Below are 144,179 nucleotides of genomic sequence, written 5' to 3' on the forward strand. Positions count from 1 at the left end.
TCCCACATTTGATTCCTTGCCCCTCATTATTTAGTTTCAGATTATCTCTACTTCCTTAGTTATACAGTTCTGGGAGCTCAAACTCCTGCCTGTTAACTCTCTCTTCATAGATACTGCCTGCCTGATTGAGTGTTTCTAGTATGGTCTTTTTTTAATTTCAAACTAAGATTAGTCTGAATCCCAGGTTTTGTACAGTTGATGTTGATCCAGTAAGATGAATGTTATCCATTGAATTTGAGTTTCAACTCAGTCCCCAGTGACTATGAAGCAAAAGTCATCTGTTACTGGATTGGCAGGCTCACGCAACATAACACAAAGATGGCTGACTGACAGAACGAGTACTCTTCTACAATGGAATTGGGAAATAGAATTGTTAGGAAGTAGGAAGAAAGCTTTTTTGTGCATCTGTTCAGTGCTCTACCAGCTTGGCATCGTTGTGTACAATCCTGGCAGGCTTTGACGATATTCCAAATAAAAGATTGACACAAGACTTAAATAGTACAAAATCTTTAAGTATATACTATTGATAGAAAAAGAAACACAAAACAGACGGAGAGCAATTTCCAAAAAGACAGATAATTTCACAATTCCAGTTCATTTGTAGCTCTCAGTGGCTTACATTTTGTTGCAGAGAATGGACAGAGAATTCTCAGCTGTGGATTCAGCAGGTATCCAGTACTCCCTGCACTCGGATTGATGTTGTCCATCTGCAGGAACAACTGGATCTCAAGCTGCAGCAGAGGCAAGCTCGGGAGACTGGAATTTGCCCTGTCCGTAGGGAGCTGTACTCACAATGCTTTGGTAAGTCTCTTCAGGACTGGTTTCTCATTTGTCAATATGGATAATCTATTAGAAGCACAAACGTTAATAACAAATCTTCAGAGAAATTTAATGATCTGGCTTTTATTGCAAAACCCCTAATCAGAATCCCTTTGTGAATCTCAAAGAACAAAATTTAACACAGTTACAATATGGTTTAATGCATTGGTGCAGAAGCAAAATATCTACACATTTAAAATTCTGTGATGAATCTTATGTTTTATTGACTAAGTGCAAGTTACACTTGGTTCCTGCTTGTTCACACCTGTGCTGATTTATGCTCATTACTCAACTACTTTAATGCTAAACCCCTTAAGTGTTGACTTTACAAACCCAGTATCGATAAGCCAGCTTTGTTTAGTGAGGTTTAATAAAGCAAATGTTAGTAACCCCCTCATTTCTTTCTTCCAATTTCACTTGGAAAGACACTTATTTGTTTCTGTACTTTCTGTGTTCACTGGCAATCTTCCTGTGTGCCATGCTTGGGTCTGACAGTAATCAAGCTCTTCAACTTTGGAGCATCACATCCAAACTCAAGCATGTTCCTTGAATGGAAAAGCACTCAACTGAACAGTCAAATGATCTTAAATGCATTAGAAGGCACACATTCAGTAAGCACTTAAATTATATGCTGTGTTCTTTACTCATGTACTTGATTTAAAAACTGTAAACTACATTTAAAAAAGTCACACAGCATTCTGTTGTTGTGGCATGTGTGCTGTGAAAGACACAGGACATTTTCTGAGTTTTGCATTTTTCATTGGATTCTATAGATGAACTGATCAGGCAAGTGACCATAAACTGTGCTGAGCGAGGATTACTGTTGCTGCGAGTTCGCGATGAGATCCGAATGACCATTTCTGCCTATCAGACACTATACGAAAGCAGTGTGGCTTTTGGGATGAGGAAAGCTTTACAAGCAGAAGAGGGCAAAACTGACATGGAAAAGAAGGTAAGCATTTGGATTGATTTAAAAATCTTCATTCATGCCCATGTGAGTAGATTGGTAATTTTCAAACAGCTAATAGGACACAGAAACTCCATGACCACCCTAATCCTCAGTGATGGTGGAATCCATCATTTGATTGCAAAAGACCCAAGTTTGAAGCACTTGCAACCACCTTCAGCGAGCAGAAACCTCCTCCTGAGGATTCCACCATCACAGATTCCAGTCTTCAGTCAATGTGATTCTTCCCATATGTTAGAAAATGGATGACTGCATTGGATGCCAGAAAGACTGTGGACCCTATCCTCTACCCTGGCTGTAATGGCAAGCTGTTCCAGCATAACTGACATCGATTCAACAATGTTAAAAAATGCTCAGGTATATCTATCCACCAAAAGCAGGACAATCCATTCTGGCCAATTACTGCCCATGAGTCCACTCTTAATCAGCAGTAAAGTGATAGGAGGTGTTATGTGAAATTTATTACCTGTCTTCTGATGTTTAGTTTGAGTTCTCCCAGGAACACTTGGCTTCAGATTCCATTATATCCTCTGCCCTCATATGGACTAAACAGCTGAACTCCAGAGGAGATGTGACAGGAACTGACCTTGAGGTCAAGGCTGCATTTGGTAGACTGTGGCACCAAGAAGACCTCACAAAATTAAAGTCAGTGGAATCAGGGGAGAAAGTCTCCACTGGCTGCTGTCATACCTACTGTAAAGAAAGCTGATTGTGGTTATTAGAGCCAACTTATTTTACACTTAAGTATCTCAGGTTACTGTCTATGTCTAAACATTTTCAACTGGATCATCAATGACTTTCCTTCTGTCTGAAATCAATAGTGTAGCTCTTCACTGATGATGGCACAGCATTCATTACTCCTCAGATTATGATGCAGAATAGGGCTTAGAAGCAAGACCTGGGCAACATTAGGCATTAGACTGATTTCACAAGAAATATTTGTGCTAGGTAATGATCATCTTCAGAAAGAAAGTTAAATGATCTCTCCAACTTTCAATAACATTACCATTGCTGAATCTGCCACTGGCAACATCCTGGGGTTCACTGAAACTTAACTGGATCTGCCACAAAAATACTGTGGCTCTAAGAGCAGGTCAGAGGCTAGAAATTCTGCAGCATGAGCCTCCTGACCTAACAGCCTGGCTATCATCTACAAAGCATAAGTCAGGAATGTGATGAAACACTTTCCACTTGCCTGTATGAGTACAGCTCTGAAAATATACAAAAAGCTGACACAATACAGGAAATGTCTGCTTAATTATCACAATGTTCATCACATCAAACGTTTACTCTATTTTTTTACCAAAGATATGTTGCTACAACTCACTAGGTTTCTTTAATGTCACCTTCCAAACCCATGACCTGGACTACAAGGGCTGCAGGAGCTTAGGAACACCACCGTGTGCAAGCTTATCTCCAAAAGCAGGCACCATCCTATACCGGAAATATGTAGCCATTCTTCAGAATTAGAATTAGGGTTATTGTCATGTGTCCCCAAGGACAGGGATACAGTAGTGCAGTTACAAGTTTACAATGTCGCCATTCACAGTGCCATCTTAGGGACAAAGTAACTAAATACACAATCTTAGGTAAAAAATGCAGGTTTGTAGCTCCTTGAAAGTGGAGTCACAGGTAGATAGGATAGTGAAGAAGGCGTTTGGTATGCTTTCCTTTATTGGTCAGAGTATTGAGTACAGGAGTTGGGAGGTCATGTTGCGGCTGTACAGGACATTGGTTAGGCCACTGTTGGAATATTGCATGCAATTCTGGTCTCCTTCCTATCGGAAAGATGTTGTGAAACTTGAAAGGGTTCAGAAAAGATTTACAAGGATGTTGCCAGGGTTGGAGGATCTGAGCTACAGGGAGAGGCTGAACAGGCTGGGGCTGTTTTCCCTGGAGCGTTGGAGGTGAGGGGTGACCTTATAGAGGTTTACAAAATTATGAGGGGCATGGATAGGATAAATAGACAAAGTCTTTTCCCTGGGGTGGGGGAGTCCAGAACTAGAGATTTAGTGTGAGAGGGGCAAGATATTAAAGAGACCTACGGGCAACTTTTTCACACAGAGGGTGGTACATCTACGGAATGAGCTGCCAGAGGAAGTGGTGGAGGCTGGTACAATTGCAACATTTAAGAAGCTTTTGGATGGGTATATGAATAGGAAGGCTTTGGAGGGATATGGGCCAGGGGCTGGCAGGTGGGACTAGATTGGGTTGGAATATCTGGTTGGCATGGATGGGTTGGACCGAAGGGTTTCCATGCTGTACTTTTGTATGACTCTATAAGTTTAAACGTTAACATTTCATCTCTTGTCAATATAATGTGGTAAATAAGAAATAATGTTAAAAATTACAAATTACAGTCCTTCTTCAGTCATGGCCTACAGTCGCTCTACGTTGAGTTCTCCCAAAGAGGGCCCGATCTCACCCCACACCAGACTCAATGTCTCTCTGCAGACTGGGCCCGATCCCGTCCTGTCCCCGGCCCAGTCTCTCCCTATCCCGGGCCCGGTCTCTTCCTGTCTTGGGCTTGATCTCTCCTCGAGTTCAGCTCCATCCCTGCGTCTCCATATTACTGTCTTACCACCAGCCGCCACTTGTGTTCACCAGCCGCCACGCCACAGGCTGCCAGAGTCTTGCTGTGGTTTTGCTCAGGGCTCCCAGTTGCTTCTGTGATGGCATAGACCACCAGCGTTCTGCCTCATAGCTGACTGTCAAAGTCTCTGTGCTCCCAGCCACTGCTGTCACCGCCACCATGACTAGACTCCCTCCAGCAGGTAAATAGAGAAAAAAAAAATAAAGTGAGAAAAGAAGCTGTATAAGCAGTTAAAGCAGACAAGCTCTGGATCAGGAGCCCTATTCAGCTACCATCTTGGCTCCTCCTAATTCAGTAACACTCGGTCAAAATCCTGGACATCGGCTTACCATCAGTAATATAGGTCCAATCCAGCCTGTCACACCACTATCTTCTCAATAATAATTAGGGATAACCAATAAACACAAGCCTTTCTTTCTCATGAAAGAAAACAAAATGGAATTTGACTTCATTTTCCATTCCATGTTATATTAAAATTTGTGAGCACATTTCCCCTGGTTAGATCATTGATTTGGAAGCAGAAAAGAAAGAACTGGAGAGACAACTGAATGAGCAGAAAGCGAAGTGTGAAGCCATAGAGAAAAGGGAGAATGAAAGACGTCAGGTGGAGGAGAAGAAGCATGCAGAAGAAATACAGTTTCTCAAACGGACTAACCAGCAGCTTAAGGTAAACAAAACAAATTAAGCTATAGTTGGTATTTTCTAATTCAAACTGATTAGACAAAGTATCAATATATTTTACTTTATCCTTTGCAACTTTGGTATCATCTGTTGGTGAGGATTATTAAATGTAATAATATAAAATTAGCCCCTTTGGTAAATCCTCATTTTGAGGTACAATGAAACAAACAAATTTTCTCGGTTTAGTTAAATGTTAACATGAAACATGAGGGTTTGCATTTTCTCAGTTTTGGGGTCACCTTGTTCAATATTTTCTGAATCTTCAATGCACTCAAAAACAAATCGTGAGCAAGTGACTGAGGAAGTAGGGATCACTGCCATTTTATAAGCTCACTAACAGCTGATTCAGCAACTGTGTAATGAACTAAAATGAATATGTATGAGGAAAGAGTTGAAAAATGTGGTGCTGGAAAAACACAGCAGACCAGGCAGCATCCGAGGAGCAGGAGAATCGACGTTTCAGGCATAAGCCCTTCTTCAGGAATGCGCTCCCCTCATTCCTGAAGAAGGGCCTATGCCCGAAACGTCGATTCTCCTGCTCCTCGGATGCTGCCTGGCCTGCTGTGTTTTTTCAGCACATTTTTCAACTCTGGTATCCCAGCATCTGCAGTCCTCACTTTCTCCCTTGTATGAGGAAATCAAAGTTGTTATTGTTCTCAAATGGAATAACGTTGCAAAGTTCCTCACTTGGTCTACACCAAACATTGCTTGATAATCTCATATCATCCATCTGTTTATATGTGTGAATATTCTTCACTGTGACATTTGGTTTCCAAGTTCATTGCCTTTTAATTTTACTCAAATATACTGGCCTCAGTTTTCTATTTTGTGTACCCACATAAGAAGTAAATTTCTTAATTCTAAATTTTTAGCCAAAAAGTACAAGTTGACTTTGAAGTCCACCCTGTCCCATCATCTTGCAATCTCAGAAATGCCAGCTTGGAGTATGCAGCACATGACAATGAAATGGTAGTCTTGCTGGTATGCATTGATGTGTGCAGACATGAATAGCTAGACTGCCAATTTCAATGTTATGCTTGTCTATGATTCTGTCAATAAGTGGGTTTGTACCAGGGCAGGTTTGATCTAAGCAACACTTGGGTGTTAATACAAATAAATTGTTTTATTTTGTCATGGGATGTTGATATTGCTGGCTGGTCCAGCATTTTTTTGCCCAAGTATAGTTACCTTCAATCTGCCTTCTTGAACTGTCATACTCCATTTGTAATCAAAATTTTTGGCTAAAAGGTGGGGGTTGACTAAGGCACGATAAGTGAAAAAATAATGTTCTTTTAGCCCAAAGATCAAGGTCATGAATTTACGAGATCAATCATTACTTGAGTATATGAAGTGGTCACTTTAAACGACTTGGTTGGGGGGTGGTGGGTAATCAGGAGAAGTTGTTCAGATTTCCAAAGTCAAGGGGACAACTATGAGAAGGACCAAGTCAATGCAGGGCTGAGAGTGTTGTACTTAAATATATAAAGTATATGAAACATGCTAACTGAGCTTGTAGCACAGATTGAAATTGTCGGTGCGATGGTCTGGGCATTACAGAGCCGTGATTGCAAGGAGACCATGATTCAGAACTAAATATCCAGGGACATGCAACCTGTCAAAAGGACAGGCAGATAGGCAAAGTAGTGGGTTGCCTTGTTAGTGAGAAATGAAATTAAATTGATAGCAAGACCAATATAGGATCAGAAGGTGTAGAATCTGTGTTTGGTGGAGTTGAAGAACCGCAAAGGATAAAAAGGCCCTAATGGGAGTTATGTACAGGCTTCCTAGCAGTAGTCAGGATACAGCGCAGAAAATACATCAGGAAATAGAAAAGGCATGTAAGAAGGACATAACTACAATTGTCATGGGAAATTTCAATATGCAAGTGGACTGGGAAAATGAGGTGAGTTGTAGATTCTAAGAAAAGGAATTCATGGGATGTGTACATGATGATTTTCTGGAGCAGCTTGTGGTGGAGCTCACCACGAACAGGCAATTCTGGATTTAGAGATGTGCAATGAGGGAGACTTGCTTCGGTAGTTTAAAATGAAGGAACCCATCTGGGGCAGTGACTGCAATAAGTAGAATTCACCCGATAGTTTGAGGGCGTGAAGCTTGAGTCAGATGGGACGGTATTACAACTGAGTAAAGGTAACTGCAAAGATTTTAGATTAGATTAGATTAGACTTACAGTGTGGAAACAGGCCCTTCGGCCCAACAAGTCCACACCGACCCGCCGAAGCGAAACCCACCCATACCCCTACATTACCCCTTACCTAACACTACGGGCAATTTAGCATGGCCAATTCACCTAACCTGCACATCTTTGGACTGTGGGAGGAAACCGGAGCACCCGGAGGAAACCCATGCAGACACGGGGAGAACGTGCAAACTCCACACAGTCAGTCGCCTGAGTCGGGAATTGAACCCGGGTCTTCAGGCGCTGTGAGGCAGCAGTGCTAACCACTGTGCCACCGTGCCGCCCATAAAGATGTTGCGGAGGAGCTGACCAGAGTTGATTGGAAGGGGATCCTAGCAGGGAATATGGTGGAGCAACAATACAGGGGTTTCTGAGAGGTAATTTGGGAGGCACAGCAGAAATTCATCCCAAGGAAAGAGAAATAGACTAAAGGGAGGACAAGACAATCACGGCTGACAAGGGAAGTTTGGGATAGCATAAAAACAAAAGAAAACGTATTCAATGTGAAAATTAATGGGAAGCCTTTAAAAACCTATAGAGTACAACTGACAAAACAAGGGAGGAAGAAGATGAAATATGGCCTTGGAATAATAGAGAAGATTGCAAAAGTTTTTTTTTAGATATATAAAAGCTAAGAGAAAGGCAAGAATGGACACTAGACCACTGGAAAATGGAGCTGGAGAGTTAGTAATTGGGAACAAAAAAAAAGGTGGTGGAACTGAATAGGTACTTTGCATCAGTCGTCATGGTAGATGACATTGGTAGCATACCAGAAGTTTGAGAGTCATTGGGAGAGGTGAGTCTATTGGCCATGCTAAGGAGAAGGTGCTGGGGAAACTGAAAGATAAATGACTGGACTGAATGGACTACACCCAGGATTCTGAAGGAGATAGCTGAGCAGATTGTGGAAGCATTGGTGGTAATCTTTCAGGAATCACTGGAGTCAAGGAGGTTCACAGAGGACTGGAAAATGACTAATTTAACACCCTTGTTCAAGAAGGCAGGAAAGCAGAAGTCAGGGAACTAACTATAGGCTGGTTAGCCTGATCTTGGTTGTTGGTAAGATTTTAGAGCCTATGATAAAGGATGCGATTGTGGAGTACTGGGAAGTGCATGGCAAAATAGAGCCGAGTTAGCATGGCTACATCAAGGGGATGTCATGCCTGACAAATTTGTTAGAATTCATTGGGGAGGTAACAAACAAGTTAGACAAAGGAGAGCCAGTGCATATGAGCTATTTAAATTTCCAGAAGGCCTTTGACAAGGTGTGGCACAGGAGGCTGTTAAATAAGATAAGAGCCCTTGGTGTTAGGGTAAGGTACTAGTGCAGATAGAGGATTGGCTGACTGGCAGAAAATGAGGATAAAGAGGTATTTTTCAGGATGGCTGCTGATGTCTTCTGGAGTTCCGCAGGGGGTAGGACCACAACTACTCACATACTGACAATGTGGACAAAGGTACTGAGGGTATTGTTGCTAAGTTTACAGTTTACGTTAAGATAGGGACAGGTGCCATTGAGGTAAGGAGGTTGCAGAAGGACTTGAACAGGCTAGGAGAGTGGGCAAAGAAGTGACAGACAGAAAACAATATAGCTGTGCAAGGCTGTACACTTTGGTAGGAAGAATAGAGGCATAGACTGTTATCTAAATGGGGAAAGACTTTGGAAATCTGAAGCACAACGGGACTTCAGAGTCTTAGTTCAGGATTTTCTTAAGGTTAAAATGGAGGTTCAGTTGGCAGTTGGGAAGGCAAATGCAACAATAACATTCGTCTCAATAGGGCTAGAACTAAGATGTACTGCTAGATTACTGAGGACTTGTGATCCAAAACATGCCTCCAGCTAAGCTGTTCCAGTGCAATTACAACATCTGGCAATGTAGATACATCCTGTCCTCAAAGCAAGACAAAAGCAATCCAATCAATTACCACTCACATAAAGCAAATAACTGTAGATGCTGAAGATTTGAAACAAAACCAGAAATTATTGACAAAACTCAGCAGCATCTATGGGATGTAAGCAGAGCTGATCTTTTGAGTCCAGTGACTCTTCATCAGTGCCACTTAATTTATTTAGACTGAAGCATCAGAAAATGTGATGTTCAACAGCAGTGTTATCTAGCAATTCTTAGCAAGAATTGCTGAATAATCGAACAACTTAGCAGCAATAATTGCTCACCAGTGCTTAGTTGGATTCCACCAGGGCCACTTGGGTCCAGATATCATTAAAAATATAGATAATAAAGCTGAACACGAGAATGGAGTTAAGAGTGATTCCCTTGACATTGAATGTGACATCAGGTGACCGTAGTAAAACTGGAGTCAATGGCAATCAGAAATAAAAGTCTTCACTCATCCTAGCAAAACAAAGACTGTTGTGATTTTGGAAGGTATCTCATCCCCAAAATATTATTGCAGGAGATTCTTAGAGTAGTGTCTTAGGCTCAATCTTCAGGGCCTTCATCAATGACCACCCCTCTTATCATAATGTCAGAAGTGGATATGCTTGCTTATGCTTACTTCAACACTATTTGCGACTCTTTAAGTACTGAAGCAGACTGTGAGTGCATGCAGCAATAACCGGACATTTCTGATGACGAGCTTATGCCTGAAACATCGATTCTCCTGCTCCTCAGATGCTGCCTAACCTACTGTGCTTCCTCTTGACACAACATTCTGACTTGGACTGATAAGTAACAAATAACATTTGCATTATTAGTGTCACACCAGGACCATCTCCAACAAGAGTATCTAACCACATCTCCTTAACTTTTAATTAAATTACTGCTGCTGAATCCACAACTATTAAACATCCTGAGCATTGACCATTGACTAGAAACTTAACTGAACCCACATCACTGATACCATGGCTTCAAAAGCAGGTCAGATGCTGGAAATTCTCCAGCAAGTCATTACTGTCCTGACTCCCTGAAGTGGTGGTTAACTTTGATGCAAGAAATAGTTTCAGAGCATTGATGTTCACTCTCTCCCATTGTCTTGCAACCTCCAATGTGAATTATCTACAAGGCACAAGTCAGAATGTGTTAGAATACTCTCCACTTGCCAGGGTGAAAGCAACTCCAACAACATACAGGAAGTTTGACATCATCTAAGTCAAAGTAGCGCATCAAGATTGCTTTGACAGCACCTTCGAAGCATGTTCATCTCAAAGAATAAGAGTAGGAGACAAAGGGTGACACCGCTATCTGCAAGTGCCCCTCCAAGTCACACACAATTATAACTAATAACTACATCACTGTTCCTTCTCGGTCACTGGGTCAAAACCAAGAACTCCCTTCCTAAAAGCAAAGTGAATGTACATAGACCTCCAAACTTGCAGTGATTCAAGAGGCTGCTCACTAACACCTTCTCCAGGACATTTTGGAATGTTATAAAGGGTTGATCTTGCCAGCTATGCTTCATTTTTTAAAAAAAGCAACTGTTCAATTTAAATGGTTTCACAGTTTGTAATAATCTGAATCTAATTTGGACACGTACACACTTGTGTATGTTTGTGCAGATGTATAGATAAAAATTATAGTTTATTGTATGCCTTGTTACTTATGCACTTAGTTTATGCTTGTTACTTAAATAATTATCGTCCAGTTATAGTGGATTTTGTCACTTTTAAAAGGAATATTACTCACAAAATGAATTTCTTTTCTTAACCTAGGCACAACTAGAAGGCATCATATCGCCAAGGAAATGAAACTATGCACTTGCTCTCCAATATTGACTTTTAAGTATACTATGCTCTCATACTATTACTGTAATTTAAACTGTTTACAAGTTATTATATAGGCAAAGGTTTCTGTCTATTGAATATAATCTCAATGCTGTAAAGACTAGTAATAGTTTGTGAGAAGATTTGTAGCTCGGGTACTCATTGTTATGGTTCTGTTCGCCGAGCTGGGAATTTGTGTTGCAAACATTTCGTCCCCTGTCTAGGTGACATCCTCAGTGCTTGGGAGCCTCCTGTGAAGTGCTTCTGTGATGTTTCCTCTGGCGTTTATAGTGATTTGTATCTGCCGCTTCCGGTTGTCAATTCCAGAACTGACAACCGGAAGCGGCAGATACAAATCACTATAAATGCCAGAGGAAACATCACAGAAGCGCTTCACAGGAGGCTCCCAAGCACTGAGCATGTCACCTAGACAGGGGACGAAACGTCTGCAACACAAAATCCCAGCTCGGCGAACAGAACCACAACAGACTAGTAATAGAAATGGAGCAAAGATTCTATGGATGAATAAATACAGTGCAAGTACAATGTATAATTTATTTAGCAAATGACACTGTTATATAATCCCTGTTAATCCTCTCTGCAAAGAGGTCCATGGAATGATGTATTTTCTGGCCTGACAATGTTGTATGTTTACACTATATACACCATGGTAGGGCAATAAACACTCAGTTTGCACCTATTCCAGTGCCGCAAAGAAGTGTTCCAGTAATAATTCCAGAGCTAGTTTCAATGAAAACTCTTCCATTTAAAAAGTATTTCTCTTTTAAAATTAGGATAATTAGACTATTTTGGTCCCGTCCAATCGTAGGTCTCAATAAATCTTTCAACTCAACAGGGAGAGGGAAACCTCGGTATAATCAGTTGATACCTTTTTTAAAACAAATTCTAAAATGGCATCAAAAAGGACAATTTTTTTTTGTAAAAAACGAACTCTTCTTCAAAGTAGCAGTTAACGTATTTGTTCCTGGAAAGTACTGCTTGAAGTGGCATTTCTCCCTTCAACATGAAGGTATCAGATATGATCTGTGAATTTGCAGATTCCATGCAGCTTTTATAAGTGACCATACAATAGCAGTGTATAAAAAAAGTTAACCAAGAAAAACTGAAAGAAGCACAAACCTTAAGTACTGATCAAATTACAACTACTTTGAAGGATATAAAAATAAATGATTATCCATCCACTATTAGTTCTTTTGACATTGAGGTACGATTCCATACTTTCTTTCCTTTAAATACATTCACTTAATAAATGTTGGATTTATGTATTTTTATTACTGTGTCAAATTCTGAATTAACATTGTGGTAGTAATTGTGCTGTAAATCTTAAGATTTAAAACAATACTATTCTTTTAAATGCAAAGTTTAAGTCACCTTAGTTCAGAGCAAATAGTGTACAGCAACTTTTCAAAATTATTAAAAAATATATGTTTATGCCATTCGATTGGCAGCTTGTGAATTTATGCATAAATTAGAGTCATAGAGATGTACAACACAAAAGCAGACCCTTCGGTCCAACTTGTCCATGCCGACCAGATATCTCAACTTAATCTAGTTCCATTTGCCAGCACCAGGCCCATATCCCTCTAAACCCTTCCTATTCATATACTCATCCAGATCCCTTTTAAATGTTGTAATTGTACCAGCCTCCACCACTTCCTCTGGCAGCTGATTCCAAACATGCACTACCCTCTGCATGAAAAAGTTGCCCCTTAGGTCCCTTTTATCTCTTTCCCCTCTCACCCTAAACTATGGCTTCCAGTTCTGGACTCCACCCCCTGAGGGAAAGACTTTGTCTATTTATCCTATCCATGCCCCTCATAATTTTATAAACCTCTATAAGGTGACCCTTAGCTTTTGACGCTCCAGGGAAAACAGCCCCAACCTGTTCAGCTTCTCCCGATAGCTCAAATCCTCCAACCCTGGTAACATCCTTGTAAATCTTTTCTCAACCCTTTCATGATTCGCAACATCATTGCAATAGGAAGGAGACCAGAATTGCACGCAATATTTCAGAAGTGGCCTAACCAATGTCCTGTACAGCTGCAGCATGACCTCCCAAATCCAATTCTCAATACTCTGACAAATAAAAGCATAGCAAATGCCTTCTTCATTATCCTATCTACCCACAATTCTACTTTCAAAGAGCTATGAATCTGCACTCTAAGGTCTCTGTTCAGTAAAACTTCTGAGGACGTTACTATTAAGTGTATAAGTCTCACTAAGATTTGCTTTCCCAAAATGGAGCACCTCCCATATATCTAAATTAAACTCCATCTGCCACTCTTCAGCCCATTGGCCCATCTGATCAAGATCCCGTTGTAATCGAAGGTAACCTTCTTCGCTGACCACGACACCTGCAATTTTGGTGTCATCTGCAAACATACTAACTATACCTCCTATGTTCATATCCAAATCATTCATATAAATGACGAATAGTAGTGGATCCAGCACCGATCCTTGTGGCACTCCAAAATAACGCATAGCAGTCATCATTCACAGTTTCCTGCTGTGCTATGTTTTGCAAAGTTTAGCACACATACCATTCTGCACACACTTGTTTGTAGAGTATCTTCAAAGAACCCAATCATTTCATGACTGCTCAAGTTAATTTGGTCTCTGGTTATGCCTTTCCACTGTACCCTGATGAGTCATTAGCCACATAGATATTGGGTATCATTTATCTCCAAGGAACAATCTGTTGTTACTATTTGGAGGTGCAAACATCTGTGGGAAACATGGCTAGCAAATAAGGCATTATGCCAGTTTCCACATTATTCCTGGGATGATACATCCAAGAACTTTCCAGTGGAAACCTTTTAATCAATTTCCAGGATGATCCAATGACACACTGATTGCCAAGTGTAGTTTATGGCTCCCTGAACCTGTAGGAACCAGCGATAGAAGCAAATCCACAAGTCCTATAATTTGCACCAGTTGCATCAGTAGCGAGTAGATGCAAATGGCAGGACCACTTTGACACTGATCAACCAAGATATGCACTTTGTTGAAGACAGATTCTAAAATCTTGTTGGTATCAATTGGCCTGGTGAGAGACCTGGACGGCAGCCTTCTTGCAGATTTAAGCAAGGACATGCTGTAAAAGTCTAAGTCTTCAGTGGAATCACTAGTAGATTCTATCCAGAAAGCTTGTATATAGGTTTTGGTGGTAGTGGTTGATGTGGGGAAGTGGCGAAGAAGGAAGAGGATTCTCAAATTGTATGAGTAAAGGCTTTTCACCCAGGCAAGGTCTCTGCTATTATACTTCAGTATTAAAAGTATCCAGGCTGTCAATTTGATAACCGTGTCAATTCACACTGTTCACCTTGTTGACCCTGGTAAATTTCAGACAGAGAAATTCCAAGCATTGGTCATAATGAAGGCTGAGCTCTTCATCCAGTTACTATTTCGCAAGCAACTTCCGTCAGACCCATCCAGTGGTTTCACACTTCCGAGCACACTCGTAAAATGCACAAGTCAATGGGATGTCAGTTTCTGACAACGGAATTTTTTTTTGATGTTTTGACATTCAAAAGTATCTACCAATGGACTCTACCATACAGGACCAGAGCAACAAACAGATATGAACACAACCAGGTTCCTCTTATGTTATAAATGATGAAGGGCTTTTGCCCAAAACGTCGATTTTCCTGCTCCTCAGTTGCTGCCTGACTTGCTGTGCTTTTCTAGCACTACACTGTCGACTCCTCTCATGTTATGCACAAGCTTACCTGGGAAATATATTCATTCCTCATCAACACTGATAAAAGGGGGGATCCAAGATGGCGGCGACCCAGCAAGACTGAGTCCACAGTGCTCTACCCAAAACTTGGGAAAAGTGGGCTATCCACCCCCACCACACTCACTAAACCATTTATAATAGTTGTTAACCTTAAATAGTTACCTATTAGTACATTTAAATAGTCTAATACTAGCTGGAAAATGAGTAAAGGGAAGGGAACAGGCGGCTCTAAGAAAGCAGGGACCCCTCCCCCACCGTCTCCCTCTTCAGCTGCAACAAAGATGTCTTCAGCTACTTCAGGAGATTTACCAATGAAGATGAGCTTTGGGGAGATGTTTGCCAGGTGGGAGGCGAAGATTGATGCTTTTATCGATGAGTCTCGGCAGAGCAGAGAAGCACTATCAGCCGAGCTGCAGAAGCAGGGCAGAGACATTCATGAATTGGAGTGCCGAGTCAGAGAGGTGGAGTCGAAGGCCGCAGCCTCAGAGACTGCGATAAAATCGACAGCCGACCACATCCGTTTTCTCGAGAATCGAGTCCAGAACCTAGAAAACCACATTGATGACCTCGAAAATCGATGTCGTAGAAAGAATATTCGGTTGTTGGGCCTGCCCGAGCAGGAAGAGGGAGGTCAGCTGACAGCATTCTTAGAGCATTGGCTGCCACAACTTTTAAATCTGCCTGCTGGATCAGGCCAGGTAAGGGTAGAATGGGCCTACCGGGTCACAGTACGTGGGCCCGGCTCAACCCAGCGCCCACGCCCGGTCCTGTTCCAGCTGCAGAGCTATAGGGAGAGGCAGATGCTCCTGGAAGCCTCAAGAAATCTGGGAAAAGATCCCCAAGCTATGACCCACAAAGGATCCAGGATCATGCTGTTCCAGGACTTCTCCCCAGCTTTGGTCCGAAAGTGGAAGGCATTCGATGAGGCGAAGAAGCGTTTAAGGGACTTAAATATTCAGTACTCCTTATGATATCCAGCGACGCTACGCCTTAGCCACGAAGGATCCATATATAACTTCGGATCACCGGAGAAGGCTAAGGAATTCTTGGACTCTCTTAAATAAACTGTAAGAGATTGTGGACGCTGGTCTGCCTTTCCCATTATTTTGGTTTATATCCCTTCATCTTTTCTTATCTTTCCCCCTATGTGTGTATGTATATATATATATGTTGGGGCGTTTGGTTAATGTTGGTGGGGAGAGGTGGTTACCTTATTCTATTTTACTTCTGTTTTTAGGAGCGGGGTTGTTTTTCTTTCCCCTGTTATTTTGTGGTATTATATTTAAGTATTACATGTTGAGATTGTAATCTTATAGTTATATATGGTATTAATATTCCCAAATATATTTAGATGTGGGTGTGGGTGGGGTGTTCACTGTTAACTCTAGCTTTATATTATATTTGAATTCTCCTCATTTTATTGAGGAACACCTGGGCAAGGGTGGGGCACTGATTGGAAGAGGGTAAGATGGACTGTGGGAGAGGAAGTGACGCTCCCTGGGAACAAGGGAGAAAGTCTCCAATTCGGAATGTTTTATATCTTTTATACTTAGAAAGAGTTTTTTGTGATATTGTTTTGAGTGTATCAGAGAGTCTTTACTTTTGTAAATCTTGTATGCTCCATGCTCGGGATGTTCTAGATAGGGTTTCCCCTCCCGAGGGGTCTCGGATCTGTCCAGATGATTATGGCTGAACAGTCGGTTAAGTGGTGCACCTGGAATGTCAGGGGGAGTAATTCGCCAGTTAAAAGGAAGAAAATATTATCAAATCTTAAGAAGGAGAGAGTTGATATAGCTCTCCTACAGGAGACACACCTGTCGGATAAAGAACACTTAAAATTACGACAGGGCGGATTTGATCAGGCCTTTTTCTCCTCTTTTAATTCAAAAAGCAGGGGAGTCGTTATCCTTCTCCGGAAGAACTTCCCTTTGAAAATTCTAAATCAGATAAAAGACGAATCTGGACGATATATTTCGATTAAAGCCCTCATAAATGGAGAGGAATATGGGATCTTAAATGTGTACTGCCCCCCGGCACATCCCTTTAAATTCATAACGGAAGCTTTTTCAAAACTGATGGCCTTTGGTGCCCGTCATACAATTATAGGGGGAGACTTTAATTGTATTATGGATCCGGAAATAGACAGGATTCCCAAGAGTGCCGCTGGAGTATCTCTCAGATCTAGACAACTGGCGGACCTGAATAAAGAATTAGGATTGGTAGATGTATGGAGATGTCTCCATCCACAGGGTAGAGATTTTTCTTTCTACTCTAATCCACATAAATGTCACACAAGAATTGATATGTTTTTTGCCCCATCGATTTTTCTAAATTCTATAGCAACCTGTAAAATAGGTACTATAGCAATCTCTGACCATGCCGCTGTATACATGGAAACTAAGGTAAAGAACAATGGGACATCCGCTCGGCATTGGCGTATGGACCCCTTCCTGATAAAAGATAGCAAATTTTTAAAGTACTTCTCCCAAGAACTTAAAACTTTTTTAGAAATTAATACTGGTACGGCTAGCAATCCGTCAATGATGTGGGAGACCATCAAAGCTTATGCACGAGGCTTGATCATCTCCTATTCAGCGATCCAGAGGAAAATGAAGGGAGAGCAACAGCGTCTGCTCGAAGCTCGCCTGAAAGCAGCCGAAACAGCATACGCTGATAGACCTTCTATCACAAAATTGCAGAGGATTACAGCTCTTAGGACAGCTTTAAACACCGCGCTTACTCAAACGGCTAAAAGGGAAATATTATTTGCGAAACAAAGATTATATGAATATGGTGACAAACCGGGTAGATACTTAGCATTTCTTGCAAAGAAAAAAAAAGCCCCTCAAACTATTCCGACCATCAAGGAAAGTACAGGTACCCTGACTCATGATCATAAAAAGATCAATGCGACCTTTAAAGAATTTTATTCTGAACTATGTAGATCGCAGGATTGTGAAGATAGGATTAGGAAGATGCAGTCATTTTTTAAAAATTTGACCTTCCCGGGCCTGACTCCGGAACAGGTGTCGGCCCTAAATACCCCTTTAACAGTCCAAGAAATACTTGAGGCAATTAGGCAACTTCAGAGCGGAAAAGCACCGGGCCCGGATGGTTTTCAAGCTGAATTCTATAAAGAATTTACAGGAATATTGGTTGACCCACTTATGGATATGTATAATTTTGCGCATAGTCAGGTCTGTCTCCCGCCCACGCTGAAAGAAGCAAATATTTCTCTTATCCTCAAAAAAGGAAAAGACCCAGAAGATTGTGCATCTTACAGACCAATATCCTTACTAAATGTAGACTTTAAAATTCTCTCAAAAATGTTAGCACTAAGACTAGAAAGGGTACTGCCATATATTATAAAGGAGGACCAGACGGGATTTATTAAGGGCCGCAGATCATCCAATAATATCAGAAGGGTCTTGAATATGATCCAAGCCTGTCATCAGGGAAAGATACCAGGAGTAGTAATTTCATTGGATGCGGAAAAGGCATTTGATAGGGTTGAATGGTCATATTTATTTTACACATTGGAAAGGTTTGGCGTTGGACAGGTGTTTACTAAATGGGTTTCAACATTGTATAATGACCCCAAAGCAGCTGTTATTACTAATGGGTTAAGATCGGATGGCTTCAGTGTGGGTAGGGGCTGCCGTCAAGGATGTCCTCTCTCACCATTGTTGTTTACACTGATAATCGAACCATTAGCAGAAGCCATCCGGACTGATCCTAATATAACGGCCCCGAGGATTGGTACAGGTAAACACAAAATTACCCTCTATGCAGATGACGTTCTCTTATTCCTCAGTAATCCTTTAATGTCAGTGCCTCGTCTAATTCAAGTTATTAATACATTTAGGGCATTCTCAGGCTATAAAATTAATTTTTCAAAATCGGAAGCCATGCCAATGGGTGGTCTGGCTATGATACCCCACTTAATGGACGGATCCCCTTTTCCCTTCCGTTGGTCCCTGGAGGGCTTCTTATATTTAGGTATTTTTATCACGCCAGTATTTGATCAGCTATATAGGGCTAATTTTGTACAATTAATGGAAAGGATAAGGCAGGACCTCCAGCGATGGAGAGACCTTCCGACTTCCTGGCTAGGGAGAATAGCATTAATTAAAATGAATGTTCTGCCCCGTCTCTTATATCCTATGAGAATGCTCCCGCTGATGCTGCCAAGGCTAGCCCTACGTAAATTATATGGCTGGTTAGGCTCCTTTATTTGGAACCATAGACGGCCCCTTATTAAGCTGAAGAAGCTACAGCTTCCACAGGCAAGGGGAGGACTGGACTTCCCAGACTTTAGGAAATATCAGTTAAGCTCCCTACTAAGTTACATAGCTGATTGGGTTTCATCTGATCCACAATCAATTTGGCTGGATATCGAAGCCTCCCAAGTAAAATACCCACTTATTAACCTTTTATTTTCAGATAAGAGGAAAATCATTACAGACCACTGTAAAAATCCCATAATATTAAACACAATTAAGGCCTGGAATATAATGCGGCAAAATGAGGGTAACTCACATAAAACATCCCCCCCATGCGCCAATAGTAGGCGCATGGGGATTCCAACCGGGGATTACAGATGCCACCTTTAAACTCTGGAGATCCAGGGGCATCTCATGCTTAGGGGACCTATTTAAAGATGGGATCTTGATGTCCTTTGAGCAGCTGCGTCTGAAATTCGGAATACCTAATGGGGATCTCTTTCGATACTTCCAAGTTCGAGATTATATACAGAGGAAGACTACATTAATAGATAGTCTTTATAAATCAGACAGAGAACGTAATGTCTTACGACCAGCGGGGGCATCCTCCGTTAGTACTATATACCATTTGCTACATGATGGAGTCTCAGGAGACATGGATGACCTGCTTAAAACATGGGAGCAGGACTTGGGGCTAGAAATCTCTGAGGATATGTGGAATGACATTTGGGAAAATGCTAGAAGAATTGCTATCTGTAACAGAACTCAGGCTATCCAACTAAAGATACTTCATAGGGCCCATATAGCTCCGGCTCGACTGGCAAAATTTAAGGCAGGAGCATCTCCAATGTGTCCCAAATGCAAAATAGAGGTGGGTACTCTTGTACATTGTCTGTGGACTTGTCAGAAAATCCGCAGATACTGGACTAAAGTGGCAAATACCCTGACAGAAATTTTAGGAATGGAAATTAGGGTGGACCCTGTATCTCTCCTTTTGGGCTTTTCGAACCTCTCATCTCTGGATATGCATGGGAAGAGACTATTTTCTATTCTCTCTTTCTGTGCAAGGAAAAATATTTTGGTGAACTGGGTGGCTGAGGGCCCCCCTGGACTTTCAAATTGGCACAGATTAATTATAGAATATATCCCCCTTGACTTCCTCACAAATATGGTGCACCGAAAGACTGAATTATTTTATAAAATATGGCAGCCCTTTTTGAATTATATAAATGCAGATATTTCGGCTATCCTAACAAGGGCTTTTATTTAGTGAAGATTTCAGACCGGGCTGCTCCGGGGCCCCTTGGGAGAGGAATCCTGCGCGAATACGAGTTTATTATATTTGATGTTTATACATTCCGAGCATGTAAGAGACTTAGGTATACACTCTGGTTAGTTATAGGTTAGATTAGTAGAAAGTTGAGTTTTTTTTTCTTTTTTTGTTTCTTTTTTTCTCTTTTTGTTTTCTTTCTTTCTCTTTTCTTTGTTAAATTATGACTATTGTATATATGATTTAATTGTACATCAATGTTTGTATTTGAGAGTTTTGTTTATTTTTGTAAATTTGCAAAAATGTTAAATTTCAATAAAAATATCTACAAAAAAAAACACTGATAAAAATCCTGGAACTTCCTACCTAATGTTACAACAGACTGCAAAAGGAGGCAGGACCAACATCCTGCAATAAAAATTAAAAGCCCTTATCATCAAGAGTGTCAAATTGTGGTAGCTCCTCAATATATAATTTAATAAATTAAATTTAAGTTATAAATAAATGGATAATTTTGGTAAACACTTGTTTAAGAAAAAAAAGTTCATCATATGCAGCATGTTACACAAAACAGAAAATGTGAAATACAGTGAGCAAGTCAAGCAGCATCTGCAGAGAAAGAAACAGCCTGAAATGTTAATGAGTTTTCTTTCCAAACAGATTGATCATACCTATTGATTATTTTGGGTATTTTTTTGTTTTTAGTTCATATCTTTAGAATTTCAAATATTATGATTTTATAAGCATGTCATTGTCACTGTCACACATACTGATTAGAGGATTTTTTTGTGCTCGTTAAATGTGTATTTCATAAACAGATTCTTCTCAATACTGGACTTTATGAAGAAAGGTTAAAGGAGCTAGGGCTTTCCTCATTGGAGCAAAGAAGGATGAGAGGCAACTTGATAGAAGTGTACAAGATGATGAGAAGCATAGATCCAATGAATAGTCAGAGACTCTTCCCCAGGGCAGAAATGATTACCACAAAGGGGCATAATTTCAAGGTGACTGGAGGAAGGTTTAGGGGAGATGCCAGTGGGCAATTCTTTACAGAGTGGTGGGTGCATGGAATGCACTGCCAGCAATGGTAGTAGAGTCAAATACATTAGGGACATTTAGGTGATTCTTAGATAGGCACATGGATGATAGTAAAATGAAGGGTATGGAGGTTATTTTGATGGTAGAGTAGGATAAAAGGTCAACACAACATCAAGGACCAACTGTTCTATGTTCTAACTTCTTTCAATACTCTGACTGTAGCAGTGGTGTCAGAGGAACGGGGTGTTGCATATTTGGCATGTTCCTTAAAAAGGAGAGAGAAATCCTTTAATTACAGCCTAGTCAGATTATCGTCAATGCTGGGATGAATCCCAGAAACCATAAGTAAATAGGAATCTGACGAAAACACTCCACTCAAAGGAATTGTTAGAATGAAATATGGATGTGGGTGTTGGAGGCTAATCATCTCAGGCAAGAACATCGAAAAAGAGAAACAAAGAAAACAGAATCAGGAGTAGGCCATTCTGCCCCTTGAGCCTGCTTTCCCATTCATTCATTCACAACCTAAGCTTTCACCATGTTTCACCTGAAAGAACTTAAATAATTTCCCTTCAGACTAAATAATAATGCACCTGTTGTAAAAGCCAATATTATTTTTCAATGATATATTACTAGACCACAAAAATGACATTTAAAAATACTTTAACAGCTTATAATTGTATACATTATTGAACATTTTTGGAGATTGGTGATTCCTAAAAATAAAAGAATAAGAATTCATAAATGAATCAGCCAGGATAAGTTGCTCCTCAGAGAAATGGGTTCAAACCGTCCACATTATTATAAAACAAAACCAAGCAATTTAATACTTTTATCGAGTCATAGAGATCAGATTCGAGAGTGTGGTGCTGGAAAAGCACAGCAGGTCACACAGCATCCAAGGAGCAGGAGAATCGATGTTTCGTGTATAAGCCGTTCATCAGGAATGAGGCTTGTAGGCCGGGGGGGCAGCTGAGAGATATATTGGAGGGGGGGTGTAGTTGGGGGGGTTGGTGGGGAGGTAGCTAAGCGATAGGTAGATGAAGGTGAAGAAGAAGGTGATACGTCGGAGAGGAGGGTGGAGCGGATAGATGGGAAAGGTGATGGACAGGTCAGGAGGGTGGTGCCAAGTTGGAGGCTTGGAACTGGCATAATGTAGGGGGAGGAGAAATGAGGAAACTGTTGAAATCCACACTGATCCCATGTGGTTGCAGGGTCCCAAGTACAGTCCTCACTTTCTCCTAGAATCATGTACAGCACAGAAACAGACCCTTTGGTCCAACTTGTCCACGCCAATCAGATATCCTAAATTAATCCAGTCCCATTTACCACCACTTGGCCCATATCTGTCCTATTCAAATGTTGTAATAATACTAGTCTCCACCACTTCCACTGACAGCTCATTCCATACACACACTTGCCTCTGCGTGAAAAATCTGCCCCTTGGATCCCTTTTACACTTTTGCCCTCTCACCCCAAACCTAAGCGCTCTAAGTTCTGGACTCCCACACCCCAGAGAAAAGACCTTGTCCATTTACCCTACCCATTCCCCTCTTGATTTTATAAACCTTTCCTTTAAAATAAAATTCTCATTATTGTTTATCATTGGAACATAATTGAACAGCTCAGCGTTTTAAAGCAAAAGCATTGTATGAATGGCAGACTGGAAAGCTTGTCCATAATCAATTGACAGGAAGTATAAATTCAGTTCATCAAGCCAGGTTTGTAATCTCAAAAGCCAACCTTCTCTAAATTCCACTCCACAGCAACATAAAATAACTTGCCATTAAAGTAGTTCAAATATGGGCAGGCAGTTCTGGAAATTTACACTTGGGGATCCCATTTACAGCCCAACTTTAACAGTCAACACATTTACGTAGTTTTTTTGTATGATGGAAATGGACACTACATTGCAATCATCACCAGGGCTCACAAAGTGTGAATACAAAGTTCAAGACACTTTTATTAAAATTTTTATTGCACAAAGAAAACCATGTTATTTTATTTCAACATTATCGTTTCTTTTTAAATTTCTGAGATTTGGATGTACTTCTGTTTTTGTTCTTATTCTTGACATTGTGTGTTTCATAGTATCGAACACCAACCTTCTTTGAGTGCTGCAGTCGGTCAAGTCTTCGTTTCTGAAAATTTAAGTAGTGCTGGTCAGCGATAACAGGTCAATGACAGCTGAATGCTCCCCAATAGACCATCTACACAAGACTCCCAAACACCAGTGACTATCCCAGATTTTACTAGAAATCTCAGCACAGTTTCAGGGCACTGAAATATAACTTTTCTTTGCTAATGTTTATTTTCATGTACCTCCACTTGCTCCTCATCTAAATATACTATTAACTTACTAATTCTGCATCTCCCAACTCCCCCTCTCTCCAATAATGTTTATTTACCTTCCTCTTAAATGCATCTATGTTACCTAACTGTTACTGTATTACAAATTCTTACTAATATTTTAGTCATGATTTGGAGATGCCAGTGTTGGACTGGGGTGTACAAAGTTAAAAATCACACAACACCAGGTTATAATCCAACAGGTTTAATTGGAAGCACTAGCTTTCGGAGCGCCACTCCTTCAACCACCTGATGATTTGGGTGATTTTTAATATTTTGGTAGTTGTTTTCTAGAATTCCCTCTTGGATTTATAAATGACTTTTAATATTAAGACCTCTAGTTTTGAAGCCCTTCCTTCCACACCAGACACATGGAAATATCATCTCTACGTCTATCCTATCAAAAACCTTCACACTACTCAAACTTTCCTTCTCTATATAAAAAAAGCCCACTCCTGCTCAATATTTTCCACCAAAAGCTTCTAGGTCTGGTAGCAGATTTTATTTTTGTACTTTCCTCGTGCTTCTGTATCCTTTTTAGAATGTGAAGACTACAACTGTACATAATACGCATTATCTAACCAAATTCTATAAATTTAACAGTTTCATTGTATTTTAAAAATAATCCCATCGAAATAAATATCAGTGATTTGCTTTTCTTTAACACGGCCTTAAACTTGTATTGTCGTTTTGAATGATTTGTGTCTTTGTACCTGTTGATCCCTCTACTCCTTTATCTTACTCACACCCCAGTATCTTCCTCATTCTTCCTACCAAAACATGCTTACCATTGTTGAGATTAACTTGCCAATTTTAAGTGCCTCATTCTACATGTTCTTTAATGTTTCCCAGATTTCGAGAGCTTCCACCCTCGGAATTATCTAAACTTCTCAATTTGCTGTTTTTTGCGAATTTTAAAATTTGAGTTTTTTTGATTCACAAGTTAACATTGTTTGGATCAGATTTTATCTCGGCAGTACACTGCTTAAATAGTTTGGGGCTGTTGTCAGGATTGTCTTTTAACATGACTGCATCTTGACTTACTGAATCATTACCACAATCATTCTGAGCTACGTTTGGAACAAAATCTATGAAATAGTCACAATACAAATTGAGGATTTTGCACCAGGTGAAATACTTTGCTACAGTCAAAAAAACATTAAGTTATATTTATTATTATGCTCCCTTCTAATCAGTTATATCAAACAAAAAAGTACCTCTTTGGATGAAAGCTTGGCTGGAGGAGGTTGTTCATCATCGGATTCGTTTTGAGCTTTTCTCTTTCCGACTAGGCGACCTGTAAATTGTTTAACAGAAGTTTCTCACAAAATGTTCAACTTCAGAGTGCCAAAGGGATGATAATGAAGCCAACCTTTACTGTTTTACAATAATTTACAAGTAAAACATTATAAGAATATTAAATCTCAACACAAAAACCTCAATTAACATCTACCAGCTTTCTCTAAATTCTTCTGTGGGATGAGTCAGGGTTAGGCAAGGCATTATTTAATCATAAATTAAATGGATTGCAGTAGTTCAGATGGTGCTTCACTGCTACTTTCTGAAGAGTTGTAGTTCACTAGTTATTTATAGGTTTAATTAACATTAATAAATATTAAATTAACAAACAGAACCTGTCAAGAACAAGAAAGCACAAATCCTTTGATAAGGAGATATACACCACCATTTTTACATGAAATGGTTTGGCATTGGACCAGAGAAAGAAAGGTCTACTCTCCACAACATTATTAGAGTCACGACTTTGGATTTATATTTAAAGCAAAGAGGGGTGATACGATGGTTCAGTGGTTAGCACTGCTGTCTCACAGCACCAAGGTCCCAGGTTCAGGACCAGGTTCGATTCTAGCCTTAGGCAACTGTCTGTGTGGAATTTGCACATTCTCCCCATGTCTGTGTGGTGCTCCAGTTTCCTTCCACGGTCCAAAGATGTGCAGGCCAGGTGTATTGGCCGTGCTAAATTGTCCATAGTGTTAGGTGCATTAGTCAGAGGGGAATGGGTCTGGGTGGGTTACTCTCTGGATGGTCCGTGTGGACTTGTTGGGCCGAAGGGCCTGTTTCTACACTGTAGGGAATCTAATTTAAAATCACTGCAAAGCGTAAATATTCTGATAATTATTTTAGTTCTAACTCCTCAGGGAGTACCATATTTAAGGCATAAATATAGTTTGAAAATCATGGAAATAGCAAACTTGATGTAGCATGTGAGTGCATGAATCAGTGTTAGGAGATATATATTTTCTAAGGAAGTGGGGATTATAAATATAAAAAAAAAATCTCTTCACGAGTATAATAGAATGACTAGTTACTAGAAAATCCCATACAGATTTTACATTTCTGAATTCATATGCCTATTTTAAGTGGTTTTCTTTGGAAAAAGTATTGCAGAAAAGTGAAGCAGCCCGTGTGTGGACTTACCCCTTTCTTTTAGTTTCTCTTCTTGATCAGTTGACTTTTGACCTGATTTGGTCAGCAGTTTTGCAGTAAGTCCTTTGGGAATCCTAAAATGTTAAACAAATAATAGTTGCGTGTATTTGGAAAACATCCAAATCAAAATTTACTACAGCAAATTCAAACTTATAACCTTTAAATTTAAATGTTACATCTTATTCTGATGCTGACAGTTGGATGATCAAATAGCCAAGAACTGAAGGTTAACCTTGTCAAGACTGAAATTAAGGTGGGATCAAAAACGGCAAAAAGAAATTCACAATAGCAAATTTCAAAGAAAATCAAATCCATTTTGTAATTCACTATTAGGAGACAAACCCTGGGAAGATTCATCCTATTAAAGACTGAAGTGGGGGAGGGGGGGGGGAACTTCTGAATGACCCTTACATGATGTTTCATCTTGCACACATCTTAGCTAATGCACAAATTCCCTTGTTTTTCAAAAACCAAATAGAAGCAAGGAGTAATAGGCCATTTGATCCTGAATTTGCTCTACCATCCAATGGCTTTTTGTAACAGCTTGTGGTGGAGCCCACTAGGGAACAGGCAATTCTTGATTTAATGTTGTGCAATGAGGCAGACTTGATAAGGGAGCTTAAGGTGAAGGAACCCTAAGGAGGCAGTGAACATAATATGATAGAATTTACTCTGCAGTTTGAAAGGGAGAAACTGGAATCAGGTATTACAGTTGAATAAAGGCAACTAGAGAGGCATGAGGGAGGAGCTGACTAGAATTGCTTGGGAGAGAAGACAAGCAGGAAAGACAATGGGACAGCCATGGCAGAAGTTTCTGGAAGTAATTCGAGAGAGACAGCAAGAATTCATCAAGGAAAAAGAAACATACCAAAGGGAATATGAGGCAACCATGGCTGACCACAGAAGTCAGCGACAATATAAAAGCAAAATATGATGTGGCGAAGGGCAATGGGGAGCCAGAGTTATCAGAAGCTTACAAAGACCAATAGAGGTCAATGAAGAAAGAAATAAGGAGGGAGAATATTAAATGCGGGTATGCCAACTTGTTATGTTAGGAAAGATTGCAAGAGTTTCTTTAGGACAAAAAAAAAGACGCAAAAGTGAACATTAGGCCACTGCAAAATGAAGCTGAACAAAGGAATGGCCGAGGAACTGAATAAGCACCTTGCATCAGTCTTCACGTTGGAAGCCATGAGTAATATCCCAAAAATTCAAGTTAGTCGGTGGGGGCAGCGATGAGTATGGTGGCCATGACCAAGAAGGTGCTGCTTGAGAAACAAAAGATCTGAAAATGGATAAGTCACCTTCCAAACACCCTGAAGTTTGGAAGGAGATAGGTGAAGAGGTAGTAGAGATCTTTCAGGCATCACTGGAGTCAGGGAGGGTCCCACAGAGGACTGGAAAATCGCTGATGTAACCCCTGTTTAAGAACAGAGCCAGGCAAAAAACAGGAAATTACAGGCCCATTAGCCTGAACTCAGTCATTGGTAAGATTTTAGTCCATTGTGATAGAAGAGATTTCTGAATACTTGGAAGTGTATGGTAAAATAAGGCAAAGTCAGCATGGTTTTGTCAAGGGGAGGTCATGCCTGGCAAATCTGTTAGAATTCTTTGAGGAGGTAATAGATCAAGGAGAGCCAATGGACATTATCTATCTGAATTTCCAGAAGGTCTTTGATAAGGTGCCACACAGGAGGCTGCTGAATAAGATAAGGGCCCATGGTGTTAGGGGCCAGGTACTAGCATTGATAGAAGATTGGCTATCTGGCAGAGGCAGAGAATGGGGAGAAGAGAGTCCTTCTCAGGATGGAAGTCGGTGACTAGTAGTGTTCCACAAGGGTCAGTGTTGGGACCACAGCTTTTCACTTTATACATTAATGATCGAGATGAAGGAACTGAGAGCATTCTGGGTAAGTTTGCAAATGATATAAAGATAGTTGGAGGGACAGGTAGCTTTAAGGAGGCAGGGAGGCTGCAGAAAGATTTAGACAGGTTAAGAGAGTGGGCAAAGAGGTGACAAGAGGAAATACAACATTGGAAAGCATGATGTCATGCAGTTTGGTAAGAGGAGGAGGCACGGACTGTTTTCTAAATGGGGAGAAAATTCAAAAATCTGCAAAGGGACTCGGGAGTCCTAATCCGGGTTTCTCTTAAGGTAAACTTGCAGATTGTTACTGCCTTCCTAACTACTGATTCAATGTTGTCATTCATGTTATGAAGACTAGAGTATTAAAACAAGGATGCAATTCTGAGGCTTTAAAACGCTTTGGTCTGACCACATTTATAGTAGAGTGAGCAATTTTGGGCCCCTTACCTCAGGAAAGATATATTGGCCCTGAGTGGGTTGGGGGAGGTTCACAAGCATGATCCCAGAAACGAAAGGCTTAACATATGAAGAATGTTTGAGGACTCTGGGACTATACTCGATGGAGTTTAGAAGGATTGGGGATTTGGTGGGGAAGTGGGGGAAAGATGATCTGATTGAAACTTTCGGAATTCTGAATGGCTTGGACAGAGTGAATATCGGGAAGATGTTTCCAATGGCAGGAGAGACTAGGACCAGAAGGCACAGCCTTAGAGTAAAGGGAAGACCTTTTAGAACAGAGATAAGGAGAAACTTCGTTAGCCAGAAAGCGGTGAGTCTGTGCATTGCCACAGGAGGCTGTGGAGGCCAGATCATTGGAGTATATTTAATACAAAGGTAAGTTCTTGATTGTCAAGGGGATCTAAGGTTACAAGGAGAAAGTGGGAAAATAGGGTTGAGAAACCTATCAGCCATAATTGGAATGGTGGAGCAGACTCATTGGGCTAAATGCCCTAATTTCTGTTCCAATTTCTTATGGTCTTATTACCTCAATGCCATATTCTCACCTTTTCCCCCACACCCAATTGATGCTGTTAATATCTAAAAAAAAAACAAATCTCTTTCTTGAAAATATTGTGATTTTTCAAGCCATTAATTTAATGTTGGTTAGTGGTGGGTGATACCAGCACTATCTTTGTCAAAATGTCAAACATGGCACGAGCTGAATTTTTATAATAATATCCAAGTTCAATTAACACATGAATTACAATGTATTCATTCACAAAATTAGTATAAGTACAGTCCTATTACAACCAAAGCTTTGTGTAACATCTAAATATATCATACATGCGTATGAGGGCAGTGAACAAGATACTCTACTCTCAAATACCGCTGAAACTCCAACCTATTCCACCATTTCCCCAGCAACATTAGCTCAATGATACCATGGCAAATTTTACAAAAATAGCCATTATGTAGAGACCAACAAGTTTCACTTGCTCACTGCTGTGTTGAGTGAGATTAGGAGTTGAAAAAGAGGAATCTTTTCACTTAGAAACAGAGACATAGAAAACAAGAGCAGGAAATGGCCATTCGGCCTTTTGAATCTCCTCCATCATTCATTAGTATGGATGAGGATCCAACTTGGCAGCCATTTCTCACCCCTCCCCATATCCTTTGATACCTTTAGCCCAAGCGCAATCTCAAATTCCTTCTTGAAAGCATGTAATGATTTGGCCTTGACTGCTTTCTGTGGTAGTGAATTCCACAGGCACTAGAGCACTGATGGTCAACACCAAGCTCAGAATATATAACAGGTATAGAATCAATGCATGTATTGCTGCTTATTTGAAGCTCCAATCTTATTCTAGCATTACGCCAGCATGATATTCTTCTACTTTCCATGACAACGAACCCATGATGTTTTTCTTTGGAGTGGAAATACCAGTTGTTCTGCCAAACTTTGAAGTCGCACAGAAGGTCAGACAGCATCCAAGGAGGAGAATAACTTGAGCAATAATCTGTTGTGTCATATTGGGGATTTCAGTTTTTTTGGGTTCACTTTCAACATTTAGTTCTTCTGATGACTCCTTCACTTGCTTAATGTCATCAGGTTCTTGGTTCATCAGGGATGAAGGCTTATGTCCGATTCTCCTGCTCCTTGGATGCTGCCTGACCTGCTGTGCTTTTCCAGCACCACACACTCGACTCTGACCTCCAGCATCTACAGTTCTCATTTTCTCCAAACTTGGAAGTGTTGTGTTTTGAACCTCTACTTGCTCAAAGCTGAAATTAAACCCAGTAATGCAAGGCCAATCCATCCCATCTTCTCCAAGCCTCTGAACAAAAAGTATTCTGTTCCCCTGATTCCAGTCTCATGCACCTTCTTTTCATCCCATTATTGGCAGCCATACCTTCAGCTACCTCGGTGCCAAGTTCAGGAATTCCTTTTCAACTTCATCACATTTCCTAATTTTTGTTGGGTTAGGTGTCCACCTGGCTCACACTTGTAAAATGCCTTGTGATATTAAAAGGCACTAAATAACACAAGTTATAAATAATCCGTCCTGCCTGAGCAGATACCATCATGTTCAGTAAATATTACAAATGTTTTTGTTTTATTTGTTTTCAATGCAGATGGGGAATCTTACCTAACAGCTGAGAATCTCTTTGCTTTGGCTTTATCCAAGAACTTTTTGTATTTAGCAATTTTGTCATCCAAATCCTGCAGGACTTCTTTTGGTCTTTTTGATTTGCCCTCCGCTTGAAAATTACTTTCTTCAAGTTTATTTTGATTAGCTTCAGTTGATTCTTTTTCTTCACAATCCTCCATTTGAAGCTCCTCATCCTCTTCCTCTGAGTACATCTCTTCAATGTCAGAAAGGTTTACAGGCTGGAGGTCTGTATCTGAAAATTCAGGCGCGACGTTGATTTTTCCAAAGTTTTGCCTAACTTGAGCAATAATCTGTTGTGTCATATTGGGGATTTCAGTTTTGTCGGGTTCACTTTCAACATTTAGTTCTTCTGATGACTCCTTCACTTGATTAATGTCATCAGGTTCTTTGTGCATTTTCGATGTATCTAATAGCTTTAATGATAAAAAGAAGTTGTTAAATGTAAAAAAAAAGTCAGACATTGTGCATGAATTTTGTGGAACAACAGCTCAAATGTAGGCCATGTGAAAAATCCAAATTAAACATTATACACTATTTCTGGGCTAGAGAGATTACAGTCATGTAGAATTTTTTCTGTCCAGTCTTGAAACAAATTGATAATGAGCAAAATTAGATGATCGGTTTATTCAGAGTGCAGGGAATAAGAATGGAAGTTGAATGAGAGATTCAAATGTTTCCTCGCTACCTGTACAGTCTCCTTACAAGCCAACATCTTTGCTTCATTAGTACTGGCAACTAGCTTATAAAAAACGGGGCCTGCAAAGCACTGGTGTGAAGGGCAGGAATTTGTTAAGAACTTGATACAGCTACAGGTGTCACATAAACGCACTGGGATTTGCAAGAACTTTATAAGAACATATTACTGACATGTTGACAATGCTCAAACTTATTATGGACCGGCATATGAGCACATCAGCACATTTCCAAAATGAATAGATTTGAAACATTCACTTTCATTACATAATTTGGCTATATGTTATGTCTCAGCTACACATGTACATTCAGTTCACATATTTACGGTTAGGCTCCAATCTTATTTTATGATTTAGACATGTCCTGATTCCAAGTATTCCTGATAGAGGTTGTAGTACATAAGGGGTTCCTGATTTATGGAACCCAAACTTATGAGTGCTCATTCTTACAAACATGATCCAATAGAGGAGTGCAAATTTGAAGATCTGCCATATGAACATTTTCTCGTATGTACAAACAGTTATTTTATATGGTCTTGCATTGTGTTCTGACTGGAGTACAAATTGAATAGACTCAAGAACAAAACCTACTTGTAAGCCAGGAATTGCCTGTATACATATTTGTGTGTGGGCATTCACAAATCACTGAGTAACAAATTATTTTAAACTATATTAAATCCTCAAAAAACAACCAACCAGATATATAATGTCTAGTTCAAGCATAAATAACTTAATTCAGAATTATCCATAAAATATAGTGTTAAAATGAACATATTCCAGCTTGAAATAGATTGTGAATGCCCTAATGGATTGCAAGTAGTATTTTATGCATATGAAGAGCATAAGAGAATGAACTGCCCTCTCACTCAATTTAATGCAGTGTAATGATAAATCAAATTTTATATGGTCATATCAAAACAGGTTTTGTGCCATTTGCAATAGTTCAAATTATAAATAGGATACTGAAAAGTAAACAATGTATTGATACTGTGAATTTTGAAGCTGATATTAAAAATTAACATCAAAACAGTTTTTCACGATTGAATAATGCTGTTAAATAAAATTAATTCTAATTATTTTATTATTCCACACATATGACCATCTATAAAATAGCAAGGTCTGATGGAAGTGAGGAACTGAATTAATATTCATGAAGTTCATAGTAACACAGTTCCTAGACAAGTCAATGAACTTTGCCTGAACGAGCTCAATATCGAACTAATTTCCCCAAAATGTTCTAATTAAAAAAACTCAAAATACGGAAGATGAAAAGTAGCCCAAGAAGAACTGTCATACAACATCAACGCAAGGGCATTGAGTTGATTGGAATAATTTCACTGCTTACCGTAAGACAAGCATTCAGAAGTCTTGGTGCATACTGTGTGTTGGGTACAAGCTTTATTTAGCAAATATCACACCTCCATATATATTTTATGTTTTAATTCAGCCAGAGAATTAATTGAAATTTCAACAAAAACATGTTCTGTAATAAATCGACTGCAAAGAGTTCCCTGTTGCATCGGAACATGAGTAAGCCATTCAAACTCTTGGGTCTGTCCCACCATTCAGTGAGATTTTGGCTGATCTGTGGTCTAACTCTATATACCTGGCTTTGGCTCATGTCCCTTAATAACTTTAAATGAGAACTTGTTGTTAAATAAAGGTAACAACCTACCTAAGATTCGCTGCTGTTTGTAGAAGAGAGTTCCAAAATCTACCACCCTTTATGTATTGAAGTGCTTCCTAACATCTCTACTCAACAGTCTGGTCCTAATTTCCAGAGTATGCTCCCGAGTTCTAGAAACCCCAACTAGTGGAAATAGTATATCATTATCAACCCTGTCTTTTCCCATTAACATCTTTAAGATTTTGACCAGATCATCCCTTAATCTTCTAAATTCTAGAAAAAAAACATGTCTGATCTGTATTATCTCTTCTTGTACTCCCTCCAAGGCCAATATATTCTTCCTTGAGCCTGGTGCAGATCTGCTCACAGTACTTCAAGTAGAATCAAGGAACAAAAACAGAACCAAACCAGGGTTCTATCTAACTACAACATAATTTCTGCATCCTTATACTCCAGTCCTGGAGACAAAGGCAAGCATTTCATTAGCTTTCTTGATTATTCTGAACTGGTTTTTGACATTTTAAAGATTATGCATCCAAACCCCCAATTCTGGATATCCACCATATTTAACTTCTTATGCCAATCAGAAAGTAGCATGATTTGTCCTTTATCAATCCAAAATGAATAACCTCACACTTGCTTACATCTAATTTCATCTGCCAGTTTGTCCATTCATTTAGTCTATCAATATCCTTTTATAATTTTATGCTATCATCTACACTGTCTACAGTGCAACCTAACATTGTAACATGAGCAAATTTGGATATATGACATTTGATGTCATTAACAAATAATATGAATAATTAAATCCTGAACACAGATCCACATAGGAAACTATTGATCAAATCCTGCCAATTTGAGTACCTACCCATTATACCTACCTTTTGTCACCAGCAAAATCAATATATTTCCCAACCATGTCAGTAATTTGCCCTCAATTCCATGGGTGTCTATCGGCCTTAGTTAATAGGATCTTAAATGAGATTCATCAAATGCCTTCTGGAAGTCCATATAAGCAACATATATGGACATTCCCCTGTTCACTACTTTTGACAACTCTTCAAAAACTTCAATCAGCTTTTGTCAGGCACAACCTACCCTTCCAGAAACCATGGTGGCTCTTCTGATTAAATGAAAATTTTCAAGGAGTTCAGTTACCCTATCCTTGATTATCGGCTCCAACATTTTTCTCCAATGCAGATGTTAGACTAACTGTAATTATCTAGTTTTTGTCTTTTGCTCTTCCTAAAAAAGTAGAGTGACAAGTTCAATTTTCTAATCCAGACGGATGGTTTCTATATCTGGGAATTTCTAAAAGGTTATAGTTAGGGCATCTACAATAAGCTCCCTGACATCTCTAAACACATTTGAATAGAAAACGTCAGGTCGAGGGGATTCATCAGTCTTTAATTCCATTAAATTCCTTTACCAATGTTTTGTTTACATTAATTTTATTCAGTTCCTGCTCCCCATCCACTATCAATTTCCACAGAATTTCCATTCAATTGTAAATATTGAGGTAAAGTAATTATAGCTGCCATTTCCTTTAGTGGGCCAGCTTTGCTCCTGACAACCCACATTCCCTTATGTAACTATAACATTTTTTCCTATTGATTTTAATGCCCCGGCACGTTTCCTTTCACAAATCAATTTTAGAAGCTCTTACAAGCTGCTTTGAGGCCTTTTGCTGACCTTTGGATCTTTCCCATTCAACAACTGAGCATTTTTTTTGCATTTTTCTAAGTCCTTTCTTTTAGTCCCTCATCTTAGTTGTCCATGGCTGGTTTTTCTATAAAGTGCAGCTTTTCCCTCTCAGGGGTATAAACTGATTTTGTATTATGTTAAATGCTTCTTTAAAACAATTTCCACTGCTCTTCGGTTGTTTCACCATGAACAGATTTTCCTAATGCTGTGGACAGTCTCACCTAAACCTAAAACCATTTTGCTTTCAAACAGCACATTGAGGTTGGTCAAGTTATAATCACTACTTGATAAATGTATCAAGACATTAGATGTCCTAAAGGTAACCTCTAAAACTGTGCTTACACAAATTTTCTTGAGCAGCGTAACCCAGAACTCACTGACATAACAGACAAGTTATTCTGCATTTATCAGACCATTCACATGGCTGCATCAATGCTCAGCACGCAGGTGTCAATGGGTTCCAGTTTTTATGCTCAAACTGAATCAACATACTCTTATGTTTGGGAGTCATTTTCATAATTCAAAAACATATTACCTTAGAGTTTGTCTCTGCATTTGGTGGTTTCACAAAGAAAGGTATTCTGCCTCTTTGCCAATCATTCAGCACCATTTTGGCTACAGTTTGTATGTCTGGTTCTCCACCCTGCAAAGTAATAAAAGCTACAAAATTGGTACTCAGAATCTGGCCTTCAGAAAAAACAGTAAACATAAAAACTGTCTCAGCAAATACATGCTTTTTTAAGTTATTATTGATCTTCCAAACCAATAGACTGAAAGGACTGTGCTATGATCAAAGATTTCCAAAGCCATGTTCAAACAGTGATCCACGATACAACATTGTAATATATAAAATGCAGTTGTTCCACAGATGTTGCTTTACCCACTTCTTTTCATTTCTTGGTGATTAACAACATAGTTGGCCTTTATGAAGTAAGCTTTAAATGTTTAACAATATGTACTTCCTTTACTAATATTAGTCAAACATTTGTTATTACCTACAGGTAGTTCTCCTATAACACCATAATTGCGTTCCAACAAAACCTCGTTTAATAGAAAATTGCTAAATATAAATTATAGGGCCTATGGGAAAAGTGGAGTTAGGGGCAGACCCGCAAATAAAGATCACTCACGATCGCTCAAAATCACCCGAAGGTCTAATGCAAAGTACAGCACAGCCTGAATGAAGGTTGAAATTATATGTATTAACAAAACAAAAGTAAATTTAACATGGCACATTTAAAAAAAATGTAAGAAATCTGCTCTTTGGACAGTACCTCTCACAGAAAGCTGCTCTGCTGGCAGCTGATGTGGGCACATGCACAGAAAGACACGAAGATCGGCGCTGACATTATGCATTTGCAGAATGGCACAGAGACTTTGCTGCAGACACTGGAGCATGCACAGAACTGTGTGGAGATTTTGGTACAGGCAACAGCACAGGCACAGAATAAATCTTGTGAATCGTTCCCTGTTTGATTCGCACTATTGCCCACGGAGGTAAGCATTCTCAATAACACTATTCCCTAATTCTTTAGCAAAGTTATAGCCAAATCGTGCTGCCGAAACCCGCATTATCTCAGAACTACCTGTATTTGTTATTAATTACAACCTATAACTTTCAACATAAGTTATTTTAAATCAACAACAGCACTGTTCATTATTAGGCTCATCATACAACAAGTTTGGTTCCTTTGGTTGATATCTATTGTATTGAATTTGAATAGTGAGTGAAGTGGCTCAATTATCATAGTGTCTGATAAGCACTACTAACTAAAACAGTTAATTCCAAATTTTCTTTACGTATTTAGTGCATCACTTCATTAAAACAGTTTCGCCACTTAATAGGTCAAATCACTGAATTAGAAGATACTTAAACACTGATAAGAGAAGCAACTCAGGTTACATACATGATACTACCACAGTTAACAGTAAGATAAAGTTTTAAAGTCAAGTAATGATTTTGCAAATATAGACAGTCAAGCTGCATTAATTTTTTAAAAATTTCATTTCTCGACTTTTATATATAATCAAGAATGACTCCAATGGACTACCAAGCAAGTGGTACTTCAGCAATCCCGTTTTTCACATGAAACCATGGTTTAGTCTACCTGCTCAAGTTGATGAAAAAGGTACATTTCAAAAAGATGGCCTGACCAACAGATCACAATCAATCACTATCCAAAAGCAAACAAACTGGTCATTAATTTTCCTGTTTTTTTTTGGATTTTTCTCACTGCAAAATGACTGCCTGTATTATAATGACTGCAGTTCATGTCGTTCACTGAATGTGAAGTACTTCTGGACATTTTTAAGAGATATGATAACTCTAAATAATTGTAAGTCTTCAATCATTTCAAGTTTTTAAAAGCAATCTATCTGACATGAGTGTTTTTGGCAGCCAATCTGTATGGATTGTGCAATGGTGGCTCAGTGGTTAGCACTGCAGCCTCACAGCACCAGGGATCCAGGTTTGCTTCCCACGCCTGGCCACTGTCTGTGTGGAGTTTACACATTTCCCCCCATAATCCAAAGATGTGCAGGTCAGGTGAATTGGCCATGCTAAATTGCCCATAGTGTTAGGTGGATCAGTCAGAGGGAAATGGGTGTGGATGGGTCAATGTGGACTTGTTGGGCCAAATGGCCTGTTTCCACACTGTAGGGAATCTAATCTTTTCATTTGGGTTTCACTGGTAGCGACTAAAATCCTACTCAGCACAGAGCCTTGTATTTTTATTCTCTACTTTCTTTTCCTGGTCTAATACAGATCACCCAAGCATGATTTTATGTCACTGTCATCTAAACCACAGAGATATGCTGCAGCCTCCTGTAGGCAAGAAGCAGGTGAAATGAGGATACGTAACAGATAGCATCAAACATCAGCAGAAGTGTGGATCCTGCAGAAAGAGTTAACACAAGGTCCTTGGTATGCTTAATATTATTTCAACTAGAAGCAGCAAAACAGAAAGAGTGGGATTTTTCAGGGCAAGTCAATATGGCCAAGTGTAATATTCCTTCCAAGCAGTGTGGGAAAACAGGACATTCCAGTGGCCAGGATGACCATATCGTCAAAGTACTTCCACTGCAGAAGATCCATGTTAGGATGCGCAGTAGAATATGCTCAAGGCTGACATTTTGGTGGATAGCATGCACCAGGAGGTGACCACACCACAAGTAAAGAGTGCACTGACAGAAAGGTAATGGATGACCACCAGAAAGAGTAAAAGTAAATGGTAGTACATGAGACCATTGGGGCCACCTCTTTCTGGAACAGTTTTTCCATTTTGGATATTGCTGAAGGAGAGAAGTGGAGTGTGAAAGAGGCAGTGGGTTCTATTGTAAGGCATTGTTAGGACGGTGGGTACTGTATAAACTAGACAGGTTGCCTCACAGCAGAATCAGGATCAATGTTTTTGCAGAGACATTAGTGGAGAAGGGTTTGAACTAGACTATCAAAGGGATGGGAACCTGAGCAGGAGACAATCTTGACAGAAATAAAGGAGAAAATGTAAGATACAAAATTATGGAGTAAAAGTAGAAGGCAAGGGGAAAAAGGGTTAGCAGCAAATATGATTACAGTACTAAAGAAGTGCTCTGCAACAATTCAAAGCTTGCCACCACTGTCTCAATGGTAACTAGGAACAGGCAATAAATGCTGGCCCAGTTAGCAATGCCCATGTCCCACAAGTGAATACACTTTATTTTGAAAAACGTTTCAAAAGCTCGAATGGTACTACATCTGATGCACAAAGCATTTGCAATAAAGATAGATGAATTACTAATGCAAATAGTTTACACTTCGTTGTATGATAAGTGGCAATTACAGAGACATAGCTGAGGAGTGAACATGACTAGGAATTGAACATCTAAGGTCATTCAATGTTTAGAAAGGATAGGCAGATGGAAAAGGAAGTAGAATAGCATTGTTAGTGAAAGATGAAATTGGTGCAATAGGGAAAAAGATCTTCAAACAAGAAATCTAGATATGAAATCAGTCTGGTTGGAGCTAAGAAGCTACAAGGGACAGAAAACATTAGTGGGAGTTTTCTAGACATTAAATAGGAAATTGGTGATGGATGCAACAGGGTGCTGTACAATAATTATGGGTGATTTTAATCTACATATACACAAGACAAACCACATTAGCAATAGTACTGAGGTGGATGAATTCTTACAGTGTGAACAAAATGGACAGCATTTTCAGGAATAAACTATTCTAGATTCGATGTTTGTAAATTGAAAAGAGGTTGAGTAATGACCTTAAAAAACAACAAAAAAAAACGGTTGTCTTGGAAATTTGAAACAAAAATAGAAATTGCTGGCGAAATTCAGGTCTGCTAGTTCTAAAAGAGGGCCAGTGGACTTGAAACATTAACTCTGCTTTCTCTCCACAGATGCTGTGGACCTGCTGAGTATCTCCAGCAATTTTTGTTTGTTGTTAATGACCTTGTTGTAACAGGTTCTTTACAAAATTGAGACCATAATGCGATAGAATTCTTAATTGGAAAATGAAGTAGTCCACTCCAAATCTAGGATCCTAAATCTAAACAAAGGAAACCACATAGAAAGGAGAGGTGAGTTGGCTGTATTAGACTGGATAACTTCACTAAAAGGTATGACAGTTATATAAAGTTGCTTTAAAAAGTAGTAAGCCAGGGGATTGGAAGCAGTTTTGACTTCAACAAAAGAGGGCCAAGCATTAATTAAGAGGAGAAAAATAGAAAATGAGGGTAAACTATACTCTAGAGTTTCTACACGCAGAAAGATAGATTAGCAAAAACAATGTAAGCCCTTTCCAGTCTAAAAATCACAGAACTATAATGGAGAACAAGGATATGACAGAGCAATTAAAGAACCACTTTTGTTCTGATTTGCACAGAAGTATTCCCCCTAAGTATGGAATGCAAGGGTCTTTTGGGAAGGAAGTATTGAAAGAAATTAGTATTTCAAAAAAGTGAGCTGGTAAAATTAATAAGCCTGAAAGCTGATAAATCTCCGAAATCTAATATCTCCATCCCAGAGTACTAAAGGAAGTTTAATTATCACCTTCCAACATTCTGTAGATTTTGGAACAATCCCAGGAGAGTATAGGGTGGCAAATGTAACCTTACTCTTCAAAAAAAAAGGAAGGAGGGATAGAGAGAAATTAAGAACTACAGACCCATTAGTCATTGGTAGCAGGGAATGTGAGTGAGTTTATTAGAAGAGAACAGTTGAAATTACTAACAGTTTTACATGAACTCAGTATGGATTTATGAAAGGAAAATTGCTTTCGACAAACCTCATGGAGTTTTTTTTTCCCAAGGATGGAACTACTGGATGTAATCTTTTTGAATTTTCAAAAAGCTCTTGATAAAGTTCAACATAAGTTATTGTGCAAAATTATAACAAATGGAATTGGTGGCAATATACATAGATTGAGAATTGGCTAGCAGACAGGTAACAGTAGGAATAAATGGGTGGTTTTCAAAGTGGAATATGGTGACAAGTGGGTCACTGCAGAAATCACTGTGCTATATATCAAAGGCTTGGATGAGGGAATCAAGCACAATATTTCTAAATTTGCTGACAACACAATTCTAGGTGGTAGTGAGAGATTAGGAGAAATGTAAAGAGGCTTTTGAGCAATTAGACAAGTTGAGCAAGTGAGTAAAATATATGACATGTCACATAATATGGATAAATGTGAAGTTGTTCACTTTGGTAGCAACGAAGGCAAATGTATGTTGGCCTTCAAGGCAAGAGAACCTTGACTACAGGAGCAAGGAAGCTGTACCGCAGGTGTACAGAGCCTTGATGAGATAACACCTCAAGGACTGAGAGAGTTTTGGTCTTTCTCAAGAAAAGGTATATGTGCCACGGGTGAGAGGTTTGTCATATGAGAAGAGATCAGGCTGATTGAGTCTGCATTCACTGGAACTTAAAAGAATTAGAGGAGATTTCATTGAAACATATAAAATTCTGACAGGACTAATAAAGATTGGATGATGGGGTCTCAGGATACACAGTAAACCATTTTGCCTGAAATGAGGAAAGAATTCATCGCTAAGAGTAATTGGTAGAATTCTCTACCACAGAAAGTAGTGTGGACAAAGTCAATTAACATTGTTAAGAAAGAAAGGTTTCTAGAAGAGAAAGGCGTCAAGGGAAGAGCACGAGAGTATAGTGATAAGCTAGATGATCAGTTATTATCATGTTGAATGCCAGAAACTTGACGGGTCAAAAGGCCTCCATCTGCTCCCTTAATCTATGTTTCCAATTTAGCCATGCAAATCAAATATAGCAATAATTCAAATTGTATAAATCACGGCTCAATGGCATATAGTGTTATATGAAACAATCACTTAAATACCAACTTCATTTGTGGGACTTTTGTGAATAAAGCCATTGTCTTTTTGTGCTAAAATAGGATATTTGAATGCTTGTAATATCATAACAGCTAAAAGCACTTAGAAATAAAATTGTTCTCACATTTGTTCTTCCACAATTCATGTCTGCACTAAAAAAGTTTTCAGTGTCCAGTTTCTCTAAACATGCGCTTTCAGCAAGCAATTGAGAGTCTTTTTTTGTCTGCCTGGTCAGCAGATAAACTGCTTAGTGATCGCTACAGACTACATTTTGAGGAGGTATTTATTTATTTTTGTGCATTTCTGAAATTCATGACAAAAATCTTACCTTTAAAAGCTTTCCCATTCGGAAAGCTAGCTTTTCTAAGAAATCCACTGCATTGTTCCAGCCATCGATCTTGTAAGTCTTGCTTATGTATTCGGATTTAGCTCTTTCCAGTACGGCAGGAATATGATCCTCAGGACATTTGATTTTCTCTACCTGAACCTGTACGGGGAGGATAGAGTGAAAGAAATGAACTCAAGCAAGTGGGGTCTCCCAAAGTCAGTCAACACTGTGCTTTGATCCATCATCAATGAATCAGAAAATAATAAACTCATACAGGGGCTCTTGTGGTGCAGTGGTAGTGTTTCCACGTCTAGGCCAGAAGGTCTGGGTTCAATTCCCACCTGCTCCAGAGGCGTGTCATAACATGCTTGAGCAGATTGATTAAAAAATATCTAAGAAATGTATAGAAAGTAATTGGTAATCAAGTGTAAATTCCAGATTGCATTTATATAGTATCTTTAATATATAAGAAAACAACCTGAAGTGGCAACGATATAGAACAGACTGAAAGTTATGCTCACCAATAGCTACTTTCAACACAAAACAATTTCAATTAATTTGGGAAAACAAAAACAGCTTGTAATGGATAAATACCATCCAGTAATCTGGTCATGGGTCAGATGAAAGATTCCTACACTAAACATCCAGGTCATGCAAGTTAAACATCACATTTAGGGGTGAAACCTTATAATTACTAGCAAGAACCCATTACCAACTTTGTTAATATATTAACAACACAATACATAACATCAATAAAGTTATTAACCAAGTATTATAACTACAAAAATAAAATGTTTCACTACATGCTCACTTCCAAGCTGCTGTAAAAAGGTGAATAAAGATTTTCATGAAGATCAACACAAGGATTAAATTTAGCAATCCATAGAATTTTTAGAATTAGAGTCATCAAAACGTTTTCTACAGACTAGAGCTGAAAGCAGATAGTATGACTGCGTCATCTGTAAATGTCACACAAGACTCAGTTTCCATTTGCAGCATGTATGAAAAGTGAGCACAATTTCTTTCCACGGTTCGTGGGAAAAGACAGTGCAGTGTTAAGCTACTCCTTCTAAATTTACTTTACATTGTGCTGCCAGTGTCTGTGAACTGGTGGCAGAGGTGAAGTACATGTACAGAGTGACTGTGATAAATGGCCCACTGTATGTCTACAATCAAATGCACGGATTTAAACGACATAACACGAAATATATACAGGACTGGGGTTACAATTAATCAGGAACTGAACTAGACCAAACACTGTGACAACAAACACAGGTCAGAGATTAGAAACTCTGCAGTGAGTAACTCATGCCATAAAACATGAGGACCTGGGACTTAGTTGCCTGAGGATGGAAATGAACCTATCTGTATGGAGTCTGCACATTCTCCCCATATCTGCGTGGGTTTTCTCCAGGTGATCCCATTTCCTCCCAGTCCAACAATGTGCAGGTTAGGTAGATTGGCCAAGCTAAATTCCCATCGTGTCTGGGAATGTGCTGGCTAGGTGGATTAGCCACAAGAATGCAGGGTTACAGGGATGGATGGGTTTGGACAGCCTGCTCTTCGGAGGGTCAGTGTGGACTCAATGAGCTGCTACTATACCGTAGGGATTCTAGGATTCACTGCTGCGTGGCTCAATTTATTACTAACTCCACAAAGATAACACCATTGTTTTTCCAGAGATATTTTACCTCAAAATTTTAGACTCACCACTCCTTTTAGCACTATTTCAGTCTCTGTATCCCCAGATGGATAAACAACACCAGGGCAATCAATTAGGAAAATGCGTCTCATCAGAGTGATATACTGCCAGACCTATAGTACGGAATGAGAAGACAGCAACTATTATAGCATATTATAAAATTATTCTCATATTAAACTAACACCGAAAATACAAAGAGCCACAAATTCCATTTAAAATATAGAAAATCATATCACTTTGAGAAATGCACACAAGACTAAAGGTTAAAGTTCAGCAATTCACACAAGTTTAAATCTTTCTGCTCAAAGTGAAGGACAGCAGCATTTGAGAATGGAGCAATTTCCAAGATTCAGGTTAACCCTTTCTGGTTTAAAGATGTACAATCAGAAACATACTAAAGCCATTTCTTCACTCAGTCAACTCATCTCAATCTTGTAGTTGTGTGACACATCAGCTACCTTTCGAAGAATAGATTTGAATGAGGCATGGTGGCTCAGTGGTTAGCACTGCTGCCTCACAGCACCAGGGGACCAGGTTCAATTCCTGCCTCAGGTAACTGTGCAAACTCTGTACAGTCATTTTCCCCGTGGGGTTGGTGACGATTTGCCACGGCACATTCGCCGCCACCGATTAGGCACTGCCGGTTCGCCACCAGCATTTCTCCACTGGGGTCATTTGGCCTCTGGAGACTATTTGCTACCGGAAAAATATATATATATATACTGATTGTTTTCCCTCCCGTCTGTTCTTTCATACTTCAGTCCCCATTATTTATACAACATAGTACATGTTGATAAAAAATTAGGTGAAATAAATATCATTTTATTGGTTTATACATAAAAATGAGTTACAAACACGCAGTGGAGAATCGTCCCCAGTGGCCAATGGGCGGTGGCGAAGCATCCTCGGCGGTGAAAGGGCAGTGGCTAATTGGTGGCAACGAATGGTCCCATCCCGCTCCCTGTGTCTGCTTGGGTTTCCTCCGGGTGCTCCGGTTTCCTCCCACAATCCAAAGATGTGCAGGTTAAATGAATTGGTCATGCTAAATTGCCCATAGTCAGGTGTGAATAAGGGGAAGGGGAATGGGTCTGGGTGGGTTACTCTTCGGAGGGTTGGTGTGGACTTGTTGGGCCAAAGGGTCTGTTTCCATACTGGAAGGAATCTAATATTGAAATGATCATTGAGTGAGCCTACATACCAAGTGGCGTGTTGACTTAAGTAGCTTAACCTTCAAAGATCAAATTGGATAAGAGAGAAACACATTGTTAAATTACAACTGCTGCAATCTTAGCATCGTAATTTCCTATGATTATTCAGGAGATCACCCAGTGACAGCATCAGTACAGTGGTGAATGAACTATTTATTCTGAAATTTGAAGTAAATCAATCAATCAGTCTTCTGATAACACCTTGATGAATCTGGAAAAAATAGTAAATCTTGCTTCTTAAGATGCCAAATACACCTTTTCGGTCAATCAGGAGTGTGCACAAATTATATAACAAAAGAAAAATACTGCAAATGCTAGAAATTGGATATAGAAACTTAAAATGCTGGAAATAACCAGCAAGTAGAGTGACAAGGAGTGAAGTGCAACAAGCTCAGAGGTTGTCAGATAGGATGAGACAAAAAAAAAGTACAAAGAATATTGAAGAGAGGTGACGATATCCATAAAACAGTGGAAAACGTCTGCTTGAAGAACTGGGCACTGAGGGGATGGGGACGGGGACATAAGAACAGCTCAAAAATGTGCATAGCACAAAAACAGGTGGGGACAAAACTGAAGCCTTTAGCATTCTGATAAAAGATCATTGACGTGAATTTTTAATGCCATTTTCTCTCCAGATGTTGCTGACTTGCTGGGCATTTTGAATTTAATGTTTTGATTTCATTGTATGCTTGTAACAAGATTGAGGCTGTAACATGATCAGTCATCTACAAAACCCAAGCAACTCATTCATTTGCAGCCTAGAGTCATTTGAACAAAAAGCAAGTTACATTGATGACACAGAATTACTACATTTACTGAAATATCTGGTTAGTCAGACAGAGACAGAAACAGAAAATGTATAAGTTATATGGGTTTCTCTTAAAGATTTGTTCTGACACAAAGATGACAGGTTGCAACAAAAAAGTTTAATTACCAGAATGGTTGACCTAAGTACAGCAAATAGACTAAAAAGGAGATTCAACTTAAATGGAAGCTTTACTGACCACATATGTGGAGGTAAGACTTTGATCCTATTTTGTTGATAACTGAATTTTGTTATACTTCCAAAATTTTAATTTTAGAAGACACTGAAGTCTGTAATACCTACCTTTGTCTCACCAGCAATAGGTGCAACATTACAAACTTTCTTGGATCGAAGTGCATTAATGATAGAGCTCTTGCCAACGTTAGGATAGCCAATGAAACCGACACTGATCTGCTTTTTGTCATTGTGAAGCTGTTTAAAACAAAAAGACAAATTACACACAACAAACTTACATTCTTCAGACAGTTCTCAAAGAGGTGTTGGTGGCAGAGAAAAGACACAGAACAATTACCAGGACTTAAAAATAAAGTTAATAATATTGCATTAAGTGCTGATTTAATGCCAAACAGAAAATTTTGCAAATCTGCAGTTTTATTCCATATTTCAAATTCTTAAATCAAGCTGTGAGGGGCAGATTATTGGAATAATATCTGGCAGTTATGAACTAATTCATCAAACGTTTGAATTATATCCAAAGTGGTAACATTTTGTCATTGATTGTCCAAAGAATAAAAGCAAAATACTGGAGAAAGAAATCAGAAATAAAAACAGAAATTCTCAGTATCTGTGGAACCCAGTTCTGAACAAGAATCACATTGGACATAAAATGCAATTATCTTTCTGCACAAATGCTGTCAGACTTGTGCAATTTATTTTATGACAAATTGTTAAAATTTGTTTACTAAAAGATTGACCATATTGTAACTTTCAGAGAAGTGAAACGATGAATTTTAATAAGAAACCAGAAATTCATTCCAAAAGTATATTTATCTTCATAAACTGAAGTGCTGAACAATTACAAAATCCACACGTACTCTTGCAATATTTTAGAAACAATAAATCCAGAAAACATTAGAATTCCTCATATACAAAACCTCGTCTTCCATCAGAACATTGAACTTCACCGACAATACAAGTCCTTCAGCCCTCGATATTGTGCCAACCTGTAAAATCAATCTGATGCCCATCTAAACTACAGCATTCCATTATTATCCATATGTATGTCCAATGACGATTTAGATACCCTGAACATCAACAAGTCTACTACTGCAGCGTTCCATGCCCCTACTACTCTTTGAATAAAGAAATTACCCCGATATCTGTCCTAAATCTATTACCCCTCAATGTAAAGCTATGTCCCCTCATGTTAGCCTTCACCATCCAAGGAAAAAGGCTCTCACTGTCCAGCCTTACATGTCACAATTAAGTCACCTCTCAACCTTCTTCTCTCCAATGAGAGAACAGCCTTAGTTCCCTCAGCCTTTCCTCGTAAGACCTTCCCTCCATACCAGGCAACAGCCTAGTAAATTTCCTCGGAAACCTTTCTAAAGCTTCCACATCCTTCCTATAATGCAGTGACCAGGACTGTTTGCAATACTTCAGGAGCGGCCTTATCAGTGTATTGTACAGCTGAAGCATGACCTCATTGAGTTTTGGAGCAATCTCCCTACCAACAAAATCAACATACCATATGTCTTCTTAACAACCCTAACAACCTGGGTGGCAACTTTCAGGGATTTATGCACCTGGACACAGGAGTCTCTGTTCTTCTAAACTGTCAAGAATTTTACCATTAGCCTAGTACTCTGCATTCCTGTTACTTCTTCCAAAGTGAATCTCCTCACACTTTTCTGCATTAAACTTCATTGGCCACTTCTCAGACCAGTTGTGAATCTTATCTATGTCCCTCTGTAACCCACAACATCCTTCGGCACTATCCACAACTCTGCCCACCTCAGTGTCATCTGAAAACTTACTAACCCATCCTTCTACGCCCACATCCAGATCATTTATAAAAATGACAAACAGCACTGGCCCCAAAACAGATCCTTGCGGCACACCACTGGTAACTGACTCCAGGATGAACATTTCCCATCAACCACCACTGTTTTATTTCAGCTAGCCAATTTCTGATCCAAACCGCCAAATCACCTTCAATCCTAAAACCTCGTATCTTGTGCAATAGTCTACCATGTGGAACCTCATCAAACATCTTACTGGAGTCCATATACACCATATCAACCACTTTACTTTCATCCAACTATTTTATCACCTTCTCAAAGAACTCAATATGGTTACTGAGGCACGACCAACTCTTCACAAAACCGTGTTGACCATCCTGAATCAAATTATTTCTTTCCATATGATTATAAATCCTCTCATATCATTTTCCAATACCTGACCCACAATCGAAGTAAGGCTCACTGGCCTATAATTACCCGGGTTGTCCTGACTGCCCTGCTTAAACAAGGGAACATTTGGTATACTCCAGTTTTCTGGCACTACTCCTATCGAAAATGACGACATAAAGGTCAAAGCCAAAGGCTCTGCAAACTCCTCCCTGGCTTCCCAAAGAATCAGAGGATAAATTCCATCCGGCCCAGGGATTTTATCTATTTTCAGATTTTCCCAAATTGCGAAAACCTCCTCTTTGTCAACTGCAATCCCATCTAATCTAGTAGCCTGTATCTCTGTATTCTCACTAACATTGTTAGTATTCACATTGGAAAAAGGCAAAAAAAGTATTTATTAAGTGCTTCCACTATACCCTCAGATTCCTCTCTCAAATTCCCACTAGTGTCTTTGATTGGCCCTAATCTTATTCTAGTCATTCTTTTATTCCTGATACATCCATAGAAGGCCATAGGGTTTTCCTTGATCCTACCTCCCCAACAATTTCTGTGCCCCCTCCTGGCTCTTCTTAGCCCTCTCATTAGATCTTTTCTGGCTAACTTATAACTCTGAAGCCCCCTAACTGAGCCTTCAGACTTTATCCTCACATAAGCCTTCTTCTTTCTCTTGACAAAAGCTTCAACTTCTTTAGTAAACCATAGCTCCCTCTCTCGACAACTTCCTGCCTGCCTGATGAGTATATACTTATCAAGGACCCGCAGTAGCTGTTCCTTGAATAAGCTCCACATTTCAATTGTGTCAATCCCTTGCAGCTTCGTTCCCCATCCTATGCATCTTAAATTTTTGCCTAATCTACTTGTGTTAGAGGACATTTATTGTTTAAGCATGTTCTTGGCAACGTTTTACAATGAAAGCTGCTTCACAGAGTCTTCAAAAGAATCGATTGACAGGTCTAACTTTAAAGAATTTTGGACTATTCGAGTACAAGGAATTTCTGGAAGGTAATTTCAGGAATAATCATTGAGAACATGACTGGAGCACTCATCTGAGTGAGACAAAAGCTGAGTACATTCAGCTGAGAATTTGGTTCATAGTGCAAATTTGGTGCAGAGGGCAACATTGATGCTTTAACTAAGGTTTACAAGATGTCTCCAGAGTGAGAGGTGAGCAGGAGTAGATAAAAGGAGCATATTGAGAGCACTACTTTCAGGGAGATCAGTGCTGAAGTGAAGCTACAAATCACAATGTGATGCAAGTGCAGGGAAAGCAACTGTTTGGCGAGGATTAGTGAATATATCTCGTCTTGCGCGTTTAAGGTCTCTAGCCTTTTTTATGTCTTCCTTTCCTTTTAGTTTAGAAAATTACAATAAAATGTAAAGAATGGGGAATACGGAGTAATTAAGTTAAAAGCCAAATAATGTAGTGATGGCAAATAATATATTGGTAATTTGTTGTTGCTGAAGCAGGTGGGAGCTGTTGGATGCCAAGGTGATCCAGAGAGTACACATCTGTACTAAGTGTTCGCTGCTTGAAGAACATCAGATCCAAGTTGAGAGGCTGGTCGCCAAACTGCAGACATTGCACATCAGAAATCAGGAAAGTTACCTGAATATTTTGCTGCAGAAAACAGCCAAATCCTTCAAAGAGTAGTACATTTGAGTTTGGTCTGGAATCAGGAACAAGAGGTACAACTACAGATGAGACAACTTTGGGGACCTGGAGGGTTCCCAGAACCCAGCCTCACTCCTACAATTGTGCAACAGTTACAAAGCTCTTACAAGCTATGTGGACCAGAGTGAGGACTGAAGGAGGATGAGCTAACAGACAAGGGAACCACTCAGTTTGGAGGAGAAAATTGTGATGGGGGATAGTAGAAGTAGGAGGACAGGCACTGTTGTGTTGCCTGCCCAGTGCCTCGGTTAAGGACATCACTCAAGGCAGGAGAAGAACTCAAGAGTAAGATCAGATTAGATTACTCACAGTGTGGAAACAGGCCCTTCGGCCCAACAAGTCCACACCGACCCGCCGAAGCGCAACCCACCCATACCCCTACATTTACCCCTTACCTAACACTACGGGCAATTTAGAATGGCCAATTCACCTGACCCGCCCATCTTTGTGACTGTGGGAGGAAACCGGAGCACCCGGAGGAACCCCACGCAGGCACGGGGAGAACGTGCAAACTCCACACAATCTGTCACCTGAGTCGGGAATTCTAGTTGTTGTCACCCACATTGTTATCAACAACATTGAAAGGACGAGAAAAGAGGTACTTATAAAATAATTTCAATTAAATGTACCATTTTAAAAAGCAGAACCTCTAGGAAATAATCGCTGAATTATTACTTGAGTCACAAGCAAACTGACAAAGAACACATAGTCAAAGAATTAAATACATGGCTCAAAGAATAGAGAGTGTGGACTGGATTTCAGTTTTTGGGATAATGAGGTAGAAGGTAGCTTTATTTGAATTGAACTGGAACCTGTACCCAAACAAATTGAATACTAGGGCTGTGGACAGAGCTTTAAAAAGAAATTAGAGGTGAAAAGGGTTTGGGAGAGGGGAAACCTAGGCTTACCAAATAAAAAGGATATGGCAACACTGTAGGGCAACTATTAGGATAACAATATCCCAAGTGGGACAGGAACGTACAGAGAGTATGACCATAAAGCAGCAGGAAATAGGGTCAAAGCAGAAAAAATTTAAAAAGACAACCCAAATGGCTCTTTACTCAAATGCACATCGTATCTGGAGCAAAACAAATGAATTAACAGCAGAAAAGGAGGGGGTATAATCTTATAGCTATTACAGAAAAATAGTTACAAGCAGACCAAAGCTGAAAAATAAATATTCAGGGATATGTGACTTTTTGAAATGGCATAATAATGAATCAGCTTTATCAGTATGGGATTAACTAAATATAATAGCAAGAAATGATCTTGGATTGGAAGATGTAAAACCCATATGGCTGGAGTCAAGAAATTACAGGGACGACAACACTCATGGGCATAGCCTATAGGTCCCCTCACATCTGTTTTATAAAAAGAGACAATAAATTCAAAGATAATGAAGGCATATTAAAAAAAAAGGCAGTTCATTAACCACAGGTGACCTTAATCTTCATATAGATTGGGAAAGTCAAATTTAGATGTGGAAGAATTCACAGGGTACTCAGGACAGTTTTTAAAAACAACATGTTGAGCATCTAATCAGGGACCAGGCCACATTACATTTGGCAATATGTAATTAGGCAGATTTAAGAAATGATCTCAGAATAAAACTCCCTAGAAAATTTCATGGCAGAATTTATCATTCAGAGGGGGACAAACTTGAGTCAGAAAGATCTCTGTTACACTTAAATAAGAATAATTACAAAGGAATGAATCCGAACTTACGTGAAGTAGACTAGGAAAGGGGTTTAGCAGCAAAGTAATTGAGAAACAATGGCAGACATTTAAGAAAATAGCTCATGATTCACAACAAAGATAAAGCCCAAAGAGGGAAGATTCTACGAAGGGGGTTAGCCACCCGTGACTAACTAGGAAAGTTAGCAACAGCATTAAATTGAAAGAAAAACCATATACTTTAGCAAGGTTTAGGGGTAAATCAGACAATTGGTAAGTTCATTAGTGTTTACACTATTCTGAAATTACAAAGTCTGGTCCTAGATTTTCCCACAAGGGGAAACAACTTTTCAATATAAATCCTGTGAAGTTCCCTAAAAATCTTCTATGTTTCAACGTGGTAGCTTCTCATTCTTCTAAACACCAGTGAGTACAGGAACAACCTACTCAACTTCTCATAAGAAAATCCCTCCACACCTAGGATCAAACTGTTGAACTTTCTCTAAACTGCCTCCAATGCCAGGATGTATTTCCTTAGATAAGGACCCAAAACTAATCACAGTATTCAAGGTCTATTCTAACTGATGCCTTGCATAGTTTTAGCAAGACTTCCCTACTTATGTCCTTCATTCCTTTTGAAATTAAAAAAAATCATTTGCCTTCCCTACTGACTGTTGAACTTGTATGCTAGCCATTTGATTTATAAACCCATAGCTTCTTGTGCTGCAACTTTATGTAGACTTTCCGCATTTAGATTAGAATATTTACAGCATGGAAACAAGCCCTTCAGCCCAACAAGTCCACACTGACCCTTTGAAGAGCAACCCCCCAGAGCAATTCCCTTACATTTACCTCTTTGCCTCAGGCTACGGGCAATTTAGCATGGCCAATTCACCTAACCTGCACATCTTTGGACTGTGGGAGGAAACTGGAGCACCCAAAGGAAACCTACGCAGGCACGGGGAGAATGTGCAAACTCCACACAGACAGTTGCCCGAGGCAGGAATTGAACCCGGGTCTCTGGTGCTGTGAGGCAGCAGTGCTAACCACTGTGCCACCCATCTAAATAATATTCAGCTCCTCTATTCTTCCTAGCAAAGTGCAGAATCCCTCCCCATTTTTCTACAATATATTCCAGCAGCCAATTATTTTGCCCACTTACTTAATCTTTCTAAATCCCTCTGCACATCCTTTGCAACACGCTCACAATTTGCCTTCCCACCTATTTTTATATTATCCACAAAACAGGTGATGGCACATTCACTTCCCTCATCCAAGTCATCTTGAAAATGCCCCCTTTATCTCAAATGTCTTCTATTTGTTAGCTAATCCTCTATTCATACTCATATACTATCCCCAACACCATTCGTTCTTTCCTTATCAAAAGTTTTTCAGAAATCCATACGTCTTATATTGACAAGTTCCTCTTTATTTATTCTATCTGTTCCCTTCTCATATGATTCCAGTAAGTTTTCTCCATGAAGCCATGCTCACACTGCAAAATTATATAACGTACTTGCAAATGTACAACCGTGCCATCTTTTATCATAGCCTTAACATTTTTTTAAGAACAGATGTTAAGCTGACTGGTCAGTCGTTATCTTTTTGCTTAGGCTCCTTCCTTTTTTGAATAAGAATGTTGGGTTTCTAATGACCGTTTTCTAACCATCTTGGACTTTTTCAAAATCTAAGAAATTTTAGAAAGTTACTACCAGTGCTTCCAATATTTCTGCAGCTACAGATCCAGATAACCTACTGGCTTTTAACCCTATTAGTTTTCCTATTGCCGCTTCTCTACTACTGTAGTTAATTCTTTGAAATCATTTATTCATTATGTTGCCTGTTTGACAGACAACAGTACATACATTCTGCAGCAAATTCTGAATATTTGTTTCATTTGTATCGTGACAATTGACTACCTGCTACCATGTGGCTTTTTCAACAAACCAAAACCAAGTACTTAACCAAGTCTGATTAGTTCATCTGACATTACAACCCGCAAATCCGATCCACCTTTAGTCACTTGATTTGTTTAATCTTAGTTGAGATTAAGAGGATTTGTGGGAGCAACATCTTGTAATCTGTGTATTGTGTAATCTGAATCACAGTTGTATTTAGTTACATGCTGCTATACGGGGTCAAAGTAGAACCATAAATAAGTATCACCCAAAATTTATCCATTTAATACCTCACACAACAGATTTTCAAAGTGAGTTTTCTTTGCAATGCTGATCGTGTTTGCATCCAAGTGGGTTTTTTGTAATGGCCTCTTACCTTGCCAAACTGTCGCAAGAGTTGGATGAGAGCACCTTTTCCAAAGGGATTGGTGAGGCTGGCGTGAAAGGCAAGAGTTGGATATTCACGTGAGAGGATTGCAACCCATCGTTTCTAGGGCACAGAAAATGTAAGTATTCACTTTTAATGCAATATCTAAAGAAAACCTGCAATATGCGGAATCACAATTATTGTAACAGTTCACTGCAAAAATATATACACAAAACTTTGTTTTAACCAACGACTTATCAACCTGCACTCTTGACTCCTCAAATACTGTGATGTCTAAATATGTATGCTGTAAATAAAGTATAACATTGATGTGCATACCCCTCACGTTATGTTTCTATTATTTGTGCGTTTTTACATCAATTTTAGAAAGTGTGTTGGTATTTTTACACAGATTTCTTTTTGTGGGACGCCGCTGCCTTGAAGCTTTGCTTATTCAGGGTTTACTGCAGTTATGTGTACCTCCTAGTTATCTGGAATATTTGATCAGTCAGCACAGTTCTAGGGCTTATAAAGTACTGGTTAATAAAAAGTTTGCTGTGCTTGCTTAATGTTGTACAGCTTCATTCTAGACCTTTATGTACGAACATCCCATTGATTACTGCATTGGCTGAATAGTTCAACTACTTCAATGATCAGTGAAGTCTTTAAAGGCTTTTTAAAATTTGCCACGGTTATTCAGAAGTGATCTGCTTAAAAAGTGAGAGACTCTGAATCCAATCCTAAAGCAACATATCTGGTCTCAAATTCCCTCTGCAAAGAAAAAGTATTCGCAGATTCCCACTTCATTAATTGATTAACTGGATTCCTTTACAAACTTGGTTTGTGGATCTGATGTTGAGTATGACTAGTCTGCCTATCTCATTGTACCAAGATGCTAATAATTGAAATTCTCTCATACTTTCCAGGGAGTTCCTACATCCAGAATCACAAACATTTAGATCATTCAACTAAATCATCATCATGAGATAGATTTTTAAGTACAGAAATACATGAATCACGGAGACAGTATGCTAAATCTATATTTCATAAACAAAAGTGAAGATTTTCCTAGTAACTATTCTGGTGATGTACATTATTTTAACAGTATGTCATTAAACAAAAGGACAGAAACACATCTTGATTTCACAACTCCTATTTTGAGAGTTTGAATTTTTTGCTCATCCACTGCAGATATCAGAGGATGGAACTTTGCCCACACTGGAAAAGGAAAGTAATCATAAAATAAAAACCAAAATGTTACCGTTGCCCAGGTAGGTACGAGGTCACACTTATTAAATACGAATACCAAATGTTTCCATGGCTTTTCCTTCTTTATGTAAGCCTCTATATGGGGTGAACGTGTGCCAATTGGATCTCTGGCATCCAGTACTTGGATTATAACATCCGATGAATCAATCACCTAACCAAAAATCATTTTTATTGTTAAATAGGTTCAACAAAGAAACATACACATCCTATATTAAATCATTTATAACATACCATTAAAATAGTATTTAAAAGTACGTATAATTATAAAGGGAAGTAAGGCAATGTTTACATATGTATTCAAAAAGATTTTAAGGGGTGGGTGGTGATGGCAGTGGAGATGATTATAGGCGACATAATGAACTCCCTAATAAAAGCAGAAAATGCTATAAGTACTCAGTAGGTCATGAATCTGAAGCATGAACTCTGTTTTCTCTTCACTGATGCTGTTGAGTATTTCCACCAATTTCTGCTTTGATTTCAGCAATCAATTTTAGTCAGGTTCCTGTCTGATGTGGAAATTGGTGACATTTCTATTCTTTGCAAAGAGAATAGAAAATAGTTCATTATAGAGATATTTGATCCTATTTACAAACTGAGAAAATAAAAAACCTTCCCATAAAGTTATAGATATAAAGAAATTTATGAAAAAATTACATAGCACACGTCCATCATTATTCTTATCCATTTTTTGCCAAAAGGAAAAGTGTAATTATTTAGTTTAGACTAACATTTCAAATCAGTTTATTGCTAAATTCTGACAGAAGACACCCATTGATAAAATTCCAAGCAAAGTACATACCTTGTACAGCTCACCCCATATTCTTTTAGACTGCCCTTTTTTGAAGATTTCTTCTCTGACTTCATCCCTAATCAAAATTGAAATTATCAGTGTTTAAATCACCAACCACATTACGTTAAGCCGCCCCACGTTCCCTGCAAGATACACATCATACTTCATTTATGCATTTGTAACCATCCTTTCATTACTGATGGGCCAAAACTCTCACACATCAGGTGTTTTTTTTTCCCCCTTAAAAAGATGACTGTTGGAATCAAATCTCTGATTGTGCCAAGAACAATTTCCCCTCATCAATCACCATTGGTGGCCAAAGTTGAACCATAATTCAAACGTTCACCAGTGATGCTCTTAAGCAAATAGTTGTCGCTTAGAGTGAGTGCCAGGCACTTTCTATCCATCCAGAAAATGACTGGCTTCAGTTAGCATCTTCCCTATAACCGCACAATTGAATTTGGAAACTTGGGCTTTAGCACTAACACTCCTGGCCACATAATGATACAAAGCAGCGAGCTTGAGTGGTAGCGGCCACTTCAGGCTCAGCAACAACAAGATTTTCACGAAAGTTAAAGGGCAAATTCTGAAAATTAAACGAGTGAAATATATTCCAGCTGTTACTGATACCACAGATGAAAAATAAATTCTGAAGTGCTGAAATACCAAAAAATTTGTTGTACCCTCAAATTTTGAGTGGTACAGTTTTTAAGAGATTTTGGCGGCATCTTTGTAATTTTGCATGTTGTACTGATTTTTAAATGTACATTCCATAGGGACTATGGCAAATCCAATAATAAATCTTCAATATTCAAAATCAAGAGTTACATTTGTGCATCCCAACAGCTTCCTAGAATTTACTCACCTTACGCCAGTGTCTTCCACAACCAGATCTCGGTCTTTTTCTAAATCATATTCTTCTGCCAATGTCTGAGCTTTCTCCACCAGGCTTTGCACATCACAGACACCAAGATTTGGCCTCTTTCGTTGAGCTTTAGGACCAAAGGTTGTTTCAAATGTTTCCGTATCCAGAATATGAACTTTTGAATTCTGTAAACAAACAAAGTTTTGCGACAACATTCATCACTCTGAAACAGAAAATCATCTACCCAAATACACACATACTCAAATATAGATTCAAGTTCAAGCTTAGATTGCATTACATTACACTGGACAATTTATTGTGCAAATGTAGTACTGAGTCATTTGGTTCAGGAAACCCTTTGATCTTGACCATTGTAGAGTGGGGGATTGCATACTGCAATCAACAGGGTAAATTTTAGCTTTCACTCTCTGGGCAGCAATCCAAAAGGAGAATAGATCTACCATCTATCACAACAGCACAAGCTCTCTGAATTTCAATTATTAATATCTTAAAAAAAATGTACAAGGTTCACACTCCTGCAGAAAATATAATAATCCCCATTGAGAGATTACTGCAGCAGACAGCATTATCTGAGGAAACAACTAAACTTGATTGCTTTGCTTCTCTTCTTGCAGAAAAGCTTGCCAACAAATTACTTGAGTTCATACGTGAAGAACTTGGTAAAGGTACCCAAGAAAAGCCTGTAGCTGCAGAAGTTGTCAACTTTGAGAAAAGAACGGAAGTAAAAGAGGTTTACAAAAAAAGAAAAAAAGAGATAGCTTGAAATGACAATGGTCCAATCATATTGAACGAATTTCAACAATTTCTACGATGCTGCTTTTCCAGGCAGAATTTTAGATCCTTCATTTTAAATCATGAATGGATGAATATGCTTTCTAAACGCAGAACAATGCTTTCACATCCCTGAAATCATGATGGCAGAAAGAATAATTGTAAAGCAAAGCAAATATCCATATAGACAACTGAGCTAAGAAATGCATCAGTACCTAAGGTACAAATAACAAATACAAATGGATTGAGCAAGATGAAGAGCATGTTCCTAATCAGATTACCTGCATAACAGCGATGGCCAAAAATTGACTCAAGATAGAATTTCAATCACATAACCGATGTTAACTTATTTGAGGGGAAAACAATCAAAGTGACAAACACAATCTAATACGTAGAGAGAAGTAATAATTGAAACTGTTTACAGGAAGACCTGGGATTCATAAAGCAAATGTATGAAAGCTGGTGTCCAGGCACTGCCCTCCTTCCTCCAAAGTTATCTACTTCTCGAGCCTTTCACGTGCACAGACATGGTTCTTTCTGGTTTGGCCACAGTACATATTAACCGTAATTGATCTTATTGAGAGGTGGAATACTTTCAAGAGACTGAATTGCCTCAGTCTGCTACTACACTGAACTACAAGTCTAAAACTACAAAGCTGACAGTCAAATACATAATTTTTAATCCTCACATCCTTATCATATTTTTGAAAAAATATAGAATGTTAATTGTTTGTTCATGGGTCATTTTTGAGAGATCGTGGACACAAATAGAATTATCTTTTCAATGTAGTTAATTCTGCTAACCCTGTTTATCCTTATAAGCTCAACCTTCTCCATGTTCATGAGACTCAGAAAATGTACTAAGCACACTGACGAGATACCAGTGAACAACATCTACAAACTATAATATTCACAGGTACATAACAATGTATTCTGGGTTTGCAACACCACTTTATCTACATAAAACCAAAAAGATATTAAGTGGACAACTCTGAACTGAAATGCGCAGGTTTAATACACGATGCAGATACATGACATGACATGGGAGTAACCATCAGGCCTGAATTAGTGTATAATATATTTAAGACCAGGTTCCTCAACCAGCACTCAAATATAGTTACTAAACAGCATATTTCAAGGTATAACTAATGATCATTGGATCATTCGGAGTGCCACATGAATCAGTGCTGGGTCCACTACTTTTTGTCATTTACATAAATGATTTGGATGCGAGCATAAGAGGTAGTTAGTAAGTTTGCAGATGACACCAAAATTGGAGGTGTAGTGGACAGCAAAAGGGGTTACCTCAGATTACAACAGGATCTTGACCAGATGGGCCAATGGGCTGAGAAGTGGCAGATGGAGTTTAATTTAGATAAATGCGAAGTGCTGCATTTTGGGAAAGCAAATCTTAGCAGGACTTATACACTTAATGGTAAGGTCCGAGGGAGTGTTGCTGAACAAAGAGACCTTGGAGTGTAGGTTCATAGCTCCTTGAAAGTGGAGTCGCAGGTGGATAGGATAGTGAAGGCGGCGTTTGGTATGGTTTCTTTTATTGGTCAGAGTATTGCGTACAGGAGTTGGAAAGTCATGTTGTGGCTGTACAGGACATTGGTTAGGCCATTGTTTGAATATTGCATGCAATTCTAGTCTCCTTCCTATCGGAAAAATGTGGTGAAACTTGAAAGGGGTCAGAAAAGATTTACAAGAATGTTGCGAAGGTTGGAGGATTTGAGCATGAGGAAGAGGCTGAACAGGCTGGGGCTGTTTTCCCTGGAGCGTTGGAAGAGGAGGGGTGACCTTATAGAGGTTTACAAAATCATGAGGGGGCATGGAGGAGATAAATAGACAAAGTCTTTTCCCTTGGGTGGGCAAGTCCAGAACTAGAGGCATAGGTTTAGGGTGAGAGGGGAAAAGATATAAAAGAGACCTAAGGTGCAACTTTTTCACACAGAGTATGTGCATGGAATGAGCTGCCAGAGGAAGTGGTGGAGGCTGATCCAATTGCAACATTTTAAAGGCATTTGGATGGGTAAACAAATAGGAAGGGTTTGGACGGATATGGGTCGGGTGCTGACAGGTGGGGCTAGATTGGGTTGGGATATCTGGTCGGCATGGACGGGTTGGACTGAAGGGCCTGTTTCCATGCTGTACATTTCTATGACTCTACATAGCATGGATACTCAAAATAACTACTCCACACTGGGTTAAAATATCTTTTCAAATGTCTGATAATCTGTAAAATGTTTGGAGAAAACAATTTATCAGAAATTTCAACCTGAAATTTGGGTGGTACAATTCTATAGATCAAAATAGTGAGACGAGTACATATACGTTATTACGTCCAAAAATGATTTGAAGACAAATCAATAAAGTTCAATGTTTCACCAGCAAATCTTTTCTTGATGAGCAGCTGCTCACATCAGGTCCCTCAAACATCTAAATATTTTGGTGATCAGTAATTTTCATACCACTTAAGACAAAGTTATTGTGCCATGGCTAATTAAAGATCAAGTATTATTTGAATATTACATGGAGTTCATCTTTGGTAACTAACTTGAACATTAGCAAGAAAAGAATGCTTCCACTTTTAAAATATGATAGAAAGTGCAAAACATACATAAATATACAAAACAGAGGGCAAAACTTTAAAGGGGACCGAAGGGGCAACATTTTCATGCAGAGGGTGGTGCATATATGGAATGAACTGCCAAAGGAACTGGAGGAGACTAGTCATTTAAAAGGCATCTGGACGGGTATGTGAATAGGACGAGTTGACAGGGATAGCACCAAGCACTGGGAAATGGGACTAGATTAATTTAGGATATCTGGTAGGCATGGCCAAGTTGGACAGCAGGGTCTGTTTCTGTGTTGTACATTTCTATGACGTGCAAAATTATTTTATGATTATCAGAGTAATTTTGCTAGAACGGTCAGTGACTGGTCAAAAGAAAACTGGATTATGCCACTGGATCTCAATATCAGCTTTTTAAATAGCTCCATATATAGGGAGTTACATATTGAAAGCACTATTTTCAGGAGTGACAATAATTTCTGACTACCAAGAGGCAAGGACCTCCATGACTGCTAAAAAAAAGCGATTTGGCAAGAAGGATCAGAATGCTTTACTTATTTATGCTTTTGATTAAATTGTGGCAAATGCTGAAGGGCAAAAGAAATTTTAAAAGTGTTCCACAAATTCCTTTGAAAGAAAACCCTTCTTTAAAAGGGATCAGGCATGCAGCTTCTCAAAAGTTCTAAAGGCAGGACTCTTTTTGAATTATTCCAAATGTGACAGCAACAGGATAAAATGCTTTACTTAAGACAAGTTTTACCTAATGCTGAATGTGATCCCAAACAGGATACAACTGTCAGAAGTCTAAAGCTTATGATACCATGGAACAGCCTCACACAAAAATGCATTAAAAATACAGCAGTCCAAAAGCCACAAGTTGTATTCCTGATTAAAATTACAAAGTTGAAACTGTTTCCAGCCAGCAGCATATTTAGCCTCCCCAGGAGAGTGATTGAAGCGGTTTTCCCAATTACGATTTATGATTTAATTTTTACCTTTCCACTTTGAATTTATTGGAAAATCTTTGGCACTGCATTTCCTCCATGGTATATTGCCAACATGAATAAAGTACCATCAGAACTTACACCATCACTGCCAATGAACTTCACAACAAACAACTTCAGTCTACACTACCAAGAAATTACACACAAATGTCAAGTGACTGAAATTTGAAAGATGCAGAGCATTTTCTTTTTGACGATTTGTATTTTAACATAAACAGTGAGAAATCTAGATGCAACAAATCATCTCCACTTTAACTGCAACATTGCATTCAGAACTCCAACCAGCAAACAAGGTTCCATCAACAATGGCTACCAACTGATGATCAGATTCTGAAATGGTAAGGATCCTCCTCCACTGCCTCATTCCAATGGATGGGGAACTCCTTCCAAAGTGTCAGTGCAATATTTGTCCAAGACTTACACAATATAGTAAATTCAAGAAAAGTGTAAAGAACAGTACATCCACTGTTTTGACCTTACTAAAACCCTTGTCTCTGTCTCCTTTGAAGGCTTAAGAAGTATTTTCATCAAATTTGGCATCCTCAAAGTTGTCAGGAGTTTCCATCTCTTCCACAACAAAGTGCAAGTCGGGTGATCACAAATCTTAGCTCAATGAAATCTGGACTTAAAGCAAGGTTGTTGCATTGCACCAACTCTTCTCCATTATCTGTATTGTATCTCATCCCCAACAAATTAGCCACGTAGAAATAATTTTCAGCATAGACAGGAAACTGTTCAGATTACATCTGCCTTCAATCCAAAACCAGACCAAGCTTAAAGAGCTAAATTGAGCTGAAGCAGCTTATGTGTATGCAGTCATAAGCAGAAATCCAGGTTATGTCAACTCTCTGACCGAAGTATATGATAAATGGATCTTTTAATTAACACCAGGAACCCTAATGAGCTTTTCCAGCCAGAACTGATTAAGATAATGGCAAGATACTGCAAAATGAGGACCATTTTCCTGGTCTCAGGAATATTCTCTGAATGCAGGCAGACACAAATAACAAAATTCATCCTCGCTTCCATGTGGCCAGCTCAGCCTTTGGCTGAGAGGGGAAGGAGGTGTCCGAGAATCAGGGTCTCAAGCCCAAAATTAAGATTATTGTTTATCAGGTCACAGTGATCCCCATACCCCTATCAGCTTCAGAGAACTGGATAACCTATGTAAATGAAAAGTGCGAGACAAACGTCACCAGCAACATCCAACAACATTTTTCAAATCCAGTGGCAAGAAAATCAGTGCAATAGCTCAGCAATGAGGCACTCATCACACAAAACTGGTTTTGCTGGACAGGACATATCATCCTAATGCTGACTGCAGCTCCTGAAGCAATTTCTCAATTTGGAACTCGGACACAGTAGGAGACTCCCAGGAGGACAGTGGAAATATATATGGACATCTTTAACATGTCCCTGAAGAAGTAAAACATACCATACCATGCACAACCCAAGGCTTGTGACCGACCAAAACAAAAAGATTCATTCGAGAAGGCACCAAAAAAAAAGATGGTTTTTCAAAACTTGTGTAGATGAAGTGGAGGCTTTGAAAGGAAACAACCCATCTACTCAGCCTTTGAAGTACCAACTTTCCTGCAGAGTTTGCTGAATGAACTTAATCAGACATCTCAGCACCCACTGAACTTGTGAGGATGCAAGTCAACCTCAATGACCAAGAGACATTTTAAGAATAAATTTCTATCTAAATCAATAAAAAAAATTAATAACTTACGTGAGGCTTGATTCGGTCATTGAGGAGGGACATTGGAAGTTTGGTCTGCTTCATAACTACTCTATAAGGGTCTTTCATCACGTTGCCCATTTCATCTTGGAATTTTTGTAGCAATGACTGGTTTATGACACGTGTGTTAGCTGTTCACAAAACAAAAAAAGATTTTACCAGTATATTTTTAGAAGATAGATTTTGTTTGAAAATCTGAGTGGCACAATACTAAAATAAGAATACAGGGAACTTACACGCCCAGATTTCTGCTCTTGGAATAGCTATTATATGGAGGGAAACTTTCCCAGCAGAACTGACTGTATGAATTCTACATTTCGTCTGAGAGGGGAACTGAGATCAGACACTTAAGTTGAGAAATCCTGGATACAAGGTTAACCCTTGGAGCCCTCTTGTGGCACAGTGTTGATGTCCCTACCCCTGGACCAGGAGGCCCACGTTCAATCCCATCTGCTCCAGAGGTTTGTAATAACATCTCTGAACAGGTCAATTAGAAAAACAGGTTAAATAATAAACATATTCTGTTAACCCTTAAAGCCCTCCTATGGCACAACGGTAACATCTCTAATCTGGGCCAGGAGGCCCGAGCTCAAATTCCATCTGGTCCAGAGGTCTCTGAGCAGGTGAATTAGAAAACATCTGCTGGTTAACCCTTTAATGTTCTTGTATTTGTAGCACCGACAGGCATAACCTGTGGTAAAAGAAAAAGTACTACTGGAGACCTTAAAATGGAGAAATTTCAGGACCCGATGACCTTAACCTGCATTGAAAGAGACGTCTATAAGTATAGTGGATACACTGGTGACCTTGTTGCAAAGTCTCTATGAATTTTGCAACAGTACTTACAAATTGAAAGGTTGGAAATGTATCCTAACTGTTTAAAAAAAGAAAGAAAATCAGCAACAGACTTGCGAGTTCGATGCCAGCAGAAGGAAATATGAATAAATTATTATAAAGGATTGATTACTGGTACTAAGACATTGGCCTCAATGTACAGTGTTAATGTGGACTTCTGAAGTGGAAACCACATTTCAAAACCTAATTGGGGTTTAAAAGGATATTACTAGCAGAGTCAACAAGGACGTGGTGCATTTTGATTTTCAGAAGTCTTTTAATAAAGTCCCACACAGGAGGACAGTAATCAAAACTGAAGGCATAAAATTGAGGGTAACATTCTGGTTAGGTCAATTGCCATGCTGAAAATTGCCCTGTAGTTTCCAGGGATGTGCAGGCTAAGTGGGTTAGTCATGTTAAAGGTAAGGTTATGGGGATGGGGATGGAGTAGGGGGGATGCTGGTTTGGATGGTCTTCGGAGGGTTGGTGCAGACTCAGTGGGCTAAACAGTCTCTTTCTGCACTAAAGGGATTCTATTATTCTACGGTATGAGGATTGGTTAATAGGCTAAAAGCAGAGAAATGGAATAAGTGGGTCATTCTCAGATTGACAGACAATGACCAGTAGGATATCACATGCATCAATGCTTGGACCCAAGTGGTTACCATCTATAACAATGATTTGACTAGAGGGACCATCTGTCAGTTTTCTAAGTTTGCAGGTGAGACGAAATTATGAGGCGATGAGAGTTGGGAAATACAAGAGAGGCTTCATAGAATTTAAACAGGCTAAGGTGGCAAGAGGACAGCAGAAGGAATAAGTGAGAGATCATCCATTTTCGTAGGAGGAATGAAGGTACACAGTATTACTTGCATGATACAAGACTGAAAAGTGTTGATGTTCAAAGGAACCTAGATGCTCTCTATTAGTCAATGAAAACTAGTATAAAGGTGCAGCAAGCAATTCACAAGGCAACAGGATGAGAGTTCAGGAGCAAAGTTTTGTTCACTTGTATCAAACAGTGGGGCAACTGCACTCGGATTGAGTGCAGTTCTGGACTTCATACCTAAGGATATACTTATCACAGTGGCAGTACAGCAGAGGTTCACCAGACTCATTTCTGGATGGTGAGATTGCCCTATGATGAGAGGGGGAGGAACGGTGGCACAGTGGTTAGCACTGCTGCCTCACAGCGCCAGAGACCCAGGTTCAATTCCCGACTCAGGCGACTGACTGTGTGGAGTTTGCACATTCTCCCCGTGTCTGCATGGGTTTCCTCCGGGTGCTCCGGTTTCCTCCCACAGTCCAAAGATGTGCAGGTCAGGTGAATTGGCCATGCTAAATTGCCCGTAGTGTTAGGTAAAGGGGTAAATGTAGGGGAATGGGTGGACTGCGCTTAGGCGGGTCGGTGTGGACTTGTTGTACCTGTTTCCACACTGTAAGTAATCTAAAAAAAACTTGGCCTGTTTTCTCTGGAGTTTAGATGAATGAGAGACAATTGATGAAAACATACAAAACTCTTCGAGGAATAGATAGAGTAGATCCAGAAAGGATACTTCCCTTGGTTGTGGGGTCTAGAACTAGAAAGAGACAGTCTCTAAATCAAAGGAAAGGCATTTGATGGAAATGAAAAAGAATGTCTTCAATGGGCGACAACACGTTAACATTTTCTATCAAAAAAGGCTGTGGACATTCAGTCATTAGTTCAAGACGGAGATTGAAATTTCTAGGTACCAATGACACCAAGTAATATTGAGACAGCATAGGAATACGGCAGCATATTGATGATCAGCCACGATTTACAATGTCGCAATATGCTTGGATGGTTGAATGGCCTTCTCCTGCTCCTACATTCCTTCACTCCCAGCAACTCCTGCATCTAAAGTTTTAATATATCAATATATACTATTTTTAAAAGTGAGTTTACACAAAAATACACTGAGACGTATTTGTTCCATGTGTTTATATTAAACAAAAGGGTTTAAGTTGCTGTAAAAGCTAATAAAAAAACCTTGCACTTCTGCCATTTGACATATGTAATATCTTATCACTTAATCAAATGAAGTAACTTTTGTGATCTAATTAACAACTATAGGTTGTACAAATACCAGAAGAGATTGAACTGAACACAAGTTCACTCATATTTCATCTTAATCCCTTTGACTTGTACTACTGCTTCAAATCCCTCCCATCTTTAAGAAATTAAGAGACAGATTTTAGCTGCAGTTCCTGCAGAGGCCCAGACAACAAGTCTGCTGCTGACTTCAACTGCCCAAATCGAACACATTCAGTTATGCATGCCAGCACCGCATGTGCATCAAACCAATTATACCCATTATCTTCCTCCACCTTCTGCACAGAAAATATGAACTCACCAAACCACTTGATATTTGGTTCCACGCGGGCAGTAGTGCCGGATGAAACTTTTGACTGGAATTGCAGGGGCCGGATGATCTTTCCTGCTTTGTTTCTACAAAGGAAAAATATCATTAAGTATAAAATGGTTCTGTGCTTCAGAACAATTAGTAAACGTTGAAGTAGAACAAAAGTACAATTAATAGATCAAGTCATAAGGAGGTCAACAGTCCAACTTTTTTGAGAAAAGCACAATCACAAAACATGAGCAGAAGTGTGAGCATTCTTAACAGAATGTAAGGTTGATAAACCATAAGGATTCAACTATTGAGTATCTCAAACTACTTTCCATTTAAATACAAAAATGATTTTAATCATTGGGCACCACCTCAGAAATCATATTAGAAAATACAACAATGGTAAACTTCCACTATCATATAGCTAAATGTTCAATGTAAACCCAATATTCACCTGCCAAGTCTCTCAACACTTAAGAGCTAACTGCATCAGACCCTTTGCTGTAATTTTATGCAACATCATAACTAAATTTCAGAGATCTGCACTGTGTAGATAACAAGCTGGTGTCATGATCACACAAAGCATGTCTGCAACTTTGCGTGTGAACACATTGAGCTTATATAGCTTGTTGAACTCTTTTGTTTTTAATTTTTCCAAGTTTAAAAAAGTGTAAGGCTTAACCTTTTAAATAAGATCAATGGTTATTTAGTTACAACTATTTCTCAAAGTTTCCAAGTAAAAATGATTAAAAGTAGACACAGATAAAAGATTCTTTGCGATGGATGTAAGAGCTGTCTATTATCGTTGCATCTTGTTTAAAGATACTGTTTTGAAGTGAAGGGACTACAAAATTGAAGTTGCAATTCTGAAGCTGTGTTGTCTTCGGCAGGCTTGTTTAACTCACATTTATGGCTTTCAAGTGGTGGCCCGAGCCTGCGTCAATATAACAGATCTTAGCTGGATTGTTGTCATCTCATCAGGTTGAGAATCTCTCTCATGCTGACATACAGAGATCTTCTTGCTGTCTTATCTTTAAAGTAGTGTGTCACAGAGACTCCCACAGAAAGAACGCAAGAAGGCTGCTATATTAACTTCTCTGATTAATGTTCCATAAAGTAAACACAATTAAGCTGGAATTCCATGAGGGTCTGTTATGTTTCCTCTTTGTTACTTCCTCAAATAGCTCAATCAAGTTTGTGAGACATGATTTCCCACGCACAAAGCCACGTTGACTATCCCTAATCAGTCCTTGCCCTTCCAAATACACGCACATCCTGTCCCTCAGAATTCCCTCCAACAACTTGCCTACCACCGACAATAGGCTCACTGGTCTATAGATCTCTGGCTTGTCCTTACCACCCTTCTTAAACAGTGGCACCACGTTAGCCAACCTTCAGTCTTCCGGCACTTCTTCCCCATGGGAGACTAATTAGCAAGGTTAGATCTCATGGAATACAGGCAGAAGTAGCCATTTGGATACAGAACTGGCTCAAAGGTAGAAGACAAAGGGTGGTGGCGGAGGGTTGTTTTTCAGACTGAAGGCCTGTGACCAGCGAAGTGCCACAAGAATCGGTGCTGGGTTCACTACCTTTTGCCATTTACATAAATGATTTGGATGCGAGCATAAGAGGTACAGTTAGTAAGTTTGCAGATAACACCAAAATTGGAGATGTAGTGGACAGCAAAGAAGGTTACCTCAGATTACAACAGGATCTTGACCAGATGGGCCAATGGGCTGAGAAGTGGCAGATAGAGTTTAATTCAGATAAATGCGAGGTGTTGCATTTTGGGAAAGCAAATCTTAGCAGGACTTATACACTTAATGGTAAGGTCCTAGGGAGTGTTGCTGAACAGAGACACCTTGGAATGCAGATTCATAGCTCCTTGAAAGTGGAGTCGCAGGTAGATAGGATAGTGAAGGAGGCATTTGGTATGCTTTCCATTATTGGTCAGGTCATGTTGCGGCTGTACAGGACATTGGTTAGGCCACTGTTGGAATATCACGTGCAATTCTGGCCTCCTTCCTATCAGAAAGATGTCGTGAAACTTGAAAGGGTTCAGAAAAGATTTACAAGGATGTTGCCAGGGTTGGAGGATTTAGAGTATAGGGAGAGGCTGAACAGGCTGGGGCTGTTTTCCCTGGAGCGTCAGAGGCTGAGGAGTGACCTTATAGAGGTTTACAAAATTATGAGGGTCATGGATGGGGTAAATAGACAAAGTCTTTTCCCTGGGGTCAGGGAGTCCAGAACTAGAGGGCATAGGTTTAGGTTGAGAGGGGAAAGTTATAAAAGAGACCATGGGGCAACTTTTTCCACACAAAGGGTGGTACGTGTATGGAATGAGCTGCCAGAGGAAGTGGTGGAGGCTGGTACAATTGCAATATTTAAGAAGCATTTAGATGGGTATATGAACAGGAAGGGTTTGGAGGGATATGGGCAGTATGCTGGCAGGTGGGACTAGACAGGTTGGACCGAAGGGTCTGTTTCCATGCTGTACATCTCTATGACTCTATGTTTCCTGTTTTTCACACTGGCATGACCTATTGTGTTGTCCAAGGTTTAACAGAATTTTAACTGACTTTCTTTATGACTGATGTCAAAAATACAGAGCACCCTGCCTTTCTGGCAGGAATGAATTAACAGGGCAGTCAAGTGACACTTGAAATTTTCAAGTTGACATGTTCATCTAAAAAAGTTCAAATTAACCTTCTTTATAAAATGGGTATTATAATGATATGGTTGTGACATGGTACCACCTGTAGTACCATGCGTTTGTGTTTCATGTTACAGTAGTAATTACTTAAATCATGAAAAGTTGGAGGTTTTTTTCTAGTTGAAAATTTCTTCAGCTAATGTCACAATTTATAGTTTACTTGAGTTCTGTTAGCATAACTGTTCTCTTTCGTCCTTTCTCTAACACCCCTTCACAAAAATACAGTAGATCAATGAAGTTTCAGTATTATCAGATTGTGGAATTAAACTATCTTTCTGTCTCGGATGATTGTGAGCTAACCATTGTCCAGATAAATTCTACAATTTTTATGTGATTGAATTTTGCAACAAAAAAAAAATTAGAATATCTACCTTCGTTCCTTCTGTCTGTACATATTAAGGCGGTTAATAGTCGCCCGGTCTCTTGTATGGCCTGCATCTTTCGGCCGATCTGCTCAGAAACAAAAGCACTTTTAAAGACAAATAATTGACTGATATACAATATTCCAAAACACTTTATCACTGAAAAAAATTCTAAATGACAAATATTTGAATAAAGGAGGGTAAATATAGCAAAATTGAAATAGGCAACTTTTAATTAAAGAAAAATGCATTAAGTTTTAAAGCGGTTTCTTACCTAAATAAGAGATTATGTACCATGCATATACATAATAAGCATATTACAACCAACTAGTACTATGCTTAGGACGTAACGAAACACTGTTTTCTGTTTGCAAAGAGAGGGAAGTCAGAAATTGAAGAAAGGCATTGTTTGCTGCTTGGAACTTTTACATCAAATAATTCATCTCTAACAAACTTGTAGAAATCTTAAACATGTAATGCATCTTGTGAAAATCCTAGTGATTCAATTAATGACTGGAATCTACTTCATTCCCAGAGGCTAATCTCAAGAATTTATCAATTTTTATGGTTTGGCATTATCTTAGAGAAGTACTGGTAAGAAAGTGAATTAACTGTAATATCATGCTACAGATTTATGCATATCAAATAAAAAGCAGGCTGAAATCATCCAAATCTACTTGATGTAAATGCCACACAGCGCACACCACTAAATCTTTGTTGTTGCACAAATGTACAAAGTAGAAGTAGGCTGTTTGGTTCATTCAGTCTGCACAGCCACTCGGTTAAATCATGACTGATGTGTTTGAGTTTCAAATTCAATATCTCCATCTTCCCAATTACCTTCGATTCTCCTGCCTAGTAAGATTTATCTCTGCCTTAAAACTATACAACAATCTGCTTCCACTGACTTCTGAGGCAGGGTGCACCAAAGTAGCACCACCCTTGGAGAGCAAAAACACAATTTGCTGCAACCTGTCTAACTACAGACCTTTTGGGCACCTATATACCAAGTCATCCATCAGTCTGAATAAAAACAAGTCAAGTCTGTTCAATTTATCCTCAGTGAACATTCAGTTAGCCATTCCAGATATCAACTTCCTCTGTACCACTTCAAAGCATATAATTTTTTCCTTATTTAAGAAGGCCAAAATTGCACAGTGTTCAATATGTGTTCTTACCAATGCCATTTATAACTAAAGCATAACATCTTACTTTATTGTCAACTTCTCCCACAATAAAGGAAAGCATCCCATTAGGCTTCGCCATTATATGCTGTACCTGCATACTAACTTTGTACGACACATGCACAAAGATTTCTCTGCACCTGGAAATTCTACAATCTTCCTATATTTGCCTTTTTATTCTTCATGCCAAAATGACCTTTACATTTTTCCCAGATTACACTCCACCTGCCAGATTTTGCCCACGCACTCAAACTGTTTATGCCCACCTGCAATTCATTATGTTTACTTAACATAACTATCATGGTAATGTCTACAAATCTAGCTACCTACTTTTAAACCCTCAATTACCCAACTACAAAATTACAGTGATACAACCCAGCAGGAGGCCATTCAGCTCATTGTGCCTGTGTTGGCTGTTCTGGCTCCTTCAAGTATATATCCAATTCACATTTGAATGTTAATATTGAACCTGGTTGCATCACCCCTTCAAGCAGTCCATTCTACATCACAATTCACCACAAAGTGCTCAGGCTATCTTGGGTTTTCTTCTGTGCCATCTTGGTAACACTACAGCACTGGTATCTAATTGGCAGTATGGGAGATTGTGCACATATGTCCTGTACACATAAGACAAAAACAATCCAGCCAATTACCTGTCTGTCATTCTACTCTCAATCATCAGTGAAGCGATGGAAGGTGTCATCAACAGTGCTATCCAGCAGCAGTTGCTTAGTAATAACCCACTTACTGACACTCAATTTGATTCTGCGAAGCCCCCTCAGTTCCTGATCTCATTACAGCCTTGCTTCAAACATGGACAAAAGAGCAGAATTCCAGAAGTGAGGTGGATGTGACAGCCCTTGATATCAAGGCTGCATTTGACTGACTGCACCATTAAGGTGCTCCAGTAAAACTAGAATCAATAGGAACCAAGAAAGGAAAATTATCTGCTGGTTAGAGTCATATCAAGTGGAAAGGAAAATGGTTGTTGGAGGTTAATCTTCTCAACTCCAAAACAGTACTGCAGAAGTCCCTCAGGATAGTATCCTCGGCATAACCAGTTTCAGCAGTGACCTTCTTTCCAACATAAATCAGAAGTAGAGATATTCACTGATGAACTGCATAAACATTCATTACCAATCATGACTCCTCAGAAACTGAGACAATAGATATGAAGCTGGAAGAGCACAACTGGTCAGACAGCATCCAAGGAGCAGGAAAGTCAACGTTTTGAGCTGAGGGGGACAATAAACATCTTCAACAAGACAAAATCTAACCATCATCTCTTGACATTCAATGACATTACCATCAATGAATTCCCCAGCTATCAGCATCTTGGGGTTCTATTAACCAGAAACAGAACTATATGAGCTACAAAAGCAGGTAAGAGGTTAAGATTTCTGCAACAAGTGACTCAACTCTTTAAAGCCTAGTCCATTATCCACAAGACAAGTTGGGAGTGATGGAATAATCTCCACTTCTCTGGAATGAGTGCACATCTAAAAGCAAGCACAAAGCTGGACAGTTCAGAATAGCCAGAGACTTTTCTCTAGGGCAGGATTGACTGGTACGAGAAGTCATAGTTGGAAGATATTAGGAGGAAGGTATAAAGTAGACATCAGATGTAGGTTCTTTATGCAGAGAGTTGTGAATGTATGCAATGCATTGCCAGCTGTGGTGGTGGAAGCAAAGTTATTGGGGACATTTAAGCGACTGCTGGACATGTACATGGATATCAGTGAGTTGAGGGGTGTGTAGGTTAAGTAACTATATTTAACATTAGGATTAAGTCTCGGCACAACATTGTGTGCCTAAGGACCTGTTCTGTGCTGTACTTTCCTATGTTGTAATACAGCAGTCTGCTGGGTTTGCATCATACCCACAAACATTCACTCCCAACTCTTCCTCTCAGTTCCCCATCTCCTCTTATGCACCTCAACTCCACCACCCCCATACTCTCAAGACCCCCACCTCAACTCTCCCCCACCCCCATACTCTCAAGACCCCCACCTCAACTCCACCACCCCCATACTCTCAAGACCCCCACCTCAACTCTCACTCCCTCTGACCATCTACAACTGTCCTCTCACTCTCCATCCTCTCACTCTCTCTCTCACCCCCTTCCCCGCCCTCCTTTCTCCCCCCGCCCTCTCCCTTACCGGGGTTAGTGCTCGACCTGGACGGGTTAACGGTCCCGCGGCCCCTGTACGCGGGTTTCACCATACTGCCCCTGTCGCTGCCGCTCGAGCTCCGCCGCCGACCACAGGCCCCGCGTGGCCCCTCACGTCATCACCCTGCGACCAGCGCCCGCGCGTCATCACCCTGCGACACAAGATCGTGAACTCCCGAAGTGGTGGGGCTTCCCCAGGCAGGTCCATGTGTGGGAACACCTAAAATCAAGTGGCTGCTTTAAAAATGATAATGTTCCGGGGGTTGATTACCTTTTTCTCACTTCTGATGTTCGGGTTTAATCTTTCTTCATTGTAAAGACAAGATTTTTGCATTTAAATAGCAACTTCAGGACAAGTGATTTGCAGCCACTGAACACCAGGATGTGTGGCTGTTTCTGTTGTGTAGGAAAGAGCCCTGCAAACCTTTCAGACTATCTCTCCAGCTCCCTAATTCCACACCACTCCCAGTCCCCCCTCCCCCCCACTTTGTTTGCCCTTCCACGATTTCCCTTCCTCCCTGAATTCCCATTCCTGATTCCTCCACTCCTTAATTCCAAGCTTGCTGCTCGCCCTTCCCCGGTTACCCTCTCCCCGTTCACTGCCCACTGCTTCACCCTGTTTCAAAAGCATGTCTGTGCTTCAAAGCAAAGTGCAGCGTTTTTGTATGATATGGTATGTAGATTCCACATAATGCCGAAGTGTTTAGAATTGCATGTATGCATGTTTCTGGATGAGATTGCATACATAGTTGTGGCTTCCTGAAGAAGGGCTTATGCCCGAAACGTCGAATCTCCTGTTCCTTGGATGCTGCCTGACCTGCTATGCTTTTCCAGCAACACATTTTCAGCTACATAGTTGTGGCTATCAGCAAATACTGCCTGTTATGAATCATATTTGCTCAGCATCACAGCTTAATGGTAGAGGTTGATTATTGATCTTGATGTGACTTGTTATAGATACATCTACCAGATCGGCTAAACTAGGACAGCTGAAAGATGATCTATCAGAGGTAGGATTGACTTATGCTTTAGAGATCCTGCAGTGAGAGCACATCTGCTGAAGAGAAGTTTAATCTCTGGAGAACTATTGACATGCACGGAAGCTCTGAAATTGTCAATTGTATGCCTGCTTGTATTAATGGTTAAACAAACGAGGCTTTGCAATACTCTAAAAAAATCTTAGTGCAAATAAAAACAACAGTTTAGGAAATTGGAAGAAATATTTACAGTAGAGCCAACATAAAGATCAAGGGCAGGATATAAATATTTGCAGAGGGCATCATGTAAAAGGAAGTGTATCTAGCTTGGGAAGCAGTGCTCTAATGGCAAGAAACTATTATTTGGCATATATATGTTTAGCCAGCAAGAAGCAAAACAAGCTGCTAAAGATAGCTCCGGAGAAATGTTATCTTACGATTCTTATAAATTATCCTGCGCCAAACAATAGGTTGATATTGTCAGATCTTAAGGTGTTACGTAGTTTGCAACTGTTAGAATAATGACTGCAGAAAGAGAGCTCAAGGCACCATGAAGTGTCTGATTCTTCGTCAACTCAACAGCTTCACAGATCTGTGTGAAGTTACACCCAAGATGGTGACCCAAAAATGAAACCCTTAAAGGTAAGATTAGGGATATATGCTAAAATGAAACGTATCCCAAGAGGATAAATGAAGCTGAGAACCTGACCAGCGTCCTAGGTTCGATTCCAGCCTTGGGCGACTATCTGTGTGAAGTTTGCACGTTCTCCCTGTGTCTACGTGGGTTTCTTCCGAGTGCTCCAATTTGCTCCCACAGTCCAAAGATGTGCCTGTCAGGTGATTTGGCTGTGTTAAAATGCCCATAGTGTTATGTACATTAGTCAGAGGGAAATGGGTCTGAGTGGGTTAGTCTTCGGAGGGTCGGTGTGGACATGTTGAGCCAAAGTGCCTGTTCCCACGCTGTAGGGAATCAGAATGTATATCTAAGTTATTGACTGCCGAACAGATTCTCAAGGATTGCAAAGATGTCTTCATAGCTCAAAGAAGACTTATTGGCAAATATTCTCTGAAAGCAGATGAGACCAATGCAGCATCTATTGAGGAATGTTCCAGCCAACATCAACCCCAGTCTGAAAGACAAAATAGAAAAGAGGGAAATAATCAAAAATTTGACAATTCCGACAGACTGGATTAGCAGAATGGTATCAGTGAGTAAACTAGAAAACTGAGAGGATGCGCAGTTCCAAAGGATTTAAATAAAGCTTTGGTAAGACCTTACTCCCTTTGCCAACCACTGAAGAAACTTTGGCTGAACTTGCCAAGGCAATGGTCTAGACTGAACTTCTTAGAATGCTCATTGGCAAGTTAAGCTGGATGAAATCAGCTGTTTTCTAATACTTTCTGGCTGTTACTTTGGGGATACTGGTCCTTTGAAATGTTTTTGACATTTTTACTGTTCCAGAAGGGTATCGATGCAAACTGCAGATGAAAGTCAACGATCTTCCCAGACTCTAAGCTATTGTAGATTAGCTGCTAACCTTTAATTAAAGAAAGTTAAAAATTACACAACACCAGGTTGTGTTTGTGTATGTGTGTGTGTGGTCTGGGGGGGAGGTGAGGGGAGGAGGGGTATGTGTGTCTGACAGCGTGTATATGAGAGAGGGTCTGCGTGAGTTTGGGAGTATGTCAGAGTGTTTATATGTCTGCGTGTGTAAGGCTGTATAGTGTAGTGGGGTCACCTGTAGTCTAATATGAACTCAAGGTCGCAGTTGAGGCCATCCTCATGGGTATCAAACTAGGCTATCAGCCTTGACTCAGCCACTCTGCGTTGTTGCGTATCACGAAGTCCACCGTGGAGGACAGTCACTGAAGATCCAAGGCCGAATGTCTATGATCGCTGAAGTGTTCCCCGACTGGGAGAGAACAGCTCTGTCTGGCGATTGTTGCGCTGAGTCCATTCATCTATTGTCATAGCATCTGCTGGTCTTGCCAATGTAACATGCTTCGGGGAATCCTTGCCTGCAGTGTATGAGATAGACAACGTTGGCCAAGTCACATGGGTACCTGCCATGTACATGGTGGGTGGTGTCCTCACATGTAATGATGGTATTCATGTCGACACCCTGACATATCTTGCAATGATTGCCATGATAGGGTTATATGGTACTGTGGTTGATGGCCTGAAGGCTGAGCAGTTTGCTGCAAACAATGGTCTGTTTAAGGTTTGTCAGTTATTTAAAGGCAAGAACTGGACGTGTAGGGACGCTCTTACGTACACATGCAGACCCTCTCTCATACACATTTCTCAGACATACACACCCCCCGACACACCAACACGCACACCCTCTCACAGGCTTATACTCTGTCACCCGCATGTAAACACACTGTCAAATGCATACACAGACACTCTTTCTCACTCTCACACACACACACACACTCTCTCTCTCTCTCTTACACACACACAGGCAGTGCACACACATATAAGTCTATGGGGTGAATTTGCATTTGCAAAATTGTAATTGCAGATACATCTATTTGGTTCAAAAAGCACATAATCTGCAGGCAGTCAATCCATGTAACATTTTATAAATTCGTACTTTGGAAATAGAACCAGTCTGATTCAAGATTGGGATACAGACAGACTCTAACCTCATACCTTTGATGCATTGTCTGAGTTGAGATGTCACTTTTTTTTATAAAACCTTAAGTTATCTTGTGAATGTGACTTGAAAGAAGTTCTGGGATTTACGTATTAATAAACCGAAACCTATTCTAAAAGATGAAAGACTTAGCAACAATCTAGGTTTGTTCAGTATGTTGTATCAGTTGCATGACACTGATTATTTGCTATAAATTCTTTGTCTTATGATCCTGTTCCACAGCTATCTGATGAAGGAGCAGTGCTTCAAAAGCTAGTACTTTCAAATAAACCTGTTGGACTATAACCTGGTGTTGTGTGATTTTTACATTTGTCCACCCCAGTCTAACACCAGCACCTCCACATCTTAACTAAAGAAGATGTTGCAGTCCATGGTAACAATCCAAAATTGAACAAAAAAAAGAAAATGCCTGAAGTCAAGTGGAGAGGCTGAATAGGCTGGGGCTGTTTTCCCTGGATAGGGAAATAGACAAGGTCTTTCCCCTGGGTGGGGCAGTCCAGAACTAGAGGGTATAGGTTTAGGGTGAGGGGAAAGATTTAAGAGATACCTAAGGGCATCTTTTTCACACAGAGGTTGGTGTGTGTATGGAATGAGCTGCCAGAGGAAGTGGTGGAGGCTGGTACAATTACAACATTTAAAAGGCATCTAGATGGGTATATGAATAGGAAAGGTTTAGAGGGAGAGGGGCCAAATGCTGGCAAATGGGACTAGATTACTTTAGGATATCTGGTCGGCATGGACGAGTTGGACTGAAGGGTCTGTTTCCATGCAGTATCACTATGACTCAAATGACTAAGTACATCGGTCAAAAACTGACAACAAAAGAATCTGACCTGGATTCCAACAAGTGAGATCTGTAGCAGAGATGTAGCAACCAACAGTTATGGAAGTCTTGGAGTAATTTGTCAGAATTGTGAACTGGGTAACAATGTTCTTCCAGTTTCTTCTAACATATCTAATTCTTCTAATTTGTCATCAGCGTAAAGGCTACATCCTTTATTTCCTTTCCTTTTAGACGGTAGACCTTTAAACCAAAGAAACTGTGCAGTTCGAAAAATCAAGTCAGTGAAGCATGATGTGAATTTTACATAATGTATTTTCCTGAAAAAGTCAAAGCAAAAGCAGACACTAAGAGCCAATGAGTCTGAACTTAGGGGCAGCTGTTTAACAAAAGCACTTTTCCTGGCTCATGACCATGTGGTCTTCGCTTGTGTGGGGCCAGTACAGCAGAAAAACCTCTCGCCTGCAAGGTGAAAACAGAAAAGTCATAGAGTCATACAGATGTACAGCATGGAAACAGACACTTCGGTCCAACCTGTCCATGCCGACCAGATATCCCAACCCAATCTAGTCCCACCTGCCAGCACCGGGCTCATATCCCTCCAAACCCTTCCTCTTCATATACCCATCCAAATGCTTTTTAAATGTTGCAATTGTATTAGCCTCCACCACTTCCTCTGGCAGCTCATTCCATACCCGTACCATCCTCTGAGTGAAAAAGTTTCCCCTTAGGTCTCTTTTATATCTTTCCCCTCTCACCCTAAACCTATGCCTTCCAGTTCTGGACTCCCCCAACCCAGGGAAAAGACTTTGTCTATTTATCCTATCCATGACCCTCATGATTTTATAAACCTTTATAAGGTCACTCCTCAGCCTCTGACACTCCAGGGAAAACAACCTCACCCTGTTCAACCTTTTCCTATAGCGATAATCCTCCAATCCTGGCAACATCCTTGTAAATCTTTTCTGAACCCTTTCAAGTTTCACAACATCTTTCTGATAGGAAGGAGACCAGAATTACACACAATATTCCAACAGTTGCCTAAATAATGTCCTATACAGCCGCAACATGACCTCCCAACTCCTGTATTCAATACACTGATCAATAAAGGAAATCATACTAAATGCCTTCTTCACTATCCTGTCAACTTGCGACTCCACTTTCAAGGAGCTATGAACCTGCACTCTAAGGTCTCTTTTGTTCAGCAACACTCCCTAGGACCTTACCATTAAGTGTATAAGTCCTGTTAAGATTTACTTTCCCAAAATGCAGCACCTCGCATTTATCTGAATTAAACTCCATCTGCCACTCCTCGGTCCATTGGTCCATCCGATCAAGATCCAGTTGTAATCTGAGGTAACCTTCTTCGCTGTCCACTACACTTCCTATTTTGCTATCATCAGCAAACTTACTAACTATACCTCTTGTGCTCACATTCAAATCATTTATAGAAATAACAGAAAGTAGTGGACCCAGCACCGATCCATGTGGCACTCCACTGGTCACAGGCCTCCAGTCTGAAAAACAATCCTCCACAATCACCCTCTGTCTTCTACCTTTGAGCCAGTTCTGTATCCAAATGGCTAGTTCTCCCTGTATTCCATGAGATCTAACATTGCTCAGCAGTCTCCCATGGGGAATCTTGTCGAATGCCTTACTGAAATCCATATAGATCACTTCTACCGATCTGTCCTCATAAATCCTCTTTGTTACTTCTTCAAAAAATTCAATCAAATTTGTGAGACATGATTTCCCACACATAAAACCATGTTGACTATCCCAAATCAGTCCTTGCCTTTCCAAATACATGTATCTCCTGTCCCTCAGGATTCCCTCCAACAAGGATTCCCACCACAGAGGTCAGGCTCACCGTTGTACAGTTCCCTGGCTTGTCTTTACCACTCTTCTTAAACAGTGGCACCACGTTAGCCAACCTCCAGTCTTCCATCACCTCACCTGTGACTATCGATGATACAAACATCTCAGTAAGAAGCCCAACAATCATTTCCCTAGCTTCCCACAGAGTACTAGGATTCACCTGATCAGGTCCTGGAGATTTATCCACTTTTATGCATTTCAAGACATCCGGCACTTCCTCCTCTGTAAAGTGGACATTTTTCAAGATGTCACCAACTATTTCCCTACATTCTGAACCTTCCATGTCCTTTTCCACAGTAAATACTGATGCAAAATACCTGTTTAGTATCTGCCCCATCTCCTCTGACTCCACACAAAAACTGCCTTTCTCATCTTTGAGGGCCCTATTCCCTCCCTAGTTACCCTTTTGTCCTTAATGTATGTGTAAAAACCCTTTGGATTCTCCTTAATTCTATTTGCCAAAGTTATCTCATGTCCCTGTTTTGCCCTCCTGATTTCACTCTTAAGTATACTCCTACTGCCTTTATACTCTTCTAAGGATTCACTTGATCTATCCTGTCTATTCCTGACATCTGCTTCCTTCTTTTTCTTAATCAAACCCTCAATTTCTTTAGTCATTCCCTATACCTACCAGCCTTTCCTTTCACCCTGACAGGAATATACTTTCTCTGGACTCTCGTTATCTCATTTCTGAAGGCTTCCCATTTTCCAGCCGTTCCTTTACCTGCGAATATCTGCTCCCAATCAGCTTTTGAAAGTTCTTGCCTAATACCGTCGAAATTGGCCTTTCTCCAATTTAGAACTTCAACTTTTAGAGCTGGCCTATCCTTTTCCATCACTGTTTTAAAACTAATAGAATTATGGTCGCTGACCCCAAAGTGCTCCCCCACTGACACCTCAGTCACCTGCCCTGTCTTATTTCCCAGAAGTATATCAAGTTTTGCACCTTCTTGAGTAGATACATCCACATACTGAATCAGAAAATTTTCTTTTACACACTTAACAAATTTCTCTCCATCTAAATCCTTACCACAATGGCAGTCCCAGTCTACGTTTGGAAAGTTAAAATCCCCTCCCATAACCGCCCTATTATTCTTCAGATTACTGAAATCTCCTTACAAATGTGTTTCTCAATTTCGCTCTTACTATTGGGAGGGTCTAAAATACAATCTCAATAAGATGATCATCCCTTTCTTATTTCTCAGTTCCACCCAAATAACTTCCCTTGATGTATTTCAGGGAATATCCTCCCCAGTAATGCTAACCCTTATCAAAAATGCCACTCCTCCTCCTCTCTTGCCTCCCTTTCTATCCTTCCTGTAGCATTTGTACCCTGGAACATTAAGCCGCCAGTCCTGCCCATCCCTAAGCCATGTTTCTGTAATTGCTATGATATCCTAGTCCCATGTTCCTAACCACTCCCTGAGTTCATCTGCTTTTTCAGTTCGGTCTCTTGCATTGAAATAAATGAAGTTTAATTTATCCATCTTACCTTGTTCTCTGCTTTGTCCCTGCCTGCCCTGACTGTTTGATTTGCTTCTGTTTTCAACTGTACCAGTGTCAGATTGAAATCTTTCCTCAATATCTCCCTGGGTCCCCCCTCCCCCACCTTACAAGTTTAAATCTTCTTGAGTAGCTCTGGCAAATCTCCCTGCCAGTATATTAGTCCTCTTCCAATTTAGGTGCAATCCGTCCTTCTTGTACAGGTCACCTCTACCCCAAAACAGCTTCCAATGATCCAAAAATGTGAATCCTTCACCCAAACACCAGCTCCTCAGCCATGCATTCATCTGTTCTATCCTCCTATTCCTGCCCTCACTAGCCTCTCTGTGTATTTCAATCAACAAGGTAAAAACAAGGACTGCAGATGCTGGAAACCAGGTTCTGGATCAGTGGTGCTGGAAGAGCATAGCAGTTCAGGCAGCATCCAATGAGCAGCAAAATCGACGTTTTGGGCAAAAGCCCTTCATCAGGAATAAAGGCAGAGAGACTGAAGTGTGGAGAGATAAGCTTGGGGAGGGTGGGGTGGGGAGAGAGTAGCATACCTGGGAGTTGCAGTGGGAGAGGGACTCCCTGAGATTCTTGTAGAGAGAGGAGGAAAACTTCTTCAAGGCAGGCATCCTTGCAAGAGGATTCGCAGAAGGGTTAAAATCCACAAGGTGTATTTTCTCTGTGTATTTTCTCTCTCCTTCATGGAGGTACCAGAAAGTTTCCAGTATCAGCTAGTTGTCTTCTACTCACTGTTGTCAACAAATGCCCTGTGGAAAGAGGAAGAAAACACTTTCAAAGACAGTGAAAGGGTGAATTCTCATCCCTTTGAATGAAACAGAGCATTAATTTGCAAACACTTTGTGAGAACGGCAAAGACCTAAAAGTAATTCAAAAAATGAAAACCATTCTAGTGTTCCTAAGTGATGCTATCAATTGTATCCCTTAATTTTTTTCCCCTTTTTCACTCTTAATGTTCTATATTGTGTGTTTGTTTGTGAAAGGAGGAATTTTAGAAGGGGTGGAGTTTAAGTTATAGGTATTTATAAGTTAAGAATTCATATTGCTAATTACCATTGCTTAAAGACATTTCGTTCATTATGCTATTTTCTTGTTAAGTATGGTAACCAATGAGCTTTTTTTTAACCTGAGTTGGTCAGTCAGGTAATTGGAAGACACGAGATGGTTTTCACATTTGTGATGACTTCAAGCATAGTGGGACTTTGGTTTCCAGTGTACTACCCTAGTGAGTCACAAATTAGAGTGTGAACTGCCATTCAAGCTCACTGCTAAAGATGTGCAGTGGTATTAGGAATACAGCAGGAAGCAGCTTTCAGTAGAATGAAACTGCGAGTGATGATAATGCCACTGCTGAAGTATTATAATGTCAATGATAAAATTTCCATGTAGGATAATGTCAGCGATACAATACTTGGAACAACCTTCAGGTGGCAAGGAAAACCAATTGCATTTGTGTCCTAAACTGTTAATGGGAACTGAACTCCATACTCAAATAGATAAGGAGTGCCACAATAGTCTATATGATTGTGTGGTTTAATCATTACAGATTCTTAAAAGGAGTGCGGTGATCAGGCTGCAAATCAGAACCCAAGTTTTCCTTGATTAGCAGAATAATCAACACATTGGGAGATCAACCCTTATTCACTGAAGAGTAAAGAGGTATTCCAGGAGCAGCACTAAAAATGACACCTCAACCTAGCAAAGTTTGGTCTACTGTGTGTCAATCAGCAGACACAATGCGCGATAGACAAAGTTAAGGATCCCACAACCAAGAGATCAGATTTAAGCTCTGAAGTTCCATTGTTTAATCTAGTAGGATTGAAACTGACTTTTTAAACCTCTGTCCTTCAGTATTAAAGAGAAAAGCACAACATGTGTCTGCAGTTTAAGATGTTATCCCGGATTGGCTTGCTGTTGAACAAGGGGTTGTCAGCTCTTTGTTACCTTTGCAGTCACAGGAGGTCGCTGTCCAGTTAAAAGTTTCTTTGATAACTTTATGTATTGCAACTCATCAGTCTTTCTGTCTAAGCAGCTACTTAATTTGCATCTGCAACCATTTTTGGCTGAATTAGGCATCTTAAAAAATGTCCTTTGGAATTAAGGGCTAAATACACCCATAGTATTTTTGAATTCTAACCAGCCATCATAAAAAATAAAAAAAATACTTTGTTTGATCAGCAGTTTAACAAACATATTAGGGAAATGAAGTGTGTATTACTTAAAGGAGAGAGATCTAAAACACACAACCAAGGTGTGAAATAAAGCAAAGAGCAAACATTAAGAAATGCCAATTATTGCTTACCGGTCGAGTTCTATGCTGCTCTGTGGGATTTGATTGGCCAGGATCTGCTGGAGGTGTATGCCAGTATGCTTCTGGCAGGTACCATGAGCGAATCCATGGGGGAAGGCATCATCACCCTCATCTACAAGCAGAAGGGAAAGAGGGAAGAAATTAGAAATTGGCGATCAATCTCACTGTTAAATGTGACTACAAAGTCTTGTCAGAGGTCATTGTCAACCGTTAGGTCTGCTCTGGGATCGGTGATTCACTCTGACCAAACCTGTGCTGTACCGGGCAGGAAGATCGCTGAGAGTCTCACACTCCTCAGGGATACGATCGCCTACATGCAGGACAGAGGGGTGGACACTTGCCCCATCAGCCTGGACCAGGGGAAAGCCTTTGACAGGATATCGCACATGTACATGAGCGATGTTCTCTCTAAAATGGGCTTTGGGGAGGGAATCTGCAATTGGATCCAACTGCTCTACACCAACATTGTTATTGCAGTCTCAATCAATGGGTAGGAAGCAGAAAGCTTCCCAGTCAGATCTGGAGTCAGGCAGGGCTGCCCACTTTCTCCTGCTTTGTTTGTGTGCTGTATAGAGCCATTTGCTGAGTCCGTCAGGAAGGATGTGAGCCTGAAAAGGGTGACTATTCCTAGCAGCGAGGGTCTACAGGTTAAGGCCTCCCTGTACATGGATGACATCACTGTTTTCTGCTCGGATCCACTGTCAATGCGCAGGCTGGTGCATCTGTAAGCGGTTTGAATGGGCCTCGGGGGCCAAGGTAAACTGAGGCAAGGGTAAGGCCATGCTCATTTTGGGAATGAGGCCGACCAATCCTCTATCCCCTTCACAGAGGACAGACCACCTGAAGGATTTTGTTTGGAGGGACTGGGGCATGCGCCAAGATTTGGGAGGCACATGTCACCAAAGTGAGGCAGAAATTGGGCAGATGGGTGGAGAGTCGTTCTCCATCGCAGGAAAAAAACTGGTCATCAGGTGTGAAGTACTCTCAGTGTTGTTATATGTGGCCTATTCCCTGAACCTGCTCTGCTGCAGTCACCTGGGCCATCTCCCACTTCATGTGGAGATCAAATATGACCAGGGTCCAAAGAGATGCCATATATAAAGACCTGGAGAAAGGGGGATAAAACACACCCAAAGTTATCCTCAACTGATGGCTACCTTCGTGTATGGCTGCATCAAGCTGTGCGTGGATCCCTGGTACACAAACACTAACTGTCACTATGCACTGAGGTTCTACCTGTCCCTGGTGTTGCGAAGAACGTTCCTGGCCTGACTGCCACGGAACACTCCAAGTAGTTGGACCATTCCGTAACATCTGACCCTTGTGGAGAAATTTGTGAAGAAAAACATCTTCCACCACAAATCCATCAGGAAGTGGTCAGCACATAGTGTCTTTGAGACCCTTCGGGAAAAGGGGTAGGCAGATCCCATTGAGCAGTTCCCTGGCAGATTTAAAAGTCACTTGGCAGAATGCCTCATCGCCAGAACTTTCAAACAAGCACCAAGATTTTGTTTGGCTGGTGGTGAGAAGAGTTGTGCTTTGAAATCCTTTATGAATGCCCGGACTCTCTGCACAACCGCACACTGCCCTCGAAGTGGCTGTGGAGGGAACGAGACTGTCACACACCTCCTTCTGGAATGTGCCTATGCAAAGGAAGTCTGGAGCGGAATGCAATGGTGCTTGTCAAGGTTCGTCCCGAGAAGCTCCGTGAGTCAGGATGCAGTGCTCTGCAGTCTGTTCCCTGGGACGCTGACTGAGACCAACATCAACTGTGCCTGGAGGATCATCAACTCAGTGAAAGATGCTTTTTGATTTGCCCAAAACTTTCAGTTGAAGGAGTTAACCCCAACTGAGTGTTGCCGACTGGCACATTCCCAGGTCCAGGACTACATGCTGAAGGATGCACTGAAGCTTGGGGGAGCTGCTGTCAAGGCGCAGTGGGGAAAGACCGCCATGTAAGGTCCCTCTGCCGAAGAATAAGCAGGGCCATTCAGTAATTGGGCCCCACTGTCGCCTCAGCTATAGACCAAGAGGTTGTTGTAAATATAGAATATGGTAGACATCAAATACTTAATTCATCAACTGTAAGTAAAAAGTGTATAGATCTGAGCAGGTTCATTTACCTTCCATGTAGCAAAGATTTATTTTCAATGAATAAAGCATATTTTTGAAATTAAAAAAAAAATCAATGTTCAAAATGTTGATTCTTCCCTTTCTTCATGACTTTGTACATGATTTGTCTTAATGTATTTCATCGTGCTCTGCTGCAGTGCTCATGAATGTGAGAGATCTCACAAGTAGTCAGCTGGAAACCATCACACAAGAAGAGTGATCCAAAACCAGATGCTGTGAACTAAATTTGATCATCATTAAATATGACTGTGGAGTATTGTGGACTAACATTACAGGGAATACTACATAGATTGAGAGAAGTGTAATACAACACACCATGCAGAAGAGTTTTATTACGTTATTAGTGGATCCTGCACAGCATTGCTATGTCGTTAAGTATGATACCTCATACGTTTCTCTATTGTCATTGTGTTGCTACATCCCTAATTGTCCTCACTTTTTTGTTATTTTCTTTACCTTTCAGATAGGCGCATGGTGAGCAGGCATGACAGAGGGGAGAGCCCCTGAGGATGCGGGCTGGTCAGCAGGGGCCATATATATGGGCTTCATTTTCTGCGAGGCAATGCTTTAGGAAGTGACCTAGCCAGGCACTGCAAGTTGATATTTTTTGGTATGGTGACTGCAGTAGCTAAGCTGCGGTGTACAATTTCCTCTGGTGCATGTGAAATCTGACAAGACAACTTTGTGCTATCAGTAGGTGGTGGCTGCCAAATGGGGAATAAGATCTGGTTAGGGGACTGACTTTAAGGTTCTAAGTGAAGAGTGAATCCCCTCCAGGGTCATGTGTCAGCAATGAGGAGGAAACATGTGGTGGAACACTGTCTATAAATCATTGATAACATTAAAAATACAAATATGACAACTTAAGCCAGGAGGCGAAAGTGAGGACTGCAGATGCTGGAGATCAGAGTCAAGATGAGAATGATGCTGGAAAAGCACAGCAGGTCAGGCAACATCCAAAGAGCAGGAAAATTGACTTTTCGGACAAAAGCCCTTCATCAGGAATCTTAAGCCAGTAGCCAGCTGTGATACGTGCGTGTGACACTGTTGAAGTCAAGTGTGAGAAACTAAACAAAAATAAATTATTGCAACAAATGTACACTTTCCATGACCTTGGGATACTTTACACGCAATTAAGTGCTTTTGAAATGTAGTTATTGCTATACTGACTAAAATGCAATAGCCAATTTGAACACAGCAAGCTTCCAGAAAAGAACTGGTGCAGCCAAGTAGATAATGGGTTGGATTTTCCAAGGAGTGCGGTTTGCTTCACAGACCTTCTGGGCTTTTGTATTCTACACAAAGGGAGATCTGCTTTTCTGAAAGGAGATTCTACTCAGGGCTGCCTAAGAAATGTGGGTGGTACAGTGGCACAGTGGTTAGCACTGCTGCTTCACAGCGCCAGAGACCTGGGTTCAATTCCCACCTCAGGTGACTGTGTGGAGTTTGCACATTCTCCCCATGTCTGCATGGGTTTCCTCCCACAGTCCAAAAACGTGCAGGTTAGGTGAATTGGCCACGCTAAATTGCCTGTAGTGTTAGGTGAAGGGGTAAAATGTAGGGGAATGGGTCTAGGTGGGTTGCGTGTCGGTGTGGACTTGTTGGACAGAAGGGCCTGTTTCTACACTGTAAGTAATCTAAAAAAAACTGTGCTTCCAGTCTGAGAATTCTTTTGTTGTGTAGAGCTGTCAGAGGAAGGCAAACCACAGACCACAACAACAAGATAAATGTGATGTGCTGGGAGAGTAGAGTACCAGATTGAGTTCCAGGGTAGAAGTAGAAAGGTAATAGTTCCCTGAAATAGTTCCCTGGATTTTTAAACATCCCTGAGATAGAAGTAGGGCCTCAGTATAAACTATTTAAAAGACAGTGCAGCTCCTGTTAGTACGGCAGTAGGTTTAGTGCTCAGGTGTCCTAATGTGAATCAAGAAACATCTGACTCAAGAGACAGGACTGCTGGTAACTGAACCATTCCCTGTACCTTTGAGAATATCTTCACAAATTGCCAGACATGTTCTGAGTCCATTCCATTTGCAGATTGACAGTGCCACACAATACAAAAGAGGGATTCCTCAGTGTGAAGATGAAGCCTGTGGAAACACCTCAAATCTCCAATGACAATTGCTTTTCCTCTCTTTCTCCTGCCTTGTACAGCTGGGCTCTGGGTTGCAGACCTCAGAGGAAATGCCCACTCATTTTCCAATACTGAAAAGATGCTCTTGGGCGAGATGCATTCTGGCACTTCCTTGACTACCTGCCTGATTTCATCACAGGGATAACATGCAAGGTCAAATTAGACTCGCTAACACTGGATTCTCAGCACAGTGAAGTTAAAATATTTGATGTCCCTCGAAGTTGTGCAATTATTCTCAACCAAATTTTAAGAGTAATTTAAAGAAAAAATGACAATTTATTATTCGTTCTGTAACTTTTGTTGAGCATAGCTTAACAACAAGGTACTCTAATGTTAATAGTTTAAAACCAATCTTCTTTAATTGTATCTTCCACTCACACACGTAGACTGACAGACACAATTAAGGGAGAAAATGAAAAGAAAAGTTGTAACTGCCCACTTCGAAAGGTGTTTCAGCAATTTGCACCAAGCTTTTATGAAATTCCTTGAACAACGCATTGTATTACAGGCACGAAACCCTGGCAAAGCCCAGTCAATCGATTGTTCCTCTCTCTTTTTCAACATTCTCTTTGGTCGGCTGGATCAGCATTCCCATGACTGACCAATGGAACATCCAACTGGCTGCCAGTCCTTGAGCAAAAAACATCTGGTGCCGAAATGTCTGCAGTATTCTGACAGCAAAAATTAACATGCAATTATCTTTCCCGGCCAGTTCCCAAAAGCAAAAGTCAGGTTGTTTATTCTCTCTGTGTAAAACAAGCTGCAGTTTAACTTTGATCTGTTCAATTTTCAAATTCACCTCGTAGTTCCAAACCAAAAATGAGAAGCAGAAAGGAAAACTGGGATGGCTTTAACACTTTTTTCTTCTGTGACTACACTTCTTTGACTACACGTTCTTAAGCTGCAAATTGACCCTATCTATCAACATAACTCTCAGGCTCCATGAAGCACTGCTGTGCCTCTAATCAGCATTCAGGCTCTGAAATCTGGAACTCAGGCTAATCAGACTGGTGGTGTGTCCCTCCAGACTGCCAGGGGTGTCTAAGAGTTCCCACATACTACAAGTCATACAATATGTGGGACTGATTTCCCCCGCCATACCTTTAGTTAAAATACTCTGACCCTAAATTTAATCCAATTTGAATTTATTATGTAGATTTTTTATATAGATGAAGCTAAGACCCTAAAGTTTCCTTAATACAGGTTTGAAGGGAGAAATGCAATTTACCCAATTCCCATCAATAAACTCTCTGTGTTATTCTTTTGACACTTTTGTCAACCTTATCAAATTCTGACACGGTTCCTGTTGGGTTTAATTGTTGCTCAATCTGGACCTTGGCCATAGGCTTTTAGTGAGAATTGCTGTTGTCATTGTTCACCCCAGGTTACTCCCTTCCCCTTCCTATCCTATTCCGACTGTTACCTGTGTATGATCAAAATATTCCTAAATCATGGTGACTCCCAGAGAATAGCCCTCTTGTGGATCCCTGAGAAGCAAACAAGAATACAGACTAACTGCTGTCCCCGCAACAAATTTTGCCCATTGTAATGCGGATCAAGATTAGATTGTTTGTGGAAAGGTTGAAGTGGATACTGTCACAAAAAAATGCTGTAGGTGCTCGTTCAATCAATAACTTCAAATCTAAGAGTGATAGGTTTCTTCCCCCCAGAGCTAAGGTGGGTAGATAGAGTTAACAGTGTTGACAGTGTGTTGCTGCAAAAGCACAGCAGGTCAGGCAGCATCCGAGGAGCAGGAAAATCGACGTTTCGGGCCGGAGCCCTTCGTCAGCCCCTCATTCCTGATGAAGGGCTCCAGCCTGAAACATCGATTCTCCTGCTCCTCGGATGCTGCCTGACCTGCTGTTCATTTCCAGCAACACACTGTCAACTCTGATCACCAGCATTTGCAGTCCTCGCTGTCACTCAGATAGAGTGAACATACGGATAATTTAAAGCCATAATCTCATTGAAAGGCAGAACAACTTTGAGGGGCTGAGATTCCATTTGTACACCACACCCCTATTATGTGGAAACATTCAGATTGTAGCTGACTACTTTTAGATTGGGGCATTTGAGGAGAAATTGACTCGAAATTAAACCAACAGTTGATATTTCATACAACCATTCGATTCAATGACAAGTATATTTATGTTGAGGTAAATCAATTTTAAAAAAGCTAAACTTGAAAAAGGTGCTGGTTAAAACAAAGTTTATTCTTCGTTCTTTAAAGTTATCAATTGTTCTTTGGAAATTTTGTGGCTTAATGGGCATATTCCTGCTGCTGAGTCTGATAAGTCCTCCTACAGGACTTGAGTGTCACAGAAAATGTGTTCATAAAGTGGCTAAACAGATAGAGTGAGTATCAACTCCTACATCGCTCCACCATACGCCACTGGCAGATAGGGAGGATGGGAGTGATTCCTGTTCAGCCATATGTCGGAAAAAAATTGGAAGCTCTACTATCACTGGCCATGGCTCCAGGTTGCAACATACATGCGAAACATTTGTTGCTACAGCAACTAAAGATTTATATTTATTTAATATTGTCACTTGTATGATGAAAAGTGTGTAATATCACCATGTTCTGGTGCCATCTTGGATTACAGAATAAATTATATAATTGGTAAAATACTGAATAAATTAACATGAAATTGTTATTACTAAAACTGTAACAGCTTCAAAAGTTCATCTTTCCCTCTTTATAGCCTTCACCCTCTCTGCTCCTCTAGCCACTGCCATCTGAAATCATTCCTGGAGTCCTGGCAATGTGTTGCTTTTCTGTCAACAATGGGCTGTTACTTCCAAACCAGCTCCGTTGTGCTGGAGATGGTCACACTGTGGGGGTCCCAAAGCCCCTCCAAATCTGGACAAAGGCTGATAGGTCATGGCTCTGGGTTGACCGATGGGGTGCTGGCATGTCTTTGCTGTAGCTTCCTGATTCTGCAGTCCCTAGGGACTGTAGTACATTCTATCTGTCTACCAAGTACTCTGGCCAGAGACAAGCCAACATGTTGATGGTCCATTGATAGGACAAACCTTCCCGGGGGCAGTACATCTGAACAATAAGGGATCACTGCAATGTGCACAGTGAGGATACCACATGGTAATGCCAGAGACAAAGGTCCTTGTGGAGGTCAGTTGATATGGTAGGTCAGTGGGACCACATTAGTATTAGCTGTACAGGATTCAATTCCCAGTCCAACTGGGTTGAATATTCTGGCCTATCTCTTTGTCATAGTTAGGGTGGAGATCCTGGCACTGTGAGTCACTGCCTTTGAGCAAAGCACCTCAAACAGAAATTATTTACATTGACCTTTTTGCAGAGGATATATAAAAGCCATACACACTGCCATTGCATTTCAAGTGGGTCCTGGTATCACACATGAAACAACCGAGAAACCTTACTTTTATGAGAAGCTAGCTGTTTTAAGCAAAGGTGGACTAAAAGTGTTTTACAGCTAAAAGTGAAACCTTTTGAAATATAGTCATTGGTGTTATGTGGGCCAATGTGGCAGCCAATTTTCATGCATCAATGTCCCACAAAATTCAAAATCAGAGATGAACTAATTTGTTAAGTTTAACTGTTGGGGGAAAAAAGTAGGTTTTGATAAAGATACCAGAAAGATTCCCTTCTCTGTTATGAAAACACTTGCATTTATATAACACCTTTCACAACCTCATGATCCCCAAAGCATTTTACACCCTGTAATGTAATTTTGAAGATTTATGTTATAATGTGGGTATATCCAAACTGACTAAAAGGCCAGATGCTTGTTTGTTTTATGCTTCTATTTAACATAATTTTAATTCAATGTTACTAATCCATAGTTCAAAGTATCAAAGAAGGTCTTTCCTTAAAGAAAATGATAAACAGTGGGATTTTAGGTAATTGAAATTGAAATGAAAATGATAGTTATCTCTAGGTTATGAATTGAATGCCATTTCTGCCTCTACTCTCCAGTCCCCACTTTAAGGTTCCCTGCTTTACACATAATTTTGAAGGAATTGAGAATAACATTCAGTTACTAATTTATTGAGACTAGCAGTACACATATTTCACATTCCGGCACTGCCAGAGTGGAATGTACACCACCAGATGGGAAAAGAAGATGGAGTCAGCCAAAGAAGATGTGGGGAAGTACATTAAGGAAGACTTTCAAGAGTGAGACCTGGGCAGTTGTAAAAGTGATAACATGGAACAAGATTGAAGCTAAGTCTTGTTGCTAGCTGTCCCACTCAAGGTCAGATGATCTAAGTCTACATATATAAGTCTACATATATCTAAGTCTACCTGACTTGGAGCAGACAAGGACAACCCATGTATAAACCCAGAAATCTCCCATATAATATTTGCTGTAGGAGAAATATCATATTGAGTTATTTAGCCATCTGACATATTTAGCTCATTAAATAAAAGCTGGTGTGATATATTGGGCCAGATTATATACATTTAACATCTGACAACAGAGTTTGAATCCATTCCAAGCTCATGAATGTCATTCTCCACTCTGCCTGCTTACAATGTCCTGTAGGAATGGGGTATCAAGTAGTCTCAAGACTGCTTTTGGCTGGAAAGCATAGAAAAGCTGTCTCTGACTCTATCCATTTGCCATGCAGCTGGTAATTATGCAAATTACAGTATCACAGAGGTAAAGTCCTTTAGGATCAGGACTAAGGCACACTGTTGTGATGAGATAGAAGAACAGTTAATCTGTGTTTACATTAATGTTTGTCAGATTACTCTATACCTGATGCTGAGATCAAAGAAATGTAACAGATTGTTCACCTTCCCGCACCTTCATGATCACGCTGTTCACCCCAAGATGTTAACAAATTAGCTAGAAATGTAAAGATATGCAGTAAAATATTCATTCATCAATCAAGCGTTTAGTTACTGAAAGTTTGTGTAAGTTGTTCTCTGGAATCCATGCAATGCATATGTGTACAATAAAGACACAGTAACATGGTTATTGTGGAACTTGGTTGCAAACTCAGAGGATGGGAAGACAGACTGTCACAAAGGAAATTTTAAACCTGAACTCAGTAAATCTGTATATTTCTAAGTTGGCAACAGACAATGATAATAAATCAGATGGGATATCATACAAACTCAAATAATCACGAGCAACAGACAGAAAGGGGAACTTACCAGCACATGCCATGTGATTCCAGTTGCACAGCACATTGCTTACATTTAATGTTGTCAGTGAAAATTGGGATGGACAGCATTTGAGACTTATCAACGTTAACTGAGAATTTTCCTTTATCATAACAAACAAAACACAATATGCCACATATGGGAAAGATGGTAGTACAGTGATAATGACACTAGATTGGTAATCTTGATGCTCTGGCAACATGGGTTCAATCCCACCATAGCATCTAGAATAGAATCCCAACAATGTGAAAGCAGCCCATTGATCCTCCAAAGATCGTGCCTTTATGATTCATCCCATACTCTATCCCTGTAACCAAGTATTTCCCGTGTCTAACCCAAACAGTCTGCACATCCCCAGACACCATGGGTAATTTAGCATTGCCAAGACACCTAATCTGCACCATCTTTAGACCATGGGAGGAAACCCATGCAGACATAGGGAGAATTTGCAAAGCCACACAGTTGCCTGAAGCTGGAATCGAACCCAGGTCTCCGGCACTGTGAGGCAGCAGTGCTGACCAATGAGCCACTATGCTGCCCCTGAATTCTGTTCTGAGATCTGAATTCAGTTAATAAATCTGGAATGTAAACCTTGTCTCCGTAATGGTAAAACGATGTTAACTGTCATTGATTGTTTTTTAAAAAAAGTCTGATTCACTGGTGACCTTTAGAAAAGGCAATGTGTCATCCTTACTTGACGGTCTGACTTCAGACTCATGGCAAAGTAGTTAACGCTCAACTGCGTCTGAAAGGGCCACTCTGTTCAAGATAGGGAATAAAAGTCACTGTTACGTGCCATATTTCACATTTCATATTTCATGAAAGCATGAAGGAAGAAATATTGCAGGAGTTAATAAATTCCACAGATTATTCTCCGAGAGAAGTCTTGATTGGTTTCATTATTTTGACTATTGAATCTTCCTTACTGTAGGGTATTGTATCATTCAGGGAACATGTAGCCCTTTGAATGTCCTGGTTGTAAAGCAGGCAGCAGGAGGCAGTGGGTTAAGGGCAGTAGACTGGGTGAAAGAGCCCAGTAGTTTTCCTGTGGTTTAAAGTGAAAATTGAGGGGCATTTTAGGATTGTTTAGATGCATCAGTTTGGTGAATTTTGCCGGAAAAGCTGGACATGTAAAGCTTTCATCTCATATCTTAAAGTAAGACAGAATGCCGGGTGAAAGATGCCAATGGGCCTGTAGTTTAAAAGGTAAAAAAAATGAATTGGATTGGGAAGATCCAGGTTCAGGAGTATTTATAAAATAAGGACACAATTGAATTGCTAGGAATGAGTTTAAAAGTTTAGTTTTCTAATTGATGGTTCCTACATGATGTCATTCACCTATTCATCAACTATTAATGTACTTGTCAAATCCTTGTGATTCAATAAAATATTAATGAAGTTCAATAAAATTAGTTGGAAAATTTTGTCATCTTTTCCAGTGTCATTATTTATTCCAATCAAGTTTGAACCTCTGTAACACTCATCTGTTACCAATTCCACAGGGTACAGCATTAAATTTTGTTGCTGTTCATGGTATACAACAGTCCATCAGGGTTAAGTGTAGGAGGCATGATTAAAATGATTACTTATGATTTTGAACATTTCTATTAAACCTCCTCTCAACTTTCCTCTCTCTAAAGAAAACAGCATCAGCTTCTCCAATCTAGCCATGTCACTTAAATTTCATGTCCTCAAAAACATTCTGTCAATCTTAACTGCATGCTCCCTGTGCCTCTCACATCATCCAGAAATGTCACACCTAAACCGGACTGTACAGACCATTGCAATTCTATTTTATTTTTCTCGCTTTCTGCTTTGGAACTGTGAGGTGAAGTTAAGATTTGAACTTTGAACAGCAATGTGTTTTGAAAAGAGAGAACAAAGACAGATGTATTCTATTGGGGGCTAGCCTGGAAAGTAATGCAATTTAATTACTGATGTAAGTACACTGTGGATAATCTGGCATCAAGTGGTCGCTATGCTCAGGGCTGGAAGCTAGTTGTACATTGAAATGTTCAAACTAGGAAGAAGAAAATGCTAACCAACCAACCAACAGCAGACAGTGTTGATGGAAAAAGAGATAAATACCTATTCTGTTTGAGTTTGGGAGGAGACAATGTGGTGTCGGAAGTTTCCAGAGACTGTGATTCTTTTGTTTTGTTCTCTCTCTAGTTTCTCTTTACTTATCAAATTACTGAACGTTCTGAGAAAGAATCATCTGTAAGAAATAATTAAATATTTCTGGAGTCTGCTGAAACTATTTACTGTACTTGATCAGTTTGAAATTGCCTGAGAATAACTACTTGTCCAAGGTTTTCATAAAGGCCAGGTATCCATCATTTTAAATGGTTTATTGAACCTTTATTTTCTTTTAAATTTATCCCTTTATTGTGTTTATCTGTGTGTAAGTGATGGTTACGATCAAAGAAGATTGGGTTTTAAATCATAGATATTAATTAGATGACCTTCTTGTTTATCTGCGTTATGGTAAAATTACATTATTATTAATAAATTGTCAATTTTCTTTTCAATTTTTAAATTTAATGTCCAATATCTGTTATTAAAATGTGTTATGAAACAATTTCAATTGTTATTAAATGTTTTAATTTCCCCATGTTGTTAATCCAGTGATGGTGAGGCTGGTTTGGTTCGGCTTGCTATCTCTCTGTTGTAACAAGACTTAATATAATCTTGAGCTTGAACCGATATTTTATAGAAGGGTTCACCATAAATTCCCTGATTTTATACCCTATGTCCCTTTTTATGAAAACTACGATCCCACAAAACTTAATAATTGTTTTCTCTACCAGTCTTGTTAATTAAAATGACTTGTGCAAGTCCGCCTGCATGCCTTTCTGCTCCTACATACCCTTTAGAATTCCATCCTTTATGTTGCATTACCATGTCCTTTTCTTCACTTCACATTTGCCTGCATTAGAGTTACCTACCAGTCCAGAGAAAGTGAAGTCTGCAGATGCTGGAGATGAGAGTCGAGACTGTGCTGCTGGAAAAGCCCAGCAAGTCAGGCAGCATCCGAGGAGCAGGAGAATTGACATTTTGGGCACAAGCCCTTCATCAGGAATTACCTACCAGTCTATCTTCCTGAAGACTTAACAGTATGTTCCTCACACTTCACAATACACATATGCAAATGTTTCAAATGTGTCACACAGACTCAAGTCTGTGTCGTGATTATATTTGTCAGGAAAAGTATTTGTCTGAATTTCAAGCCCTGGGGAAATTCTATATACTCATTCTCCAATGTGAGACACAATCATTTATTACTGTTTTCTGTTTCCTGTTATTCAGCAAATTTTGTATCAATGCTCCTCCTATCCATCCCTTAAAAGCTATCTTTCCTTCCATTTTCATATATTGAAGGACATGTTGTACAATTTCAGTGTTCACTGTTTTTAGTTGGAGCTCATGTGTTCTGTTAAATTCCCAGAGCTGCAGTAAAGCCTGAAGTCCAATAGGGGGCAGCAGAGCCTGTGTTTTGCACTTTTGAGCTGCATTTCAGTCAGCTGTAAATGATTTTTAAAATATTTCTAAAGCTTTTTTGTTCTTGTTTGCCTGTTAGCTTGGCTAGTTATGAAAATTGCTAGTTTCTCACAGCCTGCTGTCAGGTTGGTTTATAGTCTTCTATACTTTTTTGAATTTTCTATCATGACACTTATGAAGTGAACTAAATCCATATTTTGTTTCATGCCTGTAAGCTCCTTTTAAACTCAAGGATTCATTTATTTTGGATTAAGTAAGGGGCAGAATGACAGCGAGCATTAAGGAGACAGAAGGGGGGAGAAACATCTGTGAGAGTTAACTGGCAATTAATGATTTGAAGTGATTTATTTTGACTCATTTTTGTATGTCCCTTTTCTTCAGCCCCTGTTTAGGCCTCTCTATAACACGTACTGCTCTTTGGCTAAGAAAGCCTGTTAAATGTCTGCCAAAGCCGCCACTAATTTCGCTCCTGAAACATAGATACAAGCAAACATTGATGCTCAACTTTGCAATTCTCTATCTCGCTCTTTTCTGATGCCTGGCACCCCTTCCCAGTAAGTCAAAGTTGAAGCACTTCCTGCAGAAAGTAGCATTTTGGGATAAGGTTTATAGATTGTTTGACATGTGGCACATATTATGTAGCTGGGAGGAAAACGTAACTTTGAATCTAAATTTGAGCACCCTGTGATTGTTTCTCAGATAATAATTTAAGCCAGCCTTCTCCCCCCTTTTAGCTTGCAAGAAATGTTCAGAAATCTCCACGTGAAGTTTACCATTGATATTGGCAAAGGACAGAAAATAAGTGACTGGGCCACAGTCGTGAAGGATGCTAGAATTTCAAGGCCAAAGGCTGTCCATCGGTGGGTTTTCCCTCCTGTCATGTCTGTAGACTAATTACTGACGTGATTAAGTAACATCTCCATTTTACTGCCTTGCAGAAGGAGAAAATGAGGACTGCAGATGCTGGAGATCAGAGTCGAAGAGTGTGGTGGGGGGCCATGCTAAATTGCCCATAGCGTTAGGTGAAGGGGTGGGTGTTGGGGAACGGGTCTGAGTGGGTTGCGTTTCGGCGGGTCGATGTGGACTTGTTAGGCCGAAAGGCCTGTTTCCACAATGTAAGTAATCTAATCAAAAAAAAGCACAGCTGGTCAGGCAGCTTCTGAGGAGTAGGAGCTCTTTCGAGCATGAGCTGTTCATCAGGAATGAAGGGATGGCCCAAGGGGGCTGAGAGATAAATGGGAGGGGGGTTGGGGCTAAGGGGGGAAAGTAACTGAGAATGCGATAGGTGGATGAAGGTGGGGGTGAAGGTGACAGGTCGGAGAGGAGGGTGGAGTGGATAGATGGGAAAGGTGATGGACAAGGTAGCACAGGTCAAGAGGGTGGTGCTGAGTTGGAAGGTTGCATCTGGGATAAGGTGGGGAGAGGGGTGCAGGGAAATAAGGAAACCGGTGAAATCCACATTGATCCCATGTGATTGGAGGGTCCCAAGGCAGAAGATGAGGCATTCTTCCTCCAGGCGTCGGGTGGCTAGAGTTTGGTGGTAGAGGAGGCCCAGGACTTGCATGTCGTTGGCGGAGTGGGAGAGGGAGTTAAAGTGTTCAACCACAGAGTGGTGGGGTTGTTTAGTGTGTGTGTCCCAGAAATGTTCTCTGAAATCTACCACAAACTGGCGTCCTTTCTCCCCCGAGTATGCAAATTTGATGGATCTTCGTCTTTATGTGGCAATTCCAATACTCCACCCTGCACGTTGCTGTTTTCAGTACAAATCTTCAATCAGAATCAATTTAATAGAATGTAATAATGGTGTGGCTGGTAAGTATTGTTATATTTTACTGAATATTAGATTAGATTAGATTTACAGTGTGGAAACAGGCCCTTCGGCCCAACAAGTCCACACCGACCCGCCGAAGCGAAACCCACCCATACCCCTACATTTACCCCTTACCTAACACTACGGGCAATTTAGCATGGCCAATTCACCTGACCCGCACATCTTTGGACTGTGGGAGGAAACCGGAGCACCCGGAGGAAACCCACGCTGACACGGGGAGAACGTGCAAACTCCACACAGTCAGTCGCCTGAGGCGGGAATTGAACCCGGGTCTTCAGGCGCTGTGAGGCAGCAGTGCTAACCACTGTGCCACCGTGCCGCCCACAATATATAACAGGTTCAATAATTCGCTGCTTTTGGCAATGGAAATATTAATTTTAAATCTTTGCTCAATGAATGAACACTCTATATACTTCCATTAAATTAACAACATGACTAAAAACAAGGACAACGCAAACAAAACTATTTATTAACAGAGTTCAGGTAAGAGATTGTTATGTTTCGGGACTATCTCATCAATTTAAGTTAAAATGTAAGAATATGACCAACTCTGAATTCTGCCTGACAACAAGCCTTGATGGCTTGGTTGCTATAGTGTTACAAGGGCCTAAGCCAAGAGTCTTGCTGAGGAGGTACAATATGTCCACACCTTTGGACAACAGGAAGAGTATGTATTAGTGTGGGTAGACTATTAGTCTGCACATTTCACTGAGAGGCATTAGGGATAATGGGTTTTGTAAATGGCTATACCTCAGTGTTTAATTCCAACAGAATACCAAAGTTTAGGTATCCAGAAAATAACTGAAAAATGTGTTGCTGGAAAAGCGCAGCAGGTCAGTCAGCATCCAAGGAGCAGGAGAATCGACGTTTTGGGCATAAGCCCTTCTTCACTTTCTCCTAGTATCCAGAAACTAGTTAATTTTAATACTTCTTCCTAAATATAAGGCCCATTTTATGCATGTTATCATAGAATTGGACTTTGAGAAGGAAGAAGTACATATAAAGCAATTAGAGTATTGTGTTCGAGTTTTACAAAATACAATTAAATTTGATAGAAATGAGTCGGCCTGCAAGAAGCAAAGAGAGAACAAGAAAGTAGAGGCAGTTGGTCCTTTACCCGAAGTAGAAAAACGTGGTGACACTGTTAATTAGCAAGCAGAGCATGAGTTTGTGAGAATCTAAAAAAAAGTTGATTATTTGTCTAGCATGGGTTAGCTGGGTGGCACGATGGTTAGCACTGCTGCCTCACAGTGCCAGAGACCTGGGTTCAATTCCCGCCTCAGGCAACTGTCTGTGTGGAGTTTGCACAGCCGGTTTCTAAACAGTTTCTACCCTACTGTTGTTAGAATACTGAATGGACTTACAAACTCTTAACATTTGCTTGTACCTGTGTTTTTGTTTTTGTCACTGTTTACCTATTATTTACTTAGCTATGCTACTTAACTCTGTGATCTTCATGTATTGCTCACAGGACAAAGCTTTTCACTGTGCCTTGGTACACGTGACAATAAATTCAATTCAATTTATTTCATATTATTTTGAAGAAGACTAGTGTTAATCCTGGTGTTCTGGCCAATACTTACCTCTCAATCAAAATCACCAGCACAGATTATTTGATCATTATCATATTGTTGTTAGTGGGATCTTCCTGTGTACAAATTGGTCGGTGTTTTTCAAACATGCAGTCAGTGACTACATTTCAAAAGTACTTCACTGGTTGTAAAGTGCTTTAGAATTTCCAGGGACCAAGAAAGCTGCTTTTTATCTTCTTTCACTTTTAAAAAAAATCATTCTCAAATTCTTCATTGTCTACCCCAGCAGGCAGTTTAATGCATCATATTATCTTGTGTCAATCAGGTCAGCCAGGTTCTTTAGCACAGAAAATATGTGCACTGTGACGGCAGGTATGTGATCAGCAAGTTTTTCAGGACTTGGGAGAAACGAGCTGTGTTTAAAGGTTAGATTCAATAGTAGTTTTCTGTCACAACTATCAAAAATAAATTAACACACCCTAAGACAGCCAAATGTGAGCTCAAACACAAATAGTTTATTAAAGTTTTTTTTAAATTGGCTAAATTCTGAAGCTTTTCTATAGCTTCATCCTTCCTATCACTCTAACATCTTCCAGTCGCTTAAGCAACATCTCTTGTGTTCCTCCAATTCTGGCCTTTCGCACATCCTCGATTTGTGTCTCCCGACAGTTGGAAGCTGAGCCTTTAGTTGCTTCCAAAGCTTTGGAATTGCCTAAACCACTCTGTCTCTCTACCTTTAGTTTCTTCTCCAAGATGCTCTTTAAAACTGCCTCTTTGAAATTTGCTCACTTGCACTTTCACCTCCCTAAGTGTTTGCTGGCAAATTCTGTTTGGGAATGTTTCTGTGAAACAACAGTGTGAGATGTTTTCTTACACTAAAGGTGCTATACAAACGCAAATTATGGCTGTCATTAGAACTTGCACGCTTTGTTCAATTTGCAAACTAGTTACTAGATGAGCAAACTAGGTGAATAATCCAAAGAATGTGAGTTCATTGGCAGTTTTGAGAATTTGAAGTCAGTTTAAAAGAAAACATTCTGGAAATAAAATCTGGTATCAATCAAAGTAACAATGAAGCAGTCAATTTTTTTGTAAAAATCTGGTGAGTTCACTTGAGCACTTCTGCAGTCCTGACCCAGTGCAGTCCAAATATGATTCGATTTGCAATCTAGTGCGGCTGACTCCAAACTGTCCTCTGGAGTGATCGAGCAAACCAGAGTTGTATCACCGTTTTTTTTCTAGGACTTGCAACAAATTTTAGATTTATTAGTGACAACTATACTCTGATGCAGAATATACTGAAGAGGAAGAAAATAAAAGTAATTCGCTAAAATACAATCAAAATGGTTCATTCCTGACATGCCCTTTGTGGCTGCTTGCCAGCTTTCACCAATATAAAAGCACTACACAACACTGTCCTTAATTAAACTCACAGGATATAATGAATGGTTAAATGTCTCTCTCAGACTTAAGCAATCTGGTACCCACCCCATTTATAAGCTTCCTGATAAATCCAAGTCTCCTTCTTCATTGTTCCTTGCTCAGCTCACTCTGTTTTGAAGCTCCGGATGTATAGAAACAAATCTTTTTGTTAAATCTTTCCTCTAATGATCGTGTTTGATGCAGTGACACCACATCGTACATCAGATACGAAAGAGATAGTGACCCTGCATCTTAAACACCAATGCAATTTGTCATCGATGAAGCAATATCTTTCTCTGAGATTGCATGAGGCGCTGGAGGGTTAAATTATGGTAGATTTTAATTTCCATTTCTCTCCTTACCACTGAGATAAAACTGCCCTGTTTTCATGTTTTCAGGCTTTTCTTCACATTTCGTTTTTGTGGATACACTGAACAAAATACAGGGAAACGAAAATCACAAAGGAAACACAAATTGGTGTAATATTCGTGACATTGAGGTTCACTCCCAAAGCCCTTGAAAAGTAAAAATTTTAAGAATCAGTCCGGCAGCAAGTTCTGATCAGAAAGCTCAATGTACATAATATACTCCGAGAAAAAAACAGCAACATCCCAATTAACGTGTCTTTTAAATGTGATGTGAGTCTGAATTGAAGAATGGCAGCCACATTGCTGCCATGTCACCAGCACCTTTAGTTTTAAGTCTAACGGGCAGCGGCATGAAATCAAGATAAATAAGACTGTCATTGATTTCACTGAGGACTGAACCATGCTAATTGCATCTCATTGTTTTCAGCAAGGGTACTGCAGAGCTCAAAAGGCTCAAAAATACTTAGTGGTACAACTAATAGTTAATGCAGAGGGTTGTGAATCTGTGGAATTCCCTGCTCAGTGAAGCAGTTGAGCCTACCTCATTGAATGTTTTTGAGGCAAAGATAAATAGATTTTGAACAGTGAAGAAATTAAGAATTGTGGTGAGCAGCCAGGTAAATGGATTGAGTCCACAAAACGATCGGCCATTACTTTATTTAATGGCAGAGCAGATGTGAACGGTCAGATGGCCTGCTCTTGCTCCCATTTCTTATGTCCTTAAGTTGTGTACAACATTATTCCTGCCTGGCATTGCAGGGATTTGGTATTTAATAAAAAAAGATTTTTAAATTTAATGGGCAAAGAAAGCCATGTAAACATTGGCCACTTGGATTTTCAGAAGGCTTTGACTAAGTGAATTTAGGTTACCATATAAAATGTTGTGGAGTGGATGTGAAGGAAGAATCTACCCGGAATAGATAATTGGTTGCAGTCAGGTGCCAGCCTTGAATCCATGCAACACATTAATCTCAGAATCAGAACATTATGGGTTCTGATAACTCATAATTATCACATGCAATCTGGGAAGCTGTGAGGAAATGCTGAGCTTTGGGGTTTCAGATGAGATTTAAAATGAGTATTTGTCTGTCCTCTCAAATAGATGGAAAATATTCCATCACAACACAAGGAAGATTCTCTCCATGTCCTAGTGAATATTTATCCACCAATTGCTGTCACTGAATTGACTATTCATTCGTGACTTGTCAGAATTTAAAATAGAAGCAAACTACATTTTGACTTTGGATTCATTTTCCCTTATGTATGGGATGGATTAGAATGGATGATGATATTCAATAGCTGAATGACCTTGAATAAATCCAGTGATGGATGACTCACATTCCTATCCGTGCCGAAGACGGCACAATCAACTTGTTTTTCTGTACTTGCGGCTCATTACACTGTACAAAAGAGAGAGTTTTGTTCTGAATTGTTGGACTTCCCCTTGGTCCAGGATTGTGAACCGTGCCAGGAACGAAGCTAAGCCTCCAGACCAGCCATCGATCGAGGAGTACCTGACGGCAGAAGGTGTGAGATTTATTGATTTTTATTTCCCTATCTTGTTCATCTTCTTATTTCCTTAATGAATGCTCACATTTAAGTAAATGTATGTTGCCAAGTTTTTTTCTTAACCACATTTAACCGAATCTGAAGAACTGTTTGGGTACACTTAGTGATCCATGACACCTTATTTATTTTGTGATGGCCCGCACTCTCCCTACTGCGGATTGAACTTACTTGGAAGTGAATGGACAAGTAGAGCATGTATAAAGCTAGAATCATTATGATCCATGTTGTTGTGTGACAAGCATTGAGAGTCTCCAGTTAGCGTTGGTACATTGCTGATGTTTGTTGATGTACCTCTGTGATGCAGCAATGAATTCCTTCTGTCTCATGTAAGTGACATCTTTTCCTTGTATTGGACATTGACTGTGTGGTTATTTTTCTTTTCACTGAGAATAAAGTTTGAACATGGGCTAGAATGCCTCTGATGAGGCGCTATCTCCTTATATTTTTTCTGTTGTTCATCTAAGCCATGCATTTGCATCTTTGCCTCTTCAGTGGCTAATACTGAGTTAAATCTCCAAGAATCCTGAACCTCCCTCTAGACCATGGTTATCTGCTGCTGCTGATCCTCCCCAGAATTTCTCAAGGATTGATGGTTTTATCTGACACCTGTGCTGCAGTGTTCACTGAATAACTTTTTTTCTGGGAATGTTTTGTGCTCGTCCAAGTCAGGGAATACATCACATTCACTTTTACATCTCCAGGTGGGGGATTTTAACTGGGAGGAGACTGGATTAGGTTAGGAGATGGGGGAGGAGGTTAAGGCCAAAAAAACTGCTTTCACAAAGCTGATAACAGAATGGTGTAAATACTCCACCAACTTGTGGTGATTTGTATTCAAGGGCTTCTCATTAGTTTCTGGCTGATTTCTGCATTCATAATAGCAAATGTAAGTCACACATTGCTTTTTTCCCAGTGTAATCTGTTCCAGTGATTTTTAGGATGGAACTAATTTATTTTTAAAGAAGTTTGGATTTCTTGTATTTGATTTGTATCTCTAATTTATTTCCTCAACTCAGTTGGTGCATCCCCTTTCCTCAGAAGCAGACATCAGATTCTAGGGGAGAGGTCTGGTCCAAGCACCACTGGTGTTAATGCTAAGGCACCAGATAATGGAGATACTTTTATGATGGCACTGCATGGTCGCTCAGTGGTTAGCACTGCTGCCTCATAGCGCCAGGGACCCAGGTTTGATTCTGCCCTCGAGCAAGTGTCTGTGTGGAGTTTGCACATTCTCCCTGTGTCCTCTCACAGTCCAAAGATAGGTCAGTTAGCCATGGGAAATTCAGGGTTACAGGATCAGGTAAGGAGTGTGCGTCTGGGTGGGATGCTCTTCTGAAGGTTGGTGTGGACTTGACAGGCCAAATAACCTGCTTCCACACTGTAGGGACTCTATGATGCTATGATAGGGGTGACTTAAAATCAAAATTGTATTGCCTGTAAAAGCCTGGATGCAATTAATGATTTGGTAAGTATGGACCTTGGATGCATTTACAATTTTACCATAATTGAATAGCGAACTAGTAGCTGATTTGATCTAGGCCAATCAACCACCATTAAAGATTATCTACATTCATCACATAGCTGTTTGCGGGACTTTGCTGTGTGTAAATTGGTTGCTGAGGTTTCTCATTTAGAACAGTAATCATGGAGATTGCTGTCTGTCTGCACATTCTGAAATTCAAAGTATTGCATGCTTATATCAGAACAGCATTGGGTACTTTAATAGATAAATGATTAAATGGAATCAATCTATTAAGTTGCCTCAATCAAGGATACATTTAAGTCAAGAGATCTGGCATGGCTATATCCCTCCAAATCTTTCCTATTCATGTACTTACCCAAATGTCTTTTAAATGTTGCAACTGTACCAGACAGTTACAATTCCACACACAAAATACTCTCTGTGTAAGTAAAATTGCCCATCTTGTCCTTATTAAAACTTTCTCCTTTCGCCTTAAATAAATGCACCCTGGTTTTGAACTCCCCACCCTAAAGAAAAGACCCTTGCTCTTCACCTTATCCATAATGGACAGGCAGCATCAGGAGGTGGAGAAGCCGATGATATGTGTGTAACCCTTCTAAAGGACTGGAGTGGGTTTAGGGGGAGCTGCAGATAAAGGGGGTGGCGGGAGCAGGGTGGTGAAGTGGGGATAGGTGAAAACAGGTAGAGGGTACAACCTGGTTGGTCAATGGGAGGAATGAATCCGGTAAATGGCTGGGAGGAATGGAAGGGATGGGGAGGGGCTGGGAAGGGAGTTGATGGATGGGAATGGCGGTTATTTGAAATTAGAGAACACAATGTTGAGTCCTCCGGGTTGTCCGCTGACCAGGCAGATGATGAGGTGTTGCTCCCCCAGTTTGTGGTCTGGTTCATTGTGGTAATGGAGGAGGCCAAGGATGGTCATGTTGGAAAGGGAGTGGTTGGGGGAATTGAAATGGGTGGTGACTGGGAGGTCTAGTCGGCCACTGTGAGCCTGACTGCGACGTTCAGTGAACCATTTCCTCAGTTTACATTCAGTCTGAGAAGGCCACATTGGGAGCACCTGATCCAGTAAACTAGGTTGGAAGAGAGGCAGGTGGACCTCTGTCTCATCTGGAAGAACCATGTAAGGCCCTGGATGGAGTTGAGAGGGTTGGTATACTGGCAGGTTTTGCATCTTTTCTGGTTGCAGGGGACGGTACCAGGAAGTTCGGGGCTTCAGTGGGGAGAGTGGCACAAACCAAGGACTGTCGAAAGGAAAGGTTTTTGCGGAAGGCAGAGAGAGGTGGGGAGGGGAAGATGTTCTTAGTGGCGGGGTCTAGTTGGAGTTGGCAAAGGATGATGTGTTGGATGTAAAGACCGGTGAGATGGTAGGTGAGGACAAGAGAGATTCTGACTTATTGCGTTGACGGGGTGTTCAGAGCATTAGAACAGGGAATGGAGGTGGTGCAGTGGAAGGCTGTGTGGATGTCTGAGAGACAAAAAGCACGTTGCTCAAAATAGGTGGACGTCTAGGATGCTCACGAGTGGAATATATCCTCATCCCAGCAGATGTGGTGGAGGTGGAGGAATTGCGAGAATGGAATGGAGTTCTTGCAGGATACTGGGTGGGTGGAGGTGTAGTGCAGGTAGTTGAGGGTGATAACCAGTTTGACGAGGTGGAGGAGGGTATTGGTGGAGGGGTCTGTGCCTGTCGTGATTTTATAAGCTTCTGTAAGGTCACCTTCAACCTCAGTATTTAACTCAGTATTATCCAATGAAAAAAGTCTCAGTATATCCAAGCAATTTTATAACTCAAAGCCTCCATTTGCAGCAACATCCTGGTAAATATATTCTGAACTGTCTCCAATTCAATAATGTCCTTCCTATAACAGGGTGACTAGAATTGCTCACAGTACTCCAGAAAAGGCCTTACCAACATTCTGTACAACCTCAACATGACATTCCAACTGCTATACTCAAAGGTCTGAGCAATGAAAGCAAGCTTTCTAAATACCTTCTTAACCACACTATCCACTTGTGATGTGAATGTCAAAGAATTATGTGCTTGAACCCTGAGGTCTCTCTGTTCTACAATATTACTCAGGACTGTTCCCTTAATTATACAAGTCCTCAGAGAATCATAGAGTCATAGACATATACAGCATGGAAACAAACCCTTCGGTCCAACTTGTCCATGCCGACCAGATATCCCAATCCAATCTATTCCCAGCTGGAAGCACTTGGCCCATATTGTTCCAAACCCTTCCTATTCATATACCCATGCTGATGCATTTTAAATGTTGCAATTGTACTAGCCTCCACCACTTCCTCTGGCAACTCATTCCATACACATACCACCCTCTAAGGGAAAAAGTTGCCTCTTAGGTCTCTTTTATAGTTTTCCCCTGTCAGCCTAAACCTATGCCCTGTAGTTCTGGATTCCCCCACCCCAGGAAAAAAACTTTATCTATTTATCTTATCCATGCCCCTCATGATTTTAGGAACCTCTATAAGGTCACCCCTCAGCCTCCGATGTTCCATGGAAAACAGCCCTAGCCTATTCAACCTCTCCCTATAGCTCAAATCCTCCAACCGAGGCAACATCCTTGTAAATCTTTTCTGAACCCTTTCAAGTTTCACACCAGGATTGCATGCAATATTCCAACAGTGGCCTAACCAATATCCTGTACAGCCGCAACATGACCTCCCAACTCCTGTACTCAATACTCTGACCAATAAAGGAAAGCATACCAAATGCCTTCTTTACTATCCCATCTACCTGCGACTTCATTTTCAAGGACCTATGAACCTACACCCCAAGGTTGCTTTGTTCAGCAACACTCCCTAGGATCTTACCATTAAGTGTATAAGTGCTGCTAAGATTTGCTTTCCCAAGATGCAGCACCTCACATTTATCTAAATTAAACTCCATCTGCCACTCCTCAGCCCATTGGTCCATCTGATCAAGATCCTGTTGTAATCTGAGGTAACTCTCTTTGCTGTCCACTACACCTCCAATTTTGATGTCATCTGCAAACTTCCTAACTGTACCTCTGATGCTCGCGTCCAAATCATTTATATAAATGATGAAAAGTATTAGATCCAGCACCAATCCTTGTGGTACTCCACTGGTCACAGGCCTCCAGTCTGAAAAACAACCCTCCATTACCACCTTCTATCTTCGAGCCAGTTCTGTATCCAAATGGTGAGTATTCCATGAGATCTAACCTTGCTCAGCAATCACCCATTGGGAACCTTGTCGAACGCCTTACTGAAGTCCATATAGATCACATCTACTGCTCTGCCCTCATCAATCCTCTTTGTTACTTCATCAAAAAACTCAATCAAATTTGTGAGACATGATTTCCCATGCCTAAAGCCATGTTGATTATCCCTAATCAGTCCTTGCCTTTCCAAATACACACACATCCTGTCCCTCAGGATTCCCTCCAACAACTTGCCCACCACTGATTTCTGGCTCATTGGTCCATAGCTTACTGGCTTGTCCTTATCACCTTTCTTAAACAGTGGCACTACGTTAGCCAGCCTTCAGTCTTCCGGCACCTCACCTGTGATTATTGATGATACAAATATCTCATGTAATATAATGTAATGTAATGAGAGATACATCAGGTTCCAAGCAATCGATTGTGTTAGGGGACTCTCTAGTCGGAGGTACAGACAGATGTTTCTGTGGCCAGCAGTGAAAAATCAGAATGGTGTGTTGCTTTCCTGGTGTCAGGGTCAAGGATGTCTCAGAGAAGGTGCAGAATGTTCTAAAGGGGGAGAGGGACCTGCAGGAGGTCGTTGTACACATTGGTACCAACGACATAGGAAGGGAAAAGGTTGACATTCTGAAGGGAGATTACAGAGAGTTAGGCAAGAATTTAAAAAAGAGGTCCTCGAGATTGTAATATATAGATTACTCCCTGTGCTACAAGCTAGTGAAGGCAGGAATAGGAGGGTAGGGCAGATGAATGCATGGCTGAGGAGCTGGTGTACAGGAGAAGGATTCACATTTTTGGATCATTTGAAGCGGTTTTGGGGTAGAAGTGACCTGTACAAGAAGGTCGGATTGCACCTAAATTGGAAGGGGACCAATATACTGGCAGGGAGATTTGCTCAAGCTGCTCAGGAGGCTTTAAACTAGTAAGGTGGGGAATGGGACCTAGGGAGATAGTGAGGAAAGATTTTAATCTGAGACTGATACAGTTGAGAACAGAAGCGAATCAAACAGTCAGGGCAGGCAGGGACAATGCAGAGAACAAGGTAGGACTGATAAATTAAACTGCGTTTATTTCAATGAAAGAGGCCTATCAGGGAAGGCAGATGAACTCACAACGTGGTTAGGAATATGGGGCTGGGATATCATAGCAATTACAGCAACATGGCTGAGGGATGGACAGGACTGGCAGCTTAATGTTCCAGGATACAAATGCTACAGGAAGGATAGAAAGGGAGGCAAGAGAAGAGAGGAAGTGGCATTTTTGATAAGGGATAGCATTACAGCTGTGCTGAGGGAGGATATTCCCGGAAATACATTCAGGGAAATTATTTGGGTGGAACTGAGAAATAAGAAAGGGGTGATCACCTTATTGGGATTGTGTTATAGACCCCCCAATAGTCAGAGGGAAATTGAGAATCAAATTTGTAAGGAGATCTCAGTTATCTGTAAGAATAATGGGGTGCTTATGGTTGGGGATTTTAACTTTCCAAATATAGACTGGGACTGCCATAGTGTTAAGGGTTTAGATGGAGAGGAATTTGTTAAGTGTGTACAAGAAAATTTTCTGATTCAGTATGTGGATGAACATACTAGAGAAGGTGCAAAACTTGATCTACTCTTGGGAAATAAGACAGGGCAGGTGACTGAGGTGTCAGTGGGGGAGCACTTTGGGGCCAGCGACTATGATTCTATTAGTTTTAAAATAGTGATGGAAAAGGATAGACCAGATCTAAAGGCTGCAGTCCTGAGGAGAAAGGCCAATTTTGACGGTATTAGGCAAGAACTTTGGAAAGCTGATTAGGTGCAGATGTTCGCAGGTAAAGGGATGGCTGGAAAATAGGAAGCCTTCAGAAATGAGATAATGAGAGTGTATTCCTGTTAGGGTGAAAGGAAAGGCTGGCAGGTGTAGGGAATGCTGAATGACTAAAGAAATTGGTGTTTTGTGAAGAAAAAGAAGGAAGTATATGTCAGGTATAGACAGGAGAGATCGAGTAAATCCTTAAAAAAGTATAAAGGCAGTAGGAGTATACTTAAGAGAGAAATCAGGAGGTCAAAATGGGGACATGAGATAGCTTTGGCAAATAGAATTAAGGAGAATCCAAAGGATTTTTATAAATACGTTAAGGACAAAAGGGTAACTAGGGAGAGAATAAGTCCCTCAAAGATCAGCAAGGCAGCTTTTGTGTGGAGCCACAGGAGATGGGGCAGATATGAAACAAGTATTTTGCATTAGTATTTACTGTGGAAAAGGACATAGAAGATATAGTATGTAGGTAAATAGATGGTGACATCTTGAAAAATGTCTATATTTACAGAGGAGGAAGTGCTGGATGTCTTGCAGCACATAAAATTGGATAAATCCCCAGAACCTGATCAGGTGTACCCCAGAACTTTGTGGGTAGCTAGGGAAGTGATTGCTGGGCTTCTTACACTGACATATTTGTATTAAGAACTGCTTTTGTTTGTTTTATCAAAATGCAATACCATGCATTTAGCCAAATTAAACCCCATCTGCCACACTTCAGCCTATTGACATAATTGATCAAATTCACTTTGTAACCTTAGACAGCCTTCTTCACTGTCCATTATGCAATCAATTTTGGTACGTACTAACCGTGCCTCCGATATTCTCATCCAAGTTGTTTACGAAAACAACAAACAAAAGTAAACCCAATACCAAACCATGTGCCTTGCTTTGCTTCCGGATATGAAGACAATTGTTTCAATCATATTTTAATAGTATTTGATGGATGCAAATAAAAATGGTGAATCATTGCCAGATATTTATTGGAGCAGGAACTTTGATTTTAAAAACATTCAGCATGTGTGGTAAACTGTCTCAAAGAATTCTACACTACAGCAGCAATTGATGCTAAGCAGAAGGTGAAATAGGAAAACATGGATGATTTGAAAGGGCACTTGAAGCAGAATAAGATAAGTTTTTGAAAACAAAGTGGGAAGTAGATAGGAGAGAAAATTGAAGAGGGAGTATGGAGAGCAGAACACTCATAGTGGAAAGAGCCCGGTGTCAGGAGTTACATAAATATAAGGCTGAGTGAGATCAGGTTGGGCTTAGAAATTTGAAAGAAATTATGAAGTCCATTTATTGTCACAAGAAGTCAATCGATCTTGCAAAGAAGTGAGGCAGAGATCTGGTTAAAGACGTAACAACTGACCAAGCCAGCAGTGGGGGAGAGGAATGAAAAGAGACAGGCAGTGCTGTCCAGTTGGAAGAGAATGGTTTAGAAACGGAACAGCTGAAAAGAGGAAATTGATTTGATGTTCACCAGTTTTCTGAGATTCTACAAATGGCATTGCAAATTATTGGTTGTGTCCTGAATCTACAGTTTTGGTTAACAATGTTTGATTCTACCATAGTTTAAACATGGTGATTATGCATTGATTGCTGTGGGTCACGGGTAAAATCAGTAAAATGAACTCTTTGCAATACCACATTTTATTGAGATTTGCACAATTCATCATTCATATTTATTTGTCACAATAATACTTTCTGTCTCTTTGGGATGTAATAAAAGTGCTTTAAAATGTAACAATTAATGATGTACAATAAGGATAAGTTTAAGTAGTGATAAGGGTAATGAAAGCCAAGGCGTGTGAATAGATACTGATACAATCCTTCAGACAGATTTCTGGAGGAGTGTATTTTACAATTGATCCAAAGAATGTAAGTTACATATTTGATGATACATATTCAGGGAGATCTTTATCTGAATTCACCTGAGTGATGTAACTTTTATATTTATGTTGTGGTGTTCTGACTAAATCAAACCCAACAAATCAGGGCCACAAAACATTTCATAACTATAACAGGAAGACTACTTGAAAAAAATACACTTTAGTATTCTATTGAAGCTTGATATTACATATTTCATGTTGCTTTTTTAATTGTCTTTTTTTATAACTTGAGTATTTGGAAGTGAAGCACATTATTTCCAAAAGTTACTAATGGCTCAATTTTTGGCCAATGATATCTTTAAAAATGGGTCAGTTTCCACTACCAGGAGATAGAGTGAGGTGTCAGTCAGCCAGTCATATACGTGACCAGGGAAAAATATGTTCTGATAAAAGATCCAAGCAGACTGTTGGTGGTAAATGTACTTCTTATCTTTGATCTTTTGCCAAAACTGGCATATGGTCAAACAAAAGTGCATACCTATAAATAACTCCATAACTCTTCAAAGTGAGAAAAAAAACTCTCCACAAAGGTTCATGTATAAACTAAAATTATGTGATCACTCAACACGTCTTACATTACAAGAATGCACAAAACCTCAAAATTAAACAGCATCAAATATTTCCTCTTATTGACTGTTGTCAAAGATATGGGTGGGTACAGTAGGATAAATGTGGGATATATACACCACAAAGTAATATTATTTTAAAGAAATGCATTGCCTTATCTTACTGTGCAGCTTTAGCATGTTACCTTTAGTGCTCAGCTGCAAACTTCTTTCTTACAGGCAGGAAATAAATGCAAAGGGAATTTTCCAGAATTTGGAATGGCACTTGTTAAGTTGGAGAATTCTCTGCCAATTTGGCTAATTCCAACAATTGTTTCTTTTCTCAGTGAAACTTCAAAGAGATTGCTGGAACAGACTTCACCTGACTGAGGCATTCCATTTTGGCATCATGGGAACACCCCTTCAGTATGCCAAATGCAGACCAAGTCAGTGAGCCAGCTATTAGCTAATTTCCCCTGCTTAACCTTCCTCCAACTTGAGGTGAAAACTGCATGATCTGTTGGAAGCTGTTTAATTAAGTTATATCCTGTGGCAAACCAGTAACACATGAGAATATTGTTACCTGCTGCAATACTATATAAAAGTACCAGATTAAATCAGTGCCCCTGAAACAACCAAAGACAGGCATAATAAAATAGACTAGCAAACTACAATTAAAAGTGGTCAGGTTTTATAGTGTTTTGATGGCAGCCGGTGTGTGGTGATACATCATACTAATACCACATGTCGAGGTATGTTACTATCAGTGGTCATGTAAGAAAACTAAAAATTAATTAATTGCATGGCTTGCTGCATGCTATTAAGTACAGCTGTAGTAACTCGCAATGACTGAAGCAACAATTAAGAAAATGAATGGGAGTTGGAGCTGATTACTTTCCATTTTTGAAATCATATAATCCAGGTGCAGTATGCTCCAGGTAAAGTAGATTTAAACACAATGCACACATGACAGTCACTCACAGCAGCTTCCATATTTATGTGGGGTGTGTAGTCTGATGGATCAAGAACGTTAGTGTGGTGGATCTGGAACAGAGTTTCCCTGGAATTCACAGCATAGAGATAGCCCATTTGGACCAATGAGTCTTTGCCAATGTTCATGCTCCATATAGACCTCCTTTCATATTTATCTCACCTTTTCTCTCTTATTTGTTTATCTAGGTTCTCTTTAACTGCATCTCTGCTAATCACCTCAAACACTTATTCAGTAGACAGCTCCATCATGAGTAGGCAAATTGCAGATGTGACTATCAAATATTTATCAGCCCTGGACTTGGACTCTGCCAAAAGTGAAAACACATCAACAGCGATAGTTTTAAAGATCTCTATTGGATCATCTCTGAATCTTCTCTTTCCAAGACAGAATAGCTTGAGATATTTAGCCTGTTTTGGTTGTTATAACATATCAGATTTTGGATTGCAATGATTTTTGCATGTCCCCCAGCCACCATATCCTTTTTATAATTTGGAAACCACAACTGGGTATGGTTTAACCAATATACATTTGTCTTAATTCCTTTGTTTTTAAATCCTATCCCTTTAGAAATGAGCCTCATTCAGAAATGTTTTAACTTGTTAACCAACTACTATTACCTTAATAAAACCAAGGACTGCAAATGCTGAAAATCTGATACAAAACAAAACATAGAACAATACAGCACAGGAGTTGCTGGAGAAGCATAGCAAGTCTCGTAACATCTGTGGAAAGAAAGCAGAGTCATTTTGCATCCATTTCCCTACATCAGAATTCTGTTTCTGCTTCTGAATTTGTCTGTTGCTACTAGAATTAATTCCATTAAAATGAATATTTTTACATGATTTTCTTATTTATTTCAATGCATATAGTTTTTCTCCCTCTTTCCTTTTTTCACAAAATAGATCGCCTCATTCTTGAATTTATTTGGAATAAAAAACTCCTAGGTTACGAAAACAGTTGTTCCAGAGGCCGAAGGTACTAGGTGGAATGGCACTGCCAAATATTTCATAGAACATAGAACCTAGAACATAGAACAGTACAGCACAGAACAGGCCCTTCAGCCTACGGTGTTGTGCCGACCATTGATCCTCATGTATGCACCCTCAAATGTCTGTGACCGTATGCATGTCCAGGAGTCTCTTAAATGTCCCCAATGACCTTGCTTCCACAACTGCTGCTGGCAATGCATTCCATGCTCTCACTACTCTGTGTAAAAAACCTGTCTCGTTTTATTATTGGCCAGCAAACATTAGAAATTTGAACTGTTGGCTCCAATATGAGAACTTTGATGTTCTCCCTATTTGGTTGACTATTGAGGCAAATTTCACCTATCTGGTAACATTGAAGGCTTTATTGCACTCACCTCTCCTTTCTTCAACATATATTTACACAAATAATGTAATTGCTTTATCCTGTCTTAAAATTTGGTTTCAATTTAGACACCACTGTGGCTTTCTAATCTAATCTACTAAGGCATCGTTGGTGGAAGTCATATTTTTCTAAACTGCGCCCACTATATCAAAGCTCGACTTGCAACATATTTGAGAAGATGTCTCCATCCTGTGCTCAGCATAAACAAACCCCAGCAAATTATATGCACATTTTCTGGCTTTGTCCTTCTTTAAGTAGATATTGGACTGATATCTTTGACACCTCGTCTGAGTATTCAGTGAAAAGCCTACTCCTAATGCTATTACTGCTTTATTTGGGGTGTCACCTCTTTACCTAATTTGTCTTCCTCTAAAATAGACATTATAGTATTCATTACCATATTGGCCAGAAGATTGATATTGTTAAAATGAAAATCCCTAATTCTGCCGACTCAAACACACTGAGTTGGAGATGTACTATACTGTCTTAAATTAGAAAAGATGAGTTTATCCTTACCTAGCTCCTCTAATGAATTTATAACAATTAGGAATCCTTTTCTTTCATCTGTTAAGGGTGTTGTCTTTTTAACTGTTCCAGGCTGAGGTATCTTCTGTTGTGGCAATTTTTTCTTTTTATCTTTTTCTTTTTATTTCTTTCTCATTTTCTTTTGCTGATGCAATTACCTTACTGCTGGTCTAATTTATTATAGTTTTGTATATGTTTATATTTATTTGGGTTGTTTGTCACTTTCTTTTTTTTGTATTTTGGGGGAGGAATATGCCAAGGGGAATGTGGTTAGGGTTTTGTTTACAGTTTTTATGGGTTGTGATTGCGTCTTATTCTGCTGTCATTTTTTTGGAGAAAAAAAACAATTTTAAAAATTCTGTTTCTGTTTTTGTAACTGATATTACTGATTTGTGAATATGAATCCTGGATCCTTTATGCCCCTTTATGACACTTTTTAAAGGAATGTCTAGCCTTCTTTTTCTGGTATTGATATTCACTACCTCGCATTTACTTATATTCATAAATGTAAATTTACATGTTTGTAACTAACGTATTCTTATTCACTCATGACATGTGCATGTTACTGGCTGGCCACTCCTGTGTCTTGAGATGTAGTTGTATCTAAGTCAGATCCAACTCAAAAAATATACTTTTTCATGCATTTCTGACATATTGAAAACAGGCCTACAATTCCTGGTGAAAGACTTACGCTGGAAACATCGATTCTCCTGCGCCTTGGATGCTGCCTGACCTGCTGTGCTTTTTCAGCATCCCACTCTCGACTCTGATCTCCAGCATCTGCAGTCCTCATTTTCTCCAACAGTTGCCTCAGTCTTTTTATTGACCTGAACTACCTGTTCATAGTTATTTTCTCAACCTAAAGCAAGGTATGACAGCACAATAATGATGTTGGTTCTGAGTGCGATATGGCAGTTGTTCCGAAGTGGTTAGATGTATTCTCTAAATTTATCAGTGGTATTATTGTTTATCAAATCATCTATTGTAGCAGGTATATTGCATCAGAGCCTGACACATTCGTTTAGTCAATTCAAATTTTTACGGATTTTCAATTGGGGATACAAGCATAAAAATTAAGAGCAGGAGTAGGCTCCTCATTTCTTCTCCATCATTCAACAAGATGATCTGATTTTTCAACAATTACACCTAACTCTGATAAAATTTCATTCCTTTGTTTATCCATAATCTGTCTATGTCCGCCTTAAAAATTCAAATACTCTGCTCTTGCTGCCTTTCGAGAAAAAGACTTCCAAAGACTGTCAAACAAAATCTCCTTATCTCTGTTTGGAAACTCTTATGTTTAACAGTGATCCCTTAGTTTAGATTCTCCAACAAGAAGAAACATTTTTTTCCACATCCACCCTATCTGGAATCTTTAGATTTTACATGTTTCAATCCAATTGGCTCTTACATTTCTAAGATCCAATTGATACAAGCTTGGTCTGTTAAACATTTCCTCAAAAGGTAACCCACCCAGTCCAGGTATTACTCTACTAAATCTCTGATCTGCTTCTATGACATTTTTACCCTTATTTAAATAAGAAGACCAGTACTAAGCATAGTACTCCAGAAATGGTTTCACCAATGTCCTGTGTAAGTGAAACATAGTGCTCCTTCTTTTTGTGTTCCATTCCCCTTGTAATAACTAACTTTTTATCAGATTTCCTAATTACTTGGCATACCTGGATACTAGCCCTTTACAATTCATGCATAATACACCCAAATCCCTCTGTCTCTGGGTTCTCCAATTTCTTACCAGTGACTAAGGACTCAAACTCTGGTTCACAGAGCTCTGCATGTTCTTCTCCATTGGACTCTTCTGCACATGATTAGAAATTTTTCTGTCACTGATCTAACTCCTTTTATCATGAAGAATCACATTCATCCACTCAGCAAGAGTGAGAATTAACCCAAAACATTGAACCACATATAATGTAGCAAAGCTTACAGTTGTTAAGTACCTAAGACTTTGAGTGACATTGTCATGGATATAAAATTGTATCAACATTAAACTCTGATTAGTAATAAATTGACAAATATCAAGAGTTTATATTTAAAAAATGTAGTTCACCATTCAATAAATGGCTAATTAATGTCTGATTTTCTAAAACAGAGGTTTTGACTATCATAACCTCAATCAAAACACATAGCTGCAAATTAGAGTCAAAGAGTCGTAGAGATGTACAGCACAGAAACTTGTCCAACTTGTCCATGCCAACCAGATATCCTAACCTAATCTAGGCCCATTTGCCAGCACTTGGCCCATATCCCTCTCAACCCTTGCTATTCATAGACCTATCCAGATGCTTTTATTATTGCTGTGGTTGTACCAGCCTCCACCACTTCCTCTGGTCAGCTCATTCCACACACGCACCACCATCTGTGTGAAAAAGTTGCCCCTTAGCTCCATTTCAAATTTTTCAAATCAGCAGGTATGAACTTTTAATTTTCTGGTTTTAAAGACTGTATTCACATCTTTTATATAAAATCTTATCTTGTTCATCCTTTGAGGTGAAAGTGACCTAAGATATTTCCATAAGATGATCCATAAGATCAAAGTACAAAGAACAATACAGCACAGGAACAAGTCTTTTGGCCCTCCAAGCCTGCACTGACACATTTTGTCCTTCCACACTAAAGCTATCTTCACTTACAAGATCTGTATTCTTCCATTCCCTTCCTATTCATGTATTCATTCGCGTGTTTCTTGAATGCTGCTATTGTGTCTGCTTCCACCACTTCCTCTGGCAGTGCATCCCATGCACTCACCACCCTTGCGTGAAAACTTGTCTCGCACATCTCTTTTAAACTGCAACCCCCACCCCCGCACCTTGAACTTGTGTCCCCTTAGTAATTGACCCCTCCATCCTGGGAAAAAGCCTCATACTTTCCACTCTATCCATGCCATTTACAATCTTATAAACTTATAGCCTGTTGCCTGTCAACCTTCTGCGTTCTAGTGAAAACAAATCCAGTATATCTAACCTTTCTTTATAGCTAAAATCCTCCATACCAAGCAAATATCCTGGTAAACCTTTTCTGTACCCTCTCTAAAGCGTCCACATCCTTTCGATAGTGTGGTGACCAGAACTGTACACAATATTCCAAGTGAGGCCCAGCTAAAGTTTTATAAAGCTGCAGCATAACTTGTCTATCCTTTAACTCAATGCCCCATCCAATGAAGGCAGGCATGTCATAGACCTTTTTTTAACCTAACTTATCTACTGGTGCTGCCACCTTCAATGATCTGTAGACCTGAACACCCAGATCCCGCCATATATCAGTAATCCTATAGCTAGTGTCATTCACTGTATAATTTACACCTGTGTTTGGCCTTCCAAAATGCATCACCTCACATTTGCTTGGATTAAGCTTATTGGGGTGGCATGGTGGCTCTGTGGTTAGCACTGCTGCCTCACAGCTTCAGGGACCCAGGCTCAATTTCAGCCTCAGACTACTATTTGTGTGAAGTTTGCACATTCTTCCTGTGTCCATGTGGCACCCTCTGGGTGCTCCGGTTTCCTCCCACAATCCAAGTGCAGATAAGGTGAATTGGCCATGCTCAATTGCCCATAGTGTTCAGGAATGTGTAGGCTGGGTGCATGAGTCAGGGGCAAATATAAGGGAATGGGTCTGGGTGGGTTACTCTTTGGAGGGTTAGTGTAAACTTGTTGGGCTGAAGGGCCTATTTACACACTGTAAGGATTCTAATTCTAAACTCCATCTGCCATGTTTCTGCCCATGCCTCTAACTGATCTATATCCTGCTGTATCTCTGACAATCCTCACTATCAGCAACATCTGCAAACTTACTAATTAGATCTGCTACGTTTTCCTCCAAATCTTTTATGTAGACCATGGACAGCAGCGGTCCCAGCACTGTGGGATCCCTGTGGAACACCGCTATTTACAACCCTCCATTCTGAAAAACATCCTTCCACCATTACCCTCTGTCTCCTATGACTCAGCCAGTTCTGTATCCATCTTGCCAGCTCACCCCTGATACCATGTGACTTCACCTTTTGTACCAGTCTACCGTAAGGGACCTTGTCAAATGCTTTACTGAAGTCCATGCAGACAATATTATCCATTTTTCCCTCATCAATCATCTTTATCTTCTCCTCAAAAAACTCCATCAAGTTAGTGATGCATGAGGCACGACCTTCCCCGTACAAAACCATACTGTCTATCGCTAATAAGTCCATTACTTCTAAATGCATGTAGATCTTGTCCCTGAGAATCCTTTCCAATAATTTCCCTACCATTCACTGATGTGAGGCTCACAGGCGTGTAATTTTCTGGATTATCCCTGCTCCTCTTCTTAGTACTCAGTAGCTGATTCAGTCCTTTCAGTAACATTATTGTAACATCCTTTACATAATTGCATGATCAATTCACAAAGTTGACCCCCATTACTTCAAGGAAGACTTCTTGTGAATGGCAAATATTTAAACATTCCTGATGCACACCGCAGACAGGAGATTGGCTACTTCAGCACTATATTCGGTACATGTGGCTTGAAGAGAGAACTGTTCAATATCTTGTTGAAAGAAAAGTGCCAGAAACTTACTCACAGATTTAAATCAATAACATCTGATCATTTGAAAAAAGAGCACAAATTTACTATTGTGGGAAAACCAGCTTTCAGCACAACATTGTTTCTGTTGAGATCAAATGTATTGGCCCAAAATACTGACCGAAAGCGACATTGTGGTCAAATCGACCAAAGGTAGTGTTAACCTTCAAATGTATTATTACCTTCATAATGAATTGAAGAAAGTTGTTACCACTATTGCTATTATCAAGTAATAAAATTCGTACTGACAAATGAGAAGTGCACTCCCAGCTTGTAACATTTTAAATAGCAATTTGCTTCTCCTCAGCAGATGGCCTGGTTCACATGCAAAGATCCACATGCTCTTTCTTGCAGCTAAATATCTTTTCGGAATTAGGTTCCTCTTTATAATTAACACTATAAATGATATTTCCTGCTCAACTACTGCCAAGGAAAAAGCTCCTAAAAATGACTGGAGTGTATGAGTTGGTCTATAATGTAAACATAGGAGTGTTATTCATAATATAATGGAGGATGAGAATGATACTAGGGTGAAGCAAAGAAGGATGAAGGGATTCAATAAGCGCGGGAAATAGAATGTGAGAGTAAGTTTGTGGGAGCGTGAGAACTGATTGTAAAAGTTTTGATAGGTACATAAAAAGAAAAACATTGTTGAAAACTCGTGTAGTCCCTTACAATCAGGAATAGGGAATTTGTAATAGGGAACAAAGACATGGTTGATAGACTAAATTCAGACTTCTGAATTCACAAAGGAGGACACCCATAAAATACCAGAAATAATGGGGAGCACAGGATCTGCTGATAGGGAGGAACTGAAACAAAAGTGAACTAGTACAGAAAAGGTGTGGAAAATTAATGGGATTGAAGGCAGATAAATCCCTAGAACCTAATAATCTACATCCCAAAATACTTAAGAAAACGGCCTAGAAATAATGGATGCATTGGTTGCCATCTTCCAAGATTATTTAGACTCTGGAACAGTTCCTACAAATTGGAGGGTAGCTAATGTTACTCCACTATTTAGAAACAGAGGTAGAGGGAAACAGGGAATTATAAAAAGTAAGCCTGATGTCGGTAGTGGAGGTGATGCTAGAGTCCATTATCAAGAGTTTTGCAGCAGAGCACTTAGAAAACAGTGTAGAATCAGACACAGTCAGCATGGATTTACAAAAGGGAAATCATGCTTGACAATTCTACTGGAATTCCTCAATGATGTAACAAGTAGAATTGATCAGTGCAGCCAGTGGACATGGTTTATTTGGACTTTCAGAAGATTTTCTGCAAAGTCCAACATAAAAGATTAATGTGTGAACTTACAGCATGTCGGATTGGTTTGGTGTATACAAATGGATAAAATTTGGTTAGCAGACAGGAAACAAAGAGTCAGATTTTTTTATGAATGGCAGGAGTGATTCATGGGGTAGCACAGGGATCAGTTTTAGGGCACAGCTATTCACAAAATATGTCACTGATTTATAAGAGCGAGCTAAAATGTAACATCTTAAATTTGCAGAGTTGGGTGGAAAGGTGAGCTATGAGGAGAATGCTGAAATGTTGCACTTTGATTTGGTCATGCTGAGCAAGTTGGCAAATGCATGACAGATTCATAACAATGTGGATAAATATGAGATGATGCACTTTGTTAGCAAAAATAGCAAGATTATTATTTGAATGGCTGTAAATTGAGACAGGGAAAAGTTCAATGAAATCTGGGTGTCCCCATGTATCATTCACTGAAAGTAAGTGTGCATGTGCAGCAGATAGTAAAGAAGGCAAACTGTATATTGGCCTCTATAGTGAGAGGATTCAAGTACAGAAACAAGGATGTCTTGCTGCAATTATACAGGGCATTGCCATGGCTACACTTCAAATACTGGTTGCAGTTTTGGTTTCCTTATGCGAGGAAAGATGTTCATTCAATAGAAGGAGTGCAACAAAGGTTACCAAATCAATTCCTGGGATGACAGGACTGTCATCTGAGGAAAGAAAATGTGTTGGCTAGGGTTGTATTCTCTAGGTTTTAAGAAGAATGCGGGGGTATATCATCGAAACCTATTGGGTGCAGGAAGGCTAGTCCTCATGGGGGAGGAATTCAAACCAGAGGTTATACTTTAAGGATAAGATGTAAACGTTTTAGATCTGAGATGAAGAGAAGTTTCTTCACTCAGAAAGTGTTTGAAGCAAACATTCTGCACTTTCAAGAAGGAGGTAGATATTATCCTTGTGACTAAAGGAATCAGGGGGTATAGGTGGAGGCTGAATAGGATTTTGAACTTGATAATCAACCATGATCTTATTGAATGACAGAATAAGCATGAGGGGTTGAAAGACCCACTCTATCTTCTATGTATCTATCTATCTAAAAGTACGGCTTAGATATTTGGTGGAAGAAGAGAAAAAGTGGCAGAAGTGGATGATGGAGCAGCGATGAAAGACATTGGCTAGAATACTAGATCATATTTGCACATTCTCCCTGTGTCTGCATGGGTTTCCTCCGGTTGCTCCGGTTTCCTCCCACAGTCCAAATATGTGCAGGTTAGGTCAATTGGCCATGCTAAATTGCCCGTAGTGTAATGTAGGGGAATGGGTGGGTTGCGCTTTTGTGGGTCGGTGTGGACTTGTTGGGCCGAAGGGCCTGTTTCCACACTGTAAGTAATCTAAGTAATCTAATCTAATTGAAGGAGAAAGGCATAGCTTTGAATATATAGGAGTGTTGTTAGGAGCTTGAGAAAATGAAGGCTGAACACAAAGTCAATTCAAACAATTTATTGCCAATAACTATAGACAGAAGCCTGGTAGAGGAGGGCTTTGCTGGTACCTTCTTCCATCAGACCTCATATCAGCTGACACCATCATGACATAGCTCATTATGCAAATTGTCAGCAGGTATTATTAGTATGTGTACAGTTGGCCACTTACTCTGCAGAACTGTATAACATGGTTTTAAACTATGTTAAGGAAAAAGTGAGGTCTGCAGATGCTGGAGATCAGAGCTGAAAATGTGTTGCTGGTTAAAGCGCAGCAGGTCAGGCAGCATCCAAGGAACAGGAAATTCGACGTTTCGGGCATAAGCCCTTCATCAGGAAGGGTTTATGCCCGAAACGTCGAATTTCCTGTTCCTTGGTTGCTGCCTGACCTGCTGCGCTTTAACCAGCAACACATTTTCAGGTTTAAACTATGTTAAGCCTGAGATGATAGCAGGAAAGAAAGAAGAGATGACAAAGGTGTTTGGAGGAACTGAGAAGGAGCAGGACAACAGCCTTTTCCTTCTTTTAATGCCAAATATACAGTTGGAGATAGTGGAGGAACAGCATGAGTAAACCTGCATATTTCAAAATCATTCTATTAGCAAGTGCATTTAAAAAAATCCAACAATTCTAATTTTTTCCCTCACACTCAAATGGATTTTTTTGGTGTTTTTCCTAAATTGTCCTGTCCCTGCATTTCACGAAAGAAATAAATTTCTGCTTCATGTCTTCTATTGTTCAGTCTCGGTGCTTCCTCTATATATTTCATATGCCCATAATACTCCGTCTTAAAGAAGCTTAACAGCTCACAGAATGTTTGTACAACACTGAGAGAGTAAATTGCATGAGGTGCTTAAAATGGCTGCTTAAAATCCTAATGAACACATTCACAAGCTTAAAGACTGCTGTGTGCAATTGAATGCACAAAATCAAAAGCCTAAAAGCTAGTTATGCTTAGGTCTACATGGAAATGCATTTGACTATTGTATTAGAGAAAGCACTGCCTTAACCTAGATGTATTTGGTCTGCATTATAATTCTGCCTGGGAAGCATATTGTTGTTCTTATATTGTGTGGTTCTTTAGATTCATTACAACTCTTTGTTGGATGATAAAGGAAAAACAAGTGGACCTTTTATTTAGAAATAAATTTGCTTTCAGCTAAGTTTCAAAGAGACCAGTTTAACCTACAACCACAGCCTTGCAGTTTGGTTTACTATTCCAGAATCTTGTTAGAAAAAGTTGTTCTTTATTGAAGTATTGAAAAGCAATCTATGAATTCTCATGTGCAAACTGACATATCATTACACTGTTAATATTTTGTTCTACATTGTGATATGATTTGTCAAATGTTGCTGATGTTGTGAGGCTGCAGGAGTATTTATTCAGAGCGTCTGCCAGAAAAGGTCTTTTCCTGAAATGTGTAACTTTCTTGTCAAACTGTTGTGTTCACATTCATAGTTATTTCACTCTTACGACTTTAATTAATTTCTTACTCCAATATACTGCATTCGAGGCTTTATGCAATGTTGTAATTATCCTATCTTCATGTTCGTTTCTTTGGGTATAGTTTTAGGGTCTCCTACTGATGGGTTTAACAGCAGAGGGAACACCAAATTCCTCAAGTGACCTTCCTTTCGTCCTTCTGCCAGCCCTTCGCCTCTGCCACAATCTGTCTTGTCCATGATTTTACATGAGCTGGGTGAGACTAAGGGCAGCCTGTCAACCCTCACTCCAAGTGAGGCCCTTTAAACATCATGGAGCAGCTACTTCACACTGAGCCTCAATTTTGATGCTGACAAGAGAATGATAGAATCCAGACAGTGTGGAAGCAGGCCAATGTGTCCACACCAACCCTACGAAGACTCATCTCCCTTACCCTATCCCTATAACTCTGCATTTCACATGGCTAATCCACCTAGCCTGCACATCCCTGGACAGTATGGATGATTTAGCATGACCAATTCACCTAACCTGCACATCTTTGGACTGTGGAAGGAAACTGAAGCAACTGGAGAGACACAGGGAGAGTGTGCAAATTCCACGCAGACAGTCACGCGAGGCTGGAATTGAACCTGGGTCTTTGATGCTGTGAGGCAGCTGTGCTAATCACTAAGCCACCGCCTCAACCTCTGAGCCACTGAGAGGTTCAGTGCAGGAGGCTGGCTGCCCGATAAGTTGTAGGGGTGTGGGCATTTCTCTTCAGGGCGCCCTTTCCACTTCAAATATCCCCTCTTTTTTATTCACGCATCGGATGTGGATGTTGCTAGCTGACCAGCATTTACTGCCTGCTGCTAGTTACCCTTGAACTGAGTGGTTTGCTGGCCCATTTCAGTGGGCAATTGAAAATCAATTACATTGCTGTGGGTATGGAGTCACATGTAGACCACACCCGATGAGGATGGCAGATTTCTTTTCCTTAAGGACATTAGTGAGCCAGATGGATTTTTCTGATTCTGTATTTTTAGTTTTATTGATTTCATATTCCATCATTTGCCATGGTGGGGGTTCAAACCTGGTTCCTCAGAACATTAGCTAGTTTCTGGATTAATAGCCTCGAGATAATACCACTAGGCCATCACCTCCTTTTACTAGATGGTAAAGGGAGGTTCAGTCTTTGTTTATGAGGTCTGTTAGAGTTTGACTAAAAAAAACTGAACAATCAAGGCAGAACATCTGCCACCATTGAACGTTTGCTCCACAACAACAATGGCCTGCATTTATGTAGCACCTTTAACATGGCAAACTCTCTGAAGGAATGCTTCAATGGACCATTATAAACTAAATTTGACATTAAGCCGTATAAAAGGTTAGCAGACACTTGGCGAAAGAGGTACATTTTACGGCGTGTCAAAAAGGAGAAGAGAGAGGTGGGCGTCATGGATGAAGCTTGGGGAGGGAATTCTAAACCTTAACGCCTAATCGGCTGAAGATAAGTTCCACTATTTAGTCACCTCTAGTTCATCTGCTGTGGAAAGGTGACCTGTGAGCAAGTTCGAAAGTAACTGCCGCGGGTCAAAGCGCTCTTGATTTTAATCTTGCCAGAAGGCAGTACATAGACTACACACAAAAATACAGAATGAGGCAAGCGAAAAGGTGAATGAAGGTGTCTCAGAAAATGGTGTTTGGGAACCATTATCAAGCAAAGGTACTTGGTGTCAGCCATACCACTGTGTGGAGTTTGCACGTTCTCCCCGTGTCTGCGTGGGTTTCCTCCGGGTGCTCCGGTTTCCTCCCACAGTCCAAAGATGTGCGGGTCAGGTGAATTGGCCATGCTAAATTGCCCGTAGTGTTAGGTAAGGGGTAAATGTAGGGGTATGGGTGGGTTGCGCTTCGGCGGGTCAGGTGTGGACTTGTTGGGCCGAAGGGCCTGTTTCCACACTGTAAGTCTAATCTAATCTAATCTAATCTAACAAGGTTTATGATGCATTGAAAATTTCTCACATGCTTGAGCCTTTTCCTTTCAACTTAACATCCAAAGGTACAGTTGTGATTTAAAGAGCTGCAAGATTTGCCCTTTCACACAGCTAAACCAACAGAGTGATGCACTGCAATGTAAAATAATTGGACAGAGAGAATAACTGTATTTAATACAAAGCTGACTTAGATGGTACAAGACTGAGCAAAAGGCCCTGAATGTTGAGTTCAGGCTGGAATCAGGAGGCAGGATTGTTTCTCAACATTCCTAAACCTGCCCCAACTGGCCCAACCCCTCTGTTCTATTTATGATCTCTTACAGAGGCACAATTTCTTAACTGGGAAGCGGAAACCTTCTCAATCCAATTAAGGTGATGCACAAGCTCTTGAAAGTGGAAGGCCATTCCGCGATCTTCCAGCTTTAAAAGAGCACCTGGCTGCTGCAGTCAATACAATGTAAAGATACTTCTCAAAAACTTAAAAAATGTAATTACAAAGCGGTATGGCCAACACTCTAGAACATGGAGAAGGGTGGCAATATGTGTGTGAAAGGTGTTGATGAATACTTCTTGAGGGAGGTGTTTAGCAACATGTTTGCTCAAGCAATCAGGAAGCTACAGATCTCCCGGGAGCATTTAACTCCAGTCCCTGCTCCCTGGCCTGCCTCAGAAAGTTGGACATTTACTTATTTCAGGAAATTGGGAGCTGATTGCAAAATATCTCTTTGACTGTTTAACAACTGAAAATGTGTTGCTGGTTAAAGCACAGCAGGTTAGGCAGCATCTCAGGAATAGGGAATTCGACGTTTTGAGCATAAGCCCTTCATCAGGAATGAGAGAGAGTAGCCAAGCAGGCTAAGATAAAAGGTAGGGAGGAGGGACTTGGGGGAGGGGCGATGGAGGTGGGATAGGTGGAAGGAGGTCAAGGTGAGGGTGATAGACCGGAGTGGGGTGGGGGCGGAGAGGTCAGGAAGAAGATTGCAGGTTAGGAGGGCGGTGCTGAGTTGAGGGAACCGACTGAGACAAGGTGGGGGGAGGGGAAATGAGGAAACTGGAGAAATCTGAATTCATACCTTGTGGTTGGAGGGTTCCCAGGCGGAAGATGAGGCGCTCCTCCTCCAGGCGTCGTGTTGTTATGTTAGGCGGAAGATGAATTCAGATTTCTCCAGTTTCCTCATTTCCCCTCCCCCCACCTTGTCTCAGTCGGTTCCCTCAACTCAGCACCGCCCTCCTAACCTGCAATCTTCTTCCTGACCTCTCCGCCCCCACCCCACTCCAGCCTATCACCCTCACCTTGACCTCCTTCCACCTATCCCACCTCCATCGCCCCTCCCCCAAGTCCCTCCTCCCTACCTTTTATCTTAGCCTGCTTGTCTACTCTCTCTCATTCCTGATGAAGGGCTTATGCTCGAAACGTCGAATTCCCTATTCCTGAGATGCTGCCTAACCTGCTGTGCTTTAACCAGCAACACATTTTCAGAAGTGATCTCCAGCATCTGCAGACCTCATTTTTTACTTGACTGTTTAACAAGACTTGTAATCAGCTTGACTAGTTGCCTGCCACATGGGACTAGTTAGCTTTGCTGGCCACATGCCTGCCACAGCTAAAATGGTTGGCATTAAGAATAGGTTCAGGAAACCCATTTGCAGCCTTGGCAGAACCTGAAAGTCCTGACTAAAGGGGTGCAAAATGGAAGAATTCCAATTACTAATAAAGATTCCTGCTAATGTTTATTAAAAAAAGAAAGAAAAGGAAATAAAGATCCCTGCTTGTCAGCCAACATTCAAATAAGTCCTATTTGGAAAAGTGATTCTTAAAAAAAAGAAAAGTTACAGCTAACATCAAATTGAAGCAACCAGTGTGCAGCAATGGAGTCAGCCCTTCTATGTTCATGTGTGTGATTGAAGAAAGGTTTGCAGAGCAGAACACTACAAGTATTTGTGGTCATTCACAATTGGTCATTTTGCATGACAGTAAACAGATCACTAACTTTTCCTTTTGTGGTGAAGTTATTTAGGTGGAGAAAGGAGGAAGTTACCTTCTACTGCATTAATGTCTTAATTATCCAGTGCTTGTCCCACTTGAGATATTAATCGGATTACATCATTGGGCGGTGCCTGTAATTTAAGACTCTTAAGGTTTGGCTAAGGTTTTCAATCTCTCGGGTTCAATGTGAAATGCTTTACACCTGAAATCATCTAATGAGACAGGAATTTATATAAAGAATGGAGGCACCTCCAAGATTATTACATGTTATCTGTTGGTGTGAAAGACTATATCTTGGTTAATTGATTAACCTTATAAGTAGTTAATTGAAAATCGTAAGAACTGCAGATGCTGGAAGTCAGAGTCGATAAAATGTGGAACTGGAAAAACATAGCAGGTCAGGCAGCATTGGAGGAGCAGGAAAATCAATGTTTTGCGGCAGAACCCTTCATCAGTCCTTTCCTGAACTTCTATTGGTGTCTGATCTGTTTTGTTTTTCCTGCTCTGCATTTTATCAAAGTAGTTAATTGAGTTTTTCAACGTCAGCGTGATAGTAGCTGGTGTTTATTGGAATAGGTCCAAGTGTATTGATGAATGGATTCAATTGGTAATGACTTTGTTAGCACACGACTCTTCGGAAATATGTTAAGACTTGGTCACACGGGGCTGGTGTGATGTTAGTTTCGGAAACATGAAGCACGAGAAGCACGAGGTTACTGATGATATGCCAGTGATGACTGATTTATGATGGGGTGTGAATCTTTGTGGATGTTGAGACATTGAATATATTCAAGATGATAGTTGTGTAAGGATTGAAAAGGTTGAAACTTAGGAATATTTTAAGCACCTCATATTATTTCAGATGTCACTCTGACTTGATGGGAGCACAGCTTAGGAGCTCAAAGGAGTGAGATTTATCCTCTTCATAATCTCTGGAGTAGTATCTATCAGATCAATGTAACTTTTCACAACCACACAGACTATGCAGGCATATAAAAGAGGATTGTAGCAGCACAGCTACCCCATAGTGAGCAATAGTTTGGATAGCCTCATGCAATTTGGGGGCAGCGATGAGAATTCCTTTTAGTTGTCTCCCGTAGGCAATGGTGGAGGTTTGAAGATTTCTCTGAACACACCTTTAGGAATCCTGCTCATGCAGACAGCCAGCAGAAAAAAAGAGACAAACATTCCAGAATTCCACAGAAGAAACCCTTGTGGCAAGATTCAACAAAGCAAAATCAATGGCAAAAGCATTCCAAGCCTGATTGGTAATTCTCTGCAGCAGGAGATTTAAGAGCACCCTGTATCCGGAGTATCAATCACTCAAAGACAGCTACAGATTGCATCATGTGCCGGTGATCTGTAGGAATGATCCCGAGGCTAGGTTCATCCAGAGAGCAAATGGAGGCCAAAGTCTCCTTGAGTAAAGTTCACATCCCTGGAGGGGAAGGGAATTTTTATTCAAACATGGCATAGAATTACAATCTGGGACGCTTTATGCAAATAATAGTCCTTACTGCTCATATCGAGCATCATCATCGTCGTGAAAAGGCATCACAAGGCACGGTTACAGGAAGGGAAATGAAGGGTTAACAGAAGTCATTTAATCAAGGTCACAGACCCAGGAACGTTGCAAAGCCAAAACTAAAGGGACATATTTGAAATATAAGCAGACGAGATTAGAAGATAGACAAACGTTAGGAGGCTTTATTAAGGTCGCAGAATTGATGAGTGATCCATTATTAAAACCTTGGTAAAGGAAGGAAGCTTTTGTTGAAACTGCAGACAGTTGAATTTATTCAAGGGAAAACGTGAAGTAAATAGATTTTTATTTGTCTATGGACTACAAATTCAGAAGTCTTTTTCCATAAGGAAAACAAAAAATCGATTTTGAAAGACATAGAGTATAGATTGTAAGGATCTTAAAGGAATATTGCTGAGGAGAGCCTTAAGAACCATCTACTGTCAAAATGTTACATGGATTACAGGGAGAGCACCTTGAAGTCTGGAAGGATTGAGCCTATCACCTAAGTCCTTCTTATAGTCACTGCAACAATGTCTATCACATCACTATAACTGGCTGTTGCTACATAAGATAAATTATATCTTATTTTAGACAAGAGTCTCTTCATGTTAGCTTACCAAGTGGTTTTCCTTGACAACATTAGTCAAATCAGACCCTGTAGATACCCACAAGGAAAGGGAATATTAGATAGCTCAGACTACTCGATGAACAGTGGTGAAGATTCATGTTACAACTAATGTAGCAAAATAATGTAGCATGTGGTCATCAGTGGATTGGCTGTCATTCATATCCCATACTGAATTTGCCTATTTCTTGTGGTTCTTGAACTCCTACAGTCCTTGAAGTATAGGGATATTTATAATGTTGTGAGAAAGGGAGTTCAGGGGTTTTAACCCAGTGACAGTGGGGGAATGGTGATATATTTCCAACTCAGATGGTGTGTGAATTGAAGGGAAATATAAGTGGTATGATCACTTGCATCAGTTGCCCTTGTGCCTCTAGTAAAGGTTGTGAGTTTGCAAGGTACTATCAAAGAAGAATTGGTGAGTGAGTGAAGTGCATCTTGCAGATGATACATACTGCTACCACTGTGCTTTAGTGGTGAAAGGAGTTAATACTGTAGCTGGTGGATGATGTGCCAGTAATGCATTCTGCTTTGTCCTGGATTGTTTCAGGTTTTTTGAATATTGTCGGAACTGTTCTAATCCAGGCAACTGTGGAGCATTCCATCACACTTCTAGGCTTTGTAAATGGTGGACAAGAACTGGGGAGGCAAGAAGTTAGATCATCATCACAGAATTCCTAGCTGCTGACCTGCTTTTGTAGCCACATTGTTAATATGGCTAAATACAACTGAAAGAACTGCAGAAGCTGTAAAGCAGAAACAAAAATAGAAATTGCTCAAAAAGCTCTGCAGCATCTGTAGGTGTTCTGAGGAAGAGTTACTCGACCCAAAATGCTAACTGTGATTTTGCTCTACATGTGCTACCAGACCTGCTCAGCTTTTCCAGCAATCTCTAATTTTATTAATTATATTGCTCATCCAGTTTGGTTTCTGGCAAATGGTAACCCTAGGATATTGATAGTAAAGCATTCATCATTGGTAATGTAATTGAACATCAAGAGGCAATTTGATTAGATTTTCTGTTGCTGAAGATGGCTAGTGCCTGGCACTTAACCTCAATGTTGCTGAATGTTGTGCGATCATCCATGAACATCACCCCCCCCCACTTTCTGTCTTAATGATGGAGGGTAAGTCATTGATGAAGCAGCTGAAGATGGTTGGATTGAAGTAGACATAGGCAATACTGCTCCAATAAAACAACACCCCAACTGGCTTAATTCTTTCAAAGCCAGACAGATCCAGAAGGAGGTGGAAGCCATGCTTGACAAGGATATCATCGAACCAAGCCTGAGTTGGTTCATCTTAGTTCCCAAACTGGATGGGACTCAACAATTCTGCATTGATTATTGGGAGGTCAATGCTGTTACAAGGTCAGACTTATATCTACCTCCTAGATTGGAGGACTGCATTGAGAAAGTTGGACAAGCCAGTTACAAGTTGGATTTAATGCGTGGTATCTGGCAGGTACTTTTATCAGAGATGGCAAAAGAAATTTCTGTGTTTGTAACCCCAAATGGGCTGTATAAATTGAATGTGATACCCTTTGGAATGAAAAATATGCTCACCACATTCCAAAGACTCATGAACAGAGTTGTGGCTGAGTTAGCAGACTAATCAGTCTATTTGGACGATGTAGTGATCCTAGTAAGTCCTGTAAAGATCACATGTTACAGTTGGCAGAGATCTTTGAATGACTATGAGAAGCAAAACCGGTGATAAACTTAAATAAAACTGAATTCATGAAAGCAGAGGTGTCGTTCTTGGGACCTAATATCGGTCATGGAAGGTTGACCCTCCAGAACGCAAAGACAAAGTCCATCGAGGAATTTTCACGACCAACCTCGAAGAAAGAAGTGCTTCGATTCTTAGGACTCAGCAAATTCTTTTGGAAGTTTATTCCAAACATCAGCAGTGTAGTGGCACTGTTAACCGATTTGCTGAAGAAGAACACAAAGTTTCAGTTGACAGAACCATGCCAGGAGGCATTTGACCATTGAAAGCAATATTAACCACCAAACCAGTTTTAGCTACACCAAACTTTTCAAAACCTTTTAAAGTCACCATCGATGCTAGTGACATTGGAATTGGAGCTGTGTTGCTACAGGAAGATGAGGATGGGATTGAACTGCCAGTTTGTTACTTTTTGAAGAAACTCAACATCCACCAGAGGAAAGAATCCACAGTAGAAAAAGAACTACTGAGTTTGGTACTGGCCTTACAACATTTTAATGTGTATGTCACAAACAATGTTGTTGTGGTTCTGTTCGCCGAGCTGGAAGTTTTTGTTGCAAACGTTTCGTCCCCTGGCTAGGCGACATCATCAGTGCTTTGGAACCTCCTGCGAAGCACTTCTTTGATGTTTATTCCGGCATTTATAGTGGTCTGTCCTTGCTGCTTCCTGTTGTCAGTTTCAGCTGTCCGCTGTAGTGGTTGGTATATTGGGTCCAGGCCGACGTGTTTGTTGATGGAGTTTGTGGATGAATGCCATGCCTCTAGGAATTCCCTGGCTGTTCTCTGTCTGGCTTGCCCTATGGTAGTGGTGTTGTCCCAGTCGAATTCATGTTGCTTGTTGTCTGTGTGTGTGGCTACTAGGGATAGCTGGTCGACCAGCTATCCCTAGTAGCCACACACACAGACAACAAGCAACATGAATTCGACTGGGACAACACCACTATCATAGGGCAAGCCAGACAGAGAACAGCCAGGGAATTCCTAGAGGCATGGCATTCATCCACAAACTCCATCAACAAACACGTCGGCCTGGACCCAATATACCAACCAATACAGCGGACAGCTGAAACTGACAACAGGAAGCGGCAAGGACAGACCACTATAAATGCCGGAAGAAACATCAAAGAAGCGCTTCGCAGGAGGTTCCAAAGCACTGATGATGTCGCCTAGCCAGGGGACGAAACGTTTGCAACAAAAACTTCCAGCTCGGCGAACAGAACCACAACAACGAGCACCCGAGCTACAAATCTTCGCACAAACTTTGAACACAAACAATGTGTCGGAGATAATTGTGTACACGGATCACAATCCACTTACATTGTTAGATTGTTAAAGACAAGAATATGAGACTACTTCGTTCGAGTCTTATGTTACAAATTTTTAATTTAAAATTCATACATGTTGCAGGTCGCAAGAATGTAATCGCAGATGCATTATCGTGGATTTAACTGATAAAGTTTAGATGAGATTTGTATTTATCCAATGTTATAAATATATGGGAAGAAGTTAAAGTGAACTTAGATTAAAGTTATGTGTATGTTATGGTAATGTGTCTAAAGAATTAAAAAAAAAGCCATCTTTTCATTATGATGGTTCATTTTCTTCTAAATGCAGAGGTGTTCTTAAGGTGTAAGAGATACTGTATTTTTAAGAGAGTTGAAGGACTTAGCAAGAACACAGTGTACTTGAGAATTTACTACGTAACATTTGGTCCAGCAGCCAGCAGTACCCGGGTTGCTATGAGACAAAAATAAATTCAAATTCAGCGAATTAGTTTAAATTATGCCCCAAGATACTAAACTCCAATCAAGTCTGAATTAAGTATTTTGACAATATTAAAACCAATGAAATGATCCAATACTTTGGGGCATAAAACTGAAAAAAACTTAAACAATTGGAGGAGAACTGCCAAGCCACCATATGCAGACTGCCCAGGGAATACCTCTCTTAAAAGGTACTTTTATCCATCAATGACCCATGAATCAGAAACCCAAAGAAGAAGAAAAGAAAACAGAAGAAGATACAAAGAGAAGATTTGACAGCTGGCTGGTTTTGAAATTTGAATTTTTGGTAAATCTTAATCGGGGGTTTTATCTGACCAGTGTTATAGAAGGGCAAGTAAAAGATAGGTTAGAGAAAGGAGTTGTTAGTTAATTATTCTCTGTTAGATTTCAGAAACAAGTTGTTAATTTTTACCTTAAACAGTGACCTTTGGAATAGTTCTTGGCCTCTTGAATTTTAACAGGTTACAGCATGGGTTAAATCATTTCTGTGTTGCTGGTTTAAATTAGCAGGTGGGGTTTGCCTGGTATCGTAACACTATCTCTGCGACATGAGACCTGGATTAAAGTCCCATCTATTCCAGAGTTATGTAACAGAATCTCTGACAGTGGACAGACTTTGGGAGTCAGGAGGTGAGTTACTCCTGCAGTATTTCTGGCCTCTGACCTGCTCTTATAATCACTGTGTTTATGTGGTGAGTACATTTGAGTTTCTGAGCAGTGTTAATCCCAGGATGTTGATAGTCATGATAGCACCATTGAATGTCAATGGATGGTGGTTAGATTGTCTCTTATTTGAGTCAGTATTTGCACAGTGTGAATGTCACTTGCCCTTTGTCAGCCCAAGCCTGGATATTGTCAAAATCTTGTTGCATTTAAACATAGACTGCTTCAGTATCTGAGGAGCCATGAATGGCGTTGAACATTATGCAATAATCAATGAACATCCCCACTTCTAACTGTATGATGGAGGGGAGGCCACAGATGATGCAGCTGAAGATGATTGGGTTTTGGCCACTAACCTGTGGAATACCTGCAAAGATGTCCTGGAGTTCAGATGACTGACTTCCAACAACCAAATTACCTTCCTATGTGTCAAGTATGACTTCAGGAGAAAGTGAGGACTACAGATGTTGGAGATTAGAGTAAAAAAATGTGGTGCTAGAAAAGCACAGCAGGTCAGGCAGAAACTGAGGAACAGGAGAGTCGACGTTTCGAGCATAAGCTCTCCATCAGGTATGACTTCAACCAGCAGACAGACTGTCCCCAATTCCCATTTATTCCAGTTTTGCTTGGGCTGCTTGATGCCACACTCAGTCAAATGTACGGCCTTGATGTCAAGGCCTATCGATCTCACCTGGCCTCATGTCACCTCACCCCAGTTTTTTTGTCCAGGATTCTAATCAAATCTGTAATGAGATCAGGAGCTTAGTGGCCCTGATGGAACCCAGACAGGGTGTCAATGAACACTCTGTGCTCTGTGCTCCTGGATTGCTGCCCTCAAAACTTCACTGCTGTTCAACATGGAGGAGTACTGATTCATCTCATGGGAAAGGGACAGAAGATAATGATCACGAAGAGGTTTCCTTACCCATGTTTGACCTGATGCCTTAATATTTCATGAACTTCAGAATCAATGTGAAAGATTCCAGGGCAATTCCCTACCAAGTGTATACCATTATGTCACAACCTCTACCAAGTGGTGAGGCAGGACGTACCCACAAATGGTGATTGCTGGGACTTTGAGAATTATGATTCTGTAAATATGACAATGTTGCTTGACTAGTCTGTGAGACAGCTATCCCAATTTTAACACAAGCTTCCTGATTTTGGTATAGAGGACTTTGCAGTGTCAATAGGGATGCATTTGCCATTGTTGTTTTTGGTGCCTACGACGATGCAAGGTGGTCCAGATCATTTAATTCCTTTATTTAGACTTTGTAACAGCTTGCCATAAGTGGGTGGTTTACTTGGCTATTTCAGAGGGATTTAAGAATCAATTCAATCTCTGAGGATCTGGTGTTAGGTATAGGTCAGACCAGATAAGGCTGGCAGATTTCCCTTGCTAAAAGGCATGAGTGAAGCAGATGGATTTTTTTGACAATGGTTACATAATGTAGGTTAGCTTTAATTCCATTTCAGTGAAATACCATTGTGGGATTTGAACCCTTGTGCCCAGAATGTTAGCCTGCATGTTTAGGTTACTAATCCAGGAGTATTACCACTGTGTCACTACCTCACCTGACATTTCGAAGAAGAAGCTTAATTAGACTTCAGAGCATATACATTCTTGAAAGAGCAAGATTTATCAGTAGAGTTCTGCATCCAAGGTAATCCATAGATAATATCATTGATGATTTCTACAAGTAGATAGAGAAATGTAATAATGATCATTTAAAGTCAGAGTTTATAACAATCAGAATTGTTGTAGAACTTGTTGGTGAGTCTAGATAAATTAAAGTCAAAGCAAAATTTGAGTCTTGAGAAAGCCACTCAGATGGTGAATAAAGCTGATGTTTGGAAGCAGCATACATTAATCCTAAAAGGATAAGAATGAGCAAAATTAATTTAGTCCTAAATATAAACAGCACCTCATGATAAATGTGAGAAACCAATACTGTGAGGAGAACTGATTTCACATGCTAAAGCTCTTCATCAGTGCAGTAAAACAAGGAAGCATTCACAGACACAGGGAGTGCCCAGTTACAAAATATGGAGTAGAGGATAAAGCACCAAAGGTGTGCTGGAGGAAGTGGATGCTTCTAGCTAGAGCGCACTTAATCAATCTCACTAATTTCAAGTTTCATAGAGGGTGAGTGTCATATTATCAGATGAAAGATGGGGGCCTTTTTTCTCTCAATGCGTTGTTGGAATTTCTCTTCCCTGGAAAACAATGGCAGTAGGGTCATTGGGTCATTGATTCAGGTTAAGGCAGAGTGGGTTGGATTGTTGATTTGTAAGAGAGTGAACGTGTTTGTGGGGTGGGGCAAGTGGGTGCGTAGATGGCCAGTGGAGACTGAAAAGCAGAATTGAGGCTGCAGTTAGATTGGCAACAACCTTATTGAATGGCAAAGCAGACTCAGGTTGTGGGAGGGGGTCTGAATGAATCGTCTAATCCAGCTCCAAAGTCATATAATCCAATCTAGAGTTATAAATAAATGCCACACAAATCTTTTTAGACTTTAATCATGCTTCAAAATTAGCTGCTCACTTTATGAGAATGAGTGGAACTCTTACAATTACTTTTCCTGTAAGCATCTTACTCTAATAGTGCAGCTTAATCAGCTTTGTTCATTCAACAGTCTATTAAATCACAGCCATTAGGATTTCAGAACAAAGAGTTTGAACCTTCCACCAACTTTTAATTTAATTTATTTCTGAAACTAAACAAAGTGAATAAAACCAGGGCAGACATCTCCATTGTGACAGTCTGACCGTGCAACGGTTACAATGTATTGGTCACCACTGCTGCAGAGATAATGCAGCTTCAGTTACTTGACTGATGTAAAGACTAATCTATATTTTCCTGTTTATTCTAAAGTGTTGAATATTTATAGTCTCATAATGGGAACACTGCAAACTTTCGGGAACAGTAACCTGGATTTTAATTCATGGGTAAAATTGTGATTGTAAGGGTTGCATACATAAGTAATTGTCCAGTCTGGTTGAGCTTGAGGCTGAGGAGACATTTCCTATCTCCTGATCTAGTCTGGTCCAATGAGACAAAAGAGGGCTCATAGATGAGAGTGTAAGTTTGGATGATTTGTGAGAGTCTGAAGGAATGTTCTTCAGCAGTTTGCTAAGTTATAAGAAAGAACTTAGGAAGGCACAGTCAGGAGAGAGGAAGCTCAAGTCAGTAGAGATCCTAGCTCTCCTTAAGGGAAAGTGAAGGAACACTGCAACCCGCCTGAGTGCATAATTTTAAACTAGAAATGACTTGGAAAGCAGATAAGTTACAAAGTGACTTGATTTCACCTACAGAGACTTCCAAGTTCAGATTTTCCAGGTCAAAATTCCAAAATTTCTCCTTCACTGATGTAGTTGATCCTTTGCAGGTGGTAGCTTCCATAAAATAGGGTTCTTCCAATGCACCCTTCTACATAATAATAGAATTACATCTTCTCAACTCTTAACTCATGATTGCGTGGATCTACAGGGTGATCTTTAGCATATAGTATGGCTGATTTTAGACTTTTAGTTCATTCACAAATGCAAGAACCAGTCACAGAAGCTTAAATTGGGCTTTCTGGTTGTTCAGAAATTTACTTTTTAAAATCTGCTTTGATGCCACCACCATTCCTCCAGCTGTTCACTTTGCCTGTCCACCCCAAAACCTTCTTATAAATTCCCATCCAAATGGTTATGCTTCCAGATCAACGGTCACCAAGTCACATGGATTAAGATTTCTTATTACGCAAAAAATTATAACTCATCTTTTTACAAGAGATCCCAACTCTTTTGAAATGCATTTTAAAAGTAGTTCTAAATTCTTCAAACATTTCAAAGTAATTATAATTTTTCCTTTGTTATTACTGTTCCGAGTCACAGGTCGAACATCATCAGTTAAAAGAAAATCTGTCTTTCAAGTGTGAATTTGTCTTCTTTCTCATGGTTATTAATTTTTGACTCTAAAATGCCAATTGTTGTTAATTTACAATTACCTTCAGTTTGTGGAAAAACAAACAACTGATAAAATAATTCTGTGGAATCTTCGAGGAGCTTGAACAATGTAGGATGCAGAGAAATATGGGCAGAATCACGTGATTAGTCCAATGAGGTCTATTTCGATGTGAGAAATAACTCATTGCATCATTTAATTAGATTCTGGGTATTGTGGCAAGATCCTCACTGGACAGCAGAATCACGTGATTAGTCCAATGAGGTCAAGGGGGATTGTTGCTTGATAACTGCCAAGAAGTTTTGAAGTGTAAGTCAGAGTGGATACCCGGAGACTTCAACTCAACAGCATCTCAGGACGTGATCCACAAGCACCAGTCAGACTCTGCTCCTCTATAGACACTGGCAACCAATAATTGCCAATTCCTCAAGATGCTCATGGCACCTCTCGAATCCAATTGCAAAGCCCTCCATTGCAGGTGGCACCAGCAACTAGCATTGAAAGGCTGCTGCAAAGACACATTGTGGACACAGATTTGCACCCGACTCATAAATTGGATAAGGCTTCATTTGAGAGCTGCATACGTGCTCTCTTAGTGCTAATTTATTTCGAACCTATCTGCATGTCCTCAGCATCCATGCCTTGCCTTGCTGTGCCATGTCTTATGGTGCTTTGGCACTTCAGCCAGTGCCTAAAGGCTATCAGTACTGCTATTCTGTTCAATGTTCAGTCAGTAAGGTCATTACAAGTATTCAGAGGAATTCTGTCATGTCATTCTGGGATTGACGAACACAGTGGTTGAGGTCTGCTCAGTGATGTCTGAAGACTGCTCGTTGAAGTTGATCAGAGGTTGGGGGTGAATACAATCCTGGGGGTCCATATATTGAATAGTGAAGAGTGTGAAAGAGGGGCAAAAGGGGGCTCATTGTTGGAAGGAGTGGGGGAGCCAAGGCTAGGGGGTTGTGGGGAAAATGAGAGATGTGTTGAGATGGGACAAGGACAGTGACTTGGGGGAGTGTCTAGCAATAACAGGGGTATGCAGAACATCATCAGATGGCATGGTAGATGACAAAAAGGGGTTTTGCTGAAGTGACCACTGCTTTGGTCGCCACAGGGGGAGCATAAAGGACCATGGTGGACATCTGTAAAGTATAATGCCAAGGCTCAGGAGCCCAAGGAGGAAAGTTGGAGATGTTGCTCAATGTGATAACCTTCCACATGAGGGTTCAGGTGGAAATGGGCTGTCTGGGTCTTGCAAGCTAAAAGGAAGCATGCCAATTCTAGGGGAGTACCTATCAATCTAGTGGAGCCTGTGCAAACAGTGACCAACATGAGCTAACACAGCACTTCATGCTGTGCAGTAGGTGCTAACTGCAACTGAAGAATGGCTGGGACAATGCCCAGGGCAGGCAGAGTCAGTTGATGGTCACAAATGTAGGCCCCATGTCTGCTGGATAATAACGCAGTGAAACATGGAATATGCCCTCACAAATGCAGCTACATTTAATTCACAATCATTTCTTTTTAAATTTGCAATGAATGCAGAGTGAATTTGTCTCGAGTTCAAAGGATCGATTTGCACCATGCCATTGGTTCTTGCAGATTGGGCATTGGCTTCTAAATGATTCAACGTTAGTGGCAATACTGAAAAAGAAGGGAATATTGGCCCAGAGACCAATAAGTTGTGAATTTCTAAGGGGGCTGTCAGAGGCTGACACAATCACTTCGTCATCTGTTATGTAGCTATTGAGATAGACACAACTGAATCCAGAGGTAAGTAACATGTTTGACATGGTCAGGGCTGGGAAGAAGTGAGAACACCTCAGACATTCCCTTTTTTATGTAAGGTGTTGGTCACTCAGTCAGTGCATCACCTTCACCATGTTTGTGCACATACCAAGGCTGAAGCTGAAAGAATGCCAGGAGACATGGCCCTTACTTTCGCAGTGATGCGTATCTCATCATATGTAGAAGTATACCTTGCCCTCATCTCAAGGGTATGTTACCACTAACTGTTCTCAGAGATAAGAACTTGTTTTGCTCTTTATGTTCCCATCATTGGCCATTGCCACAAGTGAGTGGGAATTTGGTCACTCTGCCTACCTTGCTATGAAGAGGATAAGAGTCCAAGAGCAACAGGAGGCCACCACAGAGATTAAGGAGCACCTGGCTCAAGCAGAGATCACAGCCTCAGAGTTTCTTGCCTTTGACTTCATTTCCTGAGGATGAGTGAGGAACAGTGTCAATGCAGGTTCCCTATGTCCTGGGACACCATAACAGAACTATTCCAGCCACAGAACAATAATTGGGAAGGTGGGAGACCACTCTCTCCCAGTAGCTGTGACGGTAACAGATTAATTTTTGTGACTGGCTCTTTAAGAGGGTGTGGGAGACCTGCGTGGGATCTCTCAGTCAAGCACCCATAACTGCATCAGGATAGTGGCTGATGCCATCTGGTTAATTTTGTTACCCATACCAAGGTCTCAGCTATAACCCACGTCACTGGATTCAGGAAAATAGGAGCAAGGTGCCACTCACTACACAACTGTTGCTTTGAGAGGGCTACAGAGCAACGTTGTGGAATTCATCAATAAGAAGGGACACTGTTAATGTCCAAGTGATTAGTGATAACCATTACCACTCTCTGGTGGTCTGTGATCATGATCCTGCAATGATTTCCACATTTTGAAGTACATTTATGTACTTGATGTGTTTGAGGGTCTAGGTATCTTATAAGGTTGGTTTATTGACAGACAGGGTCAAAGTGAAGACTGCAGATGCTGTAGATTAGAGTCGAGAATGTGGTGCTGGAAAAGCATAGCCGGTCAGATAGCATCTGAGGAATGAGGCTGTGAGCCGAGGGGGTGGAGAGATAAATGGGAGGGGATAGGGCTGGGGAGAAGGTTGCTGAGAGTGCAGTAGATGGATGGAAGTGGAGGTGAAGTTGATAGGTCAAAAAGATGGGTGGAGTGGATAGGTGGGAAGGAAGATGGACAGATAGGACAGGTCATGAGGATGAAGCTGAGTTGGAAGATTGGAACTGGGATAAGGTAGGGGGAGGGGAAATGAGGAAACTGGTGAAATCCACATTGATGCCAAGGTGGGAGATGAGGCATTTTTCCTCCAGGTGTCGGTTGTAAAGGGAGTGGCGATGGAGGTCCTGTATGTCCTTCACAGAGTGGGTGGGGGAGTTGAAGTGTTTAGCCATGGGGCGGTGAGGTTGATTGGTGTGGGTGTACCGGAGATGTTTTCTGAAGTACTCTGCATTGGGAGCAACAGATACAGCAAATGACATGTGGAAGTACAGGTGAACCTCTGATGGATTTGGAAGTCTCCTTTGGGGCCTTGGATGGTGGGTGAGGGGGAAGGTGTTGGCGCAGATTTTGCAATTCCTGCGGTGGCAGGGGAAGGTGCCAGGCTGGGAGGGTAGGTTGGTGGGGGGTGTGGACCTGACAAGGGAATCACCTGACAAGGGAATAATGGTCTTTATGGAAAGCAGATAGGGATGGTGAGGGAAACATATCTCTGATGGTGGAGTCTGTTTGTAGGTGGCAGAAGTGGCAGATGATGATGCGATATATACAGAGGTTGGTGGGGTGGAAGGTGAGGATTTGGGAATAAGGGATAGCATTTTTACAGGAGGCAGCATGGGAGGAGGTGTAGTCCAGGTAGCTGTGGGAGTCAGTGGGTTTGTAGAAGATGTCAGTGTTGAGTTGGTCACCATGATGGAGATGGAGAGGTCCAGTGGATAGACCTTGACCATAGCTCAAGATGCCATTGCACAACTCACTGACTGATACAGACTTCAGTTATAATGTTGCCCATGGTTTGAACTGGGCCATCGTGGAGCAGACATTAAGGCTGCTGAAAATGCGGTTCAGCTGTTTGGATTAGTGTGTAGGTTTTATCAGGACAGAGTGTGCAGCATCATCCTGACAGACTGTACTCTGCTCAGTTGGAGCAGGCAGGAAGTCAATGTGCTACGTGTGGATGAACTGGGAGAATAGGAACAGTCTTTCAAGGAAGGAGGTAAGGATATTAAGGAAGAGCTGCCCTTGTGCATGCCAGAGCTCGGCTGCTTTGGGCTTGTTTTTGCTGACTGTCAATCAGAGCTTATCATTGGAATTGTCCAATTGCTTGCCTGTATATGATTTTCCCTCAATGAACATTAACAAGATGCGGGTTTATAGTGGGCACTGAGTAAGGTGGATAGTTAGATAGGGTGTAGTCAAGGACAGGTATTCTGTGTGGCTTGTTTGTTCAACAGAAACTAGGGTAAGAGGATGAAATTGTGCGAGCAGGAGAAAGTCAGCCCTGCTGCCTGTGTACTGTTCACAGCTGGCTTTGTGCTTATGTGTCAATATGTTGTTGGTGAAGGGCATAAATGGATTGTTCAGGTGCACAGTGGCTTTTAAAGATGGAGCAGGTGCCATGAATGCTGTTCTTTAAGTGGATATCCGATCAGTGTAAAGTTGGCTGGGAACAGCAGCTGGTAGAATGGGCTGGAATTGTGTAAAAGGTCCACCATAAGCATGTGGTAGGTAGTCAATGAGATGTGATAGGAGGTTTCTTATGGAGTGAAACATTCTGTACAACTCAACAAAACTGAAAATTGGCCAAAGAATAGAAAATTGACTCCAATGTCTTTGATTAATTTGATAACTGATGGCAAAGAACTCACATTCTGTGAATAGTTAGTCAGGTACAGTTACAGATAATCCCCATCTCATTCCCTCAACATTAGCTTGGGAAGCTGAACTTTCCAGCCATTGTGACTTTACTTTCGATAACTGCTGATGTCTCTGTTTGTTGTGGTTGTGGAAGGCATAAAACTGTCATAACACTGATTTTGAGTTTCCAGTTTTGTGAACAATAAGTTATGTTGGTAAAATTATCTTTATTTTAACAAAAAAAAAATCTGTTTTGAAGGTTTGAAATAAAACCAATGCGCATAACCTTTAAGAATGGGAATGTTAACCCTCTGACTTAAGTTTAATTCTGTTGTCTTAAAATAAGGAATTAATCTCTTGTATTTTTTTTTGTTTCTATATATTTTTTCCAACCGTGATTAAGCTTGATTATTGTGTTTTAGCCTGTCCCAGGTGAAATGTTTTCTGTCTTCAGGGATGATGGGAAAATATAGTGGGCATCTCGTTTGCTCTGCAATAAATGCTAAGTGCAGTGAAAAGCAAACAAGATGCCCATGATATTGTTCCATTGTTAAACTGTGCACCTACCCATTTATCACGGCCATTATGTGGAGGTGCCAGTGTCAGACTGGAGTGGACAAAGTCAGAAGTCACATGACACTAGATTATAGTCCAACAGATTTATTTGAAATCACAAACTTTTGAAGCGCTGCTCCACTTCACCTGATAAAGGAGCAGCACATCAAAGGTTTGTGATTTCAAAATAAACCTGTTGGAGTATAATCTGGTATCATGAGACTTCTGAATATATAGTGGCAAATGAAGACAGGTTTTGGCTCCTTCGTGACTTGGAAAAAGCTAGAACATCAAAATAAGTGGAGGAATAAAGACTAAAATGCAGAACTAAGTGTGACTTATTCACATTTCTCAGCACAATGAAGGAGATGAGGAAGATTGCATATGTTAAGAAATTAAACCATGAGGGACTTGTGATAAACTTAGAATATTAGCCCCAAATATTGGTGTTTCATAAAGTTCCATTACTGGGGAAGGTCAGCTCATTGTAACAGCAGGGACTTGATACAGTATTGGATTAAAAATCATAGTTACTGTGCATACATGGCATTGATGAAGAAAATGACCATTGTCTGGCTGAAAATGCACATGCACTTGTGGATTGTTAACCCTTCCTGGGGATCCACTGGGATCTGCTGGTGGCTGCATGAGATCCAACCACAATAGGCCTCGAGGCAATGACAGGTCTGTCACTCTTGAACTGATGCCTTCTTTTCATTGGGAAAGTGGTGAATATGCTTTCCATAACAACTACACAGTTCTTAAAAAGCCTTTAAAAAATCAGCATTTATAAACAAGCAAGTCAAAATTGAAAGAATTTATAGATATTTGATATTTTCCTTGTGCTTGTAGCATGTTGCTCACTTGTCTTTCCTTCTTTATTTTCCCCACAATCAAATGTTCTTGCTTCATGTCCATTTCTTACATTCTGATTTGAGATCTCATTAACATTTTGGAATTCTCTGTCCACCAGCAATCTGGGAGGGAAACAAAAGCAGGAATTGCTGGAGAAACTCAGCAGGTCTGTGGAGAAAGAAAGCAGAGTTAATGTTTCAAGTCCAGAGACCCTTCTTCAGAAATCTGGGAGGAGCCATTTAATAATAAAGGTATTTGGAGCTTGACAATAAAGGCTTCGTTCTTCAACATGCATGTCCCAAGAATGTAAAACTAATTTCACCTCACACTACAGACATCATTTGTTCTGTTACTTTTGTAAGTATTGAGTTTTATACATCACGGAGATAAAGAAACCTTTCCCTGAAATTATCTTTTGTAGGTACATTCAGATGTTTCTGTAAATGTGACATGAAAATGTGAAAATGTATTAATTACTAAGCAATACCATTTAGTTTTAATAAAAGGAGCTTCTTTTTATGCATCTTAACATTATCATTTTTCGATGCTTGCCGAAACAGTAGCTCAATGATTAGTGCTAGATTAATCTCAAAACACATTTAATTGCAGTCTAATTGTAAATGCCAGCTGATGATTTAAATTGGCCTCCTTGGTTAGTTATGAGCCAGACTGAATAAAGGAAAGCCGTGCGATCAGAGTACTCCAATTTCGGCAACAAGATGACAAATAGAATGAGGAGAGAATGAACAACTCCATGGGAATAGGAAGAGGCGATTTCGTTTCTGGTGCATGGTGTGCCAATTCTTGACTGGGTTATTGAAATGTATTCCTAGCCAACCTCCCACATATGCTTGACATCATCTAAAACTCTGCAACCTCTGTCCCAACTCACGCAAAGTCCCGTTCACCCACATCCCCTGAGCTCGCTGACCTGCAGCCCAGTTAAGCAATGCCTCAATTTAAAGTTCTCATCCTTGTTTCCAAATCCCTCTGCAATCTTACCCCTCCCTAGCTCTATAATCTTCTCCAGCCCTGGGAAGCTCCAACCACTTTTTACATCCCCCACAGTTAGGCAGCATTTGGAACTCATGACCTGAAAGGATGGCAGAGGTAGGAACCCTTACAATCTTAAAGAAGTCATAAAGGTTTACAACACAGAAAATACCCTACCACCTATTGTGTCTACACTGCTCAAAAACAACTACCTAACTATTCTAATTCCATCTTTCAGCACTTCGTTCAATGCCTTGTGTGTTTTGGCATCGCAAGTGCACATCAAATACATTAATGATATGAAGATTTCTGTCTCTACCACCTTCACTGGCAATGAATTCTAGATTCCCAACAGTCTTTGGGTGAAAACGTTTTACCTAAGCCTCCTACATCTTACTTTAAACCTATGGCGTCCTCGTCATTAATTCTTCCATCAAGGGGAGAGGTTTCTTCCTATCTCTTCTATCTACCGGCCTCCTCCACACTCTCTCCAGTGCAACCACATCCCTTCAATAATGTGGATTTCAGAACTGCCCACAATACTGTGGGTGTGGCCTGCCATATGTTTTATACAATCCAAGCATAACCTATACCTCAAGTAATAAAGGCAAGTATGCCATATACCTTCTTAACCACTTTAGTCATTTGTCCTGATATCTTAAGGGACCTATTTACATGCACACCAAGGTATCTTGTAATTAGTATTTAGATTAGTATTTAGATGAACACTTGAGACATCATAACGTGCATGGCTAAAGGTTAAGTGTTGGTGAACAGGATTAGAGTAGATAGGTGTTTGATGACTGGTGGGGTCATGATAGGTCAAAGAGCCTGTATAAAACCCTGTAAGTCTATCTGTGCTTAATTAGTTTTGGCTTTTTGAATATTCTCACTTAGTATCATTCCACTGA

General features: G+C 40.2%; 2 protein-coding genes across 2 annotated transcripts in view; one reads left to right on the top strand and one right to left on the bottom strand.

Moving 5' to 3' along the window:
* dnali1 (dynein, axonemal, light intermediate chain 1) overlaps positions 1-11,007 on the top strand; it is a 20,061-nt gene extending 9,054 nt beyond the window's left edge. Inside the window, exons 3-6 of the mRNA XM_060847494.1 lie at positions 632-801; positions 1,593-1,771; positions 4,882-5,046; positions 10,931-11,007. Of these exons, the coding sequence (XP_060703477.1) occupies positions 632-801; positions 1,593-1,771; positions 4,882-5,046; positions 10,931-10,966 (550 nt within the window). The 3' untranslated portion in view covers positions 10,967-11,007. The remainder of the gene's footprint in view (positions 1-631; positions 802-1,592; positions 1,772-4,881; positions 5,047-10,930) is intronic.
* A 12,222-nt stretch (positions 11,008-23,229) lies between these two features.
* On the bottom strand, positions 23,230-71,718 carry gnl2 (G protein nucleolar 2). Its single transcript, XM_060847119.1, has 16 exons — positions 71,599-71,718; positions 68,265-68,343; positions 65,184-65,278; positions 61,966-62,105; positions 55,863-56,047; positions 55,007-55,073; positions 54,200-54,358; positions 52,948-53,061; positions 45,259-45,387; positions 42,951-43,055; positions 41,241-41,399; positions 35,104-35,211; positions 30,522-30,958; positions 26,058-26,140; positions 24,839-24,918; positions 23,230-23,413 (listed from the first exon to the last, which is right to left on the bottom strand). Exons 1-16 carry the CDS (start codon positions 71,660-71,662, stop codon positions 23,285-23,287), a joined length of 2,133 nt encoding a protein of 710 aa, XP_060703102.1. The 5' UTR covers positions 71,663-71,718; the 3' UTR covers positions 23,230-23,284.
* Between the last annotated feature and the right edge of the window lie 72,461 nt (positions 71,719-144,179).

Source organism: Hemiscyllium ocellatum, chromosome 30 (assembly GCF_020745735.1).
Source record: "Hemiscyllium ocellatum isolate sHemOce1 chromosome 30, sHemOce1.pat.X.cur, whole genome shotgun sequence".
Taxonomy (NCBI): domain Eukaryota; kingdom Metazoa; phylum Chordata; class Chondrichthyes; order Orectolobiformes; family Hemiscylliidae; genus Hemiscyllium; species Hemiscyllium ocellatum.

What these genes read in the sequence shown, in the direction of transcription:
- gnl2 (XM_060847119.1), bottom strand. Translation starts at nt 71,662, where the DNA reads ATGGTGAAACCCGCGTACAGGGGCCGCGGGACCGTTAACCCGTCCAGG. An exon ending in TCTTGCGACAGTTTGGCAAG is followed by an intron (nt 45,388 to 52,947) that starts GTAAGAGGCCAT and finishes TGTTTTAAACAG; the next exon opens with CTTCACAATGACAAAAAGCA. An exon ending in AAATAGTGCTAAAAGGAGTG is followed by an intron (nt 41,400 to 42,950) that starts GTGAGTCTAAAA and finishes CTCCCCGTACAG; the next exon opens with GTTCAGGTAGAGAAAATCAA.